We start from the raw sequence: 112,822 nt of genomic DNA, 5'->3' as shown, positions 1-112,822 counted from the left end.
ATTTTCTGTGCAAGAGAAGTTTCCCCCAGCGACGAGCAGAAAGGGAGATTTAAGCATTAACATGAAGACAGAGTGCTGAGACTGTTCCCGACCTCAGACCCTTTCCTCCAGCGCGGGTTCCCGGTGGCAGCGACTGCCGGGTGCTTCAGCTGCGCCCGTGAAGTCCCCTGCGAGCTAACGGGATTGAGAGATGGATGAGCTGAGCTCCGCGAGAGGGAACACTTCACCTGCTCCATGCCAGGGAGATTTATTACCCATGAAAACACCGAGCTCGGGCCCTGAACTGTTTACCCTGGCATCGCCCACTCGCCTTCCCGAGCGGTGAACTGCTCTCCTGCAGATGGACATCTCAAACTAGTCCTGGAAGATTCTTTTCCAAACATAATTAATACCCCGAGTCACTAAATACCTCATCGGGGCTGTAACGAATTTGGCTTGTTCCCTCTTGTGCAGGTATGGCTCGATCCTGAGGTCGACCCTGCGAGCCGTTGGGTGTCGAAGGAGTCGGCCGCCGCTCGCTCCCACCTTTTCCATGGGTTTAATCGGACATCTACCAGTTTTGGGGTGTTTTAGCCTATCGAGCCTGATCCCCAGATCTCGCTTTGATGTGTGTCGACGCCGCTCTGAGCTCCGTTACCGCCGAGCGCCGTTAGCGCGCTGCGGGAACGAACCGGGTGCCTTGGAGGATGCTGGTGGCACTTTAGGGTGGGGGGGGGGCGCGATTTTGAAGGCTGTAAAAGACGAGACGGGGTGCAGGGTCAGAAAGCCGCCTCGGAAGCGTAATCTTCACACATTTTTGCTCTGAAGGCAGATGGGCATTCGGCTGGCCACCGTCATCTGTTCAAATTTAGCCTGTGCCAAGGAAAGAGTCTCAATTCTGTTGCCGCCTTTTACAGCTGCTGGTTTTTTTTTTTTCCCCTCCGTGCTCAGCAGAGCTTTGTGGCGATTTCCAGGTTTCCTCCTGCTTTGCTCCGTAGAAACCCTCTGATCTAGATTTAATCCTGATGGAAACAACTGGGCTTGGCTTTGTTGAAGTGTTAAGACCTGCGCTCTGCTTGCGTTTTACTGCGTTCGAGGATGGATGTTTTAATCAGGGTGGATTTTCAGAAAGCACGATGGGGAAATACCTTTGATTTAAGGTTTACGTAAGAAAATTGAGATTCTTTAATCGGGGTAGGCTGCCTGTAACTTTAAATATCGGGTCCTGGAAGTGGCGAGATCTCTGTGAGCCAGCAGTTCTTTTTAAAAACAGACAAAACCCACCTTTATTTGTAATATAGTGAGTTACACCTTCCTTACGCTTTCCCCTTTCTGCCTTATTTCCTTATTTTCCCCTTTCTGTTGTCCGTGTTTCTCTACTACGCCGTGATACTGGCTTAAAAAAGGAGTTTGAAGAAAAGGGACCATCGAGGGGTGCAGGTTGCGTGTTAAATATGCTGCTTCCCAGCTGGTGGTTTTTCGGGAGGAGGCTCTTCACCTCCTGGACGGCGGCTCCTCCCGTCCACTTTCGCTCGCTCCGGAAGCGTTGGCGTCGATCAAAAAACATCTGCAGAACTTCCAGCAGGAAACAGCGAGTGGAGTTTGGGCTGCTTGCCGCACCGGTTATCTTCTGATTTCCGCCCCCCCCCCCCCCCCACCCTGATTATTAACAAGGGGAGGGAAAATCTGCTGTTGGGGTGAAAGAACAATCTGTAATTAATTCCCTTCTTGTGTAATTGGGGCACAGGCGGAGTGAGGTGACCTCGGTGTTCCTGAAGTTCGGGTGGGAAGGAACACCTTGCCTCCTCTTAGCAGGACCCAGCTTCCCCTTCCAGAGGCGATTTTAATCGACCTGAAAAGCGGTTGAAGAGATAAACGGGCACGTTGCGGGTTTTGGACACTCCCCCGCGCCGTTCTGCCGAGCTTTCTACCTTCTGGTGACGGATTAACTTTACAACAGCCCTTCCCTTGGACTCTGAGCTTTGCGTTCCCTTTCAAACAAAGGTCTGGCCGAGGAGCGAGACCTTCTCGCGAGGCAGCTGGCGCGTGCGAGGAGGTGCTGAGGCCAGATCGCCATCCGTGCTGCCGTGTTGATGAGGTCGGGGCTCACCCAGCTTCTCGGGAGCGTTTTTGGGGCTTGATGGCTGCAACGTGGCTGGGTCCTTATACGCTAAATATCGCCGTGGGTTTGTGTTCCGTGTCAAAATCCTTGAATTAAGTGCAGATATAGGTATGCTGCGTCGGAAATGCTTAGCGCTCGTATACGTAGCGTTAAGGTTTTCATGGCTCTGTGCTCCTCTGGCGTGCAGGCAGTAACCTCCAAACGTCTGACGACAATTAATTAGTCACGCTAACTAAAACCCCCTCGGACGGCTCGAAGCCGAGCAGGATTGACCTCGGTCTGCCCGTGATCCATAGGAACATCCAAGCACCTCGTCCCCGGAGGTGCTGCGCACTCGGAGCACGTGAGCAGAGAAGAGGAGAGGCGAGGAAATCAGCCGGGAAGGGCTCAGAGAAGCCGGCGGGTGCTAAAATCCCGTAGAAACGCCAACTTTCCTGTAAATGTCTTCCCTGAAGGAACTCTCTCTTAAGAGAACTGCTGACGAGTAAGCGATCGCGTAGAGTTCACTGCAGCTCCTCCCGCGTGCCGGTTGCTGTGAGGGACAGGCTTTAGGATACAGGCGCTATACGTCAGGCTGTCGCTCGATTTACGCCCGTCGTGATGGGTTTTCGGATGCCACCGCTTCTCCCCAAGGAAAGGCGAGCTGAATTGTTGCTTCGGCTTGCTTCCCTCCACACTCCATGCGTGTGCTGGTTGTATCCCGCGTTGATTTGTTGGACAACACGCAATTAAGCGCCTCGATTCAAATTTATGCAGCTCGGCATAAATAAGGGTGTTTTTATTTTCCCCCGGAGCATCCTTATGTCCGCTCCAGCTACTGCGCTACCCTCGGCAGTGGCCCTGGCTCTGGGGGTGGTAGCAGATTTAACTTGTATTTTCTGATTGTTCAGCCAAGATCTCAGTTTCTGCTAACGCTCTGGGGTATTTTATCATGTTAGGTAATAATTATAATAATTATAACCATGTGCACCGCTCTAACTCCTGCCTGATCACCCCTGTGCCCAGCGCAGCCCGCTTCTCTCCTTCTCTAGAGTGGTATTTTCGCAGCACCCAAAACAAGAAGGATCTGGGGAGGAGATTTGCGGGAAGAATCCAGGGAAAGAAACTGCAGGAGGTTTTGAGGCGAGTGTTTGGGGTGTTTCGGAGCAGGCAGCCCCGTCTCCTGGCAGGATTTCCTGCAGACGTGCCTGGCCTCGTAGCTCTGCTTCCTTCCGAGGTCTCCGAGGCCGTGGGGAGCATCTCCCAGCGAGGAGTCCTGAGGCGCTCGAGCTCGCTGGGCTATCTATCGGTCATCAGCAAAATGGCGGATGGTAGAACTCGTTTCTGCGGCGTTACATATAGAAACGTACTGATAATGCAGCAGGGCCGCACCCCTTTAACTCCTTACTCCGACTGTGAAGTTGCCGACAGCTTCATGGTCATTTATTTTAATTGTTTTAGATGAGAATCCCACGAACAAGACTTTAAAGGGTATTAAATCGAGGACTTCTTTCAAGGATGTATCACCCAGAGCATCGTTTCACAGTCTGAATGTTTCCGGGCTAGAAATCCCTATGTCATCCCTAAGTATTTCCCGAAGGTACGGAAATAACTGTAGGATTCTGTGAGTCTCCAATCAACGTGCTGAAGTGACCACAGGTCTTAAATCCTCTCCCGTTTCCTTCTAGAATCGGGAAATCAATTTATCTCTGCTCTAATACCTGGCCGCTGGGATAACTTCCAGATTTAGCGGGCGACGATTTCCTTTAGGTGCCACCCATCCATCTTCCGCATCCCGCAGACGATCCGACAGAAGCAGCTCGGGCGTTTGTTCAGCCCTTCTGTCTAAAATCGCTGGGCTTCTCTTTGTCGGACTCTGCATTCCCCGAGGCTTTTTCCCAATTCTGTTAAAACACGTTATCAGCCTCTGCTTGTGCCCTCCTGGCATCCGAGAGGGCTGGAATAACCCTCTCCGCTCTTGGGAGCTGTTATTTCCCCCGCCTCAGACTGTCTCGCAACGCTTCCGCTCCTGCTCTGTCCCCTCCGGCGCCTTTTCTAGGCGTTGCGGCCGCCAGCTGGGAGCATCAAATGGAATCACGCGGCGGCGGCGCGAGCGAGAGGAGGTTGTTCCTCGCACGCCTCAAAACCGTGGAATTTCTTGGGTTTAAGTGGATTAAAGGGGGAAAAATAAATAAATAAAATCCCTCGAGGAGCAAGACGCGTGGCTGAGCCTGGAACGGGGAGATTTTGGGGGGGGGGGGGGGGGGCGGCATCACACCCTCGCCCTGGTTTTACCCTCCGAAGGGGAGACGTTGACCTGGTGGTCGAACGCTACCACCGCTCCCCTCCTCCGCCACGAGCCGTTGCTGTTCCAGGAGTTTTCCTGGAATAGAAGATTTTTCTCCTCGTTCCGCGTCTTTTCTCTTTCAAGCTCCGCCGATCGAAGCTTGCTGGAGCTCGAGGATTGCTCTCTTCCGTGCAGTAAGTAGGTTGAGTTCGTCCCAGGCAGAGCCGAGACCCCACAATCGTCCGTCCTTTACGTCGTTTATAACGATTTCTTTTGTAATTTGAAATAAAAGCGCGTCCGCTTCGGTTCAGGTAATAAAGGAAGGAATTGGGGCTGGAGAAGGTTGCGGCCCGCGAAATGCCGGGCTTGAGGAAGACCACGGATGCTTTCGGGGTACAGCCTGCCTCTCCTCGCCCACTCCCCACCGCCGCCCGTCGACTTTTAAGCTGCTTTAATCTGTTTTTGGGCAAAACCCGAGGCGGGGGGGGAAGAGCGGCTGTCTCGTTGGGCCCAAAGCCCTTGTCAACGCGGCTCCTGGGGCCGCGCTTTGACGGTAGCGTAGATCCGGCTTTGGGGATCCTTCAGCCGCGTGAGGCGAGGGGTTTCGGGGTGGGGGGGTGGTGGGGGGGTGCCCCTCGGAGGGCCCGGTGTCACCGGGCCCGCGGGCCCCACGGCGGCCCCATAATGCACCGTGAGCGGGCGAGCCCCGCGACGCCGGCCAATCAGGAGGGGGAATGGCTGTGAGTGACAGGAGGGAGCCCCGGCGTCGGCCCACGGAGGAAGCGCCTCCGCCAATAGGACCGGGGGATGGATGCCGACGGGGGCGCGCTGGCCAATGGGAGAGGCGGGACGGTCGCGCCGCTAAGAGAGCTCGGCCAATGGCGGGCGCGGGGGCGGGCTTCTGGAGCGCGGCCAATGGAGAGCTTCGTGGGCGGGCCAGAGCGGCGGAGGGGCCCAATGGGCGGCGGGCGCGGCGCGCCTGCGCAGCGGGCGCTCGGGCGGGCAGTGCGGTGCCGCTGGCCGGAGGCGGAGGAGAGAGATGGAGCAGGGATACGGCGGTAGGTGCGGCGCGGCCCCGGGGCGCCGCGGTGGGCCGGCCCTTCCCCTCCCCACGGGTGGCGGCCCGGTCCTCCCGCCGCCTCAGCGGCGGCTCCCCGTAGCGGCGGGGGGAGCCAGCCCCTGCGGGAGGCGTTGAGCCCGCCTCCCGTGAGGGGGCTCCGCCGCTGATTGGCTGAGTGCCGCGTCGCTCTCCCCTAGGGCGCCGCCGATTGGTGGGCGGGTGCTATTCAAGGGGGGGGGGGGGCCGTTCCTTCTACCACCACCACCCCCCCACCCCCCCCCGCGCCGGGCGGGGCGGGGGGGCGGAAATGGAGTCGGTCCCATTTCTGAAGACGACACAAAATGGCGGCCGCGCGGCCACGCCCCCTGCCGCGTGCGTGCCGGTCCTCCTCCCCCTCCCCACCCCCCCCCCCCGGTTACGGCTCCGCGACCCCCCCCCGGTGGACACCCACCCCCCCCCCCCCCCCCCCCCCGGTGAACCCCGTCCCTTCCCCGGCGAACCCTTTCCCCCCCCTCCCCCGGTGAACCCAGTCCCTCCCCCGCCGCGGGGCCGCCCGGCCGGTTGGGGGGGGGGGGGTTGGGAGGGGTGTGTGTGTGTGTGTCAGCTGGAGCATCTTCTCATGCCCGGGCAGGGGATCCCCTGAGCCCCAACCCCACCCCCCACCCGGCTTCACCCCGAGCGAGGCTGAAAATCCGTCCCCCCTCCCCGTTTCCTCCCCCCGGGAGAAGCAGCAGCGACTCGGTTGGGAGCGGGGGCACCTGTGAGAACCCTAGAGCCCGCCATTACGGAGCTGCGGCTGCTCTTCCCCCTCGGATACCCGCCTCAAGCCGTCCAGGGGGGGTCTTTCCCCCCCTGAGGTGTTTTTCTCCTCTCTGGTATAACGGCAACCGGCAAAAAGGCATCAAATGAAGCGTAAGGGAGCAGGTGAGAACTCTTCGTAACGCCGGCGAGCGTCGAAACGGTGGGGAAAGGCTGTTGACGTCGTCAAGCTTCGTTCGCCAGCGTGGGGAAGTGATTTGTGAGGGAAAAACCCCATCCTCCTTCATCAAAGCACTAAACAGCGTTAGCGTCGGCGCGCTCTCCCAGCTTCTGGTTTTTAACGTCTCTTTCAACTATGAAACGAGGCTCGCGGAGGTGGAAACTGAAAGAAAGTTGCCCAAATTGAAGTTTAACAGATGAATATCAGTTGTTTAAAGTCCCTCGGTGAAGTCTATTCGGACGCGAGACGGCGGCGTGTGGGTAAATGCTCCCAGAGCTGAGCCCGACAGCCCGGATCCTTTCCCCGCTGCGCCAGTTTTGAGCCCTCCCTCCTCTTCCCGCCTTGAATTCACGCTTCGCTTCCATTTGCGTTGAGGGACGTGAAGGTCCCGCAAAGGCGATTTTTAACTCCCTGTTGAAAACGCTTCCTTGGTTTCCGTAACGTAATTATGACTGTGGCAGGATTTTATAAATAATACAGCAGCGATGCCGTTTCCGCGCGTGTTGTTATCAAGTTCCTAATACCCCGCACGTCGCTTTTTCTGCAGGGGTCATTCATAATTCATCCCGACATCAGACCTGTTGGCAAGTTGCTCTTTCCAGGTTCCCTCTGTCTCTGCTTTCAGCTTGGTGGAGATCTGATGCCCGGCATCTCTTTCGTCATGCTTTTTAAAGTGTTTTGTCAGTTCTTCAGGTGTAAAAATGAGGTGAGAAACTACGACAGGATCAAAACCACCCTAAATGTGTGTTAAATCATCCTCTAGAGTGCTGATTTCTCTCTACTGAAAACCGAGCGAGTCCGGATGAGCGACTCGGAAGAGTTTAGGCAGCTAAAAGTTATTCCTGAGAAAGATTTCGTTGGATTCGTGACGTTAACGAGTTGCCTAAGAGCTGGGATCTTCCCTTCACCTTGCACAACTATGAATAAATTAAAGCCGCTGAGCGTGTTGCAGCTTTAGAGAAGTTTTGTCGTGGATTTTTACCGTTATATGGTATAAAAAGGAATGAGTTCTTACAGTTCTTGAATATTTGGGGTTTTATAAATAAACCTCAGGTGTGGCTGGCTCAGCTTAGGACCAGCCCCTTTGTTTTTAATTCTCTGCGTGTTGAGAATCGTATGGTTCCACGCGAGTGGCTTTTTGAGGAGAGCACCCTTTACAGTCAAGCCTTGCGTAGGAGTGTGTGATTTATAGATTTAATTTAAATACTTTGTGATTCCAGCAGAAGACAAGCTTTATTCTCCCTGCATAAAGTCCTTTGTTGAAATCAGCGGGAGAACCTCAGACCTCTGCTTTCGGAAGGAATTGCCTCCTGGGCCCCCGCTTTTTTTTCTGCAAGCGTTAAGCTTAATTTCTCAGCGCTTCACATAGGCTGAACGACGTAAATCTCTTGATGTTGCTCCGTCATCTCCGGATTCGTGCTCCGCTTGTACACGCGTGCGGAGAAAAATGGTTCTCAAGCTTTTCCCCCAGCTCAAGGAGCGCTGTCTTGGGAATCGGCTGGGAACCAGGACACGCGGTGCATTCAGCTCGGTAAAATTCACCGCTTGCTCCCTTCCGAGTTGGTTTTTTTCCCCGCTCTGCACTTTATTTCGTGTTTATTTTCCCAAGAGAAGGCGATGACGATTTATTCCACTGATTTTTTTTTTTTCCCCTCCTGGGGGATGTTTACGCTGCTGCAGAGCTGACGGATACAACCTCTGCTCGTTGGTGCAGAGTCATTAATACCCAAGTGTCTCCTCTAGTGGGTTTTTTACATAATATTTAGTTTCAAAATCAGACGTTGAACTCTTAATTACCACGTTCTTAAGTTGTACTGGAAGCTTGAGATCTTTGCTTAACCCAGATTTCTTCGTTCCTTGAAAGGGTATGATAATCGTGGTAATACCTATGTGAACGTAACGTGCCCTACGTCTCAGCAAGCCCAACGCCAGCGTGTACGCACGGAACTTAAAAGCGGGGAGCTTTATCCTATAGAATCTGGAGGTACAAAGAGGTGGGAACTCTCTTTGGCTGAAAAACGCTGTCTTTCGGGCCGAGCAGCCTCCGTTTTCCTCGAGGTTTTGTGCTGGGGCCAGGCTATTTTTGCCTCCTGAATTAATGTACCCGAGGTTTTATCAGAGACGGCTTAAAAATCGAAGGAGCGGAGCTCGCTTTTGATCCGACGTCTGTGTGTGGTCGTAAGCGCGAGGGCTGCTGCTATTTTTGGCGCTGCCGGTTGAGAAACGGGGCGACCTGCCCAGAGAAAAGCTTCCCTGCGCTGGCTTCGCTTTCTCTTCCCGTTTTTTCTCCGGCCGGGAGCTCGGCGTGCGCTGGGATGGTGCCTGTGACAACCAGGGGTTTGGTGTCCCTTGGCGTCACTCGGAACGATCGCGTGCGCTCAGCAGTTTGTTTGCAAGAGGTGAGTTAACGTGCTGGAGGAGGGAGCGTTAACATTGACTGTGGATTTAAAGTCAGGCTTTGGGGTCGCTGCGGTCGATGGAGCGGAGGGTTCGTCCTTGATTTCTGTGCTCTGTCTCGACCTGATCCTTCCCACCGGCAGCTGGAAAACCGCATCCCGGCGCCATCCTGCTCCCGCTGGAAAGCGAAGCTGAGCGGCGAGTGCCTCGACCTGCCAACGGTGGGAGAGGAAGTTATTCGGTGATAAGGCTCCGATTCAAAAAGGCGTTTACGTGTTGCAGTTCCTGTTTTGCTGGCGCTGCGGTTTCTATAGGAGTTCAAAAATACAGCGGTCACCATTTTGCCCGCGATTTCTTTAGGTTCTGTGTGCTTAAGGTGACTGCCCACGAAAAAAATAAAGCCGTTAAGAGGGAGAGGGGTCCTGTACGTCCTTGGGGGGGTGTTAGGCGGGTTCGGGCAGGGAGCTGGGGGCTGCAGGAGAAAAGTTTTGTAAAATCGGGGGCTGTCTTGAAAAGTAAATGTTTTGCAAAATTGGGGGCTGTTGCCAAAAAGGAAAAAGTTTTTGGAAAAGCGGGGGCTGCCTCCAAAAAATACAAGCTTTGCAAAACGGGGGGCTGTCTCCAAAAGTATAAATGCTTTGTAAAAGCGGGGGCCGCCTCCAAAAAACGCAAGTTTTTGCAAAATCGGGGGCTGCCACCAAAAATAGAAAAGCTTGGCAAAATTGGGGGCCGCCTCCAAAAATGTATAAAAGCTTTGCAAAATCGGGGGCTGTCTCCGAAAGTATAAAAGTTTGGCCAAATTGGGGGCCACCTCCAAAAAATACAAAAAGCTTTACCAAATCGGGGGCTGCTGCCAAAAGTGCGTAAAAGCATGGCAAAATCGGGGGCTGCCTCCAAAAATAAAAAAGCTGTGCAAAATTGGGGGCTGCCTCCGAAAAAGACAAGTTTTTGCAGAATCGGGGGCTGTCTCTGGAAAATAATGTTCTGCGAAATTGGGAGCCGATTCCAAAAAGAAGAAAGCTTTGTAAAATCGGTGGCCACCTCCAAAAATGTAAAAGTTTGGCGAAATCGGTGTCTAAGGCGCAGAAAAGCAGCCTAAACCTTCAAAGAAGGAAGGAAGGAAGCGGGCGTGTGTGATTTTTGGCTCTTCCTCAGCTGGGGAGCGTTTGGAGGGAGATGAGGTTGCTAAAGGGAAGGGAAACTGCAGATCTGGGGGTGGTGGTGGGGGGGGAAGGCAGGGCCAGGAAAGAAATGTGGAGGAGTTTGGGGTGATACAGCGAGTGTGGAAATAATTCGGATCCGCAGGAAGCCGGGCATCGGTAGTTCTGCTTGTGGACCAACTTCTGTTTCTGATCAGAATAATAAACAAAGATGGAAAAAAAAAATGGTTCTCCTGCAGAGAAATGGCAGCCAAGACTCTTGGAAATGTTTTCAGCGCAACACCCAGCGTATGGCTTCCGATGTCAAAACTTAACGTAGACGATCTCCAAGGTTTCGTTGCAGCACGGAGTTTATTTATCCCAGATGAAGGCGTTTGCCGAGCTCTTTGCAGCTCTTGCGGGGATCGCTGTGGTGCCGGGGATGCGGATTCCACCCTGGAAACTTCGGAAAAGGTTTAAAAGGGAGAGATGATTTATTTTGGCGAGAAAAACAGATCACAGCAGCTGCTGTGAAAAGAAAAGAGCGGGTGAAGTCGCGGCGGGAGCTACTGCGTGTCGTGGCCCTTTGCTGCTGCTTCTACCTGGGCAAGTGCTTCGTCCTGCCGCTGTTTCAGAGTGAGAGACCGGAGCGAAGCCGCCTCGTTAGCGTAAATCTTGCAATTAGTGCTGAAAAGTGGAGGGAGCTCGGTTTTCTTTTATTGGCTGGTATAATGGCAGTACTCACCTGGGATCACGGTCAAGGATATCCGATATTCCCTAGGAAAAAGGATGCTTCTGCTGGCGTAACGCAATCAAAACGTCCGTTCTCGATGCCGGTTCCGTTCTTCGGATGATTTATCCCGCAGATTTTCTCCTGTATAAATGTAGCTTTGCACCGTCGTTACGTCAAGCACCTCTTAAAACTGATTTCTCTTTCAAAACACAGTGGGGTTTTGTTGTTTGCTTGTTTGGTTTTTTTTTTAATTCAAAACATCTCGTTGACCTTTAGATTGCTGAAACAATCTGAAATAAAGCATCGGGCAACCTTCAGGCTTGGTGGTTCCCAAACGATAAAAAGCCCCAGCGCAGCTGTAATTATTGGTTCTAGGGAAGAAACAAACGCCGTGATAGCAGCAGAGGCGATCCTTCTAACAGCGCCATTCTTTTTCTTGCAGGTTATGGCACCTGGAACACTGGGGCCACCAACACTCCAGGTGAGTCTTGTGTATCTAAAAATATACCTAGGGAATTGCAATTTTAACGCAGAACTTATTTTTTCTTCTTTCTAGCCAGGGTAGTGTAATATAGAAACAGCTTTTGCAGCCCGCCTTCTCCTCTGCCTGCTTTAGTGACTGTCTGCTTGGTTTTTTTGGTAAGAGCTTCCTCCCTCATCTCGTGATACGCTCCGATTCCCGCCGTCGTACGCTGGAGGAACTGGTCGCAATCTTGCGTGTGATTAATAACCTGCTTCGCTTTCTCTCCTGAGATTTATTAGCGCTGCGAAACGAAGCGTGTCCTGGGGTATTTGGGAGTCGGGGCTCTCTCCTTTGAACTCCTTCCCAGCCTAAACAACAGTAGAAGCGGCGAGAGGCTCCTGAAAGTGATGGTTATAACGAACGTATTTGCTTTTGCCGTGGTTTTGCTGCTACTTGAGGGTTTTTATTGAATCATTTGAGTTGTTTTCAAGTGCAAATACTTGAACGTGTTTCAAAAAACATATTAAAAACAGCGTGTATTATCCATGTCATTTTCATAATTGGCTCTTGGAAGTCCCAGCTTCTTTCCCGTTCTGTGCAAAAGGATCCGTCGTTTTTACCAGCGATTAAACGGAATTATATGCATTTAGTCTCTGAACTTTGTTGCTTTTAGAGCTGAACCACTCTTTTTCTTTTTGCCCCGTTCAGGTACATACGCAACGAATGCGACGAGTTGGCAAGGTACGTGCTAAAAAAACCTCTTTTATCTCCGGGCGTTGGGGTGCCCTGCTCAGTCTCTCGAGTTGGCTGCAGCGAGCGGAGCTGTTTTCCAGCTCGTAAACTGCCTCCGCTTGGAAGTTGGTGTGAAGTACGCAACGCCGTGCTTTTAAACCGCTCCTCCTCGCTAATCCATTTATTTATTTCTACCTTGCTCCGTGATTGCGGCTTTTACTTCTGCGAAGGGAGCAGCTCTGTCCTGATGACTGGCAGCCGTCTTTTCCTTAAAGCAGAGAAATTAGCGCGTGGATGGGAACAGTTCATTTATTTCACGTCTCCGTTTCTCTTTTGAGCTGGGACAGCCCGATGTGTGCATTAATAAAATGATTTTACTGAGACGATACCGTTTTCCCCTCAAAACCCAAGGCTCGCCCTCGCCATTCTGGCAGCTTGACGGTACACAAATGCACTTCTCGATGAGCAAGCTGGCGCTTCCCCAACAAAACATGATTTGCTTTCACTAATGAACTTTCCCTCTCGGAGCAATTAGTTAATTGGCCTTGATTTGGGTCCTGTGGCTGTTTTAAGCCGGTCTTAACACGTTCCCAAGCAAAAGCCCGAGATTCTTTCAGAAAATATTATTTCTTTGGTCCTCACAGTATAAAACTGAACGCTGCACGTTGGGCTGTGGATTCCAACCTCCCAGCTCAAGTCATTGGTGTAAATGAAGGGGTGGTTGTTTTTTTTCTTCTATTATTCCTCTTTTTTGTAAAGCCTGGGCGCCCCTGTTGAGGACTCGCGCCCCGTTGTGCTGGGTATTGTGCCGACGCGGAGCAGAAAGGCTGTTCCTGCTCCGGAGACCTTCTAATCTAAATAAAAACACAAGTTGCAGGCAGGCGGGGGGGATACAAAGACACGATGAGGCAGTGCCGGTCAGCACAACCGGCATCGGCACACCGGCGGCCGTAATGATGTCAATTTTATCGCAGGCGTCACAGGAAAGGAGAATTAAGGGGGATTATTACGGCGGTCACTTTAGGAGAGCCCTAGGAGCGATACAGCGAAGGGTTTGGCAGGTCAGAAGCAGCGAGAGGAAGCTTGCCGCATAGCTCGGGGCACGTGTGTCTCTGCCCGAGTGATGACGGATTCGAGCCGGGGCTGTAGAGTTGCGACAAGGAGTGTCGGGAGCACGTGCACATCCCTTAGTCCGGATCTCGGGATCGCGTGAAGCGTCCGGCAGCTTCACGAGCGCGGCCGCAGCACGTTGCTTTTTCTGCCGCGCCGTGGTATCTTGCCACAAGGCGCTCTCTGAATACAACTCGCTGCTTTGATTTTTCTGATTTAATTTATTTCATCGTGGTCCTTTTTTGATGGATACGTGACGACATCCCCGGCAGCGCATCCGCTTTGTGTTTTCTTGTGTCGTTTTGCGGCACCGTGCGACGTAAACGGGGCTCAGGGTCCCGCAGCGTGGACTTGAACTTGTTAAAAAATCACAAATACAACCAGCAGCGCTCCGTTTCTGCAGTTAAAATCACCCAAAGGAGGAAGGTCCTTCCGCTTTTAGGGTTGGGCAACAAGAATCTTTGGTATTTCTCATTTTAAGAAACCGGATTTCCTTGAAAGGAGGTAAAACCCAGCTGCAGCCTTGCCTGGTAGAACCTGTTCGCGTCTAAACTCTTCCTCCGAGTACCCGAGTCTTTATAATACTGTACTGATACCGATTTTATTTTCTTTTCCTGCCAGGTTATGAAGGCTACGACTATTACAACACCCAAACCACCGCCGCTAATACAGCGGCCACGTACAACTACGCCGCAGCCGCTGCCACCTCCAGCAGCTGGGAAACACCCAAAACTTCGGATATGAGCATGAACGCCGACGTCAACGCCGCCATGCCCGTCGCCTCGTACGGCGCCGAGACTTCGGCGAACGAGAACTCGGATTCCATCATAGCCAAGATCAACCAGCGTTTGGATATGCTGTCGAAGGAGGGCAGCGGTGGGACAGGGGAGGGGATGGAAGATCAGGAGAGGTGACTATTCCACTTCTTATTTATTTTTAATAGTAAAAAAATAATGGCTTTTAATCGCTATAAGTTCGGATTAAGCTGTTCTAATTGCGTAGGCACGATCCAGCGTTCGTTCCCTGGAAAACGAGCTTAACTGCTTATTTTTCACCTGTCCTCGTGTATGTGCGCACGTGCACTTACATATTTTTTTATATATATCTCTCTCTCTCAAACATGTCAAACTTGACGTACGCATCAAGCATTAAAAGCGACTTCCCTTGTCGATTCAATTCCTAGATTTTGCAGAAAGTTTTTTATTTATAGTTTTTAGGTTTCTTAAAGTACACTTTTCTTCTGCGGCCTTTTTTCCTCGTGGCTGCCCGGTAATTTTTTTTTTTTCCTCCCCCTGGGTTAAATTACGCCGGTCTGGAGAGTTGTTTCATGTCGGTGTGTGTTTTGCTGCTGAAATAGCAATACAGATCTTGGCAAGAATTACTGCATAAGTGAAGTTTTGCCTGGTTTTTTAGCTTTTACCTGGGGCAGCTTTAGGGATCTGCTTTTCCGCCAGCAAAACATAATTCAGAGTGGTTCAGTGCTATGAAGTTGGTGAAGTTACAACATCTCTGAAGGATTTCTGTTCAGATACTCGTGCAGAAAAGCACAGTTCTTTGATATTTATTTAATTTCCTTGAGACTAGGGAAAAGGTGGAGTGGGATGCAGAAAGTGATCGGTACGCAGGGTTTAAAAATATTTTTATCCCATTTTTCTGGCCAAAACCGTTTGGGTTGTGACAGAAACGGATGCAAACGCCTGTGTGATGCGCACGGATGTTATTTTAGCTGCTGACCGTTGTCTCCTCCTGCGCAGCTCTTTCAGATTTGAGTCTTTCGAATCGTACGACTCGAGGTCTTCAATGAACGACCGCGACGTGTACCGATCCGGCTACGATTACGGAGAAGTCGGAACCGATCGGAACGATTCCTTCGGGAGCCAGTTCGATAACCGCAGGGATCAGTCTCGTAACCGAGGAAACAACTACGGCCTCATCCGAGGACGGGGTCAAAACCGCGTTCAAAATCGCGGGCGTCTAAACGCTTTCAACCGCACCGACCACTTCATGCCCTCCTCCAGCTCCGAGCGCCTCTCGGCTCGTTGGAACGAGTTGAACTACATGGGTGGGCGCGGGATGGGGGGTGCCGGATCCAACAGGCTCCCTTCCCTCTTTTCCCAAGCCCTCGTTCCCGACTACGGCGACTACGGAGACTACGGAGATTACGGCGACTACGGCGACTATGGGGATTACGGTGATTATGGCGACTACGGAGATTATGGTGACTACGGAGACTATGACTATGGCATGATGGGGATGTCGGGCATGGGAATGGGACGGTATGGGAATATGCCGTATGGAATGGGGAGGCAACGAAACAGAGACAGGATGGGTACGGTGCCCTGGCACATGAACGCGCTCATGGTAAGTCGTCGCCGTCGTTTTTGGTTTTTTTTCTTGCGAAGATTGCTTTTTGCTTGCCTCGGTGGGTCGGCTTCACTGTTCAGCTCTACTGGAGAAGCACCCGTCTTAATTCCCGTCGCTTCCACCACAGAATAATTTAAATCTCCCTGGATAGAGCAGAGGGTCACCAAGTTTGTTTAGACCCATTTGCACGTAAAACAGAGCCTCTGAATGCTTCCCCCATCCCAAACCCGCTCTCTAGGGGCGCTAACCCAGCTATAAAATCCTTTTATAGCCAAAAATAAGTCTGCAGGGTCACAAGAATTTCAACTTTTTCAGGAGGTGTAGCAGATGGGTGGAATACTTTGATTTTTAAGCTTTTTTTGGTGCCTCAGGTTGATTGATACAACTGATTTCTTCCCGCTTTAGCCCAAGAGAAGAGGTTTCCGAAACCGTTCAGGAGGGCGATCGGACGGCGAGGGAGGAGGACGCAAGCGAAAACAGTCGCAAAGCGGAGATGAGCCGGACAGCAAACAGGCGAAGACCGACAGCGAAGGAGACGACACCGAGAACGGTACGCGCTGTCTTCACCCGCTAATATTGGCCGTTTTCCCCCGTTTTGAAATGGTTTATCTTTCAGCTGACTGATAGTTGTTACATTTCAAAGCTGTGGTATTTTTTCAGTCGTTAGCGTTGTTATAATACGCCTGCAAGTGCCCAGGCTTTATGATCTGTGCGTCTTGTGGCCTGGGACAGAAAATTTAATGCCCGAGGTGAGCATTGTGAAAGGAAGGACAGAGTTTGCAGCGGAGATTGACGGGCAAAGAGAAACCAGTGAGCCGGTTGCGATCTTCCGCTGGGGTTTTGAGCCGTTATCGCAGTACTCGGTGGTTTATTAGATAGCGGTGGGGCCCCCCTTGGAGTGTTAAGTGGGAGAAAAGAGCCCCCAACACCAGCTGAATGGTTTTTCTTTTGTGCAGCAGATGAGGGCGAAGGAGAGGAAAAATCAGGAGATGAAGCTGACAAAGGTGTAAGTAACTCTTTTTTTTATCAGCCTTCGTGGCAAATGTGGGAATATTTAAGCACTCGAGCGATTTCCTTTGCTTTTTTTGACGGCGCTGAGGGTCAGAATATTTAAAATCGCCCAGAAACGGCGTTTTGAGCCCGTATATTGTGGAGGTATTTGCTCCTCATAATTCCCCCACGCCCTTCGGTAGGGATCGCCGGCAGAGTCGCTTGCACCGAGGTGCCTGAAAAGCACTTGTAGTGGAAAGGTTAGGATCCTGCGCCTGCAGTTCTGCTTCTGGCGAGGCTCGTTAGGGCTAAATTCCAATTAGTGGTTGGCTTCTTTCCTCGTCGCTCGGTTTGCCGGGTTGGGTGGGGGTTGTTGCCATTTGTTTTACTTGCGACTGCGTGTAACCTTCGATACGGTGTTCCTCGGAGCGGCGACTCAGCTGCCAAGTATTTAAATTTTGATAGCGAGAAGCGATACTTAGCGGCGACGTATAACCTGATACATGGAAAACAACTGTTTTGTAAACACTTAGAAAAATGGACATTTAATCCCCAAATGACCCAACCCTTCGCCCGCTCTGCGGTCTGGCTGGGTGGGCCGTGAAACCTCCAAACGGCAGTGAATAACACCGGTGTCTTTTTGTGTTTCTCTTTTCCAGGAGAACGGGAATTGGGGCCGTTTGGCGGAGGAAGGTAGGGTGTTACCACCCCTCACGCAGTCCTCCTGGACTAATCCTACTCGGAATCCATCTGTTTTGCCTCGGGGCGCTACCGAGAGCTCGGGTTTTTTTTTTTTTTGTTCGGTCAAAAGCTGATGCAGCTCCTGCTGTGACCTGTTAACCAGTCCAGGGCTCCGGCGCCGCCTGTCGTGGCACAGAAGTGCCGCGCTGGTTAGCAGGGGAGCACCAAAACAGTTTCGTTTCTTCTGGGCTTCTCGGCGCGGACGGTTATCGGATATTAGTTTATCTTCCTGCCCTGCTTGGAGGACGGCGGTGAGGATGCACACGTCTCGCAACGGGGCAGAGCAAAAATACCGTAAACTGAATCATTTTCAGTGGAGGCTTCAGCCATGAGCTGAACCTCGTTTATGTTTGGATTTTTTCAAATAGATGGGACTATGTCAAGGTCGATAGAACACTAATTTAAAAACCATGTGGTCTAAAGTAGCTGGAACCACTTCAGCTGGTTCTGGATCGTAACTTTCGGAAAAGATACATCAACCCCTTGTGCCTTCTGCGTTAGAGTGACGTGAGGAAAACCACGCGTGGGACTTTGGTTGCCACTTGTCAGTTATTCTCAGGATTGAAACGGAGGTGTCGTTGGATGTTATCATTCTCGTTTAAGCCTCCCTCTGACGCCCGGGTCTGGTTTCCGGGCTCCTTTACCTGGAAATGTTGCAGGTGAATTATTACCCGAGTCCTGTGAGGCTGACAGACCTCTGACTCGGAGACCCCAAAACACTGCAGGGATCAGGTCAGCTGAATCTTTAGGGGGTTTTTGTGCTTTCCCGGTAATTATCGAGGAATTATTGGGAAGGCGACGTGAGGAGCGTATCCAGAACTGCCCCCAAAGAAGCAGAACTGCTACTCGAGCACTGCTAGCATCTCCGCTGTTTTTTGTCGCTTAACTTTCTCGAGGAGCTTCTTCAGCCTTGTGGAAAATAGATGAACGGGGAAAAAAATGAGAATACGGGGAGAAGTAGCAGCCCCTTCCGAGGAAGGGAGATAGAGCGGTGTCTTTGCAGCATTGTAAAAGTCAGGACTCCTTCCACTCTTTCCACTAACGGCATGTCCCGTCGCTGCCTACGAAGACTTTGAGTTGCTGTGGGAAGTTCGGGGAGCTGGAGGAGAGGAGGGTTTGGGTTTTACGACGACTGCTGGAGACCTTGGAAAGAGGCCGCCGCTTCCCCGCGGTCGGAAGCTGGCTTGGGAGAGGGGGAGCTTCCCGAGACCGAAAGAAGTTGTGACTTCCCGAAGCTGAGAGTGAAGAGGAAACCAAGGGATTTGGGTCCCAAAATACCTCAGCCGGCGAAGCGGGTGATTGTGGACACAGGAATTCTGATTGATTATTTTTCCCCCCCCCCTCCCCTAGCATCTGGAGATGGCTGTGAAGATGACGATGAGGAGGTGAAAAAGAAGAGGGAGAAGCAGCGGAGAAGGGATAGGATGCGCGATCGCGCTATGGACAGGTAAGGAGAGTGAAAAGCCAGTCCGTTCCTAGCACTTCTGTGAATAATACTGACCGAGGGTATTCCTCTGCACAAATGTGGGATAAATCTGCTGGGGGATCGTGTTTTGGGGCTCTGCATTCTGATTTCAGCAGGGTTTTTTTTTCCCTTTTTAGTGTGTTTTATGACTGTTTTTAAGATGAGGAGGATACTGTGGTGTTTAATACGTAGCTCGGTGTGGAGTTACAAGTTCAGAAGGGCTTTTTAGGTGGCTATATGTGCAGCCTTGCTATTAAAATAATACAATAAGTGATCTAAAGACAGACTGACCAGCAAAGGCGGCACCAGCGTTTCTGTACCTCGGGGCTTTCCCCCACCGGGGAGAGGATCTTCACGGCGAAGAGTGCCGATTCACCTCCTGCCCTGTGAATTGGTCCGGTTGCTTTTAAACTCGGGCAAGGTTTTCGCCTCCGTAGCATAAAGTTTTATGGAGAAGTAGGTGCTGTTTAATCCGTGCAGGTTCTACAGCGATTGTAAAGGTCCAAGGCAAAGTAAAATGGCGTGGAGTGGCGCTTGGAAAAAACTTAAGAGGTAGAAAAGTACAATGGGGGCGGTAACGGTCGCAACTTCTTGATGTTCTCGTTAAGCTGAGCTCGTTCCTCACTTGCGGTACGACTGCTCTGTTTAGGATCCAGTTTGCCTGTTCCGTCTGCAAGTTCCGCAGTTTTGAGGAAGAGGAGATCCAGAAACACCTCCAGAGCAAGTTTCACAAGGAGACCTTGCGCTACATCGGCACCAAACTCCCGGATAAAACGGTCGAGTTCCTGCAGGTAGGTGGGTCGCCTGGAGTTAGCTCAACCCTTCCCTGCATCCCTGCTGGGATTTCCAGGCTGAATTTGGGATTTCCAGGCTTACACGGGGACTGGGAGGGGTTACGGATTCATCCGCGTACAGCCCCCTGCTTGGTTGGCTCGCGTCGCTGCTTGTTAGCGCATCACCTGATGACATCGCTTGGCATGACGTGGTTTCTCGCGGGTTTTCATGTTGGGAGGGAAAGTTAATGGTGTGAATTTGAACAGAAAGGCCAGAAATTAATATTCCAGAGATCGTCTTTGCCAGCTCTACATCTAGAGCTGAGGAAGGAGAGATGAGAACTGAGGCATTTCATTTTCTGGATGACCAGTGTTTGCGTTTTGGGGGCGTTTTTTCAAGGATTTGGGGTCTCCCACAGGGAATCTGATGGTGACGTGGGAACAGGCTTCTGTTTGGCTCCGATTTGGATCTTTTCCGGCTCTTGCTCTGGTAGAAATGGCAGGGGACGGGGAGGGGAAAACACCCGGCTCGCCTAGTTAATTCACCAACCGCGGCCTTCCCCGTGGGTTTTCCCTGGAGAGCTCGTTTCCCTTTGGAGCTACTCGACCGTCTCGGTGCGTTGCGTGGAGGACAGCGAGTTTTGTCCCCTTCCCTTCTAGGAGTACATCGTCAACAGGAATAAGAAAATCGAGAAGCGGCGCCAGGAGCTGACCGAGAAAGAGGGCGCAAAACAGAAGCCGGATCCTTTTAAGGGTAAGCGTCCGTTCTGCGTCCAGAGACCGAGCGAGCGTGCAAGAAAACAAATAAATACCGCTCCCAAAGAGAGAGCAGCAGCACAAACGGGAAGGATTTGGGCGACTCGGCCTCGGGTTCCGGGTGGTTTTTTTTGCCAGCTTTGTGAAATACGTCGTCTTGGCGGGGAAGGGGGAATACCCATCCTCACGGCAGTTTCTCAAGCGGCCGATTCGTGAGGCTCGTGCGATGTCGGAGATACTAAAATGAGGTAAACGGGGAAAAACTCCCAGGAATTGTTGGGTTTTGTGGCTGTTCGGTTAACGCGGCTGGATCCTGCGTTCGCTTTTAACGTTGAAAGAAAGCAGCGAAGTTGATCTGTTGTGGCAACGAGCGTGACGGGGGGGAAAAAATCCGCTTAGCTTCATCAGCGTGCCTGCAGCACCCGGCCACGTCTGTGCTGGGAGTGATGAGTGGAGTTTAGTTAAGCCAGGCGTCGGCTATAAAATCTTGCAGGCAGAAAACCTGAGCCTAAGTAGGGAGGAGGAACGAACCCAGGGCTGGGGGAAGAGCGAGTTGTCCCTTCCACCTCTATTTAAATACTTTTTTGGAGAGGCAGGCTGGTTTTGGGAGGAAAACAGCCTCGGTAAGTCGATTGCTGTGTACCTTGGGCTGTTAGCCCCGTCTCTCTTCCTCCTACGCTTGGGTACTGCATCGGTACGATCTGTTTTAGAGCAGAATAACTCTCCTCCCCGTCTTAGAGCAACGTATGTGATTTTTTTTTTTTTGGTCTCTGAAAGCAGAAACTGGAAGGAATATGGGTGCTGAATTAGCGTGTTGGCCGTGACGTGGGGTCGTTAGAGGGGGTGGAAAGGCGCCCGCGATGTTAACCGGCCGAACGTCTCATTTGTTTGGGATTTTGGCTGACGCCTCGTCGTCGCTGTAGGTATTGGCCAGGAACACTTCTTCAAGAAGATCGAGGCGGCTCACTGCATGGCGTGCGACATGTTAATTCCTGCGCAGAACCACCTTCTCCAGAGGCACCTGCGGTCTGCCGATCACAACAGAAACCGCAGGGTAAGCGACCCTGCTCGCTTCCGAACTGGAGCGTTTCGGCTCTGCCGGGGCGAGGGGATGCGTCCGGGCGCTCGAGGTTTATTTGCGGCTTCTAAAAAAACCTTCTCGTACGGTCTCGGATCGCACCACGAGATGAAGCCCGCCGGCCGGGGAGCTGTGAGGGGTTGTGGGATGCCTGTGGACGGGCTGTGCGGGGTTTGTTCTTCTGTAGGGAAACGTGAGCGGATGGGAAGTGGGAAGGTGAACAGAAAAAGTGATACTAAAAGGGAGATCCGATGTGCAGACTAAACGCGTCCTCTTTCTAAGTTTGCAGTGCTCGCTAGAAATTAAAATTAAAAATTGCCTTTGAGGGCGCGTGGGGAATTCGTAAGTGAGACGTAATCGATGTCTAAATTGGCCCAGGCTGGAGCGGGGCTTTGGACGTTGCAGACGGAGACGGGGTGAGCTGCGGTGAGCGCCGCACGTCCCTCGGGGCGGTCTTCGTCTCCTCTGTCTTTGGGCGTTTGGCGTGAAACGTCGCTGTCCTGGACTTGATCTTGGGATATCTGGGGGACGTTCCAGCTGCTGGTGCTGAAGCACGTCTTTCTCCCGGGCCCGTGTTAGCGGAAGAGATGCGGGTGCGCCCCTGCATCCACCGTTTGTGATGTTCTCTGGGATCTGAGACCAGGCTTCCCAAGCCCTGCAGAGGAGGCGGGGATACGACCTCTCGAGCCGAACTCCTCGTTGGAACTCTTCCCCTTTTGAACTGACCCCGATGTTCGGTTCCTTTTCAGATGGCTGCGGAGCAATTCAAGAAAACCAGCTTACACGTCGCCAAGAGCGTCCTGAATAATAAACACATCGTAAAGATGCTGGAAAAATACCTCAAGGTGAGTGAACGAGAGAGTCGGCAACTCCTGCCGAGTTCCCGGAGCAGCGGGGTCGGGCTCCGCCTTGGTCCCGGAGCAGCACGGAGCCGCGTCTCGCCGTGTGCTGCGTGTCGGTGACGGGACGCCTTGCTGCGTACGGTGGGGAGAAGCGTAGGTTCCACTCCGCTGCCTTTTTATCTCTAAATCTTGGGTCTGGTTTCTTTTCTTTGTAGGCGGTTTACCACTTCTCGTGTTTTTTTGGGTTGTTGTTTTTGTTGTTGGTTTTTTTTTTTTTAATTTATTTAACTCGCAGACTGTACCTACCGTCATTCCCAGGCGCGTGTAGGTCAATTACGAAACAGTCCAAAACGGAAACGTAATTAAAGAAACCAAAGTAGCAAAAAGGAACTCCGGTTCCCCAAAGCCGCCCCTCGAGCTGTGGCCTTGGCCGGGGGGGGGGACACGCCAGGTTCCCCCCAGTGCAGGGGAAGCCAGCGCTTGAGTCCCGCCGGGATCGAGTCCGACGTGGGTGGCTCCTGGCCCACCCGCTAATCCTGCGCCGGGGGGGAGGGAATTTTTCCCCTGTATAAAGAGCCGGGCTCCGCGGCGTTCCCGGCGGCTCAACTAAATGACGGAGCGCCCCGAGGAGGGGCGCATCCAATTCCCGTGAGTTGAAACACCCTCCTTAGCCCCCGCCTCCCCTCCCCTTTTTCCTCCTCTTCCCTTGGGAAGTGGCAGAGGACGCCCCAGCCGATCTTCAGAGCCGAGACGGAGCACGAGGAGAGGTCAGGGTAGGGTTCGCTTAAGCCCAAACCAGCGTTCGGAATTACAGAAAGAAGCCCGGAAGGCAAGCGCAGTCTTCAGAGCACGGGGGGTAATCCGCTCCGTGCGGGAACGCCGCCGAGCGAGCCAGCCGGGCGGTTATGCCCGGCCTAAAGCGCCTCGCGGTAACCGCGGGTCCGGAGGCGGCGTGGGTTTAACGGGCGAAGTCCCGCATCCGAGAGAGAGGAAAGGTCGCAACCTCCTCCGCCAGGCGAAGATGAAAAAGAAGCGCTTTTGGCTACTTGCTTGTTCCCTGGGAATCCGGGAGCAGCCCAGGATCCGGCAGGAGAACCCCTCGTTTGCGAACCTGGCAGACGAGGGCAGGCAGATGCCCACACACACACCCCGCCCCCCCACGGGGGAGCAGATGTTTCCCCCGTCCCACCGGCATCGTGGTTTTATTTTTGGTCTAAACCCGGACTGAGCTAGCTCTCGTCATGCCCCAGTCTCTGCTAAACTCTAGCAAAAAAAAAAAAAACCACCCAAACAAGCCCCAAAATAAAAAAAACTGCGACTCCACCCTCTGGGTCCGGTGAAAAGAGACTTTGAGCTGAGAGTTTGTCGGCGTAGGACGGCCGTCTCTCCCCTCAAACCGGCCTCTCATACACGTTGAACAGGAGGGTGAGAGAAAAACCCTGCGGTACCCCACAGGAGAAAAGAGAGAGCGAGCCCTCGGGGCAGACGAGGTGCAAACCTCTGGGATCTCTCAGTGAAATTTAAAAAAAAACCAAAACACACACGAAAAAAAAAAAAAAAAATATAAACCCCCCAAAAGACCGGAACCACTCAAGTGCAACTCCGTCTACCCCTGCCAGGGTCCGCAGGCACGTCCACATCTCCTCATGATCAACGGTATCAAAGGCTGCCGGCAGATCTAAATGAATCAGCACGGGCGCCTGACCTTTGTCCATCGGCAGGAGGAGATCTTCGGATCCATCCCAGCACGGTCTCCGTATCATTCCCAGGTGCAAAACCAGACTGAAAAGGGGTGGAGGAAAATCTGAGGATTCCAGGTAATGCCAAGAGCCGCCTCGCCATAAACGTTCTCGGCAAACCTTCCCCCAGAAAGGAAGGCCGGAGACGCAGGGCGATTAATTAATCAAGACTTGGCCGCATCAAGAGATGATTTCTTGACCATCGGCCTAAGGATTCCTCCTCGGAGGGATGGCGGGACACCTCGCCCTTCCCAAGGGAAGCCGTGACAGTCTCCACCACGAGTGGACTTCACATCCCCCGGTAGATTTTACCGGCGATAACGGACGTTGGGGTCCAAATCGCGAGGTAGAGCCCGATAGTTTTATATCCCCCACCCCCCCCCCACCCCCCCCCGGCCCTCCGTGACCTCCGTAGGTCGTGATCCTCAACCTGAGAAGACGAACGTTGAGGTTTCTCCTCCACCTGCATGGATCTTCTCGCGTGGAGGCAGCCAACCTGGTCTGAATCTCTGATCGGGGCAGATATTCACCCCCGGGGCGGGTGGAGGCGGCGGCGGGGCGGGGGGAAAGGAGGAGGGGTTCGGAGAGCGCTTTTTTTTTTTCCTCTGCCCCCCCCCCCCCCCCCCTTCCCACTTTCCGAAAATTAAAACCTTTTCCCCCCTCCCCGCCGCGGTCGATCAGATTTCAGGCGAGGTTTCTGCCGTCGTCGGCGTGCCGCCCGCCCTCTTTCCCTTCCCCTTTCGCCGCGGTGTCGTGGTGACCTGTGAGGGGGGCGGGGAAAAAAAAAAAAAAAGGGAGTTTTAGAAGCACGGTTTGTCCTCGGATTGCGAGTTTGTCCTCGGATTGCGACACGGGGTGTGTGTGGGGCATCTCCTCTCCGGCAAGGTCAAGGTTCTAGGGCAGCAACACCCCTACTTTGACCCTACACGTGCTCACCCCGCACCTCGTAACTCTTGAAGCGCAAGCGAGAGCCCCCCCGCCAAACCGAGGGGGAGCGGTGCTAGGATCGGCTGTCGGCCCGAATAAAGGTAACGAGGTCGAAAATCCAACCTAAAAAAACCCACGTAAAACCTAAAAATAACCAACCGCCCCCCCCCCCCCAAAAAAAACCCAACAAAACCCAAAATAATAAAAATCCGGAGGGTCTTGGCGTCCCCAAGAGACCCTTTCCCGGTGGGACGTGGCCTGGGAGAGAGCGAGGGCTGCGAGGTCGCGACCGCGTCTGGATTCCTCCGTCTCCCGAGCGAAAAAAAAAAAAACCAAAAACCCCAAAACCACCAAAATCCATAAAGGCGAGAGGAAAACCTGGAAGCGTCGCCGCTCTTCCCAGCGAGGGAAGGGGAATCCGGCCGCTGGCGGCTCGAAACCGGGGACTGAGGGGTTGAGGAATTCCTTTTGGATTTTAATCGTCTCGGTTAAACCCAAATTCCTCCCGGGCGAGGAGCGGAGCCGATAAACCCCGGCACGCTTTCACGGCAACACCGGCGCGGCTCTTCCTTAGCGTAGGGTCCGTCCCCGGCGCCCGCGCCGCCGCGCAGGAGCTTTTTTTTTTTTTTTTACCTTTTTTTTTTTTGCCTTTTTTTTTTTTTAACCGATTCTTTCCACTCCTTCCCGGCGTGGGATCTTTTTTTTTTTTCCCGGGGTTCTTCTCTCACTGCAAATCCTCCGGGATTTTCCACGACGGATTTGGTTTGGCTTTTTTTTTTTTCCTCTACCATTTTAAGAATCGTCCGTCGCCAAGCCGGTTTTCGGTTGCCAAAAAAAACCTCTCCCGCGTTTTCGCGGCGGAGATTCCCCTTTGCCTCGCCGCAGCTCGCTGACTCTTTGTCTCTCTCCCGTCTTTTTTTCCGCAGGGAGAAGATCCCTTTACGGATGAAATCGCGGATCAGGATGTGGACGAAGCTTTGGAGGGCGGAGACGGCGCCGGGGAAGGAGCGACCGAAACCGCCGCCGTCGAGGTTGCCCAGGAAGGAGGAGGAGGAATCGGGGAAGCCGCGGAAGCGGCGGAAGCTTCCGAAGAGTTTTCCAAACCTGAGGAATTTCTTAAAAATCTGGGGGAGCAAGATCAGCCCCCCAAACCGCTGCTGATGCCCCCGTTCCTGCAAGACGACGAGCTGGAAGCGGAGGAGATGGCGTCGGAGGCGCCGTCGGAAGCGACGGCCGTGGCGCCGTCGGAAGCGGCGGCGGCGCCTTTGGAAGCCACGGAAGAGCCGCCTGCGGTTCCCGAAAATCCCCAGGAATCGGCCGTTTCCCCCCAAAATGAAACTGAGGGTTGGGCAGGCAAAGAGGAGGAGGAAGAGGAGGAAAACGGGAGCGAGGCGGCGGCTCCGGCCGGCTGCAGCGAGGAAGAGGAGGAGGAAGAGGCTCCGCCGGCGGCCGCGGAGCCGCAGCCGGAATAACTGTGAATATTTGCGTGAAGGTGATGGTATAATCCGCGATTTTTTTTTTTTTTTTTTGATTTATTATTGTTTTTTTTCGAGCCCAGATGTGGCCGATTTTGGTTCTAATTAAGGGGAGGGACCCGGCCGCTTCGTTAAGGAGCGGCCCCGGCGCTTCGTTCATCTCGTTCAGATTAATTTCGCTTCGTTTCTGCAAATTCTTTCCGTTTCAGGACGAAGAAGCGCGAGGAAAGCCGTACCTTCCCCGAGCGACCCTCCAGCTGCGGCTCCGCCGGCGGGGGGGGGTGGGGGGGTGGTGGTTGGTTTTGGTGGGGTTTTTTTTTGGGGGGGGGGGGGGCGGGAAGGGGAATTTTTAGAAAGAAAAAGGAGGGGGGGGGGAGGGGAGGGGGGAAGCTGAAGTTTGGAAAAATAATAAAAGCATCGATTCGATCCCGGCGGCTCTTTGGGTTTTAAAGGCAGCGGCGACGCCGGACGGAGCCCTCGTCCCTCCCCCATCACACCCCCCCCCCCGGCTTCCTAACGGCTAAAATGCTCGATTTGGGGGCGTTTTTATTTAGTTGTTTTCCCAAAAAGGGGAATTTTTTTCCTGTTGGGGAATGCATTCATTTTCACCCGTTAGCGCCCGAGAGTTGGGGTTTGGGATGGGTCCGTTAAGCGGCGGGTTGATTAGCTCTAGGAAACGGGGCCGTTCTTGGCGCGGGGCTTCGCTCCGGGTGAAGAAAACGGTGAGGGGTCGTGTCGTCCCCCCCCCGTCCCCCCCCCCCCCCCAAAAAAAACCCCCCTTTTCCCAGCAAAATTGGTGGTGGCCGCCGCCTCAGTCTCCAAACCCGTTTCCCAAAGGATTTGCCGTCCAACGGAGGCGGTGAGGCGGTGTTTGCCGGGCTGCGGCCGGCGAGGCTGGGTGGGATTAAACCCTCCCTCTCTTGGGGGGGGGGGTGTGTGTGGGGGGGGGTGTTTTACCCAAACCCCCGGTTTTTTTCCCCCCAAACAACCCGCTGCGGGCGGGGTTGCGGGTCTGACATCGGGGGTTCCTGCGGCGCGGCCCCCGGCTTGCCCATCCGTGCAGCGAGCTCAGCCCCGGGCTCAGCCTCCCTCCGCTGCAGGGACGGACGGAGGGTGGTGCCGGGGGGGGGGGGGGGGGGGGGGGGGGGTGTCTGTCCCCCCGCCCGTCCCTGTCCCCCCGCCGTGTGACGTCACACCCCGCGCAGCGCAGCGCCTGATGAGCTGAGCCTCTGCGTTGCGCCGCGGGACCGCCCCCCCCCCCGCCCCCCGGCACTTCCCGCCTCGTCCCGTGACGTCACGGCGCGGGGCGCGAGGGCGGGGCGCGGCCATGGCCGGCGGCGCGTGGGCGGGGCCCGCTGCGCCGTGACGTCAGGCGCAGCGCGGTGAGGTCAGTGCGGCGCCGCTGCCGGACCCGCTGCCCCTCGGTGCCCGTCTCCCCCCTCCCCCCCGCCGCGGCCGCCTTCCCCCTTCCCCCCCTTCCCCCTCCCTCCTCCTCCTCCTCCCCCCGCCGCTCGGTGACGCCTCCCCCGTCCCTCCGGGCCCCGCGGGACCCGGCCCCGGCGGGAGGGCGGCTCGCCCGGCCCGGCCCGGCCCGGCCCCCTCCCGCTGCCGCCGCCGCCTGAGGTAAGAGCCGGGCCGTGGCGGGTGGGGAGGGAGGGGGAGGCGTTGCCGGGGCGGGGGGTGTGGGGGGGGTGCCGGGATTCACCAACGCCTCGTACGTCGCCCCGCCGGCGTAACCCGCATTGCGTAATGCGGCCGCTGCGTCAGGGAGGCCTACGTAAACTGCGGCGCGGCGCCCGCCCGGAGGTTTGAGGCCTGCTGCGCAAACGGCGTAAGGCGGAGGGGGGTGCGGGGGGGGTTGCGGGGCTGCCGTTGGCGTAGCGGCGGTCACGCGCCGGCTGCGTAGGCCGCTGCGCAAGGGGGTGGGGGGGCGGTGTTCTCCGCGCCGTACGTATTTTGCGCAGTCGCCGGCCTGGCTGTTCGGTGGGGGAAGCGCGGCCCCGCGGCCGGTACTGAGCGGCGGTGGGGGGGGGGGCGGCGGGGGGGAGCCGCTCGGTCCGCGGGGCGGCGGGGGAGAGAGCGGGGAGTCCCCTCCCGCCTGCGCTCTCTGGGTTACGCCGCTTCCGTAAGCCCGGCGCGGCGCTGCGGCGTTTGCGTAGGGGGGGGGGTGGCGTAACCCGCGCGGCGCCCCCCGCCCCGCTGCGCCGTTAGCGTAGGTCCGGGGGTGAGCTGCGCCGCTGTCGTAGGGCCGGCGCGGGGCGGGTTACGCCGTTGGCGGGCCGGTACGCAGAGTGCGTGCGATGGGGCGGGGCGGGGCGGGCGGCGCGGGGGCACTTCCTGCCGCCGCCATTTTGTCGGCGGACGGGAGGAGGAAGCGGCGGCTCCTGCGCGGAGGCAGCGGCCAGGCCCGGCCCCGCGGCCCGCGGTGAGTGACGCCGCCTCCGCCTTCCCCCGCCTCACCCCTCACCCGGGGGAACCCCACCGGGCCGGGCAGGACCGGACCGGGCCCAGCGAGGGGGCCTCCCGCCGCGCCGTTAGGCCTAGGCCGCCCGCCCCCGCCCTGGCCCTGCAGTCAGGCCCGGCGGCCGCTCGCTTGGAGCTGAGCGGGGGAGGGGGGGGCGGGGGAGACGGACAGCGAGGGCGATCGGAGCCGGGGAGCTGAGGCAGGCTGGGCCGGGAACGGGTCGTGCGTGTGCCCGCCGGCCCGGTGCCCTTGGGGGGGGGCGGCGGTGCCTTCCCGGGCAGCCCTGAGGTACCGAGCCGCCCGCCCGCCGCTCCCCGCAGCTTCCCCGCCATAACACCTGCTCCACCTCACGCTCCACGTCGCTCGACTCCTCCTTGGGCCCCTTTTAAGCTTCCAACGGGGCAATTTCCTCGCCCGCTCTTCAGCTCGCACGGCTGGTGGGTCTCTTTAAATTTTCAAGCTAAACTTTCCCTTTTTTCCAGGTTGTTTCCTACTTCTGTAGGAGTTGTTTGGAAACTGTAAAGCTGGAGGGCTCAGCTCTGGGAGAGGGGGAAACTCTTGAGCCACCCTCCTGCGTTTTTGGGTGCCGTGTTGGGCGGGAAGGGGGGAAACCTGGGTGCTGCTGGAAGCCGGAGCCGGCCGGGGAGTGACTGCTCTTTCCCCGGGGGTTTCGTGGGTGCAGTGCCGGAGGAGCGAGGTCCGTTCACGCCGTCGGGATGCTGGTTGGCACGGACGCTCGGTTCCCGTGCTCGTTTAATGCGGTAATTAGCCGCTGGCGTGAAAGCAAAGACTGTTCCTGCTCGCTTCGAATGCACGGCGGCCGTAAGAGATACGGCTCTACGCGACTAATTAACGGCAGGGAACAAAAGTCTGTTCGTTATAAACTCAGGCTGCTCTCACCTTTATTAACAAGCTCATCCTTATCCCCCTCAGTGCTTCCGTGGTGTTTTCCTCAGCCGGTTTGTATTTTCACCGATGCCTTTCAAACGTAAAAAAACCTGCGAGTAGTTTTTACTCCGAATAACGTTAAAGTTTCCCCGCTCTCTGCAGCAGAAGTTTTCCCAAGAAAACTCTTTAAAGCCCCGTTATTCTTTGGGTACGTACCGCGTACTCCATCAAGCAGTTCACAGCGTGGTTTTAAGAATAAATATAGGCAGCGCTGTTGCTCGTAGGGATGTATGTTGTAACGTAAAGGATTAAGCGGGTAATTAAGTTGGTAACGAATTCGCGTCGCCCGGTAGCTTTACGGGGCAGCGAAGGGTCGCCCGTGGTTGTGTGAGGTCCCCCGGGGCCGCCCCTTTACTGAGCTTGGATCGTTGGCTTCTGGTTTTCATATTTGCATCATCCGTCAAAGTTTCGGGGTCGTTTGAGCGACCTAAAACACTCGTCGTAGTTTTGCACTCGTCATAGCTTTACAGAGGCTTGGTTTTACCCGTTTGTGACGCGGCGACTTCAGGTTAAGCTCAAGTGCTCTCTTCAAGCTCTGTTTAAGCTGCTCACGGCAAAGTTTAGCTCGATTTAGGCAAGAAAATGAACGAATTGCTTTGGGCAACCAAAATATTGACGATTTCAACCTCGCAAACACTTAAAAGGCTGCTGTAACTTTACTGCGTAACTCATTAATCTTCGCTGGGATTATTGCTAATACAAGCGTTTGCAGAGACTAATGAAAATTGAATTTACGTCCCTACGAGCTTCTAGTGTTCAGTTTGAGGCGGTGCGAGTTAAAGGTCGCCCTCGGCCATTTTCTGGTGTTACGTGAGGGGCCCCTTCGTGTTATAAAACACTTGAATTCCCCACCCCTGAACTCGAGGAACCACGACAGCGACTGTAAATAACTGTGCTGTACGGGGGGGAACCACCCGCGCGAGGCCGGTTGTTCCCACATGGCCTCTAATCTTTGTACCTTGGCAGAGGACGGGATTACTCATTTAAAAGTAGTAAAACACGACTTTCCTGATTATTTTATCTGCCGCCCCCCCCCCCCCCCTTAATTACTGAAAGCTGAATAACTGTTGCCGCTGCTGCGTTATCTGATGATACCCCGAGTGTGACTTTGCTGGAGGTGACCAGCTATTAGCTAAATTACTGCGGGCAGCGAAGCCATCGTTAGCGTAAATCCCTGTTTCTGTTTTAAGAGGAAACGGGGATTGTGCTTTGGTTGGAGACCGGCACAGGTAGGAATCGGTCTCACCCCGGCAAACGACCTGCTGGTCCCTCCGGTGCTTCTAATTACTTTTTATTAATTTTTTTGTCTTCCGCGCCTTGGTCGAGGGGAGCTGTAATCACGTGTACGTACTCGAACGCCCCTCGTTATGATTTTTTGATATTTTGGAACAATTTCTCCGAAGTAAACTTTATAGTCTGGTAATTATCTACTGGCAAACAGCGTTTGGACCGAGTTCAGGAATGTAAACCATTTATTTGCAGGGAGATATTTTACCTTAACCCTCTGTGAAATCCCGCGTGCTCCGCCGAGAAGGAACCCGGGCGCACCTCTGCCAGCGAAAACGGGGTGAAATCTGTGGGATTTGAGGTGGCGTTAACGCTTAACGTCGGCGTTCCCTGGATCTGGTGGTGAACGGGGAGGGTAAAGGCGCGTCCCGGCCGTGTTACTTTGCCGTTCGTAGCGATGGGTGATGTTTCGTGAAATAATATTTCCTCCTCGTTAAAGCAGCGGGGTTGTTGCGAGCGTCGCCTTCCTAAATATAGAAGGGGCACAAGAATAGGACGACATCTCGTTTTGGGAGATAGCAGCGGGTGGATCACCGTAACCTGACCGCGTCTGCTTGGGAGGGATCTACAAAGCCTAAATCCCCCCCGGAAAGCGGCAGATAAGGGATGTTAACGTGCGCAGGGAGGGAAGAACAACCGGTGATGGCTGCTAGGAGGGGTTTCGTGTCACCTCCTGGCTCGTCACACGCCGTCCGTGTTGAATTCTAGGAGGAATCGTGTCTCGGCCTTGGCCAAAGCAGCGAGCGGGGAAGAAATCTGTCCCCGATACCGCTGGAGGAAGGGTTTGAGTCCAGGTTTTAATCTGGTTTTTGAGCTTTCTTGCTATGAAAGGGAGGAAAACGGAAGTCTCTGTAAGCTTACGAGGGAATTGGTAGGGGTTTTGGGGGTGTAATAGCTTTAAAATACCTATTATTAACGCTAACATCTAAATCCGAAAGCTTTTGGAGAAACGTTGGCAGTGTTACTGGGGTGGGTTTTTTTTGGGTGAGGATTAGTGTGATTCAAAGCGCGGCTGTGCAGAGCGGATGTGAAAGGGGAAGCTGCCCGGCAGAGCCAGGGAATCCCAACGCAGAGAGCTCGCGTGCCGCTTCTGGATCCACCTTCCCTCTCCGGGATAAGTCCCCTGGCTGCTTTGAGCCTATTCCTGTTGGTCACTTCAAAGCAGAGCATCAAAATAACTTTGCTTAGCTGGGATTAAGAAGACCGGGTTGCGTACGAGCCATGAAGGAGTCATCGTCTTGCTCTAAAACTTCCAGAACTGAGCTACGGATAATTCACAGCGATTGGAAAAAGGACAGGGACTCTGCTGTACCGACACAGATTTGCAAATTAATTTATGGCGTGTCGGATCAGCGACGTGGAAGGGTGAAGGGTTTATCGCTGTCGCTTGTGCTGCCAAAGCTCCCGTCGAGCAAGCTGGGATGTTTTGGGGTTGGTTCACGATAAAAACTCCGGGTTTTAGTTTCGAGCAAGCGTTCTGCAACCTCTTATTTTTATTAAATAGCTCAGAAGGGTTTGATATTCGTTAAATACTGGTTTGGAGAAAATACCGAAAGGTCGTTTTAGGTCGAGAGCGAAAGTTAAATTCCAGCGCAGGGGGCTTCTGCTCCGATTTCTCTGGGAACTCCGGGAGACTTCGGTGGTATTTGGGGAAGGCGTCGAAAAACCAGCGTCGTGTTTGTCTCCGCTTCAACGACCGAAAGGATTAAGAGCGTTTTTGGTGTACTGCAAACTCGTGGTGTCTTAATCCACGTCTCCTGTCTTACGACGGACACCTCCACGCAGGGAAAGCTCAGTCAGGGCAAGATGTTTTCCGTACGGATCTGGAGATCGCTTGGAGCATCAAGGGAAAGGTGTTGGGAGGTGGGAAGGATGGGGAATACCTCGAAGTGAGACTGGGAACTGGGGAGGAGGACCCAAACCCGCAGAGACCCGAAACCCTTCCTTTTAGGTGCGTGTCATCCCTCTTTCGTGATATTTTTGAGCTTCTCCTGCAGGAACTTTATGCTGCGCCTTGCCTTTACCTGGAACCGGAGGGAAAATCGGGAGCTTTTATCCAAAATTACTGAGGCCAAAGCGTTTGGGAAGTGCCGGCGTGCTTTTGAGGAGCAAAACTGGTCTCCTGGGCTTTTCTGATCCCTATTTTCATGTGAGGAAGCAGCTTTGTTACCGTTCCTAGTATTGGGGGGGGGGGGGGAGATTTTGTCCCTTTGTTAACCGCTCGCGTCCATGTCACCGCTCGTCAACTGCCAGCGGGAGGAGAGTTACTAATTATAACTTTTCCAAAAGGCTTGGGATGATCCTGCTCTGACTCTCGCTTCAAGGCGACGGCAAAGCCTGAAGGAGGGAGATGGCGCGGATCCAGAGAAACGTAAAACAGCCTTGGGGGGGGACGGGGCGGGGGAATAAAACCAACCGAAAACAGGGACTGTTTGGTAGCGGCGAGGACTCGGGCAAACATCCTGACACCAGAAACTCCGTAAGCGATAGCCCGGAAATGGGAAATCGTGGATCGGTTTGAAATATGAGGGATTTAATGTTGGTTTGTTGCCTTCTGAAGAAATATTCCTGATTTAGGAAAGGGAGGGAGCTGAGGCCGTGCGGGTTTTGTGTCCTTCGTTAGTCAGGGCTTAGCCCAAATGTAGATTTTTGTTCAGCTAAGTCGTCGGTATAACATATTTCAAGCCTAATTAGGCTTTGCAAGCTTCTAACGCAGCTCAGGAGCGTTCCTGTAATGACGGTATCAAACCTGCAAGGTGAAAAAATTCACGTTTTTAGGACAAAATACCCCAAAACCTGGTGTCCTGTGGAAAGCAACGGGGGTCTTGGAGCCTGCGAAGCAAACGTGGTGCACGCCGGGCAGCCGCTGAGTGAAATAAGAATTTCCTGGGACAGGTCTGTGTTCCCCAATTGCAAATTATTTTGCTTTTTTCCGTAATATTTTAATTGACGATCTGGGTGCGGTGCGAGATCCTTGCCGGGTTTCCCTGTGGTAAATCAGCTAAAACCTGAGATTTCAGCAAAGCACTGAAAACTAGAATTTGGGGTGGGTTTCCTCCCAGGTCTAGAGGTGGCTGGCGTGTGGCACGTCTCGGGGGGTTATAAAAATAGCCAGAAATCTGGCAGAATTAGTGACTCGCAGAAGGCTAATTGAAATACGTCGGATTTTCTTCCGAGCGGACCGATGCGGACTCGTCGCGCGACTTCTGGAGGAGTTATTGGAGCAAAACCCGCGTTCACCCGGCTTAAAAAAAAAAAATTGGTTGATTTGACTTACAAAGCGTAAAGTTGTGCTTCAGTCGCGTGGGTCCTCGTTAGCGCTGACGGATTAGTAGGCTTAGCGAGCTGCGAGGGGGTCAGACGGGCGCGGAGCAGCGCTAACGAAGCAGTTTGTGTTTTATTGGAACGGATGCCGAATTAAATTAAAACTTGAGATTTATAGGTCAGGTTTTTGCCTTACTTACGGGATGAGCAGCGCGCTTAAAAAAATCTGAATAATGTTAAATGAATAAACGCGTAATTAAGTAATTATATGTTTAAACAAACCTGGGTACTTCAGGAATTAAATAGTCTTTTACAGTATCGTGTCGGCTTAATTTAATTATTGTCTGCCAGCACGTTGGCTTTAATAACCGAGATATGAAAGCAAAACAAGCTTGGAAACTTAAATTATGTCATACCTGCTAATTAAAACAATGTTTAAAACTTATTTGAGCTTTTCCGAGTTGATGTATCCCGGAGATTCGCGGCGCGCTTGGAGTGATCAGCCAGCAGGGTTACAGATTATTTAAAGAATAATCCTGAAGTTTATAATAAATGAATTATAGGAGATGAAGGGCAATAAATGAACTATTTAACGAGCTGTAATCTCGCGGACTGCCGAAACGTTTGCGGTTCGCTCTGCTGTTGGGGTTCCCCCCCCCCCATCAGTAGCAGCCGGTTCTCGGAGGCGAATCCTCGTGGTAAAAATTAACGGTAACGAGAGTGGAGAAGTGGGAAGGCAGGATGCTAGGGGAAAAAATTGAATATTTGAGGTGCTTTTGCAGCTTATTTCCTACAACGTGAGCAAAAGGATCCAACGTTTGGCTCAGGAATGCGCAGTTTGATTTATTTTTTTTTTTTAATAAAACCTGTTGTTTGTAGAGGCGCTCGGCCCGCAGGTGTTGGCGCTCGGCTATATTCCCACCCCAAGACTTGACCAGAGCCGGAGCTCCGTAGGGAAGGAGTTTGCAGGTATGCGGGGCCCCGCGCCGCTGAGCTGCGCTCTCCTGGGGAAGTTTCGGGTTGAAAAGAAGCGGAAGTGGCGCGGAGCAAGCGGCGCTTTTTATCCTTCTGTGTTTGCTGGAGTCACGAGCACAACTCGGTTCATCTTTGGGTAGATCTCAACTTCAGGTAGGATCAGTTGAACCGTAAAAATACTTAATTTTAGTGAAATACAGGCGATCTTACCCTAGGCCGGGTTTCTGCCTGCTCCGCAGCAAATCCACGCGTCGCTATTCGTGTCGACAAACGTTATCGCTCGGTAACTCGCATCGTTCCTCCCCTGGACGGAGCTGGGGCGTAGGAACTCGGATAGCGAAGGGTGTTTCCCGGTCTAAAGCGTCTCCTCTTGCTCTGGGCTTTCTCGGCGGTAACGGGCTGTTTTCCCTCTTGCTCAAAACCACTTGTGCAGCCGCGCAGGGAAAGGTATTCTTATTTTTATTTGTTTTAATCCTGTGCTGAGGGGTTATTTTGGGCTGGGAGAGGAGCGGGGCAGCCGGATGAATAACTGCGTCTTCCCCTCCCCCCCCAAGACAAGTGAGGAGAAAGTTGTTTTCACCTCGTTTTGGGTTCATGCAAATTTGCCTTTGTAAAAAAAGGAGAGACGCTCAGGATGCGTCCGCTGCGTAGAAGCGCAGGGAAACCCGTCTGTGCGTGGTAGGAGTCTTGGTTTGTGGTAAAGGTCCTCAGTTGATGGCTGCAGGTCGATTTTTTGAATGCTTCTCCTTCCTTTTCCTCAGCTACACCCCCAAAGCTCTCTTGATACCTGGCTGCGTTGCTGCTTGTTCTTCCAGAGCAGCCGTGGGCTCCGCCATGCCAGAAAAATCAGCTTTAGTGGCCCCAAAGCTTCTCAAAATAAGTGTGTGTTCGTTATTTCTTCCTCTCTCCGCAATTTCTGTTGCTGTAAGGTCTTCCTCCCCGTTTCTGGCCGCTACGGACACAGCAAGGAGGTGATCCGACGGGCGCAGCTCTTCTTCCGCGGTCTCCTGGTGGGTTGTAGGGACGTGACGCTGTGGTCTCGCCTCCTTTGTGCTTGGCTCAAGCACAAAGTTTTTGGAGTCAGCCTTGGCTTAACCCCGCGGTCGCTCGTCCTGCGGGAAGGACTCGGCACGGAGGCCGTTTTCCTGGGACTACCCTCAACGCAAAATGCCTTTTTTGCGGAATATTTGTGCTGTGCCCGTCCTCTCTTGAGCTGTACTTTCAATCTGCAAAACTAGAGTGAAGAATTTAGGGTTTACGTTGTTTAAATCAAACGCGGGGACCAAAAACTCAGCCAGGCTGGGTGGGTGTGCTCAAATTTTTACTCTTCTTCACGTTTTGGGTTGCATAGCTCCTTTTTATTTTTTTTTTTTCCCCTCCTGCTACATTTTTACAGAGAACACTGTGAAAAATTTTAACGCTGTTAAAACATTGAGCAGGACGAACAAAGCCACGTTCCTGAAGCACCTTCCTCCTTGGAAAGTCATGAGACAGTTCTTAATCACCCAGTTGGCCTTTTTATGCTAATTTGACAAGCTGAAGAGGCATTAAAGTGAGAGGAATAACCCTTAAAAAATAATATCCTGGGGGCGGGAAGTTTTTCTCAGCTGAGTGGCAGTGGCTGAAACCCTGGGAATTGAGAGCGGCTGCGAGACAGGCCGGCTCTACTCAACTGATTTGCTCTCGAAACTTTAAGCCCAGCTTAAAGCTTCGCGGTGCAAAGTCCCTCTTACGCCGCGCCTACACCCCTTACCTTGCATAAGACCGGAGCGATTGGAAATCAGACCCGTGGGGTTGTCTTGTAATTAATGAGTGGTGACCGATCAAATAGAAGGGACTCGACAAAAAAAAATCGTGTTGGGCTGCGGGCTTTCTAAAAACCAGTACTAAATAACTGCTGTGAGACTGTTTGTCTGTAGGTCCAGCTGTGAGACTGTTTGTCTGTAGGTCCAGCTTTCCTGAGCTCAGCGTGCCTCCTGTTTTTCCCTAAACTACCTGAAAACAGTCATTCTTCGTCTTTTATGTGTGAACTCCTGTCTTGGAAGAGGATAATTTGGAAGGAGCATGATAGGAGCTTTGTTGGGGTTTGGCTGGCAGGTCTTGATTGTCATTACAGAAAACAGACAAAACACTAAATCACTTGTCGTGGTTCCTTTTTAATGAGGTAGGTGCCAGAGTAGCTGCAGATGGGTTGGGAAATCTCTCCTTCGCTAACAGCATCCCTGCTTTGGAAATCCTTTGCCAGGCTAGTTTATCCGGTTATCCGACAGCTCCGGGGAAAGGCAGCTGGGGAGGCAGGGTGAGTCTGGGTCCTGCGGAGCCGAACCTTGGAGGCTGATGATGAAATACGCAGCAATTCCGCTTCGAAAACATCCCAGCGTTGCAGCCCTGGCTCGCCAGCGAGCTGGCTGAGACATCAGCCTTGCAGCAAGGCTACAAATTAAATTAGTCTCCTTATAAAAGCTCTCTTGCCTCCCCTTCCTACTGGCAAAAATCCTTAAAAGCATTATAATTTGTACGTAAAACCTTGATTTCTGGAAGAATCAAGATTTTAGGTTTTATTTTAAAGTTCCTTTTGCGGAGTTTTTTTAGGGTTGAAAATGGCCACGTTTAAAATCAAACGGTGAGCTCGCATCTCTCTTCCTCTGACGGAAAATCAGCTTTGCTTCCGTCCAACTCGGCTGCACCCGAGAGGTGGAACGACCAGTTCCTCGTGATTTGGAGACGGCGCCGTAACGGGGATCTGTGACGGGCGCCCGAAGGCTCCTCTGAACCCTAACGTGCTGCTCGTGTTAAACTTAAACCAGGTTTCTGCCTCAAAAGCAGGAACTTGGGCGGCTCCTCATGAATTACGCGTGTGTATATGGACTGCGGCGTAGTAGGGATCGAGATTCGTGCTCAAATTGTCTCCAAGTAGCTTTTTTTGGAAGGTGAAACTAATAGATCCAATTCAGAGAGCCCAGCCGCCGTTTCGGAGGGAGCTCGGCGTCTCAAGCAAGGTTTTCCCCCCACTCCTCTGGACTTGCTGGGCCTGGACAACTCTGCCCGTTGCCGAGTGGGTGCTAACTTTCCACTTAAAGAAAGAAAATCGGAAGAAATCAATTTAAATCACTTGCCTCTAAATCACTTGACCTAATCCTTTGAGTCCTGATGCTCAGGGCTCTCCCCTGTATCTCATCCCCTCCTAAGGGACGGGGAAAAGCCGCAGAGAGAGCTGTTGGTGATGATTTTCTTCAGCTTAGCGCAGGGAATACTCATTCCACCAAAGCTGGTGCTGAAGGTAAAGGTTTCGCTGCCAGAGGCAGGTTCTTTGCCAGCACAAAAATCACCATCAGTGTAAATTATCACCTCAGGTTGTATTATATTTGCTTTTATAAAGTGTTTTTAATTCCTGTCCGGTCGATATTTCCCCGTTTGCAAGATTTGGGTGTTAAAACGCTCGTATCTGTCTACTGGAATAACAGCAGCAGCGAGATCTCAAACCCTCTGCGTGCGGTGCCAGATGTGTTTTGGCTTTATGGTTACAAGCAGCAAAGCTGTGGCTGCTACGCCGCCGAGCGCAGGCAGAGTCGGTTCTCGGAGTTCAGAGTTTAATGCCGACGGGGGGAGGACGGGGATTAGTGTGCAAATCACTGGTCCAAAGGTTACCCGAGATGTTTGTGGTTGGGTTTGGGGTTTTGGGGGGTTGTTTTTTTTTTTTTTTTTGCATTTGTAGGTAGGTTTCCAGCATGTCAGCGTATGGACCGGCCTCGCCTGTAAAACCCGAGCGTCGAGAGCCCGGGTGCGCTCGATACTCGACGTCTTGCTCTGGTTTAGGGAGCCGAGGAAGAATTCGGTGGTGGGTAAAAGGGATGAGCGCTAAAAATAGGGTTGGAGCTTCGCTGCTCGCTCAAAACTAAACATCGCCGTTATTTTGGATATATTTAAGGAGACAATTCCCAACTTTATGCTGCTCCCAAACCCCCGGCGTGATCCTTTCCTACTGAACTGGGGTGTAATTAGAGTTAATTTGGGCACGATCCGGTTTCCCCTGGGGGGAAGAGCGAAGGGGAAAGGTGTGGTGCTGTTCTGCAGGCCGAAGTGTCATCTCTTTTTATTTTCTGCTGGTGAAGTGGTGCTTTCTGCTTCCGAACGCCGCCTCTGCCCGCGGAGTCACTGGTACGGGGTGGGGAAAAGGAGGATAAAGGGTGAAAAGGGGGAAAATAAGATTTGTTATCCTGTTGCTGGCAAAACTGAACATCTGAACTGGTAAACTGAGACACCTCTGAGCACAAAGACAGCGGAGCAGGGTCGGTTTGTAGAATAAAGGTGGCGAAGAGCCTTTTGCTGCTTCTCCTTGCCTGCATCTGGAGCTGGACGCTGTCCTGGACTGAAGAATTCCCTGTAAAAACCGTATCAGGTTACAAGAAAAACAAGATTGCCGCTTATTCCTGCCGTTGAGTCGGAGACGACGTATTTACAGATGAGACTGACCTTGTGCCTGTTGACGGGTGTTTGTTTGCAGAGCTGCCGATTGCTCTTCTGGTCCGAGGGGAAAATTCCAACTGTTTGCAGAGCCCGAGGAGTAAAAGGGGAATTTTTGGAGCACTTTGGTGTCCCCTGACGCCCCTTTGAAGGTACGAGCGGCCCAGAGGGATGTATCGTCACCAGGCAGGGTGTTCAGAGCGAGTTTGGGGGGATATCTTCTTTTTTTTTCTTTTTTTTTTAGAGCCGCGCAACTGCGTAAGGGTTAGTAAAATAGGTCTTTGCTTAACAGATGTTACTCTTAACGGGACCCAGAATGACTTCTAGGTCTTAGATGTGATCTGACGTCCTCCTCTTGTGAGCCTAGCAGCTTTGCTTTTAACTGGTTTAACTACCCTGCTGGTTTTAATAGGGCTTTTTTTTTTTCTATGTTTCAGGACAGATTTAACCAGTTAAGGGCACTGCATTTTTCGCATTGTGAAAACATTTTTTGTTTTGCCTTCTCTTTTTTTATCGGCTATTTTTGGTCTGACCTTGGCTTGTCCTTTCTTACCTCAGCTCCCAGTTAGGTTTCTCTGGGAAAGGCGGCTATTTGGGAGCCCTGTGTTCTTGCAGACTATTGATAGCGCCTGAAAAACGCGATGCTGAGCAGTTGTGGTCTCTCGGTATCTACAGACGTGGGCTGAAAAGGAACGTGAATTCAGCTAGAGCTACGGGGCAAAGCGTAGTCGTCATTGCAAGGCTGATGTTGGAAGGTTTGGAGCCCAAAATGTGCTTCTAAAAAAGCCTAGCCGAAAGGTGAGATTATTTTAGACTCGGCATTTGGATATAGGATCGCAATTCTTATGGTCAACCTGACTTTTTTAGAAGGAAATTGTCTTTTAGATGTTCACTTTAAGCCTGTTTATTGGTTAAAATATGCTGAGGCATCCTTCAAGAGCTTAGGTTTGACCGTTTGCTCTTAAAACTCAGGTTGATAACCCCTCCGTGGATTAACAGTTCATTAAGAGACTCGAGGTAGGAACGCGCAGTAGCTTGTAGTGGAGGAAGATCCACCTGTGTCTGCACCCGTGTTTCTTCAGTGCACTTGAAAATATTGTAGGAGAAGGGGTGAATGATATTGCTGACTGCAAAAAAACCCCCACAAAACCAACCCCGAAAAGCTCCAGAAACGACCCGAGGTGCCTCGGTAACACCTTTTTAATGGTCGAGAGAAGATGAACAGGCGACAACTTAAAGTAAGTCCCTCGTAAAGACCCGGGGTCTTTAATTATTTTGAATAATAAGCGTTCCCGGGCGTGGTTTGGAAGTGTGGAGGATGGATTTGCGAAGGCTCGCTCTTTCTTTTTTTACTGGAGATGGGATGGCAGGTGTTGGATCTGCTCCCGTACGGCCACTTCTGCTTCTCCTCTCTCCTTCTCTCTCATCACCGGGATGAGATTGCCTTTCTCACCCGCTGGGTGGGTCTTCAGAAGCCCGTTGACTTGATCCGTGCCGTTCAGAAATTGCTTTATGAACCCAAAACTACCTCGATATTCCACCCTGGAATATTCCCGGCGTTCGTTCGGGCGGCTGGAAGATCAGGCTGCTCCGTGGAGCGGTTGCTGTGGTTGAACCAAGACCTGCAGGACCTGAGCTTGAGGTCTTGGGGGAGGTTTCTGATGTTCTTCAGCACAGTTAACGCGAACTCGGGGCTTTTGCCACACGGCGCCCGAGTTGGCTGACCTCACCTACCAGCTAATGTAGGCTGAAACGAGTAATTTACTCCGTGGTAAGGATTAGCAGGGACATCTCAGCGCCGGGTAATCTTCCTGCAACTGTGAGCATACCCAGGAGGACGTGTCCTTCCCCGCCTCGCCAGAGAAAGTTTCTTTTATTGTCGGCGACGGAGTGATTTACGAGTGAGCTTGAGTTGCTCGTTAGCCTGAGACTTTCTAAAAATCCCTGTTTAATTTGCTCGGAGCTGCCTTGCAGCCCCAGCTCTCCTCTAACAGCGCGCTCGTGCTTGGGGCACGCTGACCCTGAAGTGGATCACCGGGTTTTCTTCTCCACCGAGTCTCTCGCTCTCATTTTAATTGTAAGTGGGAGTAGAAACGTGCTCTCCATGTTACGTCGCCCGACTTGTCCGGGCATTAGTCACGCTACCGGCACCACAGCCTCTTCCTGCATGAAATGTCTTCCCTCCTGGATAACTGAGGTTGGTGTCGATTGCTCTGGCTATAAACTCTTGAATTAATTTTTACGTGGCTTATAAAACGCGGTGGCTTCATACATTCAACTCTGTCGAGAACCATCGGTACCAAATGATCAACGAACGGAGTAAAAGTTGGTTTTTCTGGCTGCAGCCTTGCGCTAGAGGTAACTTCTGGTCATGGGTGAGCGTGCCGAGGGAGGAAGGGGGGAGGAAGTCCCGCTCTTCTAACGGCTCCCGATCAGACTTGTTCTAATAACAAAACTAGCAGCTGCAAATACTTTCTAAACTTGTGATTTTTCAGGTCTTTCAAGGCTGTCTCTGCAATTAAGAGAAGGGAAATGGCTAATTTCTGGGATCGGTTAGACTGTGAGTCTCTTGACCAGTCAGGAATTTGAATATAAAACCACCTCTCTGCTTTTTTGACACAACACTGTTGAGTATTTGCATCTGGTTTTCCTTTCACGGCTTTGTTTTAACTTCTTAATCCTTGAAAGAAAAGAGTTGGCGTTGCAGTTGGGTCGTTTCAGACTCTGAGCCTCGTACTGTGAGTCCAGAACACGTCTCCGAGGTGCAGCGTGACTGTACGCAGGATAAAATACCGGTTTTTTTTGGGAAAGCACGAGGAGTCGAGTTGCTTTCAGGTGGCTTTGAAAGCCGCCGTGCCCGAGTTCTGGGTTGAAGCTCATCGCCGAGGTTGGGCGCCGCTGGCGTAAGCGCCCTTAAAATACACACGCGTGCGGGACTCCCAGTGCCCTGAGCACGCTCCTATCTTTATCGGTGCTGTGGCTCTTTTCGGTACGGAACAGCCTGGTCGCGGAGTTAAAAAAAAGGAGCAAAAAGTGGTATATTGAGCAAAATTGGGTTTTATTTTCCCTGAAGTCAACTCTTCTCATTCAGTCGGTACCCAGGACCCAATTCAGCAGCGACTCCATGAACAAACCGTCTTGTACTGAAGCTTTCAAACTCAATTCCTGGATCGAATTCAATATCTTCCTTTCCTTTGTTTGCGGTGTTGGGAAGGGCTCTTGGATCAAGGGTTGCTCAGTCGCCGCTTCTCATTCGAGTCTCAAGCTCGGGGCGTTATTAAAGGAGCACTAAAGTAAAAAGAAATTGTGCTTGGAATATAAACCACAACTGTTAAGGGGGAGGGGGGAAAAAAAAGGCTATATGTGAGAAGTTGGGAAGTGTTAATTAATAGAAAAAATCTGGTTTGGAAATGTCTGAGCCTCCAGAGCGAGGCTCGTTAGGTGGATGAATTAATTTGGATCTGGAGGGCTGAGATATCCCGATGCCAACCCTGAGTCTCGGAAGATAAAGCGCGTGGCTGCAAGCTGAGAAAAGGTATAGAAGAGGTACGTATGTGTATATGGAACTGCCATCCAGCTTTCCGCTGCGTTACGGCAGAGCTGCACGGGCTGTCGTGGCTCTTAGAGAATCAGAGGGCGTTCGCCAGAAGAAATCGGTGACCGCCGGACTGACGTGGGGCTTCCTGGAGCGGTGTTCTCTGCTTGGACCCACAACGAGCTTGGAATGTATTTTGTGACGATTATCACAAATTGAGATGCGCGTTTTCGTGGACGCGTGTGCTGACTGTTCTCCCTTTTGGGCTTGTTTTGGGTGGGTTTTCCCCACCCGATTTGCTGGGAAACTGAGGTTTTAATGCTAATTTATACGCACTTTGAACTCCTAGCAGGGGATCTTGGTGGTAGAGCATCGCTTGTGTGTTAGCGCTGGCTTGGGGTGAGCAAAATCCAACTGCAGCATGTGGAAAATATTGAGCCGTGTGACTGTTTTCAACTGAATTGTCTTTTTGTCCCGGAGCTAGACAAACCCCGCAGAGCGCAGCCTTCGTTTGCTCCAACAGCCTTCGTGGAGACAAGATTCCCCAGACAAAAGAAGTGTTTTTTGGCAAGATGTCTGCTCTCGGCGTTGATTTTTTTTTTTTCTTTTTTATCGGCGGGCGCGGAGTCGGGTGGCCTTGTGCATCGAGCCGGGGCTGATCCGTCCCACGGAGGCGAGACGGTGAAGCCTGGGGATATCTCTTGGTGGTGATCTCCTCTCAGCTGACGATCGTTCAGCCACTTAAATGGAGAAGAGACTCGAGAGGTAAAGAGCGGTCTCCAGGCTGGACATGATGCCCTAGCTGGGAAGACAGCGTCTTTTTGAGCGTCTCCTGCTTCTCTTAAAGCCTTTCCGGTGACACGGCGAGAAGTTCAGGACGCTCCAGAAGTGAAGAAGGAGCGTAGAAACCTTGAAATGGGGAATCTTCTGCGGTGGACCCAAACCTGAGAGGTACAAGAGGGTCTTGGGGGGCCGTGGAGCTTGGAGAGCTGTCCCAGAATGGACATCGGAGGTGGAGACATCGGTGGGAGAGACCCAAGACCTCGCCTGCTCTGCAGATCCAAAGCAGAGGGAGCGGCGAGCCTTGGCGATACCCAAATCTGCCTTTTTGCGACCCTGTTCGTGACCTTGGAGTATCTGCAAAGGTTGGTTTGCTTCCCTGCGAGAGTTTGAAGCTCCTCTCTTGTGCTGGGCGAGTGCCGTCTCGCCTCCCCCTAACGAGGGAAAACATCTGGGAGGACATAGATGGGACCTCGATGGATTTACAGGAACGAAATCGGCTTGAAATAGGAGCTTCCAGGTGAGGAGAAGCACTTAAATGATTTCTAGGGCCGATATTAGCAGGTTCCTCGTTAGCAAGCGCGCTGCTGGAAAATCTGGGGGAGTCTTCAGGGAGGGGCTGGGCGTCGAATTTTAGTGGAAAACCTAAGAACGCTTAAAACATCAGTAAAATAATTTTGTTTAGTAAAGCCGTGACACTCCAAAGATTGAGATTAATCACGTTATGTGCATGCTTTGAGTATAAAATCTTGTGTGTGTTGGTTGATCGGGGAGGTGATTAAATACAATCGGATTCTTCCGGTGTCTAAGAGCATCAGGAATGGCCGTAACTCGTTTGGCATGCGTCGTTAGTCTTCGCTCTTGCAGAAATGAGGGGTCTGTGCCGTGCCGTCGGTTTAGCTGGGAGAGAGACGGTCAGCTGAGATCCTGGGGTGCTGCAGAATGGCTGTTCCTCTCCTTCAGCCGACACAAAAATGCCGAGTTTTGGGCTTTTTTTTTTTTAATACCCAAATGCCTCTTTCTGAAGAGCCAGGGTTTTTGCACAATACCTTGGATTTCGGTAATTCAGTACTCAGAAGTCAGGATCTGATGGAAAAAGTGAGTTTGTAGGAAAACTCTGTAATTTAACAACACCGAAATTACAAGTGCCAACCTTTTTGAGTTAACGTGAGTCTATTTTCAGATGCCGCATGAATCGTTTGCTAGCGTTGCAGTGTTTGTTTTCTTGGGCTTAGCCTTTCTTTAGGGAAAAATCCTTATTTTCACTGTTTCTGGGGGTTTTTGTGACGTCCCTTACACCCCGTACTCTTCAAGTCTTGACTAAAATTCACGCATTAATCGGGGTTGGAACATTTTTTCCCCCCCGAGTTAACGTGATTGCCAGCCTGTAAATGGTACCTGCACGTTCAGCTTTATCCTGATGGGGGGGGAAAACCAGCAAAAATTGGCAACGTAAACCATTTAAATCGCCGATTTTTAGTTTGTTTTTTGTAGCTGCAAACCTTACTAGGAGATCGGGCGTCTTCCTGCTGTGGGCGAGTGCTGTGCTCGGAGGTCTTAGCTGCTGGAACCGTACAGAGGATGCTGGAGAAAGAACTTCATTAAAGAAGTCTGAAAGCTTAAATTACGGGTGCCGCAGCGGTCAAATCGTGAAGATTTTTCGAAGACTGAAAGTGCCGATTTATTTATTTCAATACTTTTGCTGTGGGGCTGGTTTTGTAGGAAACGGGTGAATTCTGCTGCGGAAGGAAGAGTCGTTCTTCGGAGTTATTCTTTGTTTTCCGCCTCGCCAAAGGAAATTTTAAAAGCCACTGAACACGCAGAACATAAATGATGTTCTTAGGAAAAAATAAAATAAATGTTTTTTAGGCGAATGGCCTCTTCTTCCAAGCTTCTGAGTTTGAACTTTGGGAACCGGAGAAGAAAACAAGTCCCTTCTGCATCTGTTTGAGGCTGTGGCTGTCACTAGCTGGGGGAAAAAAAAATTTAAAAAATACTATTTGCTAGAAAAAAAACAACCCGTATTTGAGATTTAATCTCTTTTATGTTATCAGATAAATGCGATTAGTGATAGAACTGTAATTTGTGGCGTTCACGGAGCAGGTCTGTTAATGGAGATACTTGTGAAACAGCAATGCTGACAGAATTGGGGGGTTTTTAGGTTCGTAATCACTAAAAAGGACCAGAAGTGGCCAGAACGGACCACGAGGTGTATCAGAAAGCGTAGGTAGGCAGAAAGACGCGGTGCCGCTGGGTGTTTCGAGCTTTCGGTGGATTTGCCTGCCTGCAGGGAGGTGCTAGGTCTTCTCCGAGAAGAAATGGTGGTGTGAGTATTTAACGAGCTCGTTCAGGCTGGGTGCAGGGTTTGGTCCGTGTTTTATCCTTCGAGCTGCTTTGGGTGTCCACCTTCCGCCGGGGTGGGCTTTGTTAGGAAGCTGAACCGGCAGCAGCCCGCGAGTAAAGAGCGAGTATGGCACTCGTAAGATCAACTGAACCTCAGAAAAACCAGCGCTTAAAATGTCAATTAAAACCTGGCGGTAATTGCTGTGGCGTGACAAAGACCTGAGCAACCTGTTTGAACTTCTGAGGTCAGTCCTGCTGTGAGCAGGAGACCTCCGGACCTCACTTTCAACCCTCACTTTCAACCTTCGGTATTTCTCGCCCCGGGGGCAGGTGAGTCTCGCTTTGCTTTAGCTCAATTTTCCACGCCCGCTTGCTAGGGCTAAGCTTAAAGTTAGTCGGAGCTGTTAAGCCGGTCCTTCTTTTGGCCTCTTGGGTTTTGTACGCGTTAGTACCCGCTGAATTCCTTTTGTTGGGGGGGGAAAGTGTCGCATTTCCCATATCCTTTATGGTCTGTCCTGCCCCTGAAGGTGAAATTAAAGATTTTTTTTTTTTTCTTTTAAATAGTTTAATGTGTTTATTGGCTCTAATATCCGGCGAGCTGGGTCTGGAGGCATTGGTGGGTATTTCACAAGCGATGTTAAAAAGGCGTTGGTTGTGGTTACGGTCATCTTGCTAGAGATCGCCTTTGCGGTAGGAGCTTCAATCTCGTGTTTGGTGGGGTTTTTTAGGTAATTTCTGTGAAAAGACGGAGCGTGAGCGTCACGGTTCTTGCTTTGGGGCTGCGGATGGGTTCGAGACTTCTTGTAAGCTGCTAAGCCAGGCTTTGAGATGCTTAAAGCTGGGCAGCAGTCCCAGGCGTTGGGCGAAACCCAGGTCTTGGACCTGGCTTAAAGGACTTTCTGGGCTGGAAAGACCCTTTTGAGTACTCTGCAGGTTATCTTTTCTTGTTTGGGGAAAGCTTAACGCAAGGGAATGGCCCCGTGCTTACTGGAGCTCTCAAAGAGGTGTATTGGGTTGGTTAGCTCGAATTAAATCGTTTTTCTCAGTACATTTAAATTCCGAAGCGTGCACGCTTTGGATGGTGGTCTGGACCGTTGCCTTGGATCTCTCCACCCATCCACATCTGCGTTGCGATGCTTTTCATCATCAAGGGTTCTTGGTTTTCTGACTCATACATATCGTTTCCTAGAAATAAAAATAGAAATCTGGAGAACAAAAAGGAGAAGGATGAAAGTTAGCGATGTTTTTTGGCTGCCATTCTGAAGTAACACGCGTTTCTTTTCCTTACAGATCTTTCTTTCAATAGTAGCTTCGAAAATGAAGGTCAGAGGGTTCAGCTGGTGAAGAAGAACCGAACACCTCGAAGGGTCAACTCTGATTTCAGGTAATTACCCTGAATTTTACTACTGTGCCCATAAGTGCGTGATTTACGGGGTGCGGCTTATTTCCAGTATTTTGGGGCAGCTATGTCTCTTTTGGGGGCGTCACCGGAGAGAAGGTGGTGTAAAGCAGAACTGCAGAATTAATTACAGCCGGGGATGAGCTGCACTCGTCGCCTTCTCGGGTGCTTTGGATTGAGCAAATCCCGTACAAGCTGCAGCGAACGTGTCCCTGGATTTGCCAGATTTACCGATAGGCGTTTGCCGGTGCGAGTGAGTAGAGGCTGGGTTATACGAGCCTTCATCCCGTTGTGGGGATTCAGAACGGAGCAGGACCTTCGTTTAAGGCTGGATCAGGCTTGATTGTCCTGATACTTCATTAGATGAAGAATTTTAAACCTGCTTTGCCAAGGGAGCTGATTCCAGCAGGGAAAACAGGAGGCGGAAACAGCGGAGAGCTGAGGTGAGAGCGCGAGGTCAGGGAGAAGCTTCACACACGTGAAATAATTCAGAGTTTTCTGTGTCTTGGTGTATTTCTCTGGTGTTTAAGAATATCAGACACAGGGTGTTTTGCTCCCCTTCGCATACACGTGTAGCTGCATCTCCCATACCCCTCGGCCAACACTTTGAGCGAGTCCCAGTGGTCTCCCACAGCTGCACCGAGTCCGAATTTGGCCACTTTTCTGCTCAGTTGGGTGGTTTTGGGAGCCTGCTTCCATCTCAGATGCCCGTCAGACAGCGCCGTGCCGAGCTGCCCTCTCTTGGGGGTTTGTATTCCACCCAGCTCAGGAAAATAGGACACAAATGGGATGGGTTTTGGTGCCTTTACTCAGAACTTGCTCTTCTAAGCGTGTTTCGTTTCTGGTAGTTTGCCCTAAAAGGCTTGGTAATAAATGGGGAAAATCACCCCAAATACACAACTACTGTTTTTTCATGGCTTCAGCTTTTGAAAGTACTTGGTTGGCTTTGTGCCGCCTGAATATTTTGGCAAGGTTGGAGATTTATTATCTCCAATAATAATAATGATCTCCAAGGCGTGCGTGGTTACAGACATAGCCCAGACACGATGAGCGATCGGCTTTCTGAAGTCTCGGGTGGAAAAGGCCGTATTTTAAATATCCAGCCGCTCTAGGAATGCCTTGACCGCGGAGGATTTTTCTGTTAGTGGACAGCAAGAAGCAAAACTGGGGGGGGTTGGGGGGGGACCCTCATCTTTCCAGGAAAAGAGCAGCTCTTGCAAGTTTTAGGCTGGAGTAGTGAGTGGGCATCAAATCTTTTTTGTTCTCAAACGGTGAGCCTTTCTGCGAGGGTGGAAATAGCCTCACGCTCGGGTCGTACCTATAGGATGCTTAAATCTGGCACTGTAGTTGAAAAATGATAGTAGAATGGGTAAAAAAAATGTCATTTTTCTGACTTAGAACAGATAAACTTCTCTTCAGCAACTTTTCTGAGTTGCGTAGTCACTAACGCCGGGTCCTGCCGTCTTGTCTGTCCATCTTGGTGTGCCGGGTGCTCTGAGGATTGATGGAATTGAGTTTGGGATAACGACGTTGGGTGCCGCTGTCTTGAAATAGATCTCTGGGGGAAGGCTCGGACTTGTCTTAACTACGAAGATAACCGGCAGCCACCTAGTTTGGACTTTACTCACGGGGCAGCTGCAGTGAGATGTGCCGGCGTGCAAATCCATATCCTTTGGCCCGGTCCGTCTGCCGTAACGCGAGCCAGTGGCGGTTTGGGATGTGCTGGCAGGTGAGGACATGGTGCCAAGCTTGGACGGTGTCGTGGAGTGGTGGTGGGACCTTAAGTTCGCACGTCTAGATCTTGGGCTGGTGGATAGAGGACCCGTCACTCGGTGGTGCTGGGGACGTCCCCGTTGATCCCGCTGGATGGGGGATGCTTCAGGGTTGTGGTGGGTTGACTTTGGCTGGACACCAGGTGCCCACCCAGCCGCTCCCTCACTCCCCCTCCTCAGCTGGACGGGGGGGAGAAAAAAAATACGACGAAAGGCTCGAGCTAAGGACGGGGAGATGATTCAGTAATTACCGTCACAGGCAAAACAGACTCTACTTGAGGAAATGAATTTAATTTCTTGCCAATCAAAGGTCAGAGAAGGGTCATGAGAAATAAAACCAACTCTTAAAACCCCTTCCCCCCACCCCTCCCTTCTTCCCGGGCTCAACTTCACTCCCAATTTCTCCACCTCCTCCCCCGCAGCGGCACAGGGGGACGCGGAATGGGGGTTGGGGTCAGTTCACCACACGTTGTCTCTGCTGCTCCTTCCTCCTCGCCCTCTTCCCCTGCTCCAGTGTGGGGTCCCTCCCACGGGAGACAGTCCTCCACAGACTTCTCCAGCGTGGGTCCCTTCCACGGGGTGCAGCCCTTCAGGAACAGACTGCTCCAGCGTGGGTCCCCCACGGGCTCACAAGTCCTGCCAGAAGACCTGCTCCAGCATCGGCTTTTCTCCATGGGGTCACAGCCTGCGTCTGGCACACCCACGTGCTCTGGCCTGGGGTCCTCCATGGGCTTGCAGGGTGGGCGTCTGCTCCACCGTGGACCTCCATGGGCTTGCGGGGTGGACAGCCTGCTCCACCGTGGACCTCTATGGGCTTGCAGGGTGGACAGCCTGCTCCACCATGGACCTCTATGGGCTTGCAGGGTAGATGTCTGCTCCACCGTGGACCTCTATGGGCTTGCAGGGTGGACAGCCTGCTCCACCGTGGACCTCTATGGGCTTGCAGGGTGGACAGCCTGCTCCACTGTGGACCTCCATGGGCTTGCAGGGTGGACAGCCTGCTCCACCGTGGACCTCCATGGGCTTGCAGGGTGGACAGCCTGCTTCACCGTGGACCTCTATGGGCTTGCAGGGTGGACAGCCTGCTCCACCGTGGACCTCTATGGGCTTGCAGGGTAGATGTCTGCTCCACCGTGGACCTCTATGGGCTTGCAGGGTGGACAGCCTGCTCCACCGTGGACCTCTATGGGCTTGCAGGGTGGACAGCCTGCTCCACCGTGGACCTCTATGGGCTTGCAGGGTGGACAGCCTGCTCCACCGTGGACCTCTATGGGCTTGCAGGGTGGACAGCCTGCTCCACCGTGGACCTCTATGGGCTTGCAGGGTGGACAGCCTGCTCCACTGTGGACCTCTATGGGCTTGCAGGGTGGACAGCCTGCTCCACCGTGGACCTCCGTGAGCCTGCAGGGTGGGCGTCTGCTCTGCCATGCTCTTTGCCACGGCCTGCAGGGTAGACGTCACTCCACCGTGGCCCTCGCAGGTGAGGACACGGTGTCAAGGTCACAGGAGGCTGGGCAGGCAGTGGACTTGGACGGTGTCATAGAGTGGTGGTGGGACCTTAAATTCCCCTCTAGATCTTGGACAGAGGACCTGTCACTTGGTGGTGCTGGGGACGTCTCCGTTGATCCCACGGGATGGGGACAGTTTAGGGTTAAGGCAGTGGCTCTTCATCCCTGAAGTCTAGCTTAAAATTTGATAGTGAACAGTTCTTCACAAATGTGTGTTGGGTTCTGGGATCATTCATTTTTTCAGCAGAAATGGATCTTGCCCAGAGTTGTCTTGGAAACTGCACGTGGGTGCACAGAGGATCTGTTTGAGTTGTAAACTAAAATACATAACTGTTGAGCCGGGGGAGAAAGCTGATTTAAAAAAAAGCCGATAAAATATTCACTGAGAATTTTCTGTGGCTCAAAAACTGCCTTAAAACTGGGCGGCTGAACCACACGCGAGCTACTTTACGTTTCAGATAATTTATGTGCCGGCTCACACACCCACCGTCCTTGAACACCCGCGGTAAAATGACGTACAAAACCCTGACACCGCGTAAACCCACCTCTGGATGTCTCCTGCTGCTTAGTATGTCCAGCCTAACTTTGTAATCGATAGTTCTGTAATAATATTGTAAGATGGTAATCGGTAAAAGTTGATTACTCTCTGCTCTTTGAAATACGGCAAAATCTTTACGGCGTAGGTGGGTTTTGTGGCAGGGGGTTGTTCGCTGTTAAGCAGGTGGGAGTTGTAGTGCAAAAACACGAGGGTCTGTGGCTATTTAAGCTCTTGCATCAGGTGTAAAACTGCTCAGATTCCACTTCAACGTTATCTTTTTTTTTTCCTTTGAGCCATGGAAAAATGAGCCTAGAAATAGCCACTCCCCACAAAAAATAGTGGGGACAATGAAATAACCTTAAATGAAGATGTTTTCCTTGCTGTCCCAGCTGCATAGGCATCCCGAAAACCAGCGGGAAGCCCCATGGTTTAGGGCAGAGGAATAAATAAAACTCTCCTGGCGTGGAAACCTGCTGTATTTAGGGCGCGGAACGGACCGAAGCCATCGCAGAATTCAACATCTGACTCCGAAGCTCTCCCCGGGCGCAAAAAGGAGCCAGGAAGCGCTGGGATAACGCCATCCGCACGGATAGAGGTGCAGGTAGCCGCAGAGGTCAGCGTCCCCCCTTGGCGCGGGAGCGAGGACTGGGGATGCTGATAACGGCCGCTGGCGGCGCGAGGGTTGGACCGGATCCAGACGATGCCGTCTGGCCGCTGGCGCGAATGCCCGCGCTCCCCAGCTGCCGAAATCGGTCAGATGGAAAAGTAAATCCCCTTTGCGCTTCCCCACTGACATAGATTGCGTCATTAAAAGGGAGCAGGGAACACGAATTAGTGACGAGTGGGTTTTTCGTTAGAGCCGAGGTGCGATCGAACCACACAGGGTCACAACAGATACCAAACATCCACCGCAAGCTGCGAAGTGAGGGATTTCAGGGTCCCGTTTCTGCGGGGAAGGGTTAAAAAATAAAGTGGAAATGGAAATGCACATTGCTGAGAGGTGGGAAGCGACGCTGTGGGGTAAGGGTTGCAAATTCTCTTCCTCGGGATGCAAATAAATTAACTTACAGCAGGGGCAAAGTAATTCCTGCACTGAAAACTGCACCAGCAGGTCAGGTAGGGATAAAGAAATAATATAAAGTACGAAGCCGAGCCGTCGCTCGACTGGTCCGAGAGTTTCTGTAAGAGCCTGGTGAAAATGTGGTCACGCTACAGACAAGCTCGAGCTTCGACCTTGGATTTCATGGGGTGAAACGTCCCCTTTCTTGCAGAAATTGCTGCTAAACGGCGATAGCGTCAAGGTCTGCAGGGCCGCTGCGTCCTGTACGACTCGTGGAAGGGTTCGTGGTAGGCGCCCGACAACTCAACCTTCGGCTCTCTTGTGATACGTAGAGATACTTCAGTTTTTAAATATTCTGTATCCTATCTTGGTGTCATGGTTTGAACCCAGCCAGCAGCTAAGCCCCACGCAGCCGCTCGCTCGCTCCCCCCCGGTGGGATGGGGGAGAGAATCGGGGGGGTAAAAGTGAGAAAACTCCCGGGTTGGGATAAAGGCAGTTTAACGGGGAAAGCAAAAGCCGCACGAGCAAGCAAAGCAAGCCAAGGAATTCCTTCGCTCCTTCCCATGGGCGGGCAGGTGTTCAGCCATCTCCAGGACAGCAGGGCTCCATCACGCCTAACGGTGCCTTGGGAAGACAAACGCCATCGCTCCGAACGTCCCCCCCTCTTCCTCCTTCTCCCCCAGCGTTATACGCTGAGCACGACGCCATACGGTGTGGGATATCCCTCGGGTCAGCTGGGGTCAGCTGTCCTGGCCGTGTCCCCTCCCAACTCCTTGCGCCCCCCCAGCCTGCTCGCGGGTGGGGTGGGGTTGAGGAGCAGAAAAGGCCTTGACTTAGTGTCAGCCCTGCTCAGCAGTGACGAAAACACCCCTGTGTTATCAACGCTCTTTCCAGCACAAATCCAAACCGTAGCCCCGTGCCAGCTGCTGGGAAGGAAATTAACCCTACCCCGGCCAAACCCAGCACACTCGGAATTCTTGTGGTGTTCCGTTAAACTGTTTCAAAAAGAAATAGCTCTGAAGCTGCGAGGGGAAGGAGAGCTGGAGCGGCTTGGCCAGGAGAGCAAAGTAGAGGGGGGGGGGGGGGGGAAAGGCAGAGTTTAAGGGAGGAGTAAAGTTTACATATTTATTAATCGGTATTTAAACAGCACCTATTTCCACACCTTAATACGTAAAGGGAGATACCGAGGTGGGATTTCTCTCTCTTCTTTCATACACTGACGTTTGCGCCGGTTGGGGCATCTCTTTTTCAGATGAATTGCGTTAAAAAAAAACCCCAACCCCGCTAGACGTAGATGTCTAATTTGGGGTAAAATACTTCTCACCCTGAGTCTGGTCTGTGATCGAGTTTGGATGGAGCCGCTATCCTGTGGATTCGATTAATCCACTGCAGCACCCGGCACCTTTTAACGTCACCGTAAGTGTCTCTGAAGTGCTCCGTCTGGCGTTGCGGGTACCCGGCAGGAGAAGAGGATCTTCTTCACCCTCCTGTCCAGGAATTCGGGGACTAGATGTCTCGGATCATCCAATCTGATTTAACTCGATGGCGTGTAAGATGGATACGGACGAGGTCTGCGACCGCTTGAAAATCCACAGCGCTGTAGAAACCTCTTTTTTTTTAAGAAAAACTTAGCTGCTGTATAATCCCGGTGGCTAAACCCTGAAACGTTCAATTAATACGGCGTAAATTCGCTCCAACAGCAGCTTTGATGCAAAAGGTGGATTTTATTTTTTTTTTTTCCTTAGTATCCCACTGCGTGTTGTGTGAAAGTCCCCAGCTCGGTCCAGCGTCTCGCAGAAAATGAATCCGTCTGCGCTACAACACCCCGCGGCTTTATTTTCCCCCCAAAATAATTGCAGTCAACGGGGGAGAGGGAGCAAAGCGCCGATGAGAAGTTCTCCTCGGGCTCGATGACGGTCTCCGCGTGAGCATCGCGGAATGAGGTCAAACTCTGCACCCTCCTTGTTTGGTTTTTCCAGTCCGTTCCTAAATGATATTAACGACGATGGCTGGAAACGAGTTTCCCGTTCAGCCTCTTAACTAATAAACGGTTTATTTGGATGGTGCGGTTCTTGCACGCGGCCGCGTGCGGGTAATTTCTGCCGACTGACGCTTTGTGCGTCCTACAGCAAAACTGAGCCTGGACTTGGAAAACACCGAGATGAAACGGTCTGAATTTACCTCAATTTCCCTTCTCCGTCTGCAGGGCTTTTGCAGCCGTTCGAGGGCTCTGTTTTCCCTTTAGCCCGCTAAAAATCAAGCGTTTTCCAGTACAGACACACTGACACTGCCTTATTTTCCGACTAATTAATCCCCGCTCCTCGTGTGTGAATACACTGATCTCAAAAACCTTTCCTGGTTTGGGTCTTTCCAACTTCACCTTCGTTAAACCACCATCGTCGCCCGTGTGGGAAACGGTTAGTTCTTAATTCTGGGTGATCCTGGAGGAATTTGGTCCCCGTTTCCGCGCGTTAATGGGGATAATTAGCATATCTTTAAAGCATAATAGGGACTTGAGGGGAAAACAGGCACGCGCCAGCCCTAATGCGTCTCCGGGAATGTTTTATGAGGCTTCCTCATAGTGCGTGCACAGGTCTTTGTTGCTGTCTGCCCGGGATGGACGGACGGACGGACGGACAGCCCCTTCGCTTTGTCTCTCTCTCTGGGAGGTTTCCCGGCCCGCTCCCTAAGAAAAGGAGGATGCGCTGACCTCTCGCTGGTTTGTTCCCCGGGATTTTTGAGCAGCTTCATGGCAGGTCGCTCGTAGCGCGCGGGAGGAGGCGGGAGGCGAAGCCGCTCTTCCCGGGATGCTCGTGGATGCGACACGTTATCCTCGTGCCGCCGTTGAGCTGTAGGTACGGGGAAAACTCATTTCATCCCCCCTGTGTGAATTTGGGGTGGGAATTTCCCCTCCCGTGGGTTTTCTGGCCCAGGCTGCGGCTTCGAGATGCGGCTCCTGAAATCGAGGATGGTGGGAGCTGTACGGAGGAGAGGAGGAGAGAGAAACTCTTCGAGCTGGGATTTAAACATCATTTTAAACCGATGCCAAGCCGGTCTTGAGGAGCAAATACTATTCTTCAGTCCTCTCCCAAAAATAACGCTTAATAACACGGGAGCTGGAAGCAAACCGCTTCTTGGGCATTTTCAGATGAAACTTTAAGCGGCAAGGTCTATTTGTTGGAAAATGATTCCCGCAGGGAGCAGCACGTGCTGGGCTGGACGCCGGGAAGGCTTCGGGTGTAATTTTAACAACATCAGCTGAACGTCCACGTCAGGAGGAAGCCGCTGCGTTTTCCCGGCAGCGTTCACCGGAGGCATCGACTAAACCAGGCTAAAACGTCCTTCATTAAGTCTTAAACTAAGAATTTGGAGGTTGGGAAGCGTTTGATGCACCGTTAGCTGTTACCGTCACCTCTCTCCCTTCCCTTTTGTGTGCTTGAGGCGTGGGATGGTCGCTGCACGTGTTGATCCCCTTCTCCTGGCTCAGCAGGGTCAGAATTAAAGGGAGTGCTGGCCACCACAAATCCGTTAGTTATTCTTTTCAGCTGCTGGATTTTCCACCCTAGCTGCCTTTTCCAGGCTATTTCTAGCTAATACATCCTGGGGTGGGATCCGTAATGATGCAATTTAACCATGAATTTCAGTTTTAGGTTTCGTAGCTCTGCGCTTTTCCTGCAATACCACCCCTGGCTTGGATTTCGGGGCTTGGATTTGCCTTCACAAACCAAATTCCAGCCCTTCCCTCCTCCTGCACGCCCGCAGAAGAAACCCACGGCTTTATTTTTGCTTTAAAACGCGGCTTTTGCAGACTGTGAAGGGTTGCGAAGTCGACTTTAGGCTGCGCCGCTGCGGGGTGAGTACTGCAGGGGACGACTGTGAAGAACAGGGGATTCACAGGAGGGAGACGTTCAGCCCGAAACCGGAGGACGGTGTAGATCCTGTTTGGTTCGTACTTGCCGATCACTTCCCGATAACCCCCGGGAAGCGGATCATCTCACTCTGAAGCACGAATAAATGCCGTCTAGCAAATTGCTTCATTTTTAGTGCTTTCTCGGGCGCGACGCTTTTTCTGCGGAATTTTTATAAGCCCATTTTGCTTCTTACCCACCGAGTCGCGCTGATTTTGGAGTACACGTGCACGCCTCGTTAGCTGGTTAGCGTGAAGAGTGGAGCAGCAGTGGTACGGTCTGGTTATCGGAGCAGGAACAGGGTTCAGGATTAAATTCAGTCGATAATCCGCGCTCGCGCCTGCCCCAGCTTCTCCTTGCACGTGCTGCGGTCCAACGAGACCGCACCGGCTTCGTTTCGCTGCTTGGGCATCCTAAACCTCACGTGTCTCCTAAAAGCAGGATTTAAGTATTTCTATTTTCCTGACATTAAAGTTGCTGTGGATGGTTCCAGCGCTCCAAACCTTGCTGCAACTTGCGTCCGGCTGTCTGCACGGTAGAAATAGTTGGGTTTAACATCCTTGGTTAAACGTCGCCAACTCAAAATAGATCAAAATCCATTTTCCACTTCAGCAGCTCGCCTTCCAGGCACTGTCCGGGACGGGCGGATAACCTCAAAGTAACTCGTTTCAAAAAAAAAAAACCCTACCGAATCGCTTTATGACTTGATAACGCTCATTTCTCGGGGGGCTTTTTTAAAGATTGATTTCTTAAATCTTTTTGTTTAGGCTGAGGCAAGAGAGGAGGGGCGTTTAGGGGGGCTTCTTGCGAATGCAGCCGCTCTCGCGTTCAGATCTGGGAGCGTCTTTCTCGGTCACTCCTCTAAGGTGGGTGGTAGAGTCGTCTTCGGGGTTTCCCCCCCGCTTTGATGGATACGTCCCCGATCAAGTGAATCCTCGATGCAGTTTCTTTTCCGGCAGCTCTGCTCATGCGGATCTGCCTCTTATTTCAGTCTCAAACGTCTGCCTGTTCAAGCCAGCCTGAAATAATCCATCTGCCCAAATAAAAACCAGCATCTTCGATGGTTTCCTTGCTTACACCGCCCTCTTCAAGTCGTCGGGAGATATTTTTTCCCCCCCTTAGGATGTTTTTCAGAGGCTGGTGCTGTGGCAGCCGGCTGTGTGTTCCCGGTTATTAATTGCTCCTGCTTTTTCAACTGCAAAATATTCCCAAACGGAACGTGCCCACGATCCCCGCTGCTTCGCTCTCCCTTGTCACTCTCAAACACATCACCTCCCTCCATCCTCGGGACCCTCGTCTTCAGGCTTCGCCCACGTCGCTGCTTGGGCAGGCTGAACCTTCGCCAGCGCTTCATTTTTCCCTCCGTTGAGCGAGGGGTTTCTCTGCTTTCTGCGTCCCGACCGCTGCCTCGCGCCCGGCAAAAACCGTCGAATTTATTCTCTTGCCATTTCCTCTGGCTGCCGTGGCCGGTCCCCATCTCTGGTGTCCTCTAGAGCTGACCTCCTCCTCCGGACCCGGGGCCGCGTTCCCTTTTATCCCATCGATACGGTGAATTTTCCAGACCCCTTTCTCTGTTCCGCCCCCGCCCCCCGATATCGTCTCTGCTCCCCCCCATCCCCACCTCCCCCGGCTCAGCTTTAGGGTGGAAGAAGGAGAGGTCCTTCTGCAGGTCCCGGGCTCCTCCTGGCCTGGCAGTTCCCTCTGCCGGCTCCCGCGTCGCATTACAGCCCTTTCCCTTCCCGCCTCTTCCCTGGGGGGTGGGAGGGGGGGAAACCAGGATTTTGGTTTTTGGCAGGCGGCATTAAAATCACGTGGATCCGGCCAAGCGCAGGGAGCGCGGTCCCGGTGAACTTGAGCCTCTCGACACTAGATACCATCCCAGCGAGGTCCGTCCTCCCGCGTCTCGCTTATACCTTTACCTAATGAAGCGCGTAAACATTAATCACCGTAATCGAGTAAGGATTTTTCCGGATTTTTCCATGTTGCCGTAAATAAATGCGTCATCTGCGGCCGAGCGAGAAGGTACGATGCGGAGTACCGTGGTCTGCCTCTTACCAGTAAGGTTAACGAAGGCTTTCTGGTCGCCACATCTTGAGATGGCGCTACGTGCAGGTTTTCTTAATCTACGGATTATTTTCTTCTTACGAATTATTGTCTTAATCTGTAGATGAAGGTGGTGCTACGTTCGGGTTTTCTTAAGCCGAAGAAATTCAGAAAACCCGAACGTAGCACCACCTATAGCACAACCCGTAACACAGCTTAGATTTCTGATCTAATAGGGATGAGGTTTCTGATCTATAATACAGATCAGATTAAGAAAACACAAATGTAGCACCATCTTAATCGATCAATTAAGCCTGAACGTAGCACAATCGGTAATACGGATTAGATTTCTGATCTAATAGGGATGAGGTTTCTCATCGGTAATGTAGATTAGATTAAGAAAACCTGACCGTAGCTCCATCTTAATCCGTAGGTTAAGAAAACCCGAGGGTCGCACAATCGGTAATACAGATTAGGTACCTAACCTAATCTAACAGAGATTAGATTGCTGATCGATAGTATAGATCAGATTAAGAAAACCCAAGCATAGCACTTCCTTCATAAATTAAGAAAACCCGAAGGCAGCATCCGTAGCGCAGTCTGGAAGAGGGATCAGATTTATAGGTTATACCTCACTGTACGGTAAAATCCGGGTTTGCGTTCTCCGTCCTCCCGTTCTTGCTTATTTTGCTGCTGCGTTTTACCCGCAGAGCAGACACCAAACCCAGTTTCACTAAACTCCCCGACGAGCTTCTCCGTACCGATAATTGCGTATGTTTCCTGAGAATAGAAGAGGCGGCTTCGTGGCGGGAGCCGGGACCGTCCCGAGCCTGCACGCGGCAGCGGTGCCCGTGTTTCTGGGGAGAGATGAGGCTGGGGGTGCGTTGGGGCGATGCTGCTGGGGGCGAGACCCCGCTCGCCTTTAGGTCGAGTCGGGCTGCGAAGCCTTGGTCCGTTGAGACGGGCCGAGCAACCGGTTAAAAATTGAGATTTTTCTGATGGGTTTTTTTCCTGATGTTTTGACCCACAGGTGGGGCGGTAACGTAAGAGGAGCCGTAACGTAACGGCCAGGCCGGGGGAGAGATTCAGAGCATCCTTTTACAGGGGGAGGGAGGAGAAGAATGGCATAAATCGGTGTAATTCCAGCTGATCCCTTAAAAAAATAAGTCGCTAGAGTTTGGAAACCCAAGAGGAGACCGGTAGGATCCCTCCAAAGGAGCAAGGAGACGGTGAAAAAGATAAGGGATAAATTAAATAAGTGAAAATGAAAGGGTAAATGTGATAGAATACGTAACCACCCGGACGGGTGGTTAGAGCCTTCGCTTTTAAGCGGACGGGGAAGAAATTAAACCGATGATGAAATATTTTCCCTTCTCTTTAAAAAAAAAATAAATAACAACTCCTTGGCTTCCTCTCACGGCTGGCTCTGGGAGAGCTATTGTGTTAAGAGGGAGCAGGAGGAAATCGGTCGGTCGCAGTCCTTGAAACGATGAATTTCGGGAAGGAGCTTGCCCTGAAGGTGGAAAAATGCCTGGGAAGAACTGAAGTGCCAGTGCCGGTTCCTCGTTTTCCCGTAGGTGTCTCGTGTTCGCAGGTGTCCGTAGACTCCTTTGCTTCGCTGGACTATTGATGTTACGTTAAAAAATATATAATTCTCTGGAGGTAGCCTTCATTTCTGATGCCTTGGGTTGATGCCTCAGATTAATTGCTTTGTTTGTTTCGTCAGATACAGTATCTAAAGGCATTTGTGCCTGAAGCCACGGAAGATAGATGGACAAGCCAAGCAACTTCTGACTCTGCATCATTTTCTGGGGCAAAATTATATGGCAATGTATCCTACAAGGTAATGTAGCCCCTTGCAGTGAGTAAAGAGGATTCCTTTTGCTTGGCCACCACTTTTAAGAACAGTTTACCACTTGAGAGCTTCCCTTTAATAGGCGACCTAGAGGAATCAGCACCACCCCGAAGCAAAATTCAAGGAATTTTGCAAGAGAGGGAGATCCAAATTGCCTCCAAATCGTGTCGTGTTTGAGTTAAATCTCCCCTGCAGAGAGCGGGCAGGCTACTCCGCTAACGGGGGGAGAAAATCAGGAGCAAAATGAAACCTGGGGGTAGAGAGGTTTCACAGGACAGCTGAGCTAACAGCTCTCTGGACGTGATACTCCTGTATCCACGGCTATGAAATATCCCGGGTGAACGAAGGGCGTCTGCCGCGGCGATCTTGCCGCTTGAGCGATGCTTCAACTCGCTTGGAGCCCTGAAAAGTTAAAACCCATCATCTAAAGACCAAAATCTGATGTCGCCCCGGTGTGTTAGTGGGTCGGTGTTGGTTTTAGGCCAGGAAAAGCAACGGACCGCAGACTTTAAGCAGGGGTTTAAGACTGGCTGAGGTTTTACGGGGACTCGGAAACAGATGAGGGACGTGGCAGGTAAAATTGCACAGATGCTTCATCTCTCTGGCTCTTCGTCCCTTGCTGCGGTATGTGGGGGGACCACGTCTGCGCGTCCAGACCACGACCAGAGACACGGGGCTGCTCTACGGCAGCAGCATAAAAACCCAAACCCCTGGCCAGATGCTTGTCTTGCGCATATACCTGCCTATATATACTTACATACTGACTCAAGGCCAAGTACACGTGCAGAAGTTTGCTCCGCCGAGGTTAATGCCTCGGCGCCGAGTGGGTTTTTTTTTCCAGATCACGCAGGGCTGGCAGTCCTAAACCAAATCAGTTCTGCCCCAGCTGAGAAAGCACTCGATAACCCCACGAGTGGAGAGATGGGAAACGTTTTCTTCCTCACTTTCCCCCAGGTGTCACTCGAAACTGGTGAATAACGAGGCTCTTAATTCATCTCGCACAATATATAGTGGTCTTCTCTAATGAATAGCTGCATGTCTTAAGCTTAGCGTGTGCTACGTGTGCTCAGCGTTAAATTAGGCGAAGGACGCACGTCACGGAGGGTGTCCTTACACGAGGAAGGTCCCACACGCCCAGCGAGGGTGGGGATTCACCGCGTGGTGGTGGTGAAGCCGCCGGTTCACGGCGGCCGGTCCTGGCTCGGTGGTGACCCCTTCACGCAGCTGTAGTTTAAGAAGACGGACGGGCTGCGTGTGGTCTTTGGAGAGCTCTGAAATGTGCCCTGGGAGAAGTCCGTAGGCTCAGCAGAAATGCCTTTTTTTCCCAAGTTTCTGGTCTTCGGAATGCTATTTAAATTATCTACCTAAAGATTATCTATCTAAATTATCTACCTGCGTTATCTACCTTAAGATTATCTACCTAGGTTATCTACTTAAAGATGACGTACCTAAAGATGACCTACCTAGATGATCTACCTAAAGATGATCTACCTAGATTGTCTACCTAGATGATCTACCTAAATTAGCTACCTAAGTTACCTGTTTTAAGATTTATCTACCTAGATGATCTACCTCAAGATTATCTACCTAAATTATCTACTTAAATTAACTACCTAAAGTTTTGTCTGCCTAGATTGTTAACTACCTGAAGTTACTATCTACCTAGATTATCTACCTAAATTAACTACCTAAAGATTGTCTACTTAAATTAACTGCCTAAAGTTATTATCTACCTAAATTATCTACCGAAAGCAGACAGTGTGAATTAAATGTGGGTCTGTCCGCTGCATGGTTCAGCTGAAGCATCCCGCGGAAGCTCCACGTTCACCTAAAAGACAGACTTTGGCACTAAATTGGGGTGAGCTGACCCGTGGTGGCGGGGTGGGGGCTACCGAGAAGCTGAAAGGAGATAACCGTGTCACCCTGGGCTCCTTTAGCTGGAGCTAGAAGTTGGCCAACACCAACTTAACTTCTCTTCCCCGTGTTGGCGAACCCAACCCTGGAGCTGAAGCTGGTCCCTGCCAAGAGCGAGTTTTGCTCGTTAGAGCCTCGTTTAGAGGCAACGAGGGCTCTTTATGGAGAACATTGGAGTCCTGTTGACCAGATTAGGCAAGAAGGGGGATAAAACTCACGCTCGCTAAGGAGCGGAGAGGCGACGCCGACGCCTGGCGTGGAAGAGACGGCAGATTGCCTCGGAATATCCTTTCTTACCCCGGGATGCGGAATGCTGACATCATTCGTTGGGACAACACAACGCTGTCACTAAGCGAGCGGGGCTTAGTGAGGTCTAGTTGCCCGAGCTAGTCTGGCGGAGGTCCGCCGGTTTATTTTTAAGCAGCGCCTTGTACCGAAAGCCGGGGTTGAAGTGACCTCGTCTCCCTTCTCCTTGTTTTGCAGGGTGTCCGGTGAGGAATGCAATGGGATCAATAGCATGTCGGCGGAGAGCGGCCCTGGAACGAGACTGAGAAATTTGCCGGTAATGGGGGATGGACTAGAAACCACCCAAATGTCTACGACGCAGTCCCAGGCTCAACCCCAACAAGGCAGTGCTGTAGGCGTTAATCCCCCTCCGCCGGAGACCTCCAACCCCAACAAACCCAAGCGACAGACCAACCAGCTGCAGTATCTGCTCAAGGTGGTGCTGAAGACGCTATGGAAGCACCAGTTTGCGTGGCCTTTCCAGCAGCCCGTGGACGCCGTCAAGCTGAACCTGCCTGTAAGTAGAGGCGGAGAGACCAGGAGATGGTTCTCGGTGGAAGGAGCGAGACCGTTGGGGTCTGGCGCCTGCGTCCGCCCTTCTCCTGAAATCACAGAATCCGTCTTGAACGGTTGGACGCGATGATCTTAAGGGTCTTTTCCAACCTAAATGACTGTACGATTCTATGATCTTTTAGAAAATAGGCACACGAGGGGGAATCTCCACTGGCTCAGCTACTGCTTTGCCCTTTACCACCCTCCTCGTTCTGCCGGGACGCGGAGAAGAAAGTAGGAATAATATTTCAGGAGTCAGGGAGAGAGGGGCTGCGGTCCTCTGTGCCCCAGCCAAGCACCAAAAATTGTTAAGCACCAAAAATTGTTAAGCGCCAAAAATTGTTAAGTGCCAGAAATCGTTAAGCGCCAGAAATCGTTAAGCACTAAAAATTATTAAGCACCAAAAATTACTAAGCATCAAAGATTATTAAGCAAATCATCTGTCAGCTTGGGCTCTGCCTTACTGCTGCTCCCCAAAGCCCAGCACGTTTTTCTCTGCCTCGCTTAAACCCTTGCTTGATCTCCGCTGCTTTATCAGCGGAGTCTTTTTTTGAGATTAAAACACTCGGAGCCTTTCACAGAGCATCCGAGTACTCAAACGACCGCTGCGTTTCTCACGCCTTGCAGCGCCGTCGGTAACACGCGAGCCGTTTCATAACAGACGCCAATTTTAAGTTAATTTGCAGTAAATCGAAGGGATCGAGTGCACCCTCAGTCAGTTTGCAGACGACACCAAGTTGGGCGGGAGCGTTGATCTGCTCGAGGGTAGGAAGGCTCTGCAGAGGGACCTGGACAGGCTGGATCGATGGGCCCAGGCCAACTGTATGAGGTTCAACAAGGCCAAGTGCCGGGTCCTGCACTTTGGCCATAACAACCCCATGCAGCGCTACAGGCTTGGGGAAGAGTGGCTGGAAAGCTGCCTGGCGAAAAAGGACCTGGGGGTGCTGGTCGACAGCCGGCTGAACATGAGCCGGCAGTGTGCCCGGGCGGCCAAGAAGGCCAATGGCATCCTGGCCTGTATCAGCAATAGTGTGGCCAGCAGGAGTAGGGAAGTGATCGTGCCCCTGTACTCGGCCCTGGTGAGGCCGCACCTCGAATACTGTGTTCAGTTTTGGGCCCCTCGCTCCAAGAAGGACGTCGAGGTGCTGGAGCGTGTCCAGAGAAGGGCAACGAGGCTGGTGGGGGGTCTGGAGAACAAGTCTGATGAGGAGCGGCTGAGGGAACTGGGGTTGTTCAGCCTGGAGAAGAGGAGGCTGAGGGGAGACCTCATCGCTCTCTACAACCACCTGAAAGGAGGTTGTAGCGAGGGGGGGTCGGTCTCTTCTCCCAAGTAACAAGCCATAGGACGAGAGGAAACGGCCTCAAGTTGTGCCAGGGGAGGTTTACGTGGCATATTGGGAAAAATGTCTTCACCGAAAGGCTTGTCAAGCTTTGGAACAGGCTGCCCAGGGAAGTGGTGGAGTCCCCATCCCTGGAGGTATTGAAAAGACCTGTAGAGGTGGTGCTGCGGGACATGGTGTAGTGGTGGACTTGGCAGTGTTAGCTTAAGGGTTGGACTCCATGGTCTTTTCCAACCTAAATGATTCTAAATCGGCACAGAAGCCGCCTTCTGCTGCACAAGGGTTGCATCGCTGCCCGCCGGCGTCTTGCCCGGCACATCACGGACGGGAAAGGGAACGGTGCAGCCCTTCCCGTTGCCTGCTCCCTGCCTCAACCCGGGCGCCATCACCAGGAGGAGTTAGAACAAAACCGAAGGAGCTAGCAAAAATCGAAGCGTAATTTAGAGATCATTTATCTCTAAATAAATCACAGCAACATCTCCTCTGCCGCACATCTGGTTCGGACCCCTCCAGGTCCCACACGAGGAGGTTTGTTGCCTCCCTCCCTTCCTCCCTTGAGATGCTCTCCCTTGAGAGAGATGTTTCTGCGTAACACCCACTTCCCTTGCCTGTTTTACCTTTAAGATATAATCGCTCTAAATATATCACCCGCTACTCGGGCATTAGGCTATTTAATTTCTTCGTGGTAGGAACGAGCTCCTGTTGCATGTGGAGCAACGGTGTTTCCAGCCCTTTTTTTCCCCTAAACATTATGCCTAAAAATAGAAGCAACTTCTTTTGTATTAATCCGGATGCGTTTAAGGGGCTGTAGCAAATCTGATTTCCCCACTTCTCCTGTCGCTGCGTTCGACGTGTGACCTCCTGCGAAGGGTCATTCATTTCCCATAAGATTTTTAGGAATTACTCGGCACCGTGACCAACCGACAACCCGGAATCGGGAAAATTTTGTGCCTCGGGGGGTAAATTGCTCCTCTGCCAAAGGTTTGTCCTGCTGTTTAATTAAAAATCCCGGCTGAGAGGCTGGTGGGGACTAAGTCTGGCAGCTAAATATCTGCTGGGCTTGGGGGATCCCACCCAGGTGGGTCCGGGGATGAGATGGAGGAATCCCCGGTCCTTAAGCTCCGTGCAGACGCGTGCGTGGCTGATGTTGTCGTTCCCACGCTGACATCTCCCTCTTTGCCCTTTGCAGGATTATTATAAGATAATTAAAACTCCGATGGATATGGGAACAATAAAGAAACGCTTGGAGAATAACTACTACTGGAACGCTCAAGAATGTATCCAGGATTTTAACACGATGTTTACAAACTGCTACATCTACAATAAGGTACGAAAAGTTCCCAAATCTGCGTTTTTTCCAAGGGAAATCTTCCACGTCCTCGTTGGACCGGCGCGGAAATGCAGGCGTTGCTTGTTCGAACAGTCCTTAAAAGGAACCGCCGCCGAGGTCAGCTTCTTTAGGAAAACAAACGGGATTAAACCGATGGGAGCTCGGGCACGTCTGTCTTCTGCCGACAAGCAAGACGCAGACAGGGCTGGCTTAGCAGCCTTCCCTCCCAGAAGAATTATTAGCAGACATCTTCAGTCTAGACATCATTCCGTTTCTTTTATTTTTTTCTTTCTTCTTCTTAAAAGGAAATGTTAAAGATTCTCTTAGGGTCTGACTTAAGCAGAGCCACGAGCGTTATCAGACGAATACTTGAGGAGTAGGTCTGTGCTTCCTATTTTCTCTGGCTTTGTTAAGAAGCCGAATTAAGGCTGGTTTGAAACTCTGGTAGGGAAAAAAACGGGGATATACGGAGCAGCGCGTCGCGTTTATCGTGCCTGACCTTCACCTCGCTGTAGATTTCCCCTCCGGACAGTGAGAAACATCCGGAAAACCATTTTATAAACAGTTGTGCAACCGCCTGGGGTGCAGGAAAGAATATCCGGAGGGATGAGGAGCAGCCCGGGGCATTTCCACAAACGGTGGTGGTGGGACAGTGGCCTGTGTCGGCCAAAACCTGGGGGGTGATGGTGGAGGGCGGCGAGTTGGAGCAGGTTCTCGGAGGTGGTGCCAGGCTGTACTGAGCGCAAGATGCTCGCTCGTTGTCTTCTTAAGTAGCAAAAGGACCACAACCACAAACGAGGTGTTTACTGCCGTCCTCGAAGCCAGCGAGACGCGGTCAGAGCCTCCAGCCTTTTCCTTCCCCGACCACCTCCACCCTTCCCACCGCTTGCCCGAGCGTTTCAGTTCCCGTTCGGTTTCTGCTCTTCGTTTCTCACGGGTCTTTTCTCTCCGTCCCCGTTGCTTCACCCTCGTGTGCTTTGACCTTTTTTTTCCTCCTCCTCCTCTCAGAAATGTTGCACAAGACCTTTCTGGTTTGTTCCAAATAGTCATTAGCAGTTTTGGTCCTTCCAAACCATCTCCTTGGCCGTCGCCCTTTCTGGTTTGAGCCCGCGCGATGCAACTGGAACGAGGGCAGGCTCTTAAAGGCTTCAAATGGCTCATGTGCACCTTAAAGTCTTCTGCCACGTTCTCCCACCACGGTGTCTTCCCCCTGCCAGCTTTCTCCCTGATCTCCCCTGTCCTCCCTGATCTTCACCGGTCTCCTCCAGGCTGGAAGGCAGGAAATCATCTAAGGTAAAGGAACATCTCTGTGGACCGCACGGAGCCTGCAAACCGTCAGCCGGGCCGTCCGATGGGCAAGCGTGGTTTTAACCGTCCGTGTGCCGATGGCAGAGCTGAAGCCGCCTTCTCTTGTTGTCACCATGTCGTGACAGTGACGGCCATTGCTTTATCGCCTTCACCTCAATCCGGACTCTTGTTCTGTTCCTGCCTCCCCTTCCCTCTCTGCCAAATTTTATTACTCTCCACAAAACAACTTCAAACCTTCGTATCTCCTGTCTCTTCTCACCCACGCCACTGCAGAGTGCCCCTGGGCAGAAGATCTCATCCTCTCTAGGTGTCCTCCTTTCTGTTTTCCTTGACCTTTGCAAATACAGGCTTCTCCTCCGGATCTGTAAGGACCACTTAGTGCCGTCCTCTCCTTCCCCGCCGATTTAGCAACAGCTGAAGGCGCGGAACAGTCAACTTCCTCATTAAAAACCTCCTTTTTCAGGGAGGAAATTTCCTTGCAAGCCCGTGCCGAGCTCTTTTTATCCCCTACCCTGATGCTCTATGGAGAGACCTCTTCCATGAGACCCACCAAGCCAGGGGGATCTCGCATGGTGGAAATGACCGGCTGGCATTACTCCAGCTCTTCCCTTTTCCCTCCGTTTTCCTCCCTCCCTTCGTTCGGAAAACGGCCTTTGCCGCGTGCAGGTAACACCTTGCATCGGTTTATTCTCCGACGCGTCTGCTTGGCGACGTCCCTGCCCGTCATCTGGTTTTGCCTATAAAATACAAGGGCTTTAGGGTGAGGATTTGTCCGCGTAGTCGGCCTTTGGGACAGTTTCCCGTACGTACGCCTTTCCGCTGTACCGTCATGGAAATAGCAGCGCTAAGGAGGGTGAAAATACAAAGTCCTCTCTCTGGAAGTATTTCCAGAGAGAAATTCTCTCTATATATTTATATAAAGGCATATATTTCCATATATGCTTTGCCTAATTTATCATACCTGTTTTTCCTCCAGCCAGGGGATGACATAGTCTTAATGGCGGAAGCTCTAGAAAAGCTTTTCCTGCAGAAAATCTCCGAAATGACCCAGGAGGAAACGGAAATCGTTATAGCCCAGACGAAAGGAAGAGGACGCGCGAGGAAGGAAGCAGGTACGATGCTTATTCGTGCAACGTTCGCGGTTAAGCCACGCTCAACTTCACGCCGTGTCTTGACGGCAAGCCCTGGACCTGGTTTCATCCTGCGTAAACTGGGGTGTTTAATTGGGGTGTTAATTAATCCCAGCCATCCTTCCGTGGGATTGCCGTGGTCGGCGGCGTTCTCGGTGCCTTGGCTCTATTCCGTAGAGCGTCTAAAATCGGGTGGGAAGGAGGGTGGCTGCCTCACGCTCTTGCCTGTCTGCGCGAGACTCCCTCCGGTGAAAGGCAGGGCGAGGTAAGTCCCTCGTCCGTGGCTTCATGGGCATCGTTTTTGGGGGAGGAGGAGTGTTGGGGACAGACCTTGCAGTAAATACAGCCCTGCTGAGGCACGTGTATTTACAGTGCTGGTGAAACGTCGCCGTCCCCTGCTTTTCCACGAAGGTAACAAGCTGAGAGCGATAGTAAAAGTGTTTCATTTCTGCTGTCGGGGAGCTGAGATGATGAAATATCCCTCGCAATACCCCGAGGGAAAAGTACAGCTGTTAAAAAGCAGCACGAACTCTGTTGTATCAGACCTCTTAGGGTTTCACAGCCGCTTCTCACGTCCTCCCGGATGGACTCGGTGCCATTACCAAAAAAGTCGGCGTTGTGTTAGAAAAGCCTCGGTGACCCCAGAGGAACCGACGGCAAGGTGACGGCTCCAGACCGACGGGTCAATCCTGGCGTGGAGAGCGCCTGAAGGCAGTTCCGAGCATCGCAACCCACCGCTGTCCTCCGTGTAACCGCCTCGAGTTACCATCTCCGTGCCTCGTTTCTTAATTTTGCAATGGTTGGGGATAGATAACGATGCCTGACGAGCTTACCGTCCTTCGAAAGGATGCGCTGCCCCAGGCGAGGTGGAACGCCGCTCCCCGAAGATGAGTTCACTTTGCGCAGAGCTGACCCGTGCTCGGCCAGCATCCCGGAAACCCCTTTTTTTTTTGCGGCCAGACTGATTAATTTACCTTGTCTTGCTCTTTTTCAGGGCTGAAATACTAACCTGCACGCTTTAGGCTCTGCGTAAAGTTGAACCGCAGCATTTTGAACCCTATTTAAGGGTATAAATCGGTAAAATGATGTTCTGTATTTGTGTCTGTTGATACCTTAAGGCTTTATGTTAATGATGTGGGCTTTTTTTTTTTTTTCCTTTTTTTGAAGCTTTGCGCCCGGATTCATAATTTACAGGATCAAAAAGCACCGTTTTGCTCGCTTAATCCAATCCCCTCTCTGCTACGTAATAGAAGAGCGCGGTTCAGCCACCGATGCGTTTATTTACGGTCTGTCTCGTAGAAGAACATCTAATATAGAGTGGAAAAAAAACCCTGAAGTGCCTCTGCTGGCGCTTTAGAGGAGGAGCACGCTAACTAGCTGCCGAGTTTGCTATTTTCCTGATACGGTTCTGGGCTGAACTCTGCAGCACCCTCTCCTCTTTAACTTCGTTATGTTGACGGCTCCCCTGTTTTCCAGTCTGTGTTCTCCGTAATAATCGAATTCCTTCACCGTAAGGAATTTTTTCCAATCCCTCAGTCCTCCTTTACAGCTCTTCATGAACCCTCTCCGGTTCTTCACATCAGTAACTCTGCACACCGTGACTGGGCATAGGTGTGACTGCTGCTAGAGCTAAAAGAGCCGCCTGATTCCCCTGTTTAAACCTCAGGGATTTCATTAGCTCATTTTGGGGGGGGGATATCAACCGTTCCCCGGGCTTGACGTCGGCTGCCGACGCCGTCGGATCGTTCGTCAAAGGGCGGAGAACATCCTGGCCGTGACTTGATCTCGGCGGCACCTCAGCAGGCGCGTGTCCACTCTCGAGATCCCCTTCTGAATTTTAAACGTCTCGCATCTTGGTCTTGTATCGTTCTCATTCTTTTAACCCGAACGCGGTGCGGTACCGAGGCCGATGTCACGTGCGGGAGCGTCACCGAGCTTGGGCCACCAAAAAAACCAGATGCTTGGACCGTGTTTACTGCCTGCGAGCTGGCGCGAGCGTCCCGCAACCCTTCTGGAATGCCGGGAATCCTCCCGTCTCTTCTTGTCTCAGCCTCTGACCGGTCGTGCTGGGATCCGAACATGTTATTTTCCGAGGAAAAATCAGCAGGAGGTGGCCAGGGGTTTCAACGGTCGGCCCTTGAGGGGTTTGGGGACCGGTTGTCTGGGTAATAGAGAAGAAATCGGGCTCCGGTGGTTGCTGATGAACGCCCTCGGTAGCTTTTGGAAGAGAAAACATTTCTGTACTGCCATCACCCGGACAGCGAGTGCAAATTCACAGCAGCAATATTTACTAAATCCTCTGAGTCTTCCCCGATTTATTACTGACATTCATCATCTTTCTCCGTAGACTTCCTACCATTTTCAGAACAGCTTTTCATCTAAAACCCCGAGGAACAAAAAAGGGGTCGTAAAGCCGACTCAAACGACTTCAAGTATTTTGGCTTTTATTTTCTTTTCCCTTCCCTTGGCAGTTTTTCCCTGTCCACCTCTCTCTCCGTGACAGGGCTGTGCTTGTGTCCACGCGTGTTTTCCTTGCACGGCTCTAGTTCTCCTCCTCTCCGTGTTGTTGAGTCCTTTCAGCTTCATGAAATCCGGGTTTTGAAGCACCAACAAACCCGATTTATGGTTTTTTCTGCACGTGACCAAGTCCCGATTACTTGTAGCTGAGATTCTTTTTTTTTTAATTGGTTTTTCTTTTAGGCACTATCCCTGATAGTCCAGTACTGTGTGCAGGGAGAAGCTCTCCTTGGTTAGAAAACGATTGGCCATCGCCTTGCCCAGCGCCTCTTTGAAGGAGAAGCGATGAAATCACCCGGGGAGGAGATCTTTTTACCTACACGGCGTAGAGAGGCGCTTACGAACTCGGGTCTCCTTTTCTCTGCCGCGACCCTGTAGCATATATAACGTGTAGGTCCCCACCCGAGCTCGTCATCCTCCAGCTCCCTTCACCTACAGCATTGACCAGCTCTCCCAAGGGAGCCGTAGGGTCATCCAGAAACCCTCTATGGCCCATACGTAGCCTGGGGCGTCCCACACCTGGTGCTTCGACCTTGTGATTTACTATATAGGGTAATATAATAATAGAGTAGAATAATATAATAATAGAATAGAATAACTACATGTTTACTATCTAGAATATCTGTTCGGGGACCTGCAAGATCATTTTCCTCTGGTCTGCCGTGCCTCCTGTTAAATGTTGCGTGCTAAATTCAGCGTAGGATAACCGATTTGGGGTTAAATGATTAAAAAGCAGGTGTGATGCTGGCTGGAAAGCTTTGCTGCAAAAACCCCACAGGTTTCTACTAGAAATCTCAAGCTCCTGCGCAAGGTAGGAGGTGAAGCGTGTCGGCTCTGCCTCGGCGATGCAGAGCTGCTCCAGGGACCCAGCAGGACCCACGGGATCCCAGCAGGACCCACGGGATCCCTCTGGCTACGAGTCCCCACCCGATTGAGAGGCACCACCCGCTGCGCTGCCACTTCGCAAGGAGAACGGGATGAAAACTCCCGATTTGGTTCTCTTAAGAGGTTGCTGTTGCGTTTTTCGTGGAAATAAGCTCGCTAGCGGTCGTAGTTGAGCGTCTGTTAACACGCAGCGTTTTCCTAGCGGCATTGCAGTAATTGCAGCCCCTGGGGACTGATCGGCAGCAAATCTGGCTGCGTTCCTTTTCTCATTAATTATTTTTTCGGAGTGATTCTTGGAAGAGGTGTTGGATAGCCGGCGAGGCAGGACACGCAGCTAACGTGTCGCGCTCGGGAGAGTCTCCCTGTTGAGAGAGCGGTGAAATAGCAGCTCATATCCAGTCTCTGCAGCTTGGGAGGCGAGCACAGGTACGGCTCGAGCGGCGGGATTTCTCTCTGCTCGGGATGTGCATAAAGGATAGTCCCCGTGTTTTCAAAAGTAGCGAGCTCTCTTCTTGCTGAAGGTAAAGATCCAATTATTGCTACCGAAGTATGTTCGATACCTGGCAGAAGGTGCTCCTGTAATACCTGCTCGTCTCAAACCTTCGCCAGGCTTTGGAGTTGACCTCACTTTGCTGCTACCGCCGTCTTGAAGGTCTGCTGGTGGCGCGTCCCAGCATCGTCCAAGCGTTGCAGCATTCCCCTTTTCCATGCCGGAAGGTTCGGAAGCTTGGTCAGAGCTTTGCCCTGCAAAGCAGCAGCAGCTCCAGCAAGGGAGGTGACTTCCCCGGGGACCCTAGAAGGTCCAAGGACGGCGCTGACAATTCCAGCCTCGTGTCCCACGGTTGCTCCGTGTTTGAAATCACCTAACGAGGATCTCCCTCTCCAGCCGTCGGGAGAGATTTCCTCCGGACAATAGCAGCTGCGATGACTTAAATCACCAAGAATTAAGAAACTCTTCCTGATAACGGAGCACAAAATTGCTCCCGAAGGAAGAGCTGCCCGGTTTTGACTCCAAAATGATGATAGTCAAGAACCGTTGCCTAGGAAAAAAGGGTAGGCAGGAAAAGAGGGGCTCATCTTCTTGCCCTGCCTGCAAGAAATCTTGTGTGAAGGGAAGGGGAAGAGAGGAGGACACCTTTGGCCTGATCTTGGTCTTTTTCTGGAGGGGTTTTGGCAGCGTTAGGTCCTGAGCTGCTTCACCATTTCACCTAGCGAGCCATAAAAATAATCCTCGTGAAGGAGAACGTGGCGAGCGTTTGTCCCTGACTGGTTGCTCAAGAACGGGAACTGCAAGATACTAATTATCTAACGAGCAGTGTTCTTTAAATGGCGTTATTACGAAACGTTAATTGTTTTTCCTGTTAAAACAACTAAGTTTGAAGAGAGAAGCAACCTTTTCTTTTCTTTTCTCTTGGCAGTGACATCCAAACCAGGATCATCCACGGTACCGAACGCAACCCAAGCATCGTCCCCGGCGCAGACACAGGCGCCGCAGCAAAACCTCCAGTCGGCGCAGACGACTCATTCCTTTCCTTCTGTCACCCCCGACCTCATCATCCCGGCCCCAGTAATGACGATGGTGCCTCCTCAACCTCCTGCGCCGCCTCCGCCTGCTCCCCAGGCCCCCGCGCCGCCGACCCCGGCTCCCCAGCCCATCCAGCCTCACCCTCCCGTTATCCCAACACCCGCCCAGCCCGTGAAGGTGAGTGATTCCTTAATTATCTTAACGTGACAGCTTAAATTATCTTCACGGCGTTGAAACGCCGCGGTTGGTCAAGTGGTTGCCCTTTGCTTTGCTGCTGGAGTCTCATTTTGAGGCAAACGGCCGCAGTTTGGTCAAAAAATTCATGGTTTGAGAAACATGAGGAGCCTACGGTGACCCTCTCGACACTGGTTAAGGTTAGGCATGATGAATTCCACCCAGGTTTGCGTGGAAACCCCGTTCATCCTCTTAAAACCTTCCTTCCTTGAGCTTTATATGACTCAGGAAGAAAATCTTGGCTTGCTGAAGTGACTCGTGCCCTTGACCTTTGCTGGTACAACGGAGATAATCCGTATGTTTTTCTGTAGAGCCCAGTACAGACCAACAATATCCAAATATTTTTGGAAGAGCTTCCAATGTCCTTCTCGTAGTGTTGCCGTGAGGCTTGAGTCACTAGCGATGGCGAATCTGAGTCAACGCTACAAGAAACACAGCTTGGTTGAAGCCGAAAAGTATGATGCCAAAAGTAATACTGATTTATTTGCTCGGTTATAGACAAAAAAAGGGGTGAAGAGGAAAGCAGACACCACGACACCAACGACCATCGACCCAATTCATGAATCGTCATCGCTGCCCGCCGAACCCAAGTCCACCAAGCTGGGTCCGCGCCGGGAAAGCAGCCGCCCGGTGAAGCCTCCAAAGAAGGATGTTCCAGACTCTCAACAACACGTGGTAGAAAAGAGTAGCAAAATATCCGAGCAGTTAAAATACTGCAGTGGGATCATCAAAGAGATGTTCGCCAAGAAACACGCTGCCTACGCCTGGCCCTTCTACAAGCCTGTGGATGTGGAAGCACTGGGACTGCACGATTATTGCGATATCATTAAACATCCCATGGATCTGAGCACAATCAAAGTAAGCTCAGGTTTATAAGAGGGGGAGGTCGGGGTCTGAGCTGAAAAAAAGATCATTTTCTCCCCGCGTGTGCGCACCAGGCATCTTCAGATGTCTGCCAGATTTATTTTGGCCGTAGGTTTCTGGTACATTCGGTCTCTCTTACTCGCCTCCTGCTGTTATCCTGACATTTGGGAAAAACAAACAAGCCGGCATCCTTCCAGAAGGGCTCTTAGGAAACGCTCGCACGGGGTTTTTTATAGAAAATTTCCATTACTGTATAAATCTACGCTTCTTTTTTTTTTAGCCCAGGAGATGGCCTCAGAGAGCATAAATCGCAGGAATAAAGGGATTTGATTTAAACCAGCCCCATTTTCAATTCTTTTTAAAATAAAGGCCCGTCTTTCTGAAGTTGTCCGTCTAAATCAGTCTTCTGTCAAGCACAGGTAGTTCCCTCTAGTCTAAAATTGCTTCGTTTTAAAGAGCGACTGCAAATTCATCCACGCTTCCCCTCCAAACGTTAATTCGTTATTGGAGTTGTTTAATTTTAAAAAGCGACTGCAAAGTCATCCATGTTTCCCCTTGAAACATTAATTCATCATTTAGAATCTAACTTTTTAGCTAGGAAACCTGAATTCCTTATTTAGAAGTCTCTAACTTTTTAGTTACCAAACCTTAACTCCTTATTTAGACGTCTTTAACTTCCCGTGCAGGCAGTTTAGGCTTAGCTCTAACTCCTGCTTCGCCCAGTTTGGGCCTGCGTTTTAAAACCAGGGGACTGAATTTTCCCTTCCCGCAGCCCGCTCCTTGCCGAGGTTACACCAGGGCTGAAGCCAAGGAGGATCGCGGCTCTTCCTTCGTCAGCGGCGTTTCGGACCTGTAGGATCTTGGTGGGCCAAACCTTGGGGATGCCGAATTAAAATTCTTGGCTTTGGCTTTCTCCTTTCTCCTCCGGACCGGCTGGCGATGAGCGTTAGGTCTTGCACGTCCGTTGCTGCCCGTACATCTCGCTGCCCGACTGGCTGGCAGGGCTGCGTGTCTGAGGTCACCCTTGGCAGATGTTGCCGGGACAGCTGTTGAGCGTTCTCCGTCTTCCAGTTGTCCAACTCAACCCCGCTTTCCCAGGGAGGGAGAAGGAGGCGTGAAGCTTCTCTTGGCTCAGCTGGCGTTGCCACAGCTGGATGGGGCGTTCGGGGGGGATGAGGGGTCATCTCAAGGCTGTCTCCACCCGGCTCAGTCCTCCCAGCTCCGCGTAGGCTTGGGACAGGAGCAGGTAGCCGCAGAGCAGGTCTGTGCCCTCCTAGGGTGGGGGTCCAAGCTCTAGAGACACCAGCGTGGTTCCTGGAGGCAGGGTGGATGGTTGAAAGCAGGTGAAGTGGTTGAATCCTGTCCCCTGCATCGACAAAGCCATCTTCTTCCATCGTTGGGTGAAGGACCATCCTGGTGTCCTCTGTCCCTCCAACCAGGCTGCGCCGTTCAAACAGCTCTTGAGATCTTCCTTCTAGGGGAACGATCTGAGCAAAACCCACCGTATTCTTCTGCTACCGCACGACCTTGGGCGGACGTGGAGGTTCAGCCCTTCTTGGTTGAGGTCAGGTAGAGCCGGGGTTCGTACTCCTGGCCTTCAACGCCGCCCTTCAACACAGCATCCCCGTTGGGTTCTTCATCCAAACCGCCTAGCTTGCTGTCAGCCACGTAGACAGCGAGAAGGTGGCTTGGAGAGCACGTAGTCCTCTTCTGAACATCACTGAGGATGCCCGTAGTCGGCTCTTAATTTTTTGTAAACCGGCCGCAATCCTTCGTTTGACCAAAATTAAGTCATTCTTCTGAGCAAAATCGGTCATTCCAGCGTAGGGAGAAAACGGGTGCGCGAAATCCATGGGCGCCACGGGGCTGTAGTTATTCAGTCAATCAGTTTGTTGTGTTTGCACTGTTAACAGCGGAGAGTTTTTTGTTTGGTTTTTTTTTCCCCTCTCCTCCTTTCTAGTCTAAACTGGAGAACCGGGAATACCGAGATGCTCAGGAATTTGCGGCGGACGTACGATTGATGTTCTCCAATTGCTATAAGTACAACCCCGCTGATCACGAGGTGGTGGCCATGGCACGGAAACTGCAGGTAAGGACGCGCGTTGTCGCAGCCTGCTTGGGTTTTCCATGAACGCCGGCGTCTCTCTTGGCTTATTTTTCCAGCGTAAGGGCCGCGTAGTCTTGAAATACCGTAAAAAATAAAAGCCAGCGTGGTAGATAACGGTAAAAAAAGAGACTTTTTGCTGTGGAAGTGACAAGGACTGAGCTGACTCGGCCCAGTTTGCTGCTTTAAACTCTTACTTTGTTTAACAGCGTCTTTTTTGTGTCCTCTGACCTTTTTGCTGAAGGAGTAGGAAGGAAAAGCGCGGCTCCAAAATGTCGTTTTTCTCCCAAAAACACCTAGGAAGAAAATAAGCGACAGTACCTGCTTGGTTGTCCTTTTTTAATTACCTCTTCCGTCATTCTTAGCGGTGACGTTTTCTGCTCCCCGCTCGCTCGTTCCTGAAGGGTTTGTAATTAATGAATTAGCTGGTAAAGAAGCCGCGCATCTCGAGTGAAGCGCTTGGCTTAATGCACGTGCTCCGCCACTCCACAAAAGCATCTCGATTCCCTCGTTTCTCTCTTAATTCGGAGCTGCTACACGGGGCACGGGGTCGCCCGGCCGAAGCGGGGAAGAGCGCTTTGCTCCGCGCGGATCTGGGAGAGACCGAGCTCGTTCCGGTGCTAACGGAGCTCGCAGCAGCCGCGGAGAACCGCCGCGAGGGGACAAAGAGCTCCTGCATTCCTTGTTTTGACCCAAGCATTTCAACACCTCTCATTAAAAACACTCGGGCATTCCCCGTATCTGTGATTTCGGGCAGTTCGTTCACTTAAATGCCGACTTCTCCCTTTTTTTTTTGCCTTGGGAGGATTGTGGGTGCAGTTGTTGTTTTCTAAAGAAATAAGCTTTCCTGCTGTACGTCACTCGGTCCCTCCTTAATAACTTCACCGCGTCACATTCGATACCAACCAAGCGGCTGGGAGCTGCCGTGGAGTCCTCAAAATCCGCGTGGAGCTGCGTGCCGGCTGCCGGAAAGATGCCTCGGCCGCGGCGAGGAGGGGACGCAGGACGGGCTCGGCGGGACGTGAGACGTATGCGAGGACACGGGAGCCAAATCCGTAAGGGAAGAGGTTTTATTAGCGTAGAAGAGTGCAACTCCAGCGGCGTGGAGCAGAACGACGAGGCGGCGGAGCCCTCGCTGTGTGAAAGGAGAAGAAAATCCGCGTGGTTTGCTTTAACCGTCAGAAAACGGGTTGAGAAGGGGTCTGAGTTACACCAGAAAGCACCGGAGAGATGGGAAAAACCGATTAGGTTGGGGGAAAGGCTATTAAATTGGGGGGAAAGCTATTAAATTGGGGGGAAAGCTATTAAATTGGGGGAAAAACTAGTAGGTTGCAGGACGTTTGACTTGAGAAACAACCCAAAAAAAGGAGAAATTGCCTATTAACAGCTTTGCTGGCGTTTGCTACCTGGAAACCTCGCGGGAAGAACCTCCGCGTGACGCAGCTTCCCCCTCCGCTGAAGTCGAAGGAACTTGGAGGAGAACAGCGGCTCGTGAAAAGGCTGCCAGCTCTTTCGCTTCCATCCGGACGCGAAGCTGCGACCGAGGGTCGAGGCAACGAAGCGGCGGCAAACCCGGCACGCGCGTCCTCCGAGAAGTGGCCTCAGTTTTTAGGGGCTCGTCTTTTTTTCGTGATGCTTTTGTACAAATAGAGCTCAGGTTTGGGCTGGTTTAATTTGGGGCGGGGACACGCTGAGAAAATGTGTGTTTCAGCATGCTTTTAGCGTGAATTTAGTAGAATTCAGCATCTTACTCATGTTTTTTCTGGATTTTATGGCAAGTAGATGCCTGGAAAACACGATGCTCACCCTCTGGCTGCTCTTTTCTTCTTCTTTTGGTCTAACGAAGAACTTCGCAGCCTCTTTAGGCGACGTCTTGGAGCGTTTCCCAACCAGCAGCGGAATGAATCTGATCCGAAATTCCAGTCACTCTTGTCGCAGGCTGAAGAGTTTCACGGAAACTTGGGGCTTTTCTTTTCTTCGCCCCGTTTTACGGGGGAAAATTCTCAGCGACCGTCATTGCCAGGGGATTCCCTCCGGACCGAGGGCAGTACGAGATGGGGGTTTCATCCGCATCGATCCCGCGGCCAGGCTCGGGGACACATCCCTGCAAAGATCAACCGCTCGGGAAACTTTAGTTCTGACATAAAGGTGAAAAAAGTGATTTTTGCATGTAATAGTCCCCGGAAAACGGGCATTAAATTTCAGGGCAGCCCCGTAGTGGCGATGCGACGGAGGTGGGTACCGAAACACCAACTGGATCCCGCTCCTCACCTGGTTGAGACCAAGGTGGCACCTCTCCGTTTGCTTTTCCCGCCCCTAGAAAACTGATTTCAGAAATAAAACCAAAAAAGGGAGGTTTCTAGAGTGCTGCTGAGGTTTGGAAACCAGGCTGAGGATTCAAGCTGGGACTTGAGTTCCCGTAAACAATGTACGCGGTGTCTTGCTTAATAGACAGCCCCGGTCGCCGCCTGCCGCGTTACCGCTCCGTCCTGCAAACATCAGCCTCTGAAATAACTCGGTTTTCTGCTCTTCGTTACCGCTTCATCGTCGGAAGCTGATGGCTTGGATTTTCAGGGTCAATGCCAGCTCGTGGAAGAGGTTTATGGTTTGTGTTTGTCTGGGCGAGGACGGGTCAGCGGGTACCGGTGATGTACAGAACAGCAAGCAGTAAGAATCCCTGATTAAGAAGGCATTAATCGGCTCGTTACCTACTCACGGGGTTTTCTCTTCCGTCCTTTCCTGAGTGGATTCCTAGGGATCCTTCGGACACCGAGGGCTTCTCGTAAGCCAGGTGCTCCGAACTGGTGGATTGCTTTTTCACTTCGCTCAAAGGAACTTGAAATTGGCTTTCCTGTTCGTTAAAAGACGAGATAGGTGTAAAAAAAAACTGAGGAAGGTTTTATTTCTGACCCTAGAGAGTTTAGAAATCGAGTGTATACGGCAGGTGTAGCGTTGCCTGCCGGTGGTAATCAAGCACCGGACCTTCTGGTTCGCGGAAAACAATAATTAGGTTGTAAACAGCCATTAAGTGCGGTGAATCAGTGACAAATGTATGTGCCTGCCTCCGTCTTCCCGCAAGCCATGCCGTCGCTGGAGGAGCTGGGGAATCTCTCCTTTCCCTCCAGCATTTTCCGCTCCTTCCCCTGAAATTTGAGCCTGAGCGCGTAAATGAAGTCGACGGCATTTCTGCCAGCAGATGGAAGCAGCAAACCAACAGCTACAGCGCCCGGAAAAGCCGTCGCTGCTGAAAAAAAGCCCCGAGTAAAGGCCGCGAGGAGGCTGAGGATGGAGAAATGCGGTCCAGCAGCGCTCCACCTGCTCGGATTTAAGAAGGAAGGTGGCAAAATAACGTATGTCGAGGTAGGGGAGAGCCCAACGGGTCCTTAAAATCACAAGGATGAGCCCGAACTAGAAGAGCGGGAAGCCTTCAGGAAGGAAAACGTTGCTCCCGCGCTCGAGCGATGAGTTAAATCGGCGTGATTTGGTATCGCGGGGTGTTGGACTTGCTGAAGGGTTTTGGATAAGTCGTGTAAATCTATATGAACGTGCGCACGGTTTAATATTTACAGTCCGTTGGGTTTTAGAAATAAACCACAGATCTTGTCTGGTGGGTTTCTGGTCACAGCCACGCACCCAGGACTTGGAAAATAGAAAAAAACCAAATAGTAACCGTAGACTGAAAGTCAAACCTTTGGGCAGGAGGAGAAATTACCTTTTATTTTTTTATGACTCGGTATTGAAGAGGTGGACGCCGACATTTGTGCCGCCTTCGGGTTGTCCTTCCCACCATCGCTTGAGTCATCTTGGGGGAGTTGCCGGGCTCCTTACGGGCTCCAGAAGGAGCCTGGGGCGAGTTGCTAAGCTCAGAAATAACTGCCTGACTTCTAAACTCCTAAAAGCAGGTGAATCGAGCCCATTTTCAGGTCTCGCCTTGTAGGAGATGCGAAAAAATGGCATTTTTTTTTGTCTGCAAGTGCTTCGCCCTTCACAAGGTGGCACCTTGGGGAAAAAAGATCTCGTTTTGGGGTGCAGGTGGCACTTGTTCCTCTTCTGGGAAACTAAAACAGCCACACTGAAAACCCTTCCTTCAGCGAAAGTCAGCAGGCACCGAGAAATGCAGCCGGGCTCTGAACGCAGCCGGGCTCTGAACGCAGCCGGGCTCTCCCACCTTACTTACCTGCCTTGCCTTAGGTTTAAATGAAAATGGGCTTTCGTATCAGGCTTCAGGAGGAAAAAGGACTTTGACGTTGTTGGGACAACTGGAATTAAACCGGCTTCGCATCCCTCACTCTGGAGGATAACGGGAAACATCCGTGCAGGAGTGTTTGGGTTGAATCGTGGTGGTTTTCACGGGACATGGGTTGGGAGAATCCAGGTAGGCTGAAGAGGGGATTGCGACAGCGGAGCTGCGGCTGCGGTTCCTGCCTTGAGCTCTCCGCGAATCCATTGCGGAAGAAGATGTAGAAGATCTCAGGAACCTGGACGATGCGGCTTTTAAATGAGTCTTGTCCTTCTTGCCGGTAAATTTCCCCCCCCCCAGACCATCTTGGAGACGGTCAAAATTCCAAGTGGACTTGGAGCTTTCAGGAAATGATCTGGTCTTGCGACACGCGGTGTGTTGACTGCTCGGGTAGAGACCACGAGTCCGTAGGGAACGGCCTGGAGATCGCAGCCGCGCTTGTAGGATCCTACTGTGCCAAACCTCGCGTTATTTTTTCCCCTGTATTTTCAGGACGTGTTCGAGATGCGCTTCGCCAAGATGCCGGATGAACCGGAAGAACCTGTGATTCCAGCTTCTTCTCCCGTGGTGGTGCCACCTCCCACCAAGGTGGCTCCCCCTTCGTCTAGCGATAGCAGCAGCGATAGCTCCTCCGACAGCGACAGCTCATCGGATGACTCCGAGGAAGAGCGAGCTCAGCGGTTGGCGGAGCTCCAGGAACAGGTACCGCATCCGTCGTGATGGATTGGGGGTGCCCAACGTGTCCTTCTTCTTGAACTTGGTGGCCTCGGGGCCTTTGCTCAAAGCCGTAGACTTTCTAGTTGTACAGTAGTGACCATCAGCTGCAAAGTGCTCCAAAATCGTTAGTTTTAAAGTGAAGCACGAAGGAATTTGTGCTTTCCAGGACGGTCCTTCCAGTTCCTGTTAGGACACACGAGATGGTCCCCCATGGCAGGAATTAGCTGCCTGCAGGCAGGGACGCTCCTGGGCAGGCAGGGACACTCCTGAGCAGGCAGGGATGCTCCTGGGCAGGCAGGACGCTCCTGGGCAGGCAGGGATGCTGCTGAGCAGGCAGGGATGCTCCTGGGCAGGCAGGGATGCTCCTGGGCAGGCAGGGACGCTCCTGAGCAGGCAGGGATGCTCCTGGGCAGGCAGGCAGGGACGCTCCTGGGCAGGCAGGACACTCCTGAGCAGGCAGGGACGCTCCTGAGCAGGCAGGGATGCTCCTGGGCAGGCAGGGATGCTCCTGGACAGGCAGGCAGGCAGGGACACTCCTGGGCAGGCAGGCAGGGAGGGATGCTCCAGAGCAGGCAGGGATGCTCCAGAGCAGGCAGGTTGCTCCTGGGCAGGCAGGACACTCCTGAGCAGGCAGGGACGCTCCTGGGCAGGCAGGGATGCTGCTGAACAGGCAGGGACGCTCCTGAGCAGGCAGGACGCTCCTGGGCAGGCAGGGACGCTGCTGAACAGGCAGGGATGCTCCTGGGCAGGCAGGCAGGGAGGGATGCTCCTGAACAGGCAAGTTGCTCCTGAGCAGGCAGGGACGCTCCAGAGCAGGCAGGGACACTCCTGGGCAGGCAGGACACTCCTGGGCAGGCAGGACGCTCCTGGGCAGGCAGGACGCTCCTGAGCAGGCAGGGACGCTCCTGGGCAGGCAGGGACGCTCCTGGGCAGGCAGGACGCTCCTGGGCAGGCAGGACACTCCTGGGCAGGCAGGGATGCTCCTGGGCAGGCAGGCAGGGAGGGATGCTCCAGAGCAGGCAGGGATGCTCCTGGGCAGGCAGGACGCTCCTGGGCAGGCAGGCAGGGACGCTCCCGAGCAGGCAGGGATGCTCCAGAGCAGGCAGGTTGCTCCCGAGCAGGCAGGGATGCTCCAGAGCAGGCAGGTTGCTCCTGAACAGGCAGGGATGCTCCTGAACAGGCAGGGGCGCTGCTGAACAGGCAGGACGCTCCTGGGCAGGCAGGCAGGCAGGGATGCTCCTGAGCAGGCAGGGACGCTCCTGGGCAGGCAGGGATGCTGCTGAACAGGCAGGGACGCTCCTGAGCAGGCAGGGACGCTCCTGGGCAGGCAGGCAGGGAGGGATGCTCCAGAGCAGGCAGGGATGCTCCTGGGCAGGCAGGACGCTCCTGGGCAGGCAGGCAGGGACGCTCCCGAGCAGGCAGGGATGCTCCAGAGCAGGCAGGACACTCCTGGGCAGGCAGGACACTCCTGAGCAGGCAGGGATGCTCCTGGGCAGGCAGGACGCTCCTGAGCAGGCAGGGATGCTCCTGGGCAGGCAGGCAGGGATGCTCCTGAGCAGGCAGGACACTCTTGAGCAGGCAGGGACGCTCCTGGGCAGGCAGGGACGCTCCTGAACAGGCAGGGACGCTGCTGAACAGGCAGGACGCTCCTGGGCAGGCAGGCAGGGATGCTCCCGAGCAGGCAGGGACGCTCCCGAGCAGGCAGGGATGCTCCAGAGCAGGCAGGGACGCTCCTGAGCAGGCAGGGATGCTCCAGAGCAGGCAGGTTGCTCCTGAACAGGCAGGGACGCTCCTGGGCAGGCAGGGATGCTCCTGAGCAGGCAGGACACTCCTGGGCAGGCAGGACACTCCTGAGCAGGCAGGGATGCTCCTGGGCAGGCAGGCAGGGATGCTCCTGAGCAGGCAGGGATGCTCCTGAGCAGGCAGGACACTCTTGAGCAGGCAGGGACGCTCCTGGGCAGGCAGGGATGCTCCCGAGCAGGCAGGACACTCCTGAGCAGGCAGGACACTCCTGAGCAGGCAGGGATGCTCCTGGGCAGGCAGGCAGGGATGCTCCTGAGCAGGCAGGACACTCTTGAGCAGGCTGGGACGCTCCTGGGCAGGCAGGGATGCTCCCGAACAGGCAGGGATGCTCCAGAGCAGGCAGGTTGCTCCTGAGCAGGCAGGGATGCTCCTGGGCAGGCAGGACGCTCCTGAGCAGGCAGGACGCTCCTGGGCAGGCAGGCAGGGACGCTCCCGAGCAGGCAGGGACGCTCCTGAGCAGGCAGGACACTCTTGAGCAGGCAGGGACGCTCCTGGGCAGGCAGGGATGCTCCCGAGCAGGCAGGGATGCTCCAGAGCAGGCAGGTTGCTCCTGAACAGGCAGGGACGCTCCTGGGCTGCCCAAACTCGTGGGCTGGAGCGAGGTTTTACCCAGCGTGGGGGAAGCCCGTGAGATAAGGAGCAGGGCTCCAACCCGCAGCCTTATCTCCCGCGTCCTCCCCGTTCACGGCATGGTTAGGGCTGGTAATTAAAGCATCGCTAGCGCTGACGAAGCGAGCAGCCCACTTCTGCCTGAGCGGGGAGGAACACCCGTGAAGAGGTTGTCTCCTTCCCCTTGCAGCGGTCAACACTTTAATGTACAGAAATCGCGGTGTGATGAGAAGCTGGAGGGAACCGACTTCCTTAACAGCGAACGATGAGAGAGCGTTTGGGCGGTAGAGAAAGAAGTTAATTAATATGGACGAGGAGGAGGTGCTGGGCCAAAGTATCTTGATCTCGTGTGTGTGTGTGTGTCTGCCTCTCAGCTTAAAGCAGTGCATGAACAGCTTGCAGCCCTGTCCCAGCCACAGCAGAACAAACCAAAGAAGAAAGAGAAGGACAAGAAGGAGAAGAAGAAAGAGAAGCACAAAAAGAAGGAAGAGCTGGAAGACACCAAGAAAAGCAAAGCCAAGGAACCGCCGTCCAAGAAGCCCAAGAAAAGCAACAGCAACAGCAGTACCTCCAGGTCAGCCCCGTCCCTCTTCCGTCACGTCAGCCTTACGTTTTACCGCCCAGCGCTCTCTGCTAATTAACCTAATTACGCGCAGGATTCTTGACGAGTAACGCCTTTGCTAGGGCTGACGCCTCCGGAGGCGTTGCTGGGGGTCAAGGCCCAACCGTGCGTTCAGCTTCGTTTTTCGGGGCTGCTGCTTTTCCGCGGGGCTGCAGCGAACGCGCTGAGAAGGGGGGGGGGGGGGAATCACGTGGAGTCGCTCTGTTGGATCTCAAACCCTGGAAGCCTCTCACTTTTCCTCCCTCTCCCTTTTTTTTTTGGGGGGGGGGAAGCTGTAGGTTTCAAATTCAGAGGTAGGATGCCGAGAGCCGAGTCTCTGCCGCTTGTCAGCTGCCGGCTCGAAGGGGAGGCAGGATCTTGGCATTTAACCCGAGGCGAAAAGGAGTTGTTTGGCTTATTTAGCTGTAATGAGATGAAATTCAGAAAGGAGGAAATAACGAGCGAGATCTTGGAGCTTGTCTCCGTCCCCGGGCCTCACCGCAGCGTTTAGCGCGTTCAGACTTTGAATAAACCCCGGCGGGCACGGCAGCGGATTATTTTAGGGAAGCGGACCGTCGGTGACACCATTAACCTCATCCTTCGCTAATTCTGGGGTGATTTTCTACCCAGGCTTCATTTATTAACTGCGTTAGCACCGAATCTGCTGTAAACGGTGGGATAAATACCTACAGATCTACCTCCATCGGTTTTGAAGTGCCCGAAGCGTAGATAACCCCGACGGTGATGTCGAGGAGTCCCCGTAGCTGGGGGGGGGGGGGGGGGGTCCCCCTTCTTAACGAACATTTTTTTTTACGGATGCTGGGTTTTACTTCTCCGTATGGGGCGTCAGGCCCTGACGCAGCCAGACCTCCTGCCTTTCCTGGCGAGGAACGGGCGGCATCGGTTGAGCCTTGGTCCATCCAAGTGCAGACGTTGAGGAATTCTGCTCCGGAGCCGCTCCTGCTTTTCTGAGTTACCTCCTGGGGCCGCTCATCTCTTTGGGAGAGCGAGCGTTGGGACGGGCAGCTCAGCCTTGGGCGTCTGACAGCAGCTTGAGCTCAGCCTTTCTGGTCTTAACAGCGGGTTGAGCTCAGCCTTTCTTGTCTAAGAGCAGCTTGAGCTCAGCCTTATTGTTTGAGAGCAGGTTGAGCTCAGCCTTCTTGTCTAACAGCAGATTGAGCTCAGCCTTTCTTGTCTTAACAGCGGGTTGAGCTCAGCCTTCTTGTCCTAAGAGCAGGTTGAGCTCAGCTTTCTTGTTTAACAGCAGCTTGAGCCCAGTCCTCTTGTCTAACAGCAGCTTGAGCTCAGCCTTTCTTGTCTTAACAGTGGGTTGAGCTCAGCCTTCTTGTCTTAAGAGCAGGTTGAGCTCAGCTTTCTTGTTTAACAGCAGCTTGAGCTCAGCCTTTCTTGTCTTAACAGCGGGTTGATCTCAGCCTTATTGTCTAAGAGCAGACTGAGCTCAGCTTTCTTGTCTAACAGCAGCTTGAGCCCAGTCTTCTTGTCTAACAGCAGATTGAGCTCAGCCTTTCTTGTCTTAACAGTGGGTTGAGCTCAGCCTTCTTGTCTTAAGAGCAGGTTGAGCTCAGCCTTCTTGTCTAACAGCAGATTGAGCTCAGCCTTTCTTGTCTTAACAGCGGGTTGATCTCAGCCTTATTGTCTAAGAGCAGACTGAGCTCAACTTTCTTGTCTAACAGCAGCTTGAGCCCAGTATTCTTGTCTAACAGCAGCTTGAGCTCAGCCTTTCTTGTCTTAACAGTGGGTTGAGCTCAGCCTTCTTGTCTTAACAGCGGGTTGAGCTCAGCTTTCTAAGTCCCAGCCTCGTGGCTGAGCTTCAAGCTCGAGCTACAAAAGAAAAAGATGCTCGTTTCCAGGATGGAGAGTAAAAATAGAGCGATTTAGTGGTTACGCGTAAGAGGTTAGACCCGAGCAGCTGCTTTTCGGCGTTACGGTGTGTTCTGTAATAACATCTCCTAATTGTTCTTAAGTAGTAAGAAGGAGCCTGTGACGGTGAAGAACAGCAAGCCCCCTCCAGCCTACGAGTCTGAGGAGGAGGAGAAGTGTAAACCCATGTCCTATGAGGAGAAGCGGCAGCTGAGCCTGGACATTAATAAACTCCCCGGTGAGAAACTGGGCCGAGTTGTCCATATCATCCAGTCGAGAGAACCCTCCCTCAAAAACTCCAATCCCGATGAGATCGAGATTGACTTTGAGACGTTAAAACCATCCACCTTACGGGAGCTGGAGAGATACGTGACGTCGTGTTTACGGAAGAAGAGGAAACCTCAAGGTACCTTTTAGCCTTAAACCCTGTTTTTTCTTCCTTATTCCAGCGATGCTTTCCCAGTCGTGAGAGAGGGACGGGTAGGAAAAAAGACGAGTGCGGGTATTTAGGCGCTCGATACCCTTGTCCGGTGAAAAAAGGGGGGTTTTTATTTAAGAGCCACGGCTTCTCTAACGAGGCATCAACGCGTGTATCAAAATCCTGCCGGGGGGCTGGAATTCGGTGGCGCCCCCGCGCGAGGCCGCCAATTCCCGTGTCCCCTCTGACCGTCGGTATTTTCATCCCAATTAATCTCTTCGCGAAGAGCTGCGAGGGGGGTCGTTCCGATCTGACGCCAGCGGGTTTTATGCGACCCCTTAACGATCTTTCTGACGAGCGGCAGAGCTCCCTTCCGGGGGCGGGGGGGGTGGGGGGCGAGGATTCCTCCCCCTCGGCATCCGGCGGGACGCCCGGTGTGCCGGACGGGTGTCGGGTGCAGGGGCTTCGCTCCGGAGCTCGGCGGGGTTCGGGCTGAGGGACTCCCCGCGCCTCCCACCTCCGCTTCTGGAGGTAGAAGAGGGGTTCCCCCCTTCCTTAATACGCCTGGGGTTTATTTTTTAATGGGTATTTTAATCTATTTTGGTATGCTTTAATCTATTTTGATATTTTAATCTATTTTAATCTACTTAAATCTATTTGAAATCTATTTTAAATACATTTTGAATACGTTTTAAATCTATTTTGAATACATTTTAAATCTATTTTAAATACATTTTAAATCTATTTTAAATACATTTTAAATCTATTTTAAATACATTTTAAATACATTTTAAATCTATTTTAAATACATTTTAAATACATTTTGAATACATTTTAAATCTATTTTAAATCTATTTTAAATCTATTTTAAATACATTTTAAATACATTTTAAATCTATTTTAAATACATTTTGAATACATTTTAAATCTATTTTAAATACATTTTAAACCTATTTTACATCTCTTAAATACATTTTAAATACATTTTAGATCTATTTATACCCATTTTTATTTTTAATACATCTTAAAATATGTATTTCTATAATAAATACACGTATTTATTCATGACCAAAGACCAGATAAACACTTTTTTTACATAAATCGCCCCCAGCAAAAGGGGACGTGGCAGCGACGGGGGGAGGAATTAAGGGACTTGAAAGGGAATCTCTCCATTTCCCGTGGCCACGGGGTGACGATGACTTCCCGGGATAAATCCCGGTGGCAAACCAACCCGGCCAAGTCCTGGCAGGTTCCTTCGTCCTTCCGTACCCGAGCAAAACGTTTCGATTTCTGATTTTTTTTACTTCAGTTGAGGGGTTTGGGGGTTTAGTAAAGCAACTGCTAAAGCGGCTGCCCGTCTTTATTCTCTGTTACGCTGTTAAAAACAAGGCCGGTTCACGCTTTCCCGCTGCCCCAACCTCCCGCCGCCCCCTTAGCCCAGCGAGTTGATGCAGCTAAAAAAAAAAAACCAACCCAACCAAAAAGTGAGTTTTCAGCCCCGAATCACGCAGCCACGCCGGATGAAGCGCCGGCTTCCGGCTGGGGCACAAGCAAGGGGGAGGAGAAGACCCCCCCCGGTCTTAGGCCAGCCTACAGCGGTTGGGTAAAGCCAGACCTTTCTACCCCGGAGGGGTTTAGGAGGACGAAGGAAGACCTCGCTCGAGCCAAGCAGGGGCGCGTCGTGGAGCCGGACGTCTGCTGGGACGGGCTTAAATCCCGGCCGGCGTCCATCGGTAACGTCCCCATCCCGCTTTGGATGGCGACGCAAGGGGACACCCCCGTCACGCTCCACCCCGTCAAAAATGGTCACCCCAAAGACCGCCGAGACCCCGCTACGCCCCAGCTAGTTCGAATCGGCGCTAGCGATAAGCAGAGGCGCAGGATTAAAGCTTGGCTCGGCCCATCCGCCGGAACGTCTGGCCGCGGCGGGTCTTGGGCAGCCCCCGGGGTGGCTGCTGGTGTCGGCGGGGGAGGAGCGGGCAGGTTTGGGAGGAGCGGGCAGCACCAGGCAGGACTCGGGGTTCTTAATTATCCTTTAACGATGTCGTACTGTTGTCTTCTTGCAGCGGAGAAAGTGGACGTAATTGCTGGTTCCTCTAAAATGAAGGGGTTCTCCTCCTCAGAGTCCGAGAGCACCAGCGAGTCCAGCTCCTCCGACAGCGAAGATTCAGAAACAGGTTAGACGCAGCTTATTTAACGACTCAGTCCTAGACCTGGTTTCTGTATAAATAAATACGTTTTCATTCCTGGCTCGGTCTTTTAATTTTAATTTTAATTTTTATTTTTATTTTTTTATTGTCTTGATAATGAAAAAAAAAAAAAAACCAAACCCCCAATATCCGCAGCCGCCCGTTGCTCGTTTCTGGGCTCGACGCGGCCAGCTTGGCAGTAGCGATGTTGTCTCTGGCAGTTCTTAAGCCCGACGCGATGGTTTTTTCATGAGCTTTTCCTTGCTGAACTTGGACGCGAGCGCGGGAGCTAAAAAAACCGGCGTGCGCCAAGGTAGCTCTTTGTCTGGCTAATGATCTAGATTTGTGTTTTTAGAAAAACGCCGCGTTTTTCCCTCAAAGGAGAGGCATAAAGCGTTCTCGCCGGCACCGCTCGCGCCACAGAGGACGGAGAAAGACGGGGGAAACGGGGTTTTACGTGTAAAAGCCTTTTTATTTTTACAGGCAGGTCTCGAGAAAAAAGGATTTAAAATTAAATTCGGAATTTTAAATCACCGGAGCAGCGTCTGCTCTGCGTAACTCTCTGCTTCTCCCTCGTGCCACCGTCGTTCGGGCTGAAATGAGGCTTTTCTCACGTTCTTCTTAATTATTACGCTTTCCTTGCTAGCGTTCCCTCCTTGGTTTTAGGGAGGCAAAGCTTGTGCCGCCATTTAAAGCTGGTTTTTCCTCCTAGCTGCTCTCCCAGCTCGGACTCCGGAGGTTAAGCTGGACTTATCCCAAGCACTTAAGTCAACGGTGAGACTTACGCGTCCCCAACGGGTTGGGAAATCGGGAGACGCACGTGGCAGAAAATAATCCGGATTTCTTTTCGTGGCTGGGCTGGGTGCGTAGGGCGAACAGCACTGCAAAAGGGAGCAGAAATCCCCCCCAAAATAGAATAAACCCCCCCCCAAATTAAGCAGGATTGATCGGCCTCGTCTTTGAGCCGGTGCTGGCAGCGCTTCCCAGCGATCCTCCGCTTTTTAGGGATGCGTCTGTCTGGGATAAGTCCGGAGTCTGGTATCTTTTAACGGATTTACCTACTTTAACGTCTTTTTAATAGAATTGGGCGCTTTTTTTTTTCCCCCCCTCCCCTTAAAGGAAGTTGAAAGGTTTCGATGGAGCGTTTCAGGGCGACTCTCGGCGACCAGGAAATCAAATTATTTGGTGCTAAATTCTCCCCTTGCTGGATGGGGGAGGCCGAACCTGCCGTATTTAGGCTCTTAAACGAGGTTGTATCCCATTTACCTTTATTTCTGCCAAGCTCACGATGGCGTCAACCAAAATACACTCGGGTTTATCCCCCCCCCCCCCCCCCCCCCTCAGCGCGTAGCGTTCGTCTTGGCCGACGCCAGCTCATCCCAAATCCAGAGCCTCGATCCCAGCGTCCCATTCCCGAATGGAACCCCTCGGAAAAAAACGCACCCGCTAAACCCCTCCGCTACAAATCCCCAACGTGCCAAAATGGCGTTTCCTTTAAAATTCTCTTTTTTTTTTCGCGCCCCCCCCCCCCCGCCGCCCCTGCAAAGCCGATGAGAGCGAGCGGATGGCGGGATCCTCGACCGGGTTGTGTTTCGGGTGGTGATTTAGAGGGACGATCTCGGGGGATCCCTCCGGAGCGCGGCGGCGGGGATGCGAGGTGTAAGGTGGGAAGTTTCGGGATGCGCCGGTGCCAACCCCTTCTCGTTCCAACGAGCGGCGCCGATTAAAACCTAGAAAGGCGCCGGGATCTCCTCTCTGGCAAAACCAGCTTCCGATGGAGCGGAAAACGCTCTTTTTTGAGCGTTTCTCCCCAAAACGGTGGCTGGGTGGATGCGGAGAAGCGCGGGTTGCTCTTGCGGTTGAATTTTGAAATGCTTTTGTCCTCTTTTTGGCTGCTTTTCCCCAAATCCGACGTCTCTCCGGTATTTGCCATCCCGGCTGTGAGTATTTGGGATTCATTTGACCGACGTAGACCGACGTTATCCGGCTTGGGCTCCCGCTCCGGTGCTTGGAAAAGGCTTAGCCCAACGCGGCTCCGGCACAGATAGCCTCGGTCTACGCCGGAGATCTCCCCATCGGGGAACGGACCTGACCCATGACGCTTTGGGTAGGAGGTTCATTAAGAGAATTAAGCTCTTTTATTCGATGAATTTCCAACGCCGATGGGTTTTTGCTCTCCTAAACCGGGTTTTTCCCTCCCTTTGTGAGAAAATAGATGGGGAAAAGCTTTGACCGCAGGGATTTGCCCAGCGTCCCGTAGATCGTCTCCATCCCGGTATTTGCAACGTTACCGTTGAATCACTTTCAAGTTGTATTTTAAGACTTTTGAAGACTTTTTAAAAGACCTTTTAGGACCCCTTAAGGTGTTTTAAGACCTTTTAAGATGCTTTAAGACCTTTTAAGACCTTTTAAAAGACCTTTTAGGACCCTTTAAGATGTTTGAAGACCTTTTAAGACGCTTTAAGACCTTTTAAAAGACCTTTTAGGACTCTTTAAGATATTTTAAGACGCTTTAAGACCTTTTAAAAGACCTTTTAGGACCCTTTAAGATATTTTAAGACGCTTTAAGACCTTTTAAAAGACCTTTTAGGACCCTTTAAGACCTTTCAAAAGACCTTTTAAGACGTTTCAAGGCATACTTTTGACACGGCGCGTTTACGATGACGTTAATCTAACGACCCCGAGCGGGACGGGGCGGTTCGTTTTGCTGTTGTAAAACACTCATATATTTATTTTTTCCGGGAGGATAATCGCGGTGGGGCCTGCGCTGGCTTAAGCGGAGGATTAGATTTAAAATTTGCCGGCAAGCTTCAAAATTCGTCCTGCAATTTTTGATAAGACCTGGCATCTTAACGGTCTTCTCTTCTATTAACGAGGCTTTTATTTGCCCGCTGGGCCGCTGCACGGTGGAACGGCTTTGTGCAATAGATGTTTGTGATTTTAAAATCGGTGGCGAACGTTGGCAACGTGGATTTTTGGGGGGTTTTTTTTACCTTGATTTTTGCGTTTGCTGGGGCTTGTTGTGAAAAAAGGAGGCCGTTAATGCTGACGCGTATAAGCAAACGCGGACGCGATGAAATTACAGACTGGAATTAATTGCGATTAACGGCAACTCCATTTTATTCTCTTGAAAGTGCGGCTTTGCTGCTCAGCCGCGGCTCCCATGAGCTGCCTCTCGCCTTTTTGCAAGCCAGAGCTTTTAAAAGCTGAATTATTTCTCTTTCACCCGCTTGAGTCCATGCGACGTCTCCCTCCCTCCGTGTCGCTGGCAATTAAACATGTTGCTTTATGAAACCCGGCGTGTTTTGCCGAAAATCCGCGGAAACTCTGCGCGTAGGAGGCTTCAAAGGGAGAGAAAAAAATAGTAATACCGGTTTTGTAGCGTAGGAGATGGGACTGAGCCTTTGCCTTGAGCTCCGAGAAACCGGAGGTGCCAATCGAGAGGGTTATTCCGGTTTAACTTGTTGTAATTAGCAATTAGTGGATGCAAATTACTCCAAACTCCAGCCTGGAAGCATCTCGGGCGGATTTTTTGCTTGCAAACGGCCGGGAACGAGCTCTCCGAGCAGTTGGGATGCTTCTCCCGGCTTCGAGCGTCGGCGCTTGGGCTGGACCGCGGTCGGTGCTCGGGCAACTTAAAACCTGGCCTGGTTTTGGTAGGCGCCAAATTTGGGGTTACTTAACGGCAAACCGGACCCATTCTGCCTGTTCATCCTCACCGTCCGGCTGAGCGGGGTTATTTTCTCTCCCAAATAATTTGGGAGATGCTTCCCAGGACCCCCGAAAGGCCGGTCGGGGGGAGGAACCGACGCAGCTGCCGTAACGAATCGTAGCGATTAAAGCTTCAGCGATTAAACCTGAGCCTCGGTTAGTTCGTGGTCGCTAATTTTGCTTTTCTTCTGAAATTCCCCGAAGGAAAACTGCATTTATCTGCGCGTTTTACGCAGTTGGGTAAAGGAAGGAGCTCTGCAGCTTGCTCAAGGCTCCAGCAGCGCGGTTACGTCGTGCTAAGGATTAGAAGTCGGGGTTAGAGCCGGCTCAGCAATGCTGGAAAACCCGTTTCTGGGGTTGCGGAGCTGCTTTCGGCAAATCTTTTAAGTGCTTCTGCTAAGGAGTTCTGGATTCTGTCTTGAGGAGGAGAGCGGTTAACGGGGTTAACAGGGGGCTCGGACTTGGGGGCGTCTCGGAGTTGCAAATCCCTCGGGTTTAACTCCTGGGTACCCCCGGGTTTAATTCGGAAATACCCGAGTTTAAATCACAGGTACTTGTTTTTACTTGTTTAAATCACAGGTACTTGGTTTTACTTGTTTAAATCACAGGTACTTGGTTTTACTTTAAATCACAGGTACTTGGTTTTAATTTAAAAGTACCCGGCTTTAATTCAGAGCTTCCTGGGTTTAATTCGGAGCTACCTGGGTTTAAACCGCAGGTACCCGGGTTTTACTCGCAGGTACCTGAGTTTAATTCAAAGGTACCCAGAATTTGCGGCACCCGGGTTTAACTCAAAGGTACCCATGTTTAATTCACGGATGCCCGGGTTTAGTTCAAAGGCACCCGGGTTTAATTTGGAGTCACCTGGGCTTAATCCGTGGGTGCCTGGGTTTAATCCGCAGGTACCTGGATTTAATTCAAAGTTACATGGGTTTAATTCGCAGGCACCCAGGTTTAAATCGCAGGTACCCGAGTTTAATTCAAAGGCACACGGGTTTAATTCAGAGTTACCCGGCTTTAATTCGCAGGCGCCTGGCTTTAATCTCAAGTTTTAAATCACAGGTGCCTGGGTTCAAACCCGCAGGTACCTGTGGCTGCCGCTGCGGCGTGGGCGCTGGTGGAGCTCAGTCCCAGCCACCGAGATGCACCCCACGTCCTCCACGCGCTGGCTTATTGTAGTGAGTTTTAATCCCAGATCCATTTTCCTTCGAGAGAGAGAGAGACGGGTTGGCTTAACCCAACCATTTATTTTCTCAAGCCTTTGGAAATAATTTCCTCCTTTTTGCCCCATTCCCAGGCTCAGTTTCTCTCCTGCGGTGTACGATAGGAAGGACTTAAAGAGTCCCTCGCTGACCTACCGCGAGTCTTCCCCCAGCTCATCGCCGCCTTTTTTGCTCGGCGGGAGAGGACGGAGATCTGTTAGGCTTGGTTTAGCCGCGTTAGCCCACGGCAAGGTGCCAGGGCGCGGGTCCGGCAGGTCCAGGCAGGAACTGCGGCCGTGCTGGTTAATCTTGACTTAGAAGAAGCTCAGATCGCCGTCGGCAGGTGGTCGGCGTGCAGGCAGGGAGTCGGGCAACGGGCAGCGAGCCGTCACGTGGCTTTACCCTGCCCGCGGGCAGCACCTCTGTGCCGGTAACGGTGCAGAGAAAAACCCAAATCCCTTTAGTTTTACCCTAGAAACGCTTCCCCATCGCTTTGCTCAAGGACAGGTCTCACCGGAAAGACTCCCCAAGTGCCGTACGGCATCTCGCGGTTATGCCGCGGGGTCCCGGTTTGCCGGCGGCGACGTCTTCTTTGCCGCGGTGGAGTGGCTGTGCCGGCTCCGGGTTGAGCATCCCCTCCTTGGGTGCAGCATCCGACACCCCGTCAAGAGGCTTTTGGGTCAAATTAGGCAAATTTTGGTGTATTTAACGGGATTTGGAGAATAACGGCTGACCCGGTCGTTCCTCCGGTAGCGCCGCAGCCGCCGGCGTGCCCAATTCTGGGGGAATTCGCAGGGTCCGTAGGGCGGATGAAGCCACCGCTCTGATCTCCAAGAGCAGAATTAGTTAAAATGAGTATTTTCCGCTTAAAAAAAACCCCATCCACCGCCAAATCCAGGAGCTCAGCTGCCCTAAAACCGAATAGAGATTCCCTTTTATATCAAAAAAATCGTATTTATAATCAATATTCTATCGAAAAGTTGCTTTTGGGGTGGTTTTTTTTAAAAACTCAAGTCGCTTTTAGCATTTAGCATAATCTTTTCCCCAAATAAGTTTGTTATTTTCCCGGGAGGCGCAGAGGGAATTTCGTGGGATCGTGATTTTATTGGAATGTGTAACTGCATGTTTTTAGCACGCTTGTAATTTTAGATCTATTTTTTTCCTGAATGCACCAGACTTGGAAAATCGGGATGACTCTTAACTACGAACAAACTGTTTCCATAACCGCTTTTATTTAGAGTTGTTTTTTCCGCTTAACCTTGATCTGCCACAAATACTTTATATAAAATCTGTTTATTTTTCTGTTCTCTCTGCATGCTTCGGGATTTCGCAGCCTTGTAACCACCAGCTTCTTCCCCCCCCCCCCAAAAAAAAAGAGAACAATTGTATAGCTTTGATATTTTTATTTTTAAATAATAAAATCAATAAAGTGGCTTGCTACGGAAAATGCACTTTTTTGTATAATCATGGAATTTTAACCAATAACGTGGAAATTGTGATGACAGCGAACCGTATGTCGGGTGTTTCGCTATTTCGGGTAAATTTGGGTGGGACTAAAAGTTGAGGATTTAGGGAACAACAAAATACATACACGTGACTGCCGACACGCCGGCGGGAGCGGAGCCTCATGCACCGATTTAACCATCCTGCTCTAAAACCGTCTTGAAATGACGTCACGGAAATTACCCTTTTTCTTTAATCCCGGTGATTTTTAGCCCCGCGGATGAGATTTAACCGGCCGGCGTGAAACGGCGTCGGGGTCGGAGACGGGACGGGGCTTCTTTTCGGTGCTCTTGCTCCCCGGGGAGACGCCGGTAGAGAATGTTGAACCACACAACGCCAACTGTAACCCAACAACCGTCTCCAGCGGTGAAGAAGGTTCATCCTTTGACTGGGTCAGCCAGGCTCGTTGCATCTCCGAAATCACCGATACCACCAGGTGATCCCCCTGCGACCATCGTGGCTTTGCCACTCATGGTCTCCGTTGGCTTCGTCTTCTTGGTTGAAGGGTCTCCCAAAGCATCCGTTCACCGGCGGATGCTTTCAGCCACGGTCGCGGTTGATCGGGTGATTCAGGTGGCAGGATTCACCCATCCTGCTCCAAGGTCTTGCCTCGGTTCGTTGTGGCGATACTCGGCTTGTACCAAGAACGATGGCAAAGCCTGCGCCGATAAAGCTCCCCTGGGAGAACCGCCGGGTCGTGGCACGTCGGAGGACGGACGGAGGAGAGCGCGACCACCTTCCCCGAAGGAGCAACGCCGGAGAAGAAGTGGGTTTTGGATCAGCCGATGCTCACGGCTGAGCCGCAGCAGCTGCTCTTCCCACCCAAAATCGGAGCAGGGGTGTGCTCGGCCAAGACGCCGCCGTGTCATGCGGCTTTTTTCGGGAACCGATACTTAATCCCTCCTGATCCTGGCTTAGTCCGCAGCTTTTCTCCTCTCTTCCCACCCGACACCCGCGCTCTGCAGGTTTCTCCCGATTTTGGGTTTTCTTTCCGTGAGCGCTTTTATCCTGATTAAATAGGATGAGACAGAAACTGGGGGGCTCCGTGCAGCCGCCTCCGCTCCCCAGTAGCCGCGCCCGGATGTGTCTTATCCGTAGGGAGCGTTTGCCGGAGAAACTTGTCTCCGCTTCTTGTCCCTCCTCCTTCTCCGGCATCGGTGGGATGAGCGGTGAAGCCCTGCCACGCGCTTTCCCTCTTGACGGGAGAAGACGTCAGGTCTTGGTCTTTCTGGAAGGTGGGTTCACGCCTGGCATCCATCCGGAGCCGTGGATGCCCATCTGGATCCGTGGATGCCCATCTGGAGCCGTGGGCCACCCGTCCGGATCTGTGGATGCCCATCCAGAGCTGCGGACGCCCATCTTGAGCCGTGGATGGCCATTCAGATCCGTGGATGCCCGTTTGGATCCGTGGACACCCATCCGGATCCATGGACTCCCGTCTGGAGCTGTGGATGCCCGTCCGGAGCTGCAGATGCCGATCTGGAGCCGTGGATGCCGATCGGGATCCATGGACACCCACCCGGATCCATGGACACCCATCCAGAGCCGTAGATGCCCATTTGGAGCCACGGACACCCATCCAGATCCATGACCGCCCAAGCCCGGCATCACGATGCTCCCGAGGAATCCCGCCGCTCCTCTTCCCAACACCCCGGCTCCCCCGTAGGCATTTTAATCCCCACCACGCTCTTCACCGCGTCCCCGGATGCCGGCATCCCCTGCGACCTTCCTCTTCCCCTCTCCCGCTCTTCCGTTACCTGCGGATCCGCCGGATCCGGGCTGTAACGTCAGGAATCATCAACCACGGGCTCAAAAAGCCTTTTCCACCTCGAAACCAAACGCTTCTTATATTTAAAACCAGACATTTGCAGGCGGATTAATAGGGGCTGAGCGTCTCCGCAGCGCCCAGCGCTGAGCTTTTCCCTTCTCCCCTTCCCAACCATTTTTTTCCCCCAAAAAAACCCCACTTTTTTATCTACTTCAGCCTCAAAACCTGCAAAACGGTGCCGCTGGACCGGCACAGCCCATCACCAGGCATCTGGGCGCGCTCCGGTGCCGATACTGGTCACCGGTGCTGCCTTAAAATTATAAAAAAAACCAGAGGTGAAGGAGTAAACTTAAGAAATTAGTTTAATTTCTGGAGGGATGTAAGGGAAAATCCCGTTTGGGAGATGCTCCCCAGGCACCGGCAGCTTCCCCCCCCCCCCCCCAAAATCGTCGCCGCGAGGGTTTTTATCCGTCACGTTTCGCCGGGCACATGCAAACACCGTGCCAAATAAAGGCAAAAATCCCACCGCCGAGGGATTTTTGGGGCTGGGTAAGCGACCTCGGACGATGTATTTTTGTTAATTCGCTGTTTCTTGGCACGGTTTACGGAGGAAATCCTGGGAAATCGTCGCCCTGGACCCAAACTCAAGCCAGTTGTTTTCGATGACGATGCTTTAAAAATATCTCCGGCGGGGAGGAGGCGTGAGAGATCATCCCGCGGGAAGCCGGCAGACCCAAACCTTCCGCGGATTTAGGAGGGAAGGGGGATGGAAAATTGCTGTTTGCGTAGCCGGGACATTTGATATCTTATTTTTTTTATTCCTCCTGCCAAGTCTCTCGCTCCTTATCTCCCCCTTCGGAGCAAGGCGGCATTCCTGGAATAGCTGAGTCTGGTTGAGCAATGGTTTTTCTTGGCCGTTGGGTCCTTCTCCACCGTGAAGACGCCGGTGGAAGGAGAGGGGGGTTCTTCGCCTTCATTTTCCTCTCCTTTTTGCTACAGTTTTCCTTCTCCTTTTTGCGACGGCATGGCGGTGAAAACCCCGAGCCTCCGGGCAAGAGGTCCCCGGGGAAATCCAGCTCGATCGATGCCTAAAAGCGTCTCCTTTGCCGTCGTCGGTACTGAATCGGTGCCGTTGAGTTTTTACGGGGGCGAGGGGGTAGAGCGGCACCGCTGGGGTACTAACGTTTGCTCTGTTCCCCTTTCCTTTTTTGGCAGAAATGGCACCGAAATTGAAGAAAAAAGGGCATTCGGGGCGAGAGCAAAAAAAGGTAGGAGACGGAGCGTCCTTCCCAGCCCGCTTGAGTTGGGATTGAATCCCTGGGGAGGTTTGGGAGCGCCGGCAACGCGGGCAGGACCGTCGCCGGCGCGCTTGCCTGGGTTGATGCACCAAGCCCCTTGGCTCGGCCAAAGAGGCTTTCGGTTTGCTGGGAAGCTCTCCCGAGCCAGCCCCGGTGTGAGGGGTGTCGTTGGAAGGACACCGGGAAGGCCTTTCGGTGACTGGGGAGGCGTTTTGGTGACCGGGAGGGCGTTTCGGTGACCGGACGGATGTTTTGCTGACCAGGAAGCCGTTTCGGTGACCATGAGGGCGTTTCGGTGACTGGGAGGGCGTTTTGGTGACCAAGAAGGTGTTTTGGTGACCGAAAAGGTGTTTTCGGTGGAATGGGAGGGCGTTTTGGTGACCAGGAAGGCATTTTGGTGACCGAAAAGGTGTTTTGGTGGAATGGGAGGGCGTTTTGGTGACCAGGAAGGCATTTTGGTGACCAAAAAGGTGTTTTGGTGGAATGGGAGGGCATTTTGGTGACCAAGAAGGCGTTTTGGTGACCGAAAAGGTGTTTCGGTGGAATGGGAGGGCATTTTGGTGACCAGGAAGGCATTTTGGTGACCGAAAAGGTGTTTCGGTGGAATGGGAGGGCATTTTGGTGACCAGGAAGGCATTTTGGTGACCGAAAATGTGTTTCGGTGACCGGGAGGGCATTTTATAGACTCATAGAATAGTAGGAATTTTGGTGAAGAGGGCGTTTCGGTGACCGAGAAGGTGTTTTGGTAACTCACCGGTGGTTTTTTTTTCCCTCCCTTAGCATCACCATCACCACCATCAACCGGTGCAGCAGCAACCGCCGCCGCCGCAGCCTCCGCCGCCGCCGCAACCGCAGCAGCCCCCTCCGCCCCCTCCGCTGCCGCAGCCCTTACCGCCGCAGCCATTACCGCCCCAGCAGCCCCCGCCGCCGCCCCCGCCGCCGCCTGTCCCTCAACAAGCTCCTCCGCCGATGAAGTCTTCTCCTCCGCCTTTCGTCCCCTCGCAAGTCCCCGTCCTGGAGCACCCGCTGCCGGGGAATATGTTCGACACCATGACGCATTTCACCCAACCCATCATGCATCTCCCTCAGCCGGAGATGCCGCCCCATCTCCCCCAGCCACCCGAGCACAGCACTCCTCCCCACCTCAACCAGCATGCCGTGGTGTCTCCTCCAGGTGAGCCTGGCTTCTCGGGACAAGCCCGCCGCGTGGTCCTTCCTCAAGCTGGGAGGAAGAGGATGGCGTTGGGTGGGTTTTTATCCCTCCTGGAAGATGGCCGGGATGGAGGAGCAGTGGGGGGGCGAGGGGGAGGGGGTGGTTCTCCGCTCCTGACGTCCGTGGTGCCACCGTGTCCTTCCCTTTCTCCCCAGCTTTGCACAACGCTCTGCCTCAGCAGCCCTCGAGACCCAGTAACCGAGCCGCGGCGCTACCCCCGAAGCCTTCGCGTCCACCGGCCGTCTCGCCGGCCATCAGCCAGCAACCCATGCTTCCTCAACCGCCTCTGCCCCAGCCTCCCCAGGTCCTGCTGGAGGACGAAGAACCTCCGCCGCCGCACCACAACCTGCCTCTGAGCACCAGCCAGATGCAGCTCTACCTTCAACAGCTGCAAAAAGTGCAGCCGCAGACTCCTCTTCTCCCTTCAGTGAAGGTCCAGTCGCAACCGCAGCCGCCCCTGCAGCCGCCGGCTCACCCCGCGGTGCAGCAGCTGCAGCACCAGCCGCCGCCGCGGCCCATGCACATGCAACCCATGCCCTTCCCATCCCACATCCCCCAACCCCAACCGCCGCCGCAGCAACATCCGCCCCCGCAACCGCCCCCGCCGCCCCCGCCGCCGCAGCCGGCCAAACCGCAGCAGGTCATCCAGCATCACCCGTCGCCGCGGCACCATAAGCCTGATCCCTACTCGACCGGTGAGCGGGAGTCGGGGACGGCGGTCGAGTCTACGGCTTGAGCCAAGTTGCATTGCGTGATGAGGAGGCGGTTCGGGGCGGTGGGGTGGCTTCCACGCGTCCTTCGAGGTCCGCCAGCACCCGTCGGCAGACGGTGGTGGGTGCGGAGGAAGCCCCGGTTAGCCGGAGCCTGACGTAACCGCCCGGCGAGGCCTCTTTCCATCTGAGATCTTGAGGAGCTCAAGTTTTTGAGGATCTCAAGTGTTTGAGGATCTTGAGGGTCTCGTTTTTGAGGATCTTGAGGCTCTCGGATCTTTGAGGAACTCGAGGCTCTCAAGTTCCTGAGGATCTTGAGGATCTCAAATTTTTGAGGATCTTAAGTATTTGAGGAACTTCGGGATCTCGAATTTTTGAGGATCTCAAGGATCTCGTTTTCTAGGATCTCAAGTATTTGTGGATCTCGAGGTTCTCAAATCTTTGAGGAACTCGATCTCAAATCTTTGAGGAACTCAAGGACCTCATTTCTGAGGAATTAGGATCTCAGTTTTTGGAGGAACTCAAGGATCTCAAGTCTCTGAGGAATTCGAGGATCTCAAGTTTCTGAGGAAGTCAAGGACCTCATTTCTGAGGATCTCAAGGGTCTCAATTTTTCCAGGATCTCAAATTTCTGAGGATCTTGAGGGTCACGAGTTTTTGAGGGACTCGATCTCATTTTTGAGGATTTCAAGGCTCTCAAAGCTTTGAGGATCTCGAGGATCTCGAGTTTTTGAGAATCTCAAGGCTCTCAAATCTTTGAAGACCTCGAGTTTTTGAGTCTCGGCGCAGCTCTGACGCCGGAGAGCGCTGGCCTTGCGTTCGTCGCCGTCCTGGCATTGGGTGGTCTCTCTCGAGGAGGCGGGGGGTCCGCTCCCCGCTCGGAGAGGAGCTCAGGGCTGTGGATGCCCCGCGGGGGTTTCCCGGCATTTTTCGGAGCGCGGCTTCCGCTAAGGCAGCTGCTTGGCTGCCAGGTGGAGGAGGAGGGATGATCCGGGGGGGGAAGCCCGGTGCGATGACCTCCAGCCGTCCCAGAAATCGGAGGAAGCCGCTGGGATAACGTGGCCACGGGGCTCAGCCTTCAAAATCGGCTTGGGAGATCCCAGATCTCCACGACGGCCGTGGGTTCGGTGGTGCCGCCACCGACGTTCCCGATGGAGAACGTCTCCGGCTGGGATAACTCCGGCAGCGTCGTGCTTTCGAGACCGGGCACCCATGAAACCTCTGCGGTTCGGGGAGGTCTCGCTCCTGCTTTTGCTCGGCTGCGTGCTTCCTCGGGTTGCGGCCCGTTGGGTCTTTGCTCCCGAAGTCGTCCCCGCGGGCGTAGGTCGGACAAAAATCCACGGATTTGAAGGGATGGAGCCAGGTGAGGGCAGGCAGCGCTCGGAGCCGCTTCCCCTGCCTGCAGAGCTGCCGCCGGCAGCTTGGACCTGATGCCCGGGAGGGCGAGCTTTGGACGCGATGCCCGAGGCGCGGAGCCTGCTGGCTCCCGAAAAACCTCCCGTTGCTTGCGCAGCCAACGCGTCCTGCCCCCGTGGCTCTGGGCAGGGAGAGGTGCGGGCAGGGAGAGGTGCGGGCAGGGCAGCGTCGGCGCTCGGGCGTCCCGGCGGGAGCGGTTTTACAGCCAGGAATATTGATGGACCACCAGGAGAACAAGCAGAAGGGATCGAGTTATGGGGGGGACGGGGACGGACACCACAGACGGGCGTCACCGAGGCAGGACGAGCCCCCGCGCAGCCTTGGAGCATCTTCTGCTCCCCGGCGTTGGCTCGCGGCAGCGCTGAGTTTTGGAGGCGGTGGCTGGGGTCCGTTGGGGACGTCCCAGGGCCGCCACGGTTCAGCCGGGAAGAGGGCTTGTCCCACGGGGCGATGGCGTGCGCCGACCGGCTTTTTCGGGTGATGTTTGGCGTGCCGATGGTGACGACGGTTAACTGATTGATGCCAAACTGTTCCCAGGTCACTTGAGGGAAGCCCCTTCCCCTCTCATGATGCATTCCCCACAGATGCCGCAGTTCCAGGGTTTGGTCCACCAGTCGCCACCTCAACAAACTATCCAGCCAAAAAAACAGGTAAAAAGGAAAGCAGAGCACCCAACCGCGGGGGGTCCCACCCAACGGGGACCATCATCTTTCCACCACCGGCTTGGGAGCAAGCGCCGAAAGCCAAGGGGCCGTCGGCCAGCGGTTTGCATCGGGAAACCGGGGATGTGGGGATGAGGGAAGGGCGTCACCGGACGTTTCTGGACCCTTTTCTTTTTTTTTTCCCCGTGGCAGGAGATGAGAGCCGCCTCCGTCGTCCAATCTCAACCCATGGTGGTGAAGGAGGACAAGATGCATTCGCCCGTCATCCGTAACGAGACCTTCAGTCCCCCGTTGCGGCAAGATCCGCCGAAACACCCGGAGAGCATCAAACCGCCCGCGCACATCCCGCAACGTGAGTCTGGGGACGTGACGGTTCCTCCGTACCCCCCCATTTCGGTGGCAGAGACCCCCATCACCCCCCTATTTCGGTGGCTGAGACCCCCATCACCCCCATTTCGGTGGCGGAGACCCCCATCACCCCTTATTTTGGTGGCTGCGCCCCCATCACCCCCCCATTTTGGTGGTGGAGATCCCCATCACCCCCGGGTGGTTCCCCCTCGCCGTGGGGTTCCTGGGGGACCCCCCACAACCTCTGACGGGAGCCGCTGGTTTTTAGGGACGGAGATGAAACCCATGGAGGGGGGACGACCCGTCATCAGACCCCCGGAGCAAAACCCCCCGCCGCCGGGTGTGCAGGAGAAAGATCGGCAGAAACAGGAGCCGAAAACACCCGTCGCCCCCAAAAAGGTAACGTACCCTGGCGAAAATTGGGAAGAAACCTCCCAAAATTCAGAATTAAACCTCCCGAAATGAAGCAGGGCCGTGTTGGCCGCCTGAATCTTGGTGTACGGCCAAGATTTGGTGGAAAGCGCCTGATGGAGGTTGGAGAGGTAGAGGGGGGGATCCCCCACCCAGCCGAGGGACGGGGATGCCATCGAGAGGGACCTGGAGAAGCTCCAGGAGCGAGCCCATGAGAACCTCATGAGGTTCTGCAAGGCCAAGTGCAAGGTCCTGCACCTGGGTCGGTACCGGTACAGGTTGGGGGATGAAGGGATGGAGAAGGAGCCCCGTGGAGAAGGACTTGAGGGTTATTGATGGATGGAAAGTTGGACGCGAGCCGGCAACGCGAGCTTGCAGCCCGGAAAGCCAACCGCGTCCCGGGCTGCATCAGAAGCAGCGCGGCCAGGGGGTCGAGGGAGGCGATGCTCCCCCTGTGCTCTCCTGAGACCCTACCTGGAGTCCTGCGTCCAGCTCTGGGGTCCTCGGGACGAGAAGGACGCGGACCTGTTGGAGCGGGTCCAGAGGAGGCCGTGAAGATGATCCGAGAGCCGGAGCACCCCTCCTGTGAGGACAGGCTGGGAGAGCTGGGGTTCTTCAGCCCGGAGAAGGCTCCGGGGAGACCTTCTTGTGGCCTTCCCATCTATAAAAGAAAGATGGAGAGAGACTTTTGACCCAAGACCTGTAGGACAAGGGGCGGCTGTTTTAAACTGGGAGAGGGTAGGTTTAGATTGGCCCTAGGGAAGAAATACGTTACGCTGCGGGTGGTGAAGCACCGGCCCAGGTTGCCCAGAGAGGTGGGGGATGCCCCACCCCTGGACACATTCCAGGTCAGGTTGGACGGGGCTCTGAGCGACCTGCTCTAGTTGAAGATGTCCCTGCCCAGGGCGGGGGGGGGGGTTGGACTAGATGACCTTGAGAGGTCCCCTCCAGCCCAGACCATCCTGCGATTCCGTGGTTCTAAGCGGGCGTGGAAAACGTGAGGTGCTGGAGGAGCTGGTCCCGCTCCTGGCATTCCCGGGAAGGCGTTGGAGCCACCCACTGGGTTTCTGGGGGAGGAGATGCTGCCTGATGCGGGGTCCACCACCTCCTCCGGCATCCTCCGGCCCCAGGGAGCCGAAAGGGGTTTCCACGGATGATGCGGTGACGGGGAACGGCTTTTCGGCCGCAGCGGGATGGGCGTTTGCTGGATCGGCTTCCCCTCCCCGGCTCGGCTCTCCCTAACCCACCCGTCCTTCTCTCCGTAGGACCTGAAAATCAAGAACATGGGGTCCTGGGCGAGCTTGGTCCAGAAACATCCCACCACTCCGTCCTCCACGGCGAAGTCCTCCAGCGACAGCTTCGAGCAGTTCAAGAGGGCGGCGCGGGAGAAGGAGGAGCGGGAGAAGGCGCTGAAGGCTCAGGCGGAGCAGGTGGAAAGGGAGAAGGAGCGGCTGAGGCGGGAGCAGGAGAGGATGAGGTGAGACAGCCTTCGCTGCCGCCGCCGCCGCCATCACCACCAGCACAATCACCACCACCACCACCACCACCACCACTGCAACCACCACCACAATCACCACCACCACCATCACCACCGCAACCACCACCACAATCACCACCACCACCGCAACCACCATTACCACCACCACCGCAACCACCACCATAATCACCACCACCACCATCATCACCACCACCGCAACCACCACTGCAACCACCACCACCACAATCACCACCACCACCACCACCACCACTGCAACCACCACCACAATCACCACCACCACCATCACCACCACCACAACCACCACCACCATCACCACCACCACCGCAACCACCATTACCACCACCACCGCAACCACCACCATAATCACCACCACCACCACCACAATCACCACCATCACCACCACCGCAACCACCACCACAATCACCACCACCACAATCACCACCACCGCAACCACCACCACCATAATCACCACCACCACCACAATCACCACCATCACCACCACAGCAACCACCACCACAATCACCACCACCGCAACCACCACCACCACCACAATCACCACCATCACCACCACCGCAACCACCACCACAATCACCACCACCGCAACCACCACCACCATCGCCACCATCACCACCACCACCACCACTGCAACCACCACCATAATCACCACCACCACCACCATCACCACCACCGCAACCACCACTACCATCACCACCACCATCACCACCACCGCAACCACCACCACCACCGCAACCACCACCATCACCACCACCACCACCACAACCACCACCATAATCACCACCACCACCACAATCACCACCATCACCACCACAATCACCACCACTGCAACCACCATCACCACCACAATCACCACCACCACTGCCACCACCACCACCACCGCAACCACCACCACCTTGGTGAAGGCGTTTTTGGGGCGTCCTCACCTTGGTTGGCCAAGGGCACGGGGAGCCGTGTGCGCGGTGAAGCCAGCCGCCGCGCTCTCATGGCACGATCTGCCCTGGTCCATGGCATGGTCTGATCTCATGGCACGAATCTGATCCGTGGCACGATCCGATCTCTTGGCGTGAATCCGATCCAACCCATGGCGTGATCCAATCTTGTGGCACGGTCCACGCCAGTCTGATCCGTGGCATGGTCCGATCTCGTCGCATGAAGCTGATCTGATCTGTGGCAGATCCCGTCTTTACGACACAAATCTGATCAGATCTGGCACGAACCTGATCCGGTCTGTGGCATGATCCGATCTCGTGGCACGATCCGATCTCTTGGCACAAATCCGATCCGATCTCCTGGCACGATCTGATCCCGCGGCACAAATCCACGCTGGCGGCTCTGATCCCCCACCACGACGTGCCAGGGTGCCCCAAAACCAGGTGCTCGGGGCCGGAGGTGCCCATCCCCCGGCTGTAACAGTGTTTGCCCCGTGTCGGTGCCACCGCGGCGGGGGGGCGAACCGGAGCCAGACCTCGCCGGGGCAGGGGGAGGGGGTTGCACGAGGTGCCCGACGCCTGACGGCATCTCCCGGCATTTTTTGGCAGGAGCCGGGAGGACGAGGACGCCATGGAGCAGGCGCGCCGGGTGCACGAGGAGGTGCGGCGGCGCCAGGAGCAACAGCAGCAGCAGCAGCAGCAGCAGCAGCAACAGCAGCAGCAGCAGCAGCAGCAAGTGTCGGCGGCGGCGGCGGCGCCCCAAGCCCAGAGCTCGCAGCCCCAATCCTCCCAATCCATGTTGGATCAGCAGCGGGAGATGGCCAGGAAGCGGGAGCAGGAGCGGAGGCGCCGGGAAGCGGTGAGTGGGGAACCGGGGCGGCTCCTGCCCTGAAATCGCCGGGGGTGCTGAAAAATCCCCGGAGATGCTGGGGAAAAAAAAAAATCCCTGAGGACGCCAAAAAAAAATCCTGGGAAGCCAAAAAATCCCTGGGGATGCCAAAAAAAAACCCCAGAAAGCCAAAAAATCCCTGGGGATGCCAAAAAAATCTCCTGGGAAGCCAGAAAATCCCTGGGGATGCCAAAAAAAAACCCCCCAGAAAGCCAAAAACTCCCTGGGGACGCCAAAAAAATCTCCTGGGAAGCCAAAAAATGCCTGGGGAAGCAAAAAAATCCCTGGGGACACCAAAAAAAAATCTCCTGGGAAGCTAAAAAATCCCTGGGGAAGCCAAAAAAAATCCTCGGGGACACCCAAAAATCCCCAGGGATGCGGCAAAATCCTCGGGGACATTGAAAAATCCCTGGAGATGCTGAAAAACGCGCGGCAATGCTGAAAAATCCCTGGGGAGGCTAAAAAATCCCCAGAGATGTCAAAAAGTGCCCGGGGAAGCCAAAAAAATCCCCAGGGACGCCAAAAAATCCCCAGGGAAGCCAAAAAATGCCCGGGGACGCTGTAAATTCCTCAGGGATGCAAAAAAAATAGCCCTGGGGATGCTGAAAAATCTCTTGGGAAGCCAGAAAATCCTCGAGGACGCCCAAAAATCCCCGGGGAAGCCAGAAAATCCCTGGGGATGCCGAAAAATGCTCGGGGACACCAAAAAATCCCTGGGGATGCCAAAAAAAAATGCTCTGGGATCCTGAAAAATCCCTGGGGATGCCAAAAGAAATCCCCAGAAATGCCAAAAAAATCCCCAGGGATCCTGAAAAATCCCTGGGGAAGCCCAAAAACCCCTGGAGACGCCAAAACAGTGCTGGGGATACCAAAAAGAACCCTGGGAATGCTGAAAAATCCCTGGGGAAGCCAAAAAAAGTCCCTATAAACACCAAAAACTCCCTGGGGATGCTGTAACATCCCTAGGGAAGCCAAAAAATCATCGGCGTGGCCCAAAAATCCCTGGAGACGCCAAAAAAGTCTTCAGGGATGCCAGAAAATCCCTGGGGATGCCAAAAAAAGTCCCCAGAAACACAAAAAAACTCCCCGGGGATGCTGTAAAATCCCTGGGGATGCCAAAAAATCTCCGGGGATGCTGAAGAACCCCGGGGACGCCAAAAAATGCCCGAGGACGCCAAAAAATCACCAGGGAAGCCAAAAAATCCTGAGGGATGCCAAAAAAAAATCCCCAGGGAAGCCGGAAAGTCCCTGGGGAAGCCGAAAAATCCCTGGAGATGCCGAAAAATCCTTGGAGACGCTGAAAAAATCCCTGGGGATGCAGCAGAATCCCAGGGTAAGTCGAAAAATCCTGGGGGGATGCTGAAAAATCCCCGGGGATGCCAAAAAAAATCCCGGGAATGCCAAAGAGTACCTGGGGATGCCAAAAAACCACCTGGGGATGCTCAAAAGTCCCCGGAGATGCCAAAAAATCCCCGAGGATGCCAAAAAGAGGTTCTGGGGATGCCGAAAAATCCCCCGGGGACGCTGAAAAAACTCCTCAGAAACGCCAACAAATCCCCAGGGATCCCCGAAAATTCCTGGGGACGCCGAGAAGTCCCCAGGGATGCTGAAAAATCCCCGGAGACGCCAAAAAAATTCCCCGGGGATGCTGAATAACCTCCGGGGAAGGCGAAAAATCCTTGGGGCTGCCAAAGAAAAAAGTGCTGAGAATGCGGAAAATTCCCTGGGGATGCTGAAAAATCCCCGAGGACGCCCCAGAAAAAATCCTTGGGGATGCTGAAAAATCTCCTGGGAAGCCAAAAAATCCCTGGGGATGCCCAAAAATCCCTGGGGATGCCAAAAAAAACTTGCCGGGAATGCCACAAAACCCTCAGGGACGCCAAAAGTTTCCCGGAGATGCAGGAAAATCCTTGGGAACGCCAAAAAAAAAAAAAAAAATCCCCGGGGATGCTGAAAATTCCCTGGGGAACGCCAAAATATCCCCGGGGATGCCCAAAACCATCCCGGGAATGCTGCAGAGTCCCTGGGGATGCCGAAACCCCCCTCGGGGTGCCGGGAAAAAAAATAATCCCCGACGACTCCCCCCCGGAAAAAAAAAACCCGCCCAGGGCTGGCAAAAAAAGCAAAGGGAAAAAAATCCCAGGAGCGCAGCAAAAAATCCCGGGAACATGGCAAAAAATTCCGGGAATGTGGCAAAAAATCCCGGGAATGCAGCAAAAAATCCTGGGAACGTGGCAAAAAATCCCCAGCACGTGGCAAAAAATCCCGGGAATGCGGAAAAAAATCCCAGGAATGCGGCAAAAAACCCTGGGAACACGGTAAAAAATCCCCGGCACCCGGCAAAAAATCCTGGGAATGTGGCAAAAAATCCCTGGCATGTGGCAAAAAATTCTGGGAATGCGGCAAAAAATCCTGGGAATGTGGCAAAAAATCCTGGGAATGCAGCAAAAAATCCCGAGAATGCGGCAAAATCCCCAGCACGTGGCAAAAAATCCCGGGAACGTGGCAAAAAGTCCTGGGAACGTGGCAAAAAATCCCCAGCACGTGGCAAAAAATTCTGGGAATGCGGCAAAAAATCCCGGGAATGTGGCAAAAAATCCCTGGCATGTGGCAAAAAATCCTGGGAACGTGGCAAAAAATCCTGCGAACGCGGCAAAAAATCCCCAGCACGTGGCAAAAAATCCCGGGAACGTGGCAAAAAATCCCCGGCACGTGGCAAAAATTCCTGGGAATGCAGCAAAAACTCCTGGGAATGCAGCAAAAAATCCTGGGAACGCGGCAAAAAATCCCCAGCACGTGGCAAAAAATCCTGGGAATGCAGCAAAAAATCCCCGGCACGTGGCAAAAAATTCTGGGAATGCGGCAAAAAATCCTGGGAATGTGGCAAAAAATCCCAGGAATGCGGCAAAATCCCCAGCACGTGGCAAAAAATCCCAGGAACGTGGCAAAAAATCCTGGGAACGCGGTAAAAAATCCCTGGCACGTGGCAAAATATCCCAGGAATGCGGCAAAAAATCCCTAGCACGTGGCAAAAAATCCTGGGAATGCGGCAAAAAATCCTGGGAATGCGGCAAAAAATCCCCAGCACGTGGCAAAAAATCCTGGGAATGCGGCAAAAAATCCCCAGCACGTGGCAAAAAATCCCAGGAATGCGGCAAAAAATCCCAGGCACGTGGCAAAAAATCCCGGGAACGCGGCAAAAAAATCCCAGGAACGCGGCAAAAAATCCCAGGCACGTGGCAAAAAATCCCCGGCACGTGGCAAAAAATTCCTGGCACGTGGCAAAAAAATCCCAGGAATGCGGCAAAAAATCCTGGGCACGTGGCAAAAAATCCCGGGAACGCGGCAAAAAATCCCGGGAATGTGGCAAAATATCCCCAGCATGTGGCAAAATATCCTGGGAACGTGGCAAAAAATCCCCGGCACGCGGCAAAAAATTCTGGGAACGTGGCAAAAAATCCTGGGAATGCGGCAAAAAATCCCCGGCACGTGGCAAAAAATTCCTGGCATGTGGCAAAAAATCCCAGGAATGCGGCAAAAAATCCCCGGCACGTGGCAAAAAATCCTGGGAACGCGGCAAAAAATCCCCGGCACGTGACAAAAAATCCCCGGCACGCGGCAAAAAATCCTGGGAACGTGGCAAAAAATCCTGGGAACGCGGCAAAAAATCCCTGGCACGTGGCAAAAAATCCCGGGAATGTGGCAAAAAATCCCCAGCACGTGGCAAAAAATCTGGGAATGTGGCAAAAAATCCCCGGCACGTGGCAAAAAATCCCTGGCACGTGGCAAAAATTCCTGGGAATGCAGCAAAAAATCCCAGGAACGTGGCAAAAAATCCCGGGAATGTGGCAAAAAATCCCCGGCACATGGCAAAAAATTCCTGGCACGTGGCAAAAATCCCAGGAATGTGGCAAAAAATCCCGGGCAGGTGGCAAAAAATCCTGGGAACGCAGTAAAAAATCCCTGGCACGTGACAAAATATCCCGGGAACGTGGCAAAAAATCCCTGGCACGTGGCAAAAAATCCTGGGAACGTGGCAAAAAGTCCTGGGAATGTGGCAAAAAATCCCCGGCACGTGGCAAAAAATCCTGGGAATGTGGCAAAAAATCCCGGGCACGCGGCAAACCATGCCGGGCGCGCGGCGACGTCCCCGGCGCGCGGCTGACGGCCCTTCTCCTCCCTTCTCTTGCAGATGGCGGCGACGATCGACATGAATTTCCAGAGCGATTTACTGGCAATATTCGAGGAAAACCTTTTCTAGCGGCGCCCGGCGCCGCGGGCGCTTTTCCTCCCCGTTTGACTCTTTCCAAAAAACAAACAAAACAAAACAAAAACAAAAAAAAAACCACAAAAAAAAAAAAAACAAAAACAAAAAAAAAAAACACAAAAAAAACCACAAAAAAAACCAAACAAACAAAAAAAAAATTCTCCTTTTTTTTTTCCCTCCCCCTCCCCGGCCACAAAAGAAAAAAACAAAAAACCAAAAACAAAAAAAAAACCCCAGAAAAACAAAAAAAAAAACCACAAAAAACCCACAAAACCACAAAAAAAAACCCCCAACAACGGGGGAAAAAAAAAAAAAAAGCTTCGGACTCTCCGTTAAGTGTTTAAAAAAAAAAAACCGACAAAACCACCAAAAAAACCCCCAAAAACAACAAAAAAAAACCCCACCCAACAAACGAACGACGAAATCCAATCCGGGATCGGGATGGTCCGGGCGTGCGCCGCCCGGCGCGGGGATCGGCGGGGGCTGCCCCTCCCCCCCCCCCCTGGACTTGCGGGGCCTCGGGGGTTGGGTTTATTTTTGGTTTTTTCCTTTTTTTTTCCTTTTTTTTCCCTTTTTTTTTGGTGGGGGGGTGTTTTTTCTCCCCTCCCCCCCCCCCCCCTTTTTTTTTCCCCACCGGAGAAACAAAAAAAAAAAAAAAAATTGAAAAAAAACAAAAAAAAAAAACGAAGGAACCGGGCGGATCCCGGCGGCCAAACCCCCACCCCCACCCCCCCACCCCCCCACCCCCCAAACCTCCATCCCAACGCAAATCCGCCGGGAAGAGGCGCCCCTCCCCCGCTCCCCAGGGGACACGCGGGATTTTATTTGGGTTTGGCTTTGAGTTTTCACCCGCTTTGGGGGTTTTTTTCTCCCCACCCCCCCCCCCCCCCGGCGCGGAAGGGGGCGGCGGCGGCGCGGGCGGGGGGGGAAGGAACCCCCTTTTTTTTGGGGGGGGGTGGGGGGGAGTTTTGGCCTTGCGGGGGGCGGGGCTTTCCGCTGGGAAAAGGCGAGCGGGGGGCGGGGAGAGCGGGGGGCGGGGAGGGGCGCTGGGGGGGAGGGGAGCCGCCCGGGCCCAGCCCTGCCCCGCCCCGCACCCGCGGGGCCGTTTGCGCCCCCCCCCCCTTTTTTTTTTTTAATTTCCTCTTTTTTTCCCAATTTTTCCCAATTTTTTTCTCTCCCTTCCCCCCCCCATTTTTCTTTCCCCTTTTTGTCTTTTTTCCTCTTTTTTTCCTCTTTTTTCCTCCTTTTTTCCTCCTTTTTCCTCCTTTTTTCTCCTTTTTTTCTTTTTTCTCCTTTTTTCCCATTTCCTCCTTTTTTCCCTCTTTTTCTCCTTTTTCCTCCTTTTTTCCTTTTTTCTCCTTTTTTCCCTTTTCCCTCCTTTTTCCTCCTTTTTTCCTTTTTCCTCCTTTTTTCCCTTTTTCCTCCTTTTTTCCCTTTTTCCTCCTTTTTTCCTCCTTTTTTCCCTTTTTCCTCCTTTTTTCCCTCCTTTTTCTCCTTTTTTCCTCCTTTTTTCCTTTTTTCGTCCTTTTTCCCTTTTTCCGCCTTTTTTTCCTCCTTTTTCTCCTTTTTCCTCCTTTTTTCCTTTTTTCGTCCTTTTTTCCCTTTTTCCGCCTTTTTTTCCTCCTTTTTCTCCTTTTCCCCTCCTTTTTTCCTCCTTTCCCTCCTTTTTTCCTCCTTTTTCCCCTTTTTCCTCCTTTTCCCCCCCTTTCCCTCCGCTTTTTTTCCTTTTCTAAAATTTTTCTCTCCCTTTTTCCTTTCTCGACTTTTTCCTTTTTTTCCCCTCCCCCCCTTTCCCCTTTTTTCCTTTTTCTCCTTTATTTTTTCTTTTTTCGCTCTTTTCCCCTTTTTCCCTCCCTTTTCCCTTTTCCCTCCTTCCCTCCCCTCCTTTTTCCCTTCTATTCTGTTCCTTTTTTCCCCCTTTTTCCCCCCTTCTTCTTTTTCCCCCTCCTTTTTTCCCTCCCCCCGCCCCCCTCCCCCACCGACCCCTTTTTTGGGGCGCCCCCCCTCCCCTCCCCCCCCCCAACCGTTTTCTCCCCTTTTTTACCCCCCAAAAGCCGCCGGTTTTCTTCTTTTTAACGACGTTTTTGCTCCCCGCCTGCCTCGGGTTGGGTTTTTGGTAATTTTAAAAAAAAAAGAAAAAAAAAATTTTTTCATTTTCAAAAAAATCTCGCAAAATCTCCAGGTTCCTCGAGCGGGGGCGGGGCCGGACGCCCCTCCCCCCCCCCTCCTTTTTTTCTCTTTTTTTTCTTTTTTTTTTTT

At 52.8% G+C, this 112,822-nt stretch overlaps 2 protein-coding genes across 12 annotated transcripts; both read left to right on the top strand.

The window, feature by feature from the left end:
* Positions 1 to 5,355: 5,355 nt before the first annotated feature.
* AKAP8 (A-kinase anchoring protein 8) lies at positions 5,356 to 26,392 on the top strand. Of its 3 annotated transcripts, none has more exons than XM_076360764.1 (14): positions 5,356 to 5,425; positions 11,118 to 11,156; positions 11,847 to 11,879; positions 13,602 to 13,890; positions 14,735 to 15,341; positions 15,750 to 15,894; positions 16,304 to 16,348; positions 18,426 to 18,522; positions 19,190 to 19,331; positions 19,974 to 20,067; positions 20,993 to 21,123; positions 21,897 to 21,992; positions 25,582 to 26,147; positions 26,340 to 26,392. In XM_076360764.1, exons 1-13 carry the CDS (start codon positions 5,407 to 5,409, stop codon positions 26,125 to 26,127), a joined length of 2,283 nt encoding a protein of 760 aa, XP_076216879.1. In that variant the 5' UTR covers positions 5,356 to 5,406; the 3' UTR covers positions 26,128 to 26,147; positions 26,340 to 26,392. The 3 variants fall into 3 exon arrangements, with proteins under 3 accessions (XP_076216879.1, XP_076216877.1, XP_076216878.1); XM_076360762.1 differs by having other exon boundaries at positions 16,301 to 16,348; XM_076360763.1 differs by lacking the exon at positions 5,356 to 5,425 and adding an exon at positions 6,213 to 6,351 and having other exon boundaries at positions 16,301 to 16,348.
* Positions 26,393 to 27,689: 1,297 nt separating this feature from the next.
* Positions 27,690 to 110,706, top strand: BRD4 (bromodomain containing 4). Of its 9 annotated transcripts, none has more exons than XM_076360803.1 (22): positions 27,690 to 27,753; positions 47,481 to 47,574; positions 60,146 to 60,262; positions 62,672 to 62,990; positions 65,555 to 65,692; positions 67,980 to 68,115; positions 72,954 to 73,237; positions 73,793 to 74,152; positions 76,119 to 76,247; positions 80,995 to 81,204; positions 84,006 to 84,205; positions 86,218 to 86,519; positions 88,598 to 88,708; positions 98,120 to 98,172; positions 98,983 to 99,376; positions 99,571 to 100,110; positions 102,079 to 102,191; positions 102,396 to 102,555; positions 102,820 to 102,950; positions 104,228 to 104,439; positions 106,017 to 106,266; positions 110,489 to 110,706. In XM_076360803.1, the coding sequence occupies exons 3-22, from the start codon at positions 60,243 to 60,245 to the stop codon at positions 110,555 to 110,557; spliced, it is 4,131 nt and encodes a 1,376-aa protein (XP_076216918.1). In that variant the 5' UTR covers positions 27,690 to 27,753; positions 47,481 to 47,574; positions 60,146 to 60,242; the 3' UTR covers positions 110,558 to 110,706. The 9 variants fall into 9 exon arrangements, with proteins under 9 accessions (XP_076216918.1, XP_076216920.1, XP_076216917.1 ...); XM_076360805.1 differs by lacking the exon at positions 27,690 to 27,753 and adding an exon at positions 28,492 to 28,555 and having other exon boundaries at positions 86,221 to 86,519; XM_076360802.1 differs by lacking the exon at positions 27,690 to 27,753 and adding an exon at positions 28,492 to 28,555.
* Positions 110,707 to 112,822: the final 2,116 nt, after the last annotated feature.

The sequence above is a fragment of the Aptenodytes patagonicus genome, chromosome 30 (assembly GCF_965638725.1).
Source record: "Aptenodytes patagonicus chromosome 30, bAptPat1.pri.cur, whole genome shotgun sequence".
Taxonomy (NCBI): Eukaryota; Metazoa; Chordata; class Aves; order Sphenisciformes; family Spheniscidae; genus Aptenodytes; species Aptenodytes patagonicus.
The sequence above is the reverse complement of the archived record's forward strand: the minus strand, read 5'-3'. Positions and strand labels throughout refer to the sequence as shown.

Coding starts and splice junctions, on each gene's coding strand:
- AKAP8 (XM_076360762.1), top strand. Junction 11,157..11,846: donor TGGGGCCACCAACACTCCAG/GTGAGTCTTGTG, acceptor TGCCCCGTTCAG/GTACATACGCAACGAATGCG. Junction 20,068..20,992: donor GAAGCCGGATCCTTTTAAGG/GTAAGCGTCCGT, acceptor TCGTCGCTGTAG/GTATTGGCCAGGAACACTTC.
- BRD4 (XM_076360803.1), top strand. CDS start 60,243: ATGGCAATGTATCCTACAAG. Junction 73,238..73,792: donor CACCCGCCCAGCCCGTGAAG/GTGAGTGATTCC, acceptor GCTCGGTTATAG/ACAAAAAAAGGGGTGAAGAG. Junction 99,377..99,570: donor TGCCGTGGTGTCTCCTCCAG/GTGAGCCTGGCT, acceptor CTTTCTCCCCAG/CTTTGCACAACGCTCTGCCT.